The sequence below is a fragment of the Hyalella azteca genome, unplaced genomic scaffold (assembly GCF_000764305.2).
Source record: "Hyalella azteca isolate HAZT.00-mixed unplaced genomic scaffold, Hazt_2.0.2 contig2982, whole genome shotgun sequence".
In the NCBI taxonomy this organism is placed as follows: domain Eukaryota; kingdom Metazoa; phylum Arthropoda; class Malacostraca; order Amphipoda; family Hyalellidae; genus Hyalella; species Hyalella azteca.
In genome coordinates, this window is record NW_025933238.1 from 181,539 (window position 1) to 325,717 (window position 144,179).

Consider the following 144,179-nt stretch of genomic DNA (forward strand, 5'->3'; position numbering starts at 1 on the left):
ACTTGATGATAGATTGTGACACATATGACAACTTGACAAGGAGACTTGAAATGATGAGAGTGATGAGCCTGTGAGGCTGTGAGGGTGGTGGTGTGATGCATGACTATGAGAGAATGGAAGACAAATGGATTGTGATGATAGTGGATCTGTCAGCAGGGGTGAGTGGTGACTGGTGACAGTTGGCTGCTGCTATGACTCACGAGTCATGACGCATGAAGCATGAGTCTGAGAGAATGAGGAAGAGGAAAAGGCAAGAATCATGATGAATGGAGGCTGTCAGGCTGGAACTTCTGGAAGGCCAGGAAGGGTAAAAAAAGAGATAAAAATGAATAACTGTAACAATAACAATGTAACAGGAATGATTTACTGTGATTAGGTAGCCCAGTGGTTAAGGGCAGGCCACTAGTCAGTCACCAGTGCCAGTGGGCTGCAGTTAAAGTTCAGAAATTCAGAGTAACAAGATTGGAGCAGGTGCAAGTTTGATAACAGCTCTGTAGTGTATACCACACCAGTTTTTGATCAGAATCGGCAAGGAGGCCGTGTCGGCGTGGTAAGTGGTTAAGCTAAGAAAATTTGAAAAAGTGAGTTGCGTATTCAAGCTGGCAACAAGATATGAATGTTCTGCGCTCAGTGCGCAGCGCTGTCATTTTGTTAAGAATTGGCAAGTGCAACAGGTCTACAGCCTAATCAATGCTGAAACCACTATACCTATTATATTCACAGTAATTCACTATGAACTTTAAAATTTAAATACCACAGTCACAGACCACAGTGTAATAAATGGGACAGGGCAATATAGACCAAATAAATTTCCTAAAAAATGTATCTAGCCAGCTAGCCCCATTCCCCATCTTATCTTATTCTTATCCCCAAGTATATAGTGACAAACCAGAGATTTTTTAGAATCAGTTTATTTTCAATTTTCTCATTTAATCAAAATTTAAACCACTTTGTTATGTATGATAATGCTGGTATCCAGGATACTTTGCTGGTCTACTTATAGGACTCAAAAATGAACTTGAGGGAGAGTCTAAAAAACTCTCTGCTTTGCCACTATGTCCCCAACACAAACATTCCCTCCCCTCTAGCATCTGCTTTAATATTGCTTCTACCAGGCATAGTGGGGAATTAGTGGCAAAGCAGAGAGGTTTTTTGACTTTCTCTTAAGTTCATTTTTGAGTCCTATATGTAGACCAGGTCACCAGTAAAGTATCCTGGATACCTACCTGCATTATCATACATAAGAAATTTGTTTAAATTGTGAGTAAATGAGGAAATTAAAAATAAACTGATTGAAAAATGAATCCATAGTTTTGGTTTGTCATTATGCAAGTTCCACCTGGCACCTGGCATAGTGGCCATGGTTTCCTTATAAGTTATACTGTTACTTAGTAATAGCTACTTACAGCCACAGGCTACAGCCTACAGGTAGGTAGGTAGGCAGTACACTCCACACTCCACAGCAACAGAGAGTCAGTGACAACCAGTCAACCAGAGTTTTATTCTAGGCTCTCCCTCAAGTTCAATTTTGAGTTCTATAAGTTGACAAGCAAAGTATACCTATCATTGAAAGGATTAGCCATTAGCATTAGGTACTCCGTAGTCCGTACCACTGTAACAGTTAGCCTACCTAGTAGAACACTACGGACTACCTATCGTCTAGTCGTCTACGGCACTACCGGCATTATCACATTTAAGAAATTGGTCTAAAACTTTAAATCTTGAGTAAATGAGGAAATTAAAAATGAACTGATCTAAAAAAAAGTGTGGTTTGTTACCTATGCCCGACAGTGACAGCGATAAAAAGAAAGTAAGAAACCATCTGCCAACCGAATTTCTCCTTCTGCATGAATCGCGATATTTCGAGTTTGCATGGTTCGATCTTGCAAAGACAAGATTGCAGCGACCCCACAATCAAGCAAGAAGTATGCGTTGTTGGGGATGAATTGGCTTCAGATTTAATTTTACCTACGTGAATGAAGCAACTTTTGAAAAACTTTGCTGTGCTTGAACGTGAGATCTTTCAAGTCCAAGTTCGAATTTTAAAGTTATCACCCTGGCCACTATCACTATAAACTAGAATAGAATTTACACGGCATTTCAAACTCTAAGTTCGGACGCACGACAGCGATAAACAGAAGCTTCATCGCTTCTGCGTCTAGGTACTCGTAAGAGCGTCTGATCAGTCCAAGTCGTTATTTGCTTTGTTAATCTTGAGCTTCAATATGCTTACTGATGCCGTTTAGTAAGTTTTCGACCTGATTGAAGACTCAATCGACAATTTTACGGACCCGCCTGCGGACTCGCGCAACAGGGCCGCTCATAATTCCTTCAATACTTAACGGATCTGCATGAATTTTGGAATATGAGTATTGATTATCGATACGCTGCCGCAGGAATTATTACAGATTTTTACACGACTTATTATTGGGTTAGGTTAGGTTAGGTTAAGTTAGGTTAAGTAGGACATTCACCTTTAAAGAGTTCACGAGTGGAAAAAGCATTAGTGATCACAATGTGTATCAACTAAATAAACTGAAGGTAGAAGGCCGACCGGCATGTCACTCCAATCCGTGCACTGCGACCCACCTCTACCGCAGTAGGCTTTCATAGAGTCCACTGACGAGTCAGCAGGCGACGTAGTCGGCCTCCTGCGCGCCGTCGGGTGCTAGCGTCTCCACGGAGTGCCATCTCGCTGACGGGGTTGACCGAGAGAGTGCTAGCCGCTCTTCAAAATCACTCGAAGACTTAAGTACAAATACGGAGCGATCCGTACACGCAGGGCAGTGAAGTCAAGAGAGGAGGTCGTCATCCGGTGGTGGTTGGTGCTGAACTGTCTTGGAATGGCTGCCCGGGCTGAAAATCTCGAGGCTGCGGATTAACCTCGATACGGCGAAATTAAGTGGGTGCAATAAACACGTAAAGGAGATAATGCCGTCGGAAAATGAATTTAAATTTAGACATGGGGAACATTGTGATCACTCCTTGCTTAAAATAAAATGAAATGAATGATGGCAGTTTTCAACATCCACTGAGACGCGGCAATAAAACAGAAATCTAGAAATAAATAATCCGTCGTAGTCGTATATCAGTATGGTTTTCCATTATGTAAAACATTATGTAAAAATTGTCGATACAATCCATTTGGACAAGCCAAATCATTCACATGCTACTCCTTAGCAGGCTGAAAGTCTAGCTATAAAGGACCAAGCGAGGAAGAGAATAAAAGACTTTTCATATTCCGTGGCAGCTGCGTGTGCGATTAATTGAAGCCTTTCGAACTTGACTCTGGTGAGGAGGGACTCTGCCGAGGATCGGCGTGCAGCAGGTAAGCGTTATCGGTCGAGTTGTGTTCGTTACGCGTTACCTCTATTAATGAATAGGCTTGAGAACATCTATTGCTCTTACCTATCTAACCTGTTTCTATTTGAAAAGCAAAGCGCTAATGGAAGCAAGGTTGATTGAGGAATTGGCTGGTCAAACGACGGAATCACAGAGCAATGAAACTAGGACAGAATAGTACTATAGTACAGCGGTGTCAGCGTTGATTAGGCCGTTAGACCTTTTACCGATTCTGAACATCGCAGAACATTCACAGCTTGTTGTGGGTCTCATACGCGCAACTCACTGCTTCATTTTTTTGCTTCCACCCGGCCTTCTCACCGATTTGCCCAGAACTGCTGCAGGTAGCAACACCGATGTTGCATGTAGTCGAACTCATAGCTCACTGCTTTAATCCTACTACTCTGTAATGTAACCACTGGATAACGCAGTGAAATAGTAATTTTACTACATTAAAATAGAATTTTTTGAATAATTTAAATAGTAATGGTAGTAAAGTAGAAATGTAAGGTTGTCCACATGAGGAGTAAGGGCAAAAAAGTGCGTTGTAAAATGAAATAGAAAGACTTACATAGATGTTGAACACTCACGAGAATGTTATCTCATTGGGGATATGGGAGTAAACAATAACCGTGAGCTCATATTTATAGAACATAGCGAAATTCAGTTAAATGAGGCAAGCAGGATTCTCGGTCTGTCAGAATATCATACGAGTTTATTGATGTCGAGACCAAGAAGATGCTAATTATCATTTCGTTGGCCGTACCTCCAAGCAAACAAGATTTTCTGGTCATCAGCACGAAAAAAAAAAAACAGAATAGAAATGTGAGGAATCCTGCCTATATGCGCTCTTAAATCTTTAACTAAGACCTCCAGTCAGGAGATTCGACAAGCTTCAAGTCGAGGCGCTCAGGAACAACACCTCTCGAAAGCAAAACACCATAGGCCTGATGAGCATGGAAGCGTGCTACCAGACCTTCCTGAGAAGGCGCATTCAGCAGTATTAGTAGTGCGCATTATACTGACGAATCAAATGGTGGGCCTCTAAGACAGGTGTGTAGCGTGTGGCAACAATCACAAATCAAAGGCAAAAGAAAAATAACATTACAAAAGTAAATAATCAGCCTCATTTCAGCTGCATCTGAAAGACATTTGCTTAAACTGACAGTACGCATACCACAATTTGGGAACAGCAAAATTTTATAATGCAACTTTAATTTATTCTATTTCACTTCAGCTAAAATAAATACAGTATATTTAAAATATATATCGTTTTGGAAGGAATCAAACTAATGAAAGAAAATCTTTTATATAAAGTAGTTAATGTTTATTGCCAATTATAATGATGTCTGCGTACAATAAATATACGTTGGCAAACTAGCATTCCAGGTACTCGTCACAGCTCAAATATATTACTGTTTATCTCTAATTAATATTAGGAGAAAGAACGAGCCTTATCTGATTAACGATCTGCAAGATTATACGGTAAACTCAAACGACCGAATAGTAACGATTAATTCGATTAACTGGGCCTTCGATTGAATGAAGGCCATTCGTTGTAATCAATCATTCACCCAACCTCGAAAATAAATCACATGGGCGGTTAAAAAAAATATTTAGCCAAATCGACCGAAGGCTCAGACATTTCAGCCTGTACAAAAATACAACGATATTAATATAAGAATATAACATTCAAATTAATGCATCTGTACGCAAGAATAATATAGGTAAAAATCGAAGTCACCAGTCGTGCAGCAAGAATCACGGTGTTTCACAAATGATAAATTTAAAGCGCACATTAATTAACTGACTGAGAAATACTCACTTCCCACTTGTTATTTCGGACAAGAAACTGACTTTCCAACTATCGAAACTCTTTAATACAAGTGACCATTTGCAACTCTGATTTGTCACACAATAACTCGATTAAAAGGCAATTGATCGCTTGAACATACAGAAAATATATCTGAACAGAGATACTCAATTTCATTGATTTACAGCTATTGAGCAATTAGGGACTGCTAAGGCGTTTGGGCAAGCGCTCTTGGTTAGTTCACTGGCCACGTTTTTCTACTAGCGCTTCAGGCATTAATCTATCTCACACCGGAAGTCGTGAATAAAAGATGAGCAACGAGATGGAAAGTCTCCAAACTCAAAATCATTCAGCACGCCTTGGGGCTAAAGGTCTCAGATGGCCGGTCCGCTGAAGCTGCCAAAAGAGGAGTAGCGTTAATATCTCGAGGAGACGATGGAACAACTACGTAGAAGTAAACAACAACAGAAACTTGTACTAGTGGTCGCTTACACGAGGTGCCAGCCGCCCGCACGAGAGAGAAAGATGAGGGAAATGTAAAAAAAACTGGCGACTTAGTAAGTTGACCTCACAATTAAGACCTGTAGTAAGGCACCGAGTGCTCTGTGGAGAGGAGCTCAGGAACACAAAATACACACGGGAGAGCATAGATGCCCGGAGTATCAAGAAGACTGCCCTGAGTGGTGAAGGTGCGTTATAATAGATTATTATTGAGGAAAAAAATCCTACAATTTCATCATACATTTACAACTAACCTTGGATTCGCAATTCTTGATCACTCCTCACTGCCATTAGGAAATAGTAACTTGTATAAGTGCAGTACATAAGCCCTTAAGATCAGTACGTTTCCGCAACAACCAAAAATAAATGGAAGGATAATCAACTTGAAACGAAAAGAAATAGTGAGCTTGGTAATAAATCCAGCGCACACAGCTTGAATGGAACGGATTACTTGAAGTCAATTTAAGGAAACTGTTAACAGCACAAGCTCAATCTCACACGTGCATCGCGTAAACCGCCAGGCAGGAGTGAGGCAGACTCAGAGGTTGTCCAGGCTTGACTGGACCATGGGCCCTGCTAAAGGAGCATGACATCGCTACTAGCGCTATATAACTATATTTCTATATTGGTTAAATATATTAAATACAGTACAAAAATAAGAGATACGGAGCAGCGCTCACCAGTAGAGCACATTTTGTACATGCTTATTGCTGGGGAATTTAAATCCAATGCGATTTAAATCCAATTCCAACTATAGTTGCAAACCAGACTAGTTTTCGGGGAAATTATCGTGCACGTATCGCTGAGAGAATCAGATGACGATCTCGGTAATTACGGAACTTCGCCAATGGTAATATAGAGAAAATACTTATGAATTTTAGAGCGACGTCTAATAAACTTTTAATCTAATATCTATTACATTCAGCACCCATGACATGGCCAATACACGAAACATAAATCACTTTAATGCCGAAAACATGGGCCGTAATATGTTTTTAGGCCGTGGAGAATCCAGGAAACAAAGCTCAAGAAGAAGAGCAACACGCACTCTTCTTCTTCCAGTTGCTGTTTAATGGGAGTTGTGAAGACACGTTCATGTAGCCCCAAGACAGGAAGTTAAAGCATGGACAGCAAACCTGTTGAAGAGAACAAGACACGGCGGAGCCGCAGAACACGACACAGCCACGCTGCGCGACAGAGCAGTGAAACACGTCTGAGCCGTGAAGCACGGCAAGTAGTAACATTTCGTAATATCACAGTTACTTGATATAAGTTACTTTGCCGGAAAACAAAAGCAACACGCACTCGGTGCTCCATGCTCAATCAACGAAGCGATCTGAAACTCGCGTTCCAACATCCAAGATAATCGCTTGACCAAAAGAAAAAGAATAAAATTGAATTTACGCATAGAAGAATAAAAAAGCTACTTTTGTCGATCAAGGAAAACTAAATGATCAGACTAAAATAGTAAGACCCAGTGAAAAGCAGGAAGATGAGATACAGAATTAGGTTTAGCAAAGTTTAAGATATTTGTATAGGTAATTACAAAAAGTTCTTTTAGTAACAGGAATGGATGAGTTAAATTGGTATTTCCTGGGGAGAAAAAAGTGCGAAGAGTTAATAATTTTTATGATATCCAGAAACTAGTATTAACAAAAAAAATATAACTCAGTACTCACTGCAGTGAGTGACAGAGAGCGCATTTTCTCGTCGACGAAAACTTGAGGTCACGGACAGACGGACAGACAGACAGACAGACGGACATGGCGAGCACAATAGTGCATTTTTTTCCATAAATGAGAAAATGCGCTAAAAAAGCTATAGCGCAAAAATTCATTTTTTATTTTTATTCATTTTCTTACGGCTTTTCGATTCCTTCTGGGATTCTTCAGCTTTACTTTCTGGTTTCTTCGGTTCTGAGCTTTTGTCATCTTCATTGGTTTGATTTTCTGACGATTCTTTCTTTTTTGGCTTTCTGCTCCTGTTTCTTTGCTTGCAGCATCCGTTTCTTGATTTCTTTCATTTGCCTAACATACTCAGGGTTGTCAATCAACAAGCCAGGCACAGAGGGATGTGGTATTTGTTTAGGAACAGTGGGCTCGGAAGGAAGAGCCACTTCTTCAATTGAGGCTTTATCCTCGAGCCCGTTATTTGCGGACAATTCAACATCGTTGCTAGACTGCGCAACGCCAACGGCATCGCAAGGAGGCTTCCTAATTCCATCATTTCGTACCAGGTCCTGGGAAGTCAAAGGCTTCACTTCTTTGCTGAAGGAAGGCGTCTCGGGCGCACTTTGAGTTGCCTGGTGCCCGGTGTTGTCGGCAAGTGATGAATTACATTTGAAACTCCAAACATTCTCTTTGCCGGATGAAGACACAGAAATATTAGTCCCATGAACTTGGGGTTCTTGGCCACGATTTAGCTGGTTACCAGAAGGTTTGCTTACAGATGCAACGCTATTACAAGGCAGTTTGACACCAAACTGGTTCCTCAGCGTTAGATTTGGTACTTCGCCCTGAACACTTCTTAGGAATTCGGCGACATCAAGCAGCTGTCCGTCTTTTGTGGCAATCCGGACGGCGGCTCCAGACACCACCGGGTTGATGGAGTGGGTGTGAATCTCTGCCACGCACGACGAGCAAGCAGCGGCGCTTTCACCACCGGAGCGCAATTTGCCCATCCAAAAATCATTGCCAGGAAATGAATTACATCCTCTGGCATAGTTGCAAACCAGGATGCAGTCTTCAGGCACCTTGTCATGCAAGTTTCGCTGAGAGAACCTGATCACAACCTCAGTGCCTGGGAACTTTTGATTGTTGCTAATTCCGTGTACGGAGGAAGAACAAATGTAACTGAAATCAACAAAAGCCACATGCTCCAGAGAAGATATGTTTCTAAGCGCGTCTCCCCAGGCTTCCACGAACAACTCGTCCTCTTCTTCCAAGGTCCGCCACACGCCGAGTCCAAGACCCACGACGTGCACATAGGCTTTCTTGCCGCAGGCCTGCGCGCGGCTGTTGGCCTCGCATAACAGAATCTCGGCAGTGATGGCAATTCTCTTCTTGTACACTGTGATGTTAATGATGTTCTCAGTTCCTACTGCGGCATACTCGAAGGGAGCCAACCACTCCTTGCTCTGCTGCCCTTGCAAGCAGGTGGTGGCATCTTGGTAAGTGGGCAGCTCACCGCCCCAGAATTTGCCCCAGACTGCGTTGATGTGCGGCGCACTAGGAGTTCCAAATCCGTTCTCGCAGCGGTTCTGTTGTCGAGTCACAATGCAGTCCACGAACTCCATGACTCCATCTTTCCTCAGACGTGTGCCGACCTGCCCGACGATGACGCCTTCCGTCTGATACGTTTCGGCAGGATCTTCTTTACCGTAGTTATTTCGCCTGCCGTTGTTGACAAACCAGGACCAACTCGACAAAGACACCAGAGCAGAAAGACGCATCTCGTCATAGGAGAGGAAACTCTCAAGTATCAGTGGAGGGACTTCATTCTTAGAGCCAATTTTTTCAAAGCCTCCATAGCCCTCTTCGAAATTGGGTGGAGGCAAAAGGAAGTGATCACGATCTCCTATGAAGCTCAGAGGTCTGCTTTTGAGAAGTCGGTCAATAAGAGACACCACGTCCATGCCTTTATAAACCCTCCTGAAAAACGGAAAAAGCAACATCCAATTTCTCAGTAATTTAAAATTTAGAAAAAGCTATAAAATTTTTATATACGCTTTTGCAATTCAAACGAAAACGTGAGACAAAAGGGCTGTAAACGTGAAGTTGAAATAAAAAAACCTGAGACGGTAAACAATGAACTAAATGAAAAATGCAGATAACTGTAATTGTAAACCGGTTAGAAAGCTTCATTGCTGCATGCAGAAACAAATGACATCAAATTCTATGCACGAAAGTGGAAAAAGTGAAAAATGGCTAAATAAAGCATGGTACAGGATGAAACATACAAAAAAACACCATAACTCACTTCTCTACACTTGAGCCGTAGCGCAGCTTGTGGTCCAGAAAGTCACGCAGGAGGTTCAGGCACGTGTGGTGCACGATGGGGTAAACGGAATGAACAAAATCCTCCAGCTTACCAGCATCAACACCGCTCTGGAAAATATTAAACAATGTTAGAAAATACACTCATTAAACTACGACTTGACTGAAAACAATAATGCAAATCATAAAGTAACTGGCAAGTGCTTAAGAAAAGATGGAAGGCTATGTAACGCATAAAGTAAATGAATATGAAACAAACGCAACACTCGAGATAGAGATATGAACTTGATCATTTTAATCCTAATATCTCACCTCCCTAAGCACGTGCAGTCTCGCGGTCTCGGAAGGAAAGTGATCCCAGAATTTAATGCTGCGATCGATGACTTCCTCCAGGTTCGTGGAAGGCACCGTCAGGTCGGCACGCTGCAAGTCGCTCAGCAGCCCCGGGCTTGGAACGGCGTCCAGGCGGACAGGCTGTACAGGGGTTGGTCGCTCGTGCAAGCTCTGCCTACCATGGCTTTTGAACTGCTCCTGAATTGGAGCTCTATGAAGGTATCTTGGGCCACCTCGTACCTTCACTGTCCTCTGGCGACTGCTGCGACCTGGTATACCGTCACCACCTCCCCCAATACGTTGTTCTTGCTTAAAGCACTCAACCTTGATTGTACTTCGCTTAATTCCATGACAATGTTTTCCGTTGTTTATCTTTCTATGAGCTTCTTGTGATGATGGCTTGTTGCTCATTATTGCTGAGATACTTTACCGTTAACATTGACAATATACACAGCTTCTTATGCTCAAATTATATTCTCCTGTATTAATAAGGTATCTCAGAGTAATAATTCATCTCAATATAATTCCTGAATTATGTAAAGGAAAGGAAAGTAATCCAAGCTTAAATTGAAGATGAAGTTTCTAATATGTCTTCAACATGAATCGTATAACGATTTTTCAACTTCATCAGTGGGTAAGAGAAGCTCTTCCAAAATTTGCATTGATACTTTGTATTAAATTAATTCTCATAAAACTAAGTCCAATGATAAAGAAATAATTTCACGTGATTTTTTTTGCTTTTACTGGTGAGCACTGCGATTTGAAGGGTTTAATTACATATAATGACTAAAAACAGTTTTAAAAATGTTTAAAGGTTGTGATTCAGTTTTTTCATAGAATAAATCGTTTCTATTAAAAGCCGGCAACGGAAGAGCTGCGCCAACGTAAGTGGCATCGACTTTAGTCAGCCAACGATTCGTTTTGCAGTTGGATCATTGAAATTTTTGAGTTTAATTTTTTTAATTGATTAAATACGCATCCTCTTTGCCCTATAACAATGAATGTAACTGAATGTCCACAAGGTATTCGCGCTTTTCAACTGTAGGGGCAGCAAGATAAGCTTGAGCAGATAAAGTGATGACGTTTACCTGAATCAATCACGTGAGCAACGGTGGCCGACATCACATCATACGAGACCGAGACGTGTCGTCACTATAGTAATTCATCATTGGGACATTTCATTATTACAGCAATTCCCATAATTTCGTCATTGCATAAAGTGCATTTAGGATAGATTAGGTTAAGTTGGTAAAGGATGAAATGCCCCAATAATGAAATGCGGTAATGATTTTTAATGTCTCCTATGATGAGGTACCATGTACTGTGAGTAACATACCGAGGTAATATTTGTTCAGTTCGTAATATTTGTTTTGTCCTGCTTGGCACTATTGACGGTAATATTTGCTAACACTTAATGAATAAACATCAATTTCAACACATTATGCTACTTCACACGCTATGAATCTGATATATCTGTATGCACTGCCAATTTGAAGGGCCATATAAAGCTTGTCCGCACTCGCCTCACATGCAGACTATTGGACACTGCGTCTACGGCCCGCCCTGAGCCTCTGACTCATGATTCCCGTCACCTGACGCCATTACGTCATTTGGAAAGAGTTCAGGAACAAGTTCCGTACACGTTGTAAAGCAAATTTAATAAAATCGCTTAACAGCACAAGTTCCAACACACACACGCATTGCGTAAACAGAAATGCATGGAGTGTCACAGAGGTTGTTCAGGCTGGAGCGAGTTTTGTGTTTCTATAATGGTTACATATATTGAATAGAGTATAAATAATAAGCGCGCAAAGAAGCGTAATGAATATAGTAAATATGGAATAGTAATTCGCCTGATCAATTACTAATTTACACAGCGAAAAAGCGACTAAATATTAGCACAACAGATTCAATATCAACGGGTGTCAAGTGCAATTAGAAGGAACCAATGAGATACATCAAGGTACTTGGTTCTATACCTATGTAAAAATTTGGGCTGAAAGCACTCCATTTCAAAGCTGTTTATGGTAAAGTTGGTGAATCCTTTATTATTACTAAGACATACAAATGTCAAATTCTACCTATCGCAGTCGCGTAAATACGGGGCCAATTTAAAGACCGAATCGACACTTTTCCGAACTCGCCTGCGGACTCAAACGCAAAACCTAACTTTATGCTCAACAACTCTTAAGTCCTTCACTAACGAACTGATTTGCTTGAATTATGGAACATAAGTAGGTATTATCAATACGCTGCGATAGGAATTATTACAGTTTTTTATATTACTTCGTTTTCAATTAAAATGAAAGAAACGCATTTTTAAAGCAACTTAACAACTTATAAGTCCTTCAATACAGAACGGATTAGCTTAACTTTGGAATATAAGGAGGTATTATCAATACGCTGCGGTAGGATTTATTAAAGATTTTTACATTACTTCGCTTTCAATTAAAACGAATATACGCATTTTTTAGGCAACCTTACAACTCATAAGTCATTGAAGGACTTGACCAAAAGAAAAAGCACGAGATTGAATTTACGCAGAAGAATAAAGAAAATACTTTTGCTGAGCAAAACAAAACTAAATGGTCAGACCAAAATAATAGGGCCCAGTGGCTAAGAGCACGAAGATGAGAAAACAAAAAAGGTTTAACAAAGTTTAAACGATATTTGTGTAGAAAATTACAAAAAGTTCCAATAGTAACAGCAATGTACGAGTTACCAAAAACTAAATTGCTATTTCCTGGAGAGAAAAAAGTGCGAATAGTTAATAACTTTCATGATATCCGGAAACTAGCATTAACGAAAAGAAGCTATAGCGCGATAATTCATTTTTTATTTTTATTCTTTTTCTTACGGCTTTTCGATTTATTCTGGGATTCTTCAGCTTTAATTTCTGTTTTCTTCGGTTCTGAGGTTTTGACATCTTCATTGGTTTGCTTTTCTGACGATTCTTTCTTTTTGGCTTTGTGCTCCTGTTTCTTCGCTTGCAGCTTCCGTTTTTTGATTTCTTTCATTTGCCTTTTATACTCGGGATTGTCAATCAATAAGCCAGAAACGGTGGAATGTGGTATTTTTCGAGGAACTGTGGGCTCGGAAGGAAGCGCCACTTCTTCAGTGGAGGCTACATCCTCGAGCCCGTTATTTGCGGACAAGGCCACATCGTTGCTAGACAGCGCACCGCCAACGGCATTGCGAGGTTTCTCAATTCCATCATTTCGTACCAGGTCCTGGGAAGTCGAAGGCTTCACTTCTTTGCTGAAGGAAGGTCTCTCGGGCACACTTTGAGTTGCCTGGTGCCCGGTGTTGTTAGCAAGCGATGGATTACATTCGGGACTCCAAACATTCTCTTTGCAGGGGGAAGACAAAGAAATATCAGTCCCATGAACTTGGGATTCCTGGCCACAACTAAGTAGGTTACCAGAAGGTTTGCTTACAGATGCAACGCTATTACAAGGCAGTTTGACACCGAACTGGTTCCTCAGCGTCAGATTTGGTGCTTCGCCCTGAACACTACTCAGGAACTCGACGACGTCAAGCAGCTGTCCATCTTTAGTGGCAATCCGGACGGCGGTTCCAGACACCACCGGGTTGATGGAGTGCATGTGAATCTCTGCCACGCACGACGAGCAAGCAGCAGCGCTGCCGCCAGTCGAGCACATTTTGCCCATCCAAAACTCATCGCCTGGAAGGGAGTTTCCATTCCACGTGTAGTTGCAAACAAGAATACATTCATCAGGCACCTTATCGTGCAGGTCACGCTTAGAGAACCTGATCACAACCTCGGTGCCTGGGAACTTTTGATTGTTGCCGATTCCGTGTATGGATGTACAACCAATGTAACTGAAATCAATGAAAGCCACATGCTCCAAGTTAGAAATATTTCTGAGCGCGTCTCCCCAGGCTTCCACGTACAGCTCCTCCTGTTCTTCAAAGGCGCGCCACACGCCGAGTCCAAGACCCACGACGTGCACATAGGCTTTCTTGCCGCAAGCCTGCGCGCGGCTGTTGGCCTCACACAACAAAATCTCGGCAGTGATGGCAATTCTCTTCTTGTACACCGTGATTTTGAAGATGTTTTCCCATCCAATTCGTTCCGTAGCGCAGCTTGTGGTCCAGAAAGTCTCTCAGGAGGTTCAGGCACGTGTGGTGTACGATGGGGTAAACGGATCGAACAAATTCCTCCAGTTTACCAGCATCAACACCGCCCTAAAAAAACCATACGCTGATTGCAAGAACAATTATCTCAAGACGTGACTGCATCTCTCAGAGACAATAACTCACACTGGCAAACTGTTTATATCGGAACGGGAAAGATTGAAGGATCAGTAACCTATAAATAAAAACGAAAAATGGAACGCGTGCAGCACTCGAGTTTGACGAAAGGCAACAGATATGAACTCCGTAAATAACTCTCGTAATAGGATCTCACCTGGCGAAGCACGTGCAGTCTCGCGGTATCGGATGGAAAATGATCCCAGAATTTAATGCTGCGATCGATGACTTCCTCCAGGTCCGTGGAAGGCACCGTCAGGTCGGCACGCTGCAAGTCGCTCAGCAGCCCAGGGCTTGGTTCGGCGTCCAGGCGGACAGGCTGTACAGGAGTTGGTCGCTCGTGCAAGCTCTGTCTAGCGTGGCTTTTGAACTTTCTGTCAATTGGAGCTTTATGGACGTAACTCGAGTCAGCCCTTGCATTTTTTAAAAATTGAGGTCTATGATTGTTGTAGTTGCTCCGGTAATATACATCACCTTTTGCGCCGTTTTCTTTTTGCTGAAAACCATTTTTCCGGTTTTGGCCACCATGACTGGACTGAGAGTCACTCCAATCGGATCGCGGTTGCTGCCCATTCGGAGGTGCATGTCCCAATGAGTTGCCTTCATTGGTATTCACCGCACTCGTTACTCCTTCTTCGGGAATCCGACCGGCATTACCATGATCGAAACGTTGTCCATTTCGGTTGCCAGCTGCACCGTCGGTCCGCCCTCTACCTCGATTTTGTTGCCGGTCTTGTCTATGAGGACCGCCCCAGTCGCGGGGATGGTTGTTGGAGCCTTTACCAGAACTCCGGAACTGCCCTCCTCCCCCAGCACGCCCCTCTTGCTCTCTGGACTGATCCTTGCCTCTTCCTCCCCGACCTCTGCCACGATTCGGGTTCTGTCCCGTGTTGGAAGCTCCTCCAGTTGCTTGATCGGCACTCATTATATTCTGAATCTTATTAGACCAAAAAAATAAAACAACTTTGAAGTTTCGACTAAATCTGAAAATGGCAATTTTAAATGAAGATTAAAACATTGAACTTTAAAGGCAATCGAACACGCGCAGAGGCGCGCCTCATCTCCTCTGGATGGTGTACATATAGCTGAGTTATTACATATACATAGACGTATTCTCTTACTTATTTCTACAGTAAGGAAACGGCGATAACTAAACTACGGTCAGCCAGTACCTTGATAATGTTCCGTGTCACGCTATATATATACACAGAAATAAAAATTATTATTCAACAATTATACAATAATTATATCCAATTATATTTACATTGGTAAACATGAATACAAACTTTGTCAATTACAATTTTCAGCTTTGCTGTGAACTTGACTTGGAACAGTTGTTAGCCTACTCTGAGTGGCGCGTTCGAGGCCCCAACAAGCTTTGAATGTTCTGCGAAGTTAAGAATCGGCGACAGGCCTACGGCGAATAAACGCTGAAACCGCTATTACTACAATACATTCAATACATTGGCTCGCCTCGCGTCAATATAACCTTATACTACTGATCAGAACTACGATTTGAAGGATTTTATAAATAATCATATAATTTCTACGAAACTTTTGATCGCGCTAGAAAATTGTGGTTCAGTTTTGTTCACCAAATAAATTATAATAGTTCCTGTTGAATGTCGGCAACGTAACGTAACTTCGTAAGTTCTGCAGCAACAAAAGTGGCATTGAGCCTTGAGGTTAGTTATCCAAAGGTCCACTCACAGTTGGACTTGGATGTTGAAACAATCAGGAACATTGTATGCTGAAGGTTTTTGATTGATAAATCTTCACTTTATTTGCTTGATAACAATGCACACAGCAAAATGTTCTCAATGTATTCGCACCTTTTAACAGCGGGGAGAGGCCGGAGAGCAAGATAAGCAGATAAAGCTATTACGTTTGAATCAATCAGTTGAATCAGAAAGGTTTGCTCTGTATTTCGCCCTATTGACTGTTATATCAGCGAACAATTAAATAAATACCACTTTTCTAACTTAATGCTACTTCAGATAATATTTCTCCTGAAGGCTATATATTTTTAGAAACAGCAAATTTAGAGATCCTGAGAAAGCTCACCACTCATCCAACCGACTGACAAAACACTGTGACTGCGGCAGCGTCACTGGCCCACTAGCGCTCAGTCGCCAGTCACTTGACATTTAGGACGCGTTACGAACTCGTACGACTAAATCTGATCGAACAATGGGAGAAGACCTGAAACAAAGATGCGTTTCATTCAAGATTATTAATATGTTAGGAGAGAAACGGTTAACTTTATTTGATAGTGCTTTTTGAATGAGGTAAGTGACTACTTTGTAACCAGTAATGCAAACTTTTCATCCATTTAATATTATTTTTGCACAAGTTTCCTGGTTAAAAAATGTAGATTCATGTAGTTCTTCATCACGTAATTTTTTTATTGCCCCTGCATGAATATTTTTGTTAATTTAGGGGATTTTGCTTATTAACATTTTTTAATTTGATTTCACATCGTGCTGTTGCTGCACTAGTAACCGAGTGCACTTATAAAATGGTTTTTAATTTCTTGTTTTGGTGTGGTAACTTAAGGTTTAATCTACAAATTCGAATAAACTCAATCTTAATACTCATCATTCGTCGGTAATAACGCAATAAAACTTGCGTAATGCATTAAAACCTGCTTTCAGTATGAATGCCAATCACCTAAACAACGAACTACGCAACCTCAGGGCGAGCAACTGCCTTGGCCAATACTTTCAAAAAAAGTTAAGAGATCGTAAGTTCATCAGCCAATCATTGACGGCCTTTCAAAATCCACCAATCATAGACAAGAAAATAGAGCGTAAGCACTTACGTTAACTTGGCGAGTTTTGAAAGTATGGCCCCTTGTAATCTACTGACCGCTTGCTTTGAAAGGCACTGGAGTAATAGGGGCAACCATGGTTGAATGGGGGGCAACATCATATATAAAAAATTTTAAAGTGAAAAACAATATGCCACTGGACAGTTAATTATTTACTGGAAGATAAAAAGACAACCAAATAATTTGCTAGAGTTGACAAGTAAGGATTATCTTGAACACGTACCACTTTTCTAATTGATTTGTGAAGTATGTTTCCGAAAGCGATGTAAACTTGTGAGTTGCATATTAAATGCAGAAAAATAAACATTACCCAAGTATTTAGATTGAAACTAAGTCCGTTCAAGAGACGACTTTGCACGCATATTAGTAGCCTTGGCGTCATTCAGAGCTCATGCCACGCTACCGAACATGCTTAGTCGTTCTTGACGAACACCGCCATTATCAAGGCGGTTGCTGCTCAGCTTAAAACTTTAATGTTCGTAGCAGCTGCCACGGTAGGGTTAGGTTAAGAAAGAATACACCCCACGAATTCAAAGGTTCACACTGTATTATATAATTATATTGAGTAACAAAGCAAAATACGTTATTCCAGTACAAATAGTTTGCAGGACGTAAGAAACCAGATGATTCGAGATTTCAGCCTCAACCCTCTGTTGTTAGTTATGAATGATGTTAGAAAGAAACATCCGAAACCTAAGAAAATTACCAACACAACGACATAATTAAAAACTCAATTCAAAACTACGATTCTCATGTGATTATCACAGAATTAAATCACGTAATATTAATGAAAGTATAAACCGGGGTTCTGCGTTATGATACTTGAACACAGGACAGTGAGTCGTGACGCTGCAGAACTCGACTGTGCAATAAGGTAAAAGCAATGCCCACCTTCAGTCTATTATTGCTTGCAATAATAATATTCAACATTAACTAATTTATCCGATCAAAACTCCTTAATATTACTGTGGAGTTGCAATGCCTCCACACGTAGAGCATCAACATCACACCTGTCAAAATAACCCACACAAAAAAGTAACATCGATTGTGTAAGAAAACTCCCATTTTAAATTGCAGAAGAAAAGGCCCGTCATCAAAAATATGGGAAAATTCTGAACGACTGGACACGAATAGATTATTGATAAGCTGGAGTAGAATAACTTTTCCCACGAAGGCGCAATGAACAAGATACGAATTCAGACAGGTTTCCCACGTGCCCAACAATTTAACCAATAAAGTTTGTGCTCTGAAAGCCCACACGAATGCCCATCCACAAGGCGGGACAATAATTTTCATCCGATCAACGAGCTTCAAGTTGCAGCTGCTCAAGACAGAAGCTCGGTCCCGTGGGTGAAGGAGCACTAAGAACCGACAAGAACAGCACGTCTCTCAGGCGTACAGTCTTGACCGCCCCCACTCATGCGACCACAGTAACCCGTTACAAGACATGACAGTGAAAAAAACTATGAGGCAACAAAATTATCTGCAAGAAATGAGCAGTAGTTGTATAACCTGGAATAGTATGAAGAGTTGGTATTTTTTTCGGTTTCCTGTACGGTACGGTAGTTACGTCTGAAGGAATATCGAATTGAAGTGGGAACAAACCGGATTAAAATTTCAATTCTGGTATTGCAATTCGGAATAAAAAAATAACGAGAATAAAATACCACAAATCTACGCCGAATAGAAACAAAAAACAAAACAATAGAGTATCAAAGTAGAAGAATCGGCGACGGGTAACATCAGGCCTTTCTTCAGCGCCGACATCATCAACTAAAGAGGATAGTTCTATACAAAGAGGCACTAAACATCGTAATATGCATCAACAATACACCATAATTGAGTGCCATAGAATCCTGGACTTCAACTCCCACACATTCGTAGTCTCGGCATTACGTAATAATGTTTGACCATTTTCTAGACTGCTTGCTTTTGCTTCTCACTGCAGTAATAGGTAGCAGGGTAGCTGCATTAAAAAAAATTAGATTTCAAGTTAACTGGCTAAGGTTGAATCAATAAGATAACAAACTAATTCTGCGTATTGAAAATGTTGGAGTTGTGAAATGTAATGTAAATTATTATAACAACGAAATGGGCATCATTCGTAGTTTTTTACGGACTCAGTCCCAGCAGAGAATTTACGCGCATTTTAATTTATTGCAATCCCATGCAGAAACCAAACGTAACAATTGGTCAATGATTAGGAAAACGAACACCCTGTCATTTTCAAATAGCTCATTAGAGCGTGCTAAAAAGAGCATCCTAACTGTTACCAAAATCTATAAAAAAATTAATTCCAAATAATTTGATTACCTGTCGCTTTTACACTGGTAATCAAACAAAATACTATGAATTTTAGAGAGACGTCTAATAAACTTTTACTCGAATCTATTACATTCAGAACCCATGAAATCGCCAATACACGAAACAAAAATCAATTTATTACCAACAACAATGGCATTGATGTTTTAGGCAGTGGAGAATCCAGGACATAAAGCTCAAGAAGAACAGCAACACGCAGAACACAACCAACGAAGAGGTTAGAAGCTTACGTTCCAACATCCAAGATAATCGCGTGACCAGAAGAAAAAGAATAAAATTAAATTTGCGCATAGAAGAATAAAGAAATTATTTTTGCCGAGAAAAACAACACTAAATGATCAGACCAAAATAGTAAGACCCAGTGGCTAAGAGCACGAAGATGTGACAACAGGATTAGGTTTAGCAAAGTTTAAACGATATTTGTGTAGGAAATTACAAAAAGTTTCAACATTAACAGGAATGAACGTGTTACTAAAAACTAAATTGATGTCACCTGGAAAGAAAAAAACGCGAGTTAACAACTTTCATTGCATCCGGAAACTAGTATTAAAGAAAAGAAGCTATAGCGCAATAATTCATTTTTTATTTTTATTCTTTTTCTTATGGCCTTTCGATTCCTTCTGGGATTCTTCAGCTCTATTCTCTGGTTTCTTCGGTTTTGGGCTTTTGACCTCTCCATTGGTTTGCTTTTCTGACGATTCTTCCTTTTTGGCTTTCTGCTCCTGTTTCTTTGCCTGCAGCTTCCTTTTATTGATTTCTTTCATTTGCCTTTTATACTCGGGGTTGTCAATAAAACAGCCAATCACACTGGGATGTGGTATTTGTTTAGGAACTGTGGGCTCGGAAGGAAGCGCCACTTCTTTAACGGAGGTTACATCCTCGAGCCCGTTATTTACGGACAAGTCAACATCGTTGCTAGACTGCGCACCGCCAACGGCATCACAAGGAGGGTTCTCAATTCCATCTTTTCGTACCAGGTCCTGGGAAGTCACAGGCTTCGTTTCTTTGCTGATGGAAGGTGTCTCGGTCACAATTTGAGTTGCCCGGTGCTCCGTGTTGTTAGCAAGTGATGGATTACATTCGGAATTCCAAACAATCTCATTGGCGCTGGATGACGCAGAAATATAAGTCCCATGAACTTGGGATTCTTGGCCACGACTTGGCTGATCAACAGAAGGTTTGCTTACAGATGGAACGCTATTACAAGGTAGTGTAACACCAAACTGGTTCCTCAGCGTCAGATTTGGTGCTTGGCCCTGAACACTTCTTAGGAATTCGGCGACATCAAGCAGCTGTCCATCTTTAGTGGCAATCCGGACGGCGGCTCCAGACACCACCGGGTTGATGGAGTGCGTGTGAATCTCTGCCACGCACGACGAGCAAGCAGCGGCGCTGTCGCCAGTCGAGCACATTTTGCCCATCCAAAACTCATTGCCGGGAAGGGAGTTTCCATCCCACGCGTAGTTGCAAACCAGAATGCATTCATCAGGCACCTTGTCGTGCAGGTCTCGCTGAGAGAACCTGATCACAACCTCGGTGCCTGGAAACTTTTGATTGTTGCCGATTCCGTGTATGGTTGTACAACCGATGTAACTGAAATCAACGAAAGCTACATGGTCCAAGTTAGAAATATTTTTGAGCGCGTCTCCCCAGGCTTCCACGTACAGCTCCTCCTGTTCTTCAAAAGCGCGCCACACGCCGAGTCCAAGACCCACGACGTGCACATAGGCGCTCTTGCCGCAGGCCTGCGCGCGGCTGTTGGCCTCGCACAACAAAATCTCGGCAGTGATGGCAATTCTCTTCTTGTACACTGTGATGTTGAAGATGTTTTCCCTTCCAACTCTTGTATACTCAAAGGGAGCATCCTTGCTCTGCTGCCCCTGCAAGCAGGTGGTGGCATCTTGGTAAGTTGGCAGCTCACAGCCCCAGAATTTGCCCCAAACTGCGTTGATGTGCGGCGCAATAGGCGTGCCAAATCCATTCTCGGGGCGGTTCTGTTGGCGAGTCACAATGCAGTCCACGAACTCCATGACTCCTTCCTTCCTCAGACGTGTGCCGACCTGCCCGACGATGACACCTTCCGTCTGATACGTTCCGGCACGATCTTCTTTACCGTAATTTTTTCGCCTGCCGTTGTTGACAAACCAGGACCAACTCGACAAAGACACAAGAGCAGAAAGACGCATCTCGTCATAGGAGAGGAAACTCTCAAGAATCAGCGGAGGGTCTTCATTCTCAGTGCCAATTTTTTCAAAGCCACCATAGCCCTCTTGGAAACTTCCGGGCAATAAGTAGTGATCATTTTCACCTATGAAGCTCAGAGGTCTTTTCTTGAGAAGTCGGTCAATGAAAGAAACCACATCCATGCCTTTATAAACCCGCCTGAAAAACGTAAAAAAACAATGTATACTTAACATTACAATTAATTAATGCATGAAATGTTATCAAAATGTGGTATAATCTTTCACATGATCAACCTGGACCAGAGGCGAAAAAATTGTGACCGGCTATTCAAAGTACAAAAAGTACTATACAGCTATGTGCGAACACTTGAACAACGTTTTGGAAATGAGCAAATTAATGTCTGGAACTAGTAGCACGCTCGGAATTGATGAGCTGAAACAATGTCCATCACATTCATCTGTCGATGGTGGAAAAAGGCCAAATTCGAATGAAGACAAGAAGAAAACATCCTGTACGAGACGTCACCCCTTACTTCTCAGAATTCGTTCCGTAGCGCAGCTTGTGGTCCAGAAAGTCTCTCAGGAGGTTCAGGCACGTGTGGTGTACGATGGGGTAAACGGATCGAACAAATTCCTGCAGTTTACCAGCATCAACACCGCTCTGGAAAAGATCATATGATGATTGCAAGTGAACCTCTTGACACACTTATGATGTCAATTAATGGGAGAACTAAGGCTCAATCAGGTAAACCCTATTAAAATGTTAGAGAGGTAAAGTGCGAAAGCCGGGAAAAAATTTGCCGGATTGCCAATTTGCCATCATAGAATTAAGGATCCGGTTAAATTACTAGGATCACTGTCCGACTTTCGGTAGTGTCAGCGAGTGACTGTGACTCATATTTCGGCGAATGTCAGCTGGACTACCACATGGGAGACCTACGGAAGAGATAGTGGAGGGTTGCACATCATAAACCGAAGCATCAGCTCCTCTCTTTGGAATTCAGAAGAAAGCATTGAGCTAAAATGGCCTATATGAGTGGGCGACGAATTGAGGTTTGGTCCAGCCACACCTGCGAGTGACACGAGTACACGTAATCACTTCTGCCTGAAGTGACAGCGTGGACGGCTATAGCGTTTACTGACATGATTCAAATAAACCATGCGCAACAGAAAATAAGGTAATTGGCGGGACGTGATTTGAAACCAAACCCGTGCAACAGGAAACAAGGTTTGCTGTTGCACAGGAACTACTAATAACTATCAACCTAAACCTACTGTGGAGATCACGACAGTACTGTTATTAGACACAAACATTTACGTCTTTCAAAGCTGTTCAAATTCGCGTCAGGTCTTTAGTCCAGAGCTCAAAACTCACATCTATTTGGGTTTCTTACGTATAAATTCTAAACTATCGACCGTGCTAAACTTTCATTTTCATTTATTCCAGTTGCCGTTATAATAAATTCAAATAAGAGAACGTTTCTTATTTTTTGACCTATGAAACGCTATTGATTTGATGCACCTAAGATAAAGAGTAATTTTAAATAAAGAGATGAATCAAGCCATGCAAGAACTTGGAAGAGAGCTGAGCTCAAGTGGAATTGTTAATCGTTTCGACTTTTTAATTGCATGGTATTTCTGATACAGGAAGACTTGAAAACATTGAATGAAATGATGACATCTACAACTAAGTAAATTAATTCATTTAAAAGGCTTGAATCACGAGATCGCGAGTTAGGCGTAACGCGACAGTACTTGACACCTAAACAATCATCTAAGTATCTCACCTCCCTGAGCACGTGCAGTCTCGCGGTATCGGATGGAAAATGATCCCAGAATTTAATGCTGCGATCGATGACTTCCTCCAGGTTCGTGGAAGGCACCGTCAGGTCGGCACGCTGCAAGTCGCTCAGCAGCCCCGGGCTTGGCACGGCGTCCAGGCAGACCGGTTGTACAGGGGTTGGTCGCTCGTGCAAGCTCTGCCTGCCGTGGCTTTTGAACTTTCTGTCAATTGGAGCTTTATGGACGTGACTCGAGTCAGCTCTTACATTTTTTGAAAATGGAGGTCTATGATTGTTGTAGTTGCTCTGGTAATAGGCATCACCTTTCGCGCCGTTTTCTTTTTGCTGAAAACCATTTTTCTGGTTTTGGCCACCATGATTGGACTGAGAGTCTCTCCAATCGGATCGCGGTTGCTGCCCGTTCGGAGGTGCATGTCCCAATGAGTTGCCTTCATTGGTATTCACCGCATTCGTTCCTCCTTCTTCGGGAATCCTACCGGCATTGCCATGAACGAAACGTTGTCCATTTCGGTTGCCAGGTGCGCCGTCGGTTCGCCCTCTACCTCGATTTTGTTGCCGGTCTTGTCTATGAGGACCGTCCCAGTCGCGGGGATGGTTGTTGGAGCCTTTACCAGAGCTCCGGAACTGCCCTCCTCCCCCAGCACGCCCCTCTTGCTCTCTGGACTGATCCTTGCCTCTTCCTCCCCGACCTCTGCCACGATTCGGGTTCTGTCCCGTGTTGGAAGCTCCTCCAGTTGCTTGATCGGCACTCATTATATTTTGAATCTTATTAAACCAAATAATAAAACACAACTTCCAAGTCTCGACTAAATCTGAAAATGGAAATAATTTAAAATGAAGATTAAAACATTGAATATTCAAGGCAATCGAGCACACGCAGACGAGCCTCATGTCCGCTGGATGGCATCAAGAGCTGAGGAGCCTCAGGGCGAGCAACTGCCCTAAGATGCAAAGTGTAAACCTTACATCCCTCTGGAGGAATTCGGGAAACGATATCATACAATCGAATAAGAATTACTTCAACTTTATACATTGCATAAATAAACGATACATTCAAGATTCCACGGATAGTTAAAACGATCAGTAATCCACAAGAAAGACATAGAATTCCGTGCACTATAGTATAGCCAGACAGTACACGTAACATATCGTAATCTTTGGTTAAGAGAATTCGCAATTTTTTTTTTTCAACATTGCACAAAGACATTTTGTGACCCACTAACATAAAGAATTTATATGTTAGCACCAGGCATATACATGTATTGCATTGGCAGGCTGAAATAAAAAATTTTGCCCGTGACAACAATTTTGAAGCTACTTTGCCTGCTGAGAAAATAGAGCACAAATAGGCAACGAACTTTATGAAATAATAAGAAATACATTAAATCAGTAGGCCCTTCGCTTGAATATTACTAATTGTTTAATACAAGGAATTTTCAAGATGGATCACCTAATTTAGAGAAAAAATGAGTTATGTAACTTTTACATTGTTTCCCTGTTAAGTGGTAATGACTGTTAGCCTATATTACCTCACATGCCCAGGTCTGTGCTTGAGGCGTAAGTTATCATACCTGTCGCCAATCATCTGCCTATCATACAATTCTTAAAATCGTTCATCACAAACTTGATGATTTTATTTAGCATTTCAAAAATGGAGACCAGTCATTAAATATAGACGTATTCTCTTAGTTATTTCTACAGCAAAACGGCAATAACTAAACTATGACCAATAACTTGATTATGTTCCGTGTCACGCTATGCACAGAAATAAAAATTTATATTCAAAAATTATACAAATATTATATCCAATTATCTCTACAATGGCGAACATGAATGCAAACTTATCCACTCCAATTTTCTTTTAACTTTTGAAAAAAATTATACATGACTAGAAATTTGTCTAACTTCATGGTTTGAGTATCTAAAATGCAAGTTTCTCGGTCTTTTTAATGAGCGAAAGGGCTGACGTAAAATGTCCATAAATTCTATGAAAACATGGACAATGAGTCATGATTATATAAACATCTATGCGAAATATAATCATAAATAAAATATATTATAAAATAAACAAAACATGAACGAGGCACGCAGCACAGAACAGCGATCGTTGCAACGATGTAAGTAATGTAAGACAGTTAACTGTTAAGAGATTCTTCAGTCTACTAATTATATTCTTGAGTGTTGATTCAGCAACTCTAACATTTAATAAAATATTATCATAGTCATTCCGATATTTTAACTAATTAGGATTAAATATCACAGGCGTATTGTGAACTGGTTCAGTTTCTTCTAACTTAAAGAAATAAAAGTATTCATTATCTTAGACTGATATTAAATGAAGGCAGTTTGTACTGATGAGAAAATCAAGTTACGCGTAAAGGAAATATTTGAGATCATTCTCAGTTTCAGTACGCAACAGATTAAAATAATTCATAAATTTGAAACAAATAGCACGTTAATGCATTGGAATGTAAATTTTGCGATTAGCGAAACGCTTGGAGTAATATACTCATTTGCTTGGACCAACATGATAGCAATTTTCTTCATTTCATCAAGGCTCCGGGACTCTACAAGTTTATAAATAAGTAAACAGAGCGGACAGGCTGAATGACCGAGAACGAAACTCTTTCATAGCATCGAAAACAGCAACAGAATACCAGTTCTTAGGATCAATTCGGTTCACTGTACCATACAGACAATGAACAAATAGCGGCAGTAAATCTTAGAGGTTCAATAAGATCACCTATCTGAAGGCACAGCGTTAGATGGTGCAAGATGAGGACACACATTCTGCAGTTAAGGCACACGTAAACTTATTGATGTGGCTCAACGCTTTTCTTATTTAGTGCAAGCGTTTCAAAAACACACACAGTGTTGCCTCAAACCAGTTCACTTGAGGCAGATCCTAAGTTTCTGGCCTTATGAGCTCAAGGTAATCTGATACAGCAAGCACTTGACCATCTTGTGTGGCGATGCGTACGGCGGCCCCCAGGACTAGGGGGTTAACATGCGGATTGTGAATCTCGGCAACACAAGAGGAGCACGCAGCCGCGCAGTCTCCAGTAGAGCCTAACATCCCCACCCAAAACTCGTTGCCAGGGAGGGAGTTGCCATCCCAGGCATAGTTGCACACAAGTATGCAGTCTGCAGGCACCTTATCATGCAAGTTACGTTTGGAGAATTTTATCACTATGTTAGTGCCAGGGAATTTTTGGTCGTTTGATGTGCCATGGACTGATGTGCAATTTATGTAACTGAAATCAACGAAAGCAACATGCTCCAAATTACAGACGTTTTTCATAGCGTCTCCCCAGGCTTCCACGTACAGCTCCTCCTGTTCGTCAAAGGCGCGCCACACGCCGAGTCCAAGACCCACGACGTGCACATAGGCTTTCTTGCCGCAGGCCTGCGCGCGGCTGTTGGCCTCACACAACAAAATCTCGGCAGTGATGGCAATTCTCTTCTTGTACACTGTGATGTTGAAGATGTTTTCCCTTCCAACTCTTGTATACTCAAAGGGAGCCAACCATTCCTTGCTCTGCTGCCCTTGCAAGCAGGTGGTGGCATCTTGGTAAGTGGGCAGTTCACCGCCCCAGAACTTGCCCCAAACTGCGTTGATGTGCGGCGCACTAGGCGTGCCAAATCCGTTCTCGGGGCGGTTCTGTTGGCGAGTCACGAGGCAGTCCAAATACTCCATGACTCCATCAACTTCAAAACGAGCGCCAACCTGTCCCACGATCACGCCCTCAGTCTGATAGTCATCCTTGTTATCTTTTCTTCCACAATTAGTTCTCCTGCCGTCGTTAACGAACCACGACCAACTTGACAGAGATACGAGAGCAGAGATTTTCATCTCATCGTAGGTGAGTAAATTCTTCATGACCAAAGGGTATTTTTCTTCATTATTCCCAACTGAATTGAATCCACCAAATCCTTCTTTGAAACTAGGAGCCGGCAGACGATAGCGATCGCCTGGGCCATAGAAGCACATGGGTCGTTTCTTGAGTAGTCGGTCGATGAAAGACACCACGTCCATACCAGCATACACCAGTCTGAAAATTTAAATAATTATTTAACTAAAATATCAGGATGGCGTGAAAGGTAATTGAAAAGAGGATGCCACTCTTAGAAGTCCGAACATACTATTGCTACAGCAAAAATTCTGCGAATAAAAAATGGTAAATTTCCAGCCGAAACACGGTAGTGAATTAATTTAGCACAATGTAATCCTGTGCTAGCAGTTAGGAAGTTAAGTAAAGGGTCCCAACAGCCCATTTTGATTGAGGAGTTTGCATTGTAACCGGGTTACTTATTCATTTTCATCGCAAAATAAATCCCCATATTTCCAATTTATTTATAGTTACGTTATATCAATATTTTCGACATTTTTTCGGGTAATTATAGCTGTCGTGTCTCATTTTAGGGTAAGGAAACTGACTTCTATAAGACTGTAGTAAACACACGGTCTTGGCATGACTGGCTGCAATACTCTCGCGCCTCACCGATTGTAAATAGAATAGGGTTAGGGAACCGAATTTCACTAATCTTTAGTATTCATGCGTGCGCTCAATTCATTCCCTTGTTCAATTAAATCAGATTTGTTCATGATGCATTGATGTTCTGTTATTGCGTTCTGTATTGTTCCTTTGTTTATTTGATTACTTATACTATTTATTTATTTTCTTGCAGTTATGTTTAGTCTACCCATGCTCCTTAATTCCCTGGTTTTGTTGATCTGTAATCTGATCACCAATACATTTGATATCTTTATTTGTTATTTATGGCCTCTGCGATAATAATTTACATTTAGTTGCCTGAGAGACATAAGTAGGTCACGTAGGGTTGACCTCACCCGCAAATGCGCCGGCAACAGCATTATATACTGTGTAAGACAACAAAAAATAACCAACAAGTGTAGTTTTCTAACGCATGATTAAAACACCATCTAATCGAGTCCATCATTTGGACACAACATAATGATATTGGCGCAAGATAAAATATTTTTCATCTCAGCCAAACAAAGAACCCAACACTAGCGCACTACCACTTACTTCTCAGGACTCGTTCCGAAGCGCAGCTTGTGATCCAGAAAGTCTCTCAGGAGGTTCAGGCACGTGTGGTGTACGATGGGGTAAACGGAATGAACAAAATCCTCCAGCTTACCAGAATCAACACCGCTCTGGAGAAGTAATATTACACACTGACTACATTTTCATTAGAGATAGTTCATTTAACACATAATTTATCTGCTTACACTTACAAAAAGTTCATCATCAGATACCAAATGAGGATCATAAATATATTTTATTTGCCAATTTCCTTCATCTTTTTAACGTAACAAAATACATCGAAGTTTGGCTTATTCTTCCCCTTTATTCTATTTATTTTCAGTAGAAGAAACAAAAATTTGCTAGTAGTGACATTGCAGGAGTAAAAATCGTTAACAGCCATGCAGGTTTGGGACATACCTTGAACTACCGATATTTCGTAACTACCAGATAGACAGTTTTGTAATGCAAGACTGTCTCGAGCAAAGGCACGAGAATCATACAACCAATATCAAAAAGTCATACAGACTAAACCCTCTGACTACCTATGTACCTACCATCTACAATGCTAATTGTACATAGAGACCAGGTTAATAGTTATTGCAATGTATCATAACTAGTTTAAATAGTTCATCAATAGTTTATGCGAGAGTTTAGAATAGTGAAAAAAATACACATTAATACTAATACTGAAGATCTACTTGAGTCCCGTACCTGCAGCAGAACGTGCAGTCTTGCAGTCTCCGAAGGGAAGGTTTCTTGAAATTTCTTACTGCGCTCGATGACTTCCTCCAGGTTCGTGGTAGGCACCGTCAGGTTGGAGCGCCGCAAGTCACTCAGCAGCCCCGGGCTTGGCACGGCGTCCAGGCAGACCGGTTGTACAGGGGTTGGTCGTGCATGCAGAATGTTCTCCATTGAAGTTAAGCGCACGATTTATGCAGGCGGAGCTCAGAGTTGGAAGATTCCCTGATAGCTTATTCAAAAAAGGCAAATAGTTTCTGGTATCCAAAGATTCAACAAGCATTTAGTTCAAGACTTAATGCAAGATTTTAAATAAAAATTTGCTAAAAACCCTCAGCTGAAGAGATTGCTGACAAATTTGCAACGAAACCCTCGACGATTTTTAAAACGAGCCAACACAAGAAAAAAATTGAATATATGTTGAACGAAAGCAGAACAACTGCTTACAGATACAACTTCGAAAGTGCAACAAACACAGCTTGTGTTGAATAAACTCTTGTAGCTGGAATCCGTTTTGTCATCTTTGATCTCCATAGCCGTCACATTACGTCACATTAGCGCTGAGGGGATTGAAACCGATTGATGCCTTATAAACATAGCTTTCGCTGAGCAGCAAATTATGAAACAAATTCGTAATCCAGATGCATCCTGAGCTTTGCATGTTTAGTTGACCTCCAAAACGAAATCAGCATTCCTACAATTTTAGGAAGATGTGCTCAAAATCTATGAATACAATCATCTACAGCAGTTCCAAATTACTTAGTACTTCGGTAAATTAACACAGGGATATTAAAATTAACTTGAAATACTCGGGAGCCCCAGGGTGCGTTACTACCCTCAGCTGCAGGTCAACTTGCACTGCAGCTCCCTGGAGGAAATACCACAACACTTGGGCCAGAAAAAAAAAATTAGTTCAATATTTGTAATTCCTTTCAATTATATAAGAGTTTTGAGAAATAAAGATCACGCAAAACTTGACACATTTCTGGTGTAAGACTGGATGGCTTAATGCAGTGCTTGTAACAGAAAGGACGTGGTCAGATTATTAATGCTATGAAAATAAGACAATCATAGAAGTTATTAGTGACTTGATCAGTTATAATTGCTCACGAGTCCTCTTCATAAATCAGCATATGAATATGCATATAAAATCTGCCATAACTAGCAAAGCTAATGGGTGAAGTTTGAGAGCATCAATTCAGAACCGGCAAAACACTAGTCGTACGTATATTGAAAATATGTTCATTAGAAAAAGTCAAGTTCGCACTTCTAAACTACAGCAGTAACAAATATGATTTCCATTTTGAACATTTAAGGCATATTTCTCAAAAGTAAAAAGTGTACTGCCTAAGGATATTCCAATACTTAGTTTTTGGAAATTTGATTTATGCCTAAACAAGTTACCCCTAATTTTTTCAGTAGAAACGGACGCAAGGATCCCGAGAAATGCCGCTTTTTGAGGGTTCTAAAGTAATAACAAGTTAATCGTAGTTGCCAGCCACACCAAACATGGTGCGTGGTATCACAGAGATCAAAATTAATATACATTTGCTTAATCTATAAATAAAAGTATAAGGATTATGAGCTTCTAGTTAGCTAGAAAATTGCAAAAAGCTCGTAATGCTGAGAACCAATTCAGTTCATTGAAATTTCGACCACAAATTTCATTGTGGTAAGATCATAAAAATTAATATTCATTACTGGGTGATTTTTGAAATAAATAGATACCTGTGTTCTTACCAAACATCAAAATAGGCAACGATAAATCATATCCATATAATAAACTAAAAAACACTCGATAATACGAAAATTCTAAAAAGGCACAATGGCAAGTCACACATCACACAAATTTACTTCATTTACTAAATGATTTGCGGTCAATTTTGATCTTCTTCTTGGGAGGTGCTGCAGCGCTTGCTTCAGGCACCGAGCTTCGTTTACTACTGACATGATGCTTGACGGAAATGGACGTTACGGAGGACTCGTTTTGGTCTTTAGATGACGACGATGATTTACTGTTACCAGAGTCGCTTGACTCACGATACTTTCGAAAACTTTCGCGCTTTGCATACTCCGCCCATGTAATCACGCGCCCTTCTTTGACAGCAACACGTAGAGCCTGGCCCGATACTGCGGGGTTGATGTGGTGGTTGTGAAGCTCGGCGATGCAAGATGAGCAAGCTGCTGCACTGTCACCAGTCGAACATAATTTATCCATCCAAAACTCGTTGCCGGGAAGAGAATTACCGTCCCAGGCATAGTTGCAAACGAGAATGCAGCCATGAGGCACTTTGTCATGCAAGTTCCGTTTTGAGAACCTGATTACTACGTCACTGCCTGGGAACTTCTCATTGTGCAAAGTACCATACATTGATGAGCAGCCTATGTAACTGAAATCCACATAAGCAATGTGTGTCAAGCGGTTGAGATTCCTGAGAGCATCGCCCCAAGCTTCAATGAAGAGTTCGTCCTGTTCTTCAAAAGCGCGCCACACGCCGAGTCCAAGACCCACGACGTGCACATAGGCTTTCTTGCCGCAGGCCTGCGCGCGGCTGTTGGCCTCACACAACAAAATCTCGGCAGTGATGGCAATTCTCTTCTTGTACACCGTGATTTTGAAGATGTTTTTCCAACTCTTGTATACTCAAAGGGAGCCAACCACTCCTTGCTCTGCTGCCCCTGCAAGCAGGTGGTGGCATCTTGGTAAGTGGGCAGCTCACCACCCCAGAATTTGCCCCAAACTGCGTTGATGTGCGGCGCACTAAACGAACCAAATCCGTTCTCGGGGCGGTTCTGTTGGCGAGTCACAATGCAGTCCACGAACTCCATGACTCCTTCCTTCCTCAGGCGTGTGCCGACCTGCCCGACGACGACGCCTTCCGTCTGATACGTTCCGGCACGATCTTCTTTACCGTAATTTTTTCGCCTGCCGTTGTTGACAAACCAGGACCAACTCGACAAAGACACCAAAGAAGAAAGACGCATCTCGTCATAGGAGAGGAAACTCTCAAGTAACAGCGGAGGGTCTTCATTCTCAGTGCCAATTTTTTCAAAGCCGCCATAGCCCTCTTTGAAACTTCCAGGCAATAAGTAGTGATCGTTTTCACCAATGAAACTCAGAGGTCTTTTCTTGAGAAGTCGGTCAATGAAAGAGACTACATCCATGTCTTTATAAACACGTCTGGAAAAAACGAAAAAAAAAACAATGTATGGTACTCGACATTAGGTATAAATTTATGCACGAAATTTTACTACCAAAATATGGAGGCTTTTACAAGATCAATCAAAAGACACGAAAAAAATGTGACCGGCCATTTTTATAGGTACAAGAAGTATGATGTCGTTATGTGCAAACATTTGAATAACTCATTGAAAATAAGCAAATTATTATCTTTACTTAAACCATTAGTAGTTCAGAATTTAGGAGCTGAGACAATGTCCATCACATTCGTTTGCCGACGGTGTAAAAAGGTAAAATTTGTATAGAAATAAAAAGAAAACATCCTGTACAGACGTCACCCCCTTACTTCTCAGGATTCGTTCCGTAGCGCAGCTTGTGGTCCAGAAAGTCTCTCAGGAGGTTCAGGCACGTGTGGTGTACGATGGGGTAAACGGATCGAACAAATTCCTAACATAGGCTTTCTTGCCGCAGGCCTGCGCGCGGCTGTTGGCCTCACACAACAAAATCTCGGCAGTGATGGCAATTCTCTTCTTGTACACCGTGATGTTGAAGATACTGTTACCGCCAAAAGCAGCGTACTCGAAAGGGGATGACTGATGTTCATGTGGCTGCATTTGCAAAACCGCGTTAGCATCTCGGTAAGTTGGAAGTGGGCCTCCCCAGAATTTACCCCAGACATAATTAATGTGAGGAGATTTTGTATTACCATAACCAAGCTCCGGACGGTTCTGACTAGATGTCACAACACAATCAGCATACTCCATGACGCGTTCTCTTTTAAGTCGAGCACCAACTTGCCCCACAATCACGCCTTCTTCTTCAAATGTTCCTCTCGCGTCCAGAGCACCATAGTTCTTTCGTCGGCCGTTATTGATGAAGCAAGACCAACTAGACATTGAAAGCAGAGCAGAAACCTTCATCTCGTCATAGGACAAATAATTTACAAGACTTAAAGGGTGTTTCTCTCTGGTAGTGCCGACTGCTTCAAAGCCACCAGATCCTCTCTTACGATGAGGAGGTGGCAAGAGGTAGCGGTCATTGGCGCCCAGGAAGCTCATGGGTCGCCTCTTGAGCAGCCGATCCACGAAGGCCAAGATGTCCATCGAAGCATAGAGGGATCTGTACCACAAATTATTATGCACATAACAGATTTAATTTCAATTTATTTTCAAAATAAATGAAAAAGAATTCTTAACATTCTAAAAAACCAATAAATAGACATCTTAGATATGTTAAAAAGTACTACAACTGATTCAAATAACATCAGAAATTCAGTGTAAGAACACTCATATGGAGAAATAAATGCTACAAAATACGATTGGGAAATTTGAGGCTTACTTTTCAATGGAGGATCCATGAAGCTTTTTGTACTGGAGGAAGTCAACGAGGAGGTTGAGGCACATGTGGTGGATGATAGGGTACACCGACAGCATGTGCTTTTCCAGCACCTCTCCTGGCACTCCCAGCTGTTGGGTAAATATCATTACTGCCTTCCAGGATTACTGCCTATAGCATTAGTAGACACTGTGAATACAGGAATTACCATAGACACTGTGATTATAATTAAGAATTACTGTAGATACTGTGGTTAGAGCAATTACTACGACACTGTGAATACCAGATTTGCTGTAGAAACAGTGATTATTTGAGTGGATTTTAGTGTAGCGAGCAGGTTAAAAATTCACAACTACTACACATAATCTACACTAAATTCTAAAAAGGTTTTTGCTCAAAGAGAACCGTTCTTTTACGCAATGCATCATCCATTTATCATATATTACATAAAAAAACAAGCTGTCAACAGTTTTCATAAGACAGACTATTTTATGTTTTCCAACATGGTAGTGAATTGAGGACATGCTGCCCATTAACCAAGAAGAACCAATAATATTCAGATCTAACATGTTAACTCACCTACCATGCACTTGAAATGTTATTTTAGTTATTTTCAAATATGGAACCCCTGATCTGGTGCACTTCTAGGGAAATCACACTGAAGAATGCTTAAAAGAAATACAATAAATAGGAATCTTAATAGACTTTATAATGGTCATGGATGATAAGACAGCAATATTAACATAAGAGATGGAAAATTTAAATGCAAGATTGGAATTTATTGCAGAAAAATGAAAGTGATGAGATAGCTGCTAGAAATAGATACCAGTACTAACCTTATGCATGATACTTTCCACCTTGACATTAGCACATGGGAACTTTGCAACAAATCTAGAACTCCTACTTATAAGCTGATCCAAGGTATAACTAGCTTTTTCTTTGTTCTCTTTCTTTGCTTGTTCAAGTTGGGCCAGAACTTCCTGGCTAGGTGTTCCATTCAAAGCAACTTGTATGACATTTGTACGTGATCTGAGAGCCTTCGGGTTAGATTTTTTGGGAATCCAAATTGTTCGACTAAATTGTGGAGGCATGATGTTAGGACCTCCTAGCAATTCTATGGATGGAAAGACATGAGAAATTTATTATGTATGACTTTATTAATTACAAAATACCAAGCAAAAATAACATTTCAATTTTTTTCACTGGCTTGAAGGGGGCAATAATGTTTAAATACTATAAATAGAAAAAATTTAAAATTAACCATTATAAACCCTATAGAGGCCAAAACCTTGATTAACTATGACAATGATATATAAAAAAAAATTCACAAAATAGAAATCATTACAAAAGCTGGTAAAAACTACTACTGAAATTATCATGCAGTTCCCACACAGACATATGTTTATATACTTGTATAAAGATTTTTCGTACCTATGCAGTGTTTGTCTACCTTGTACTACTTGGTACGTACCATTTAGGATAGGACTAGAGCTGATGAGCTTAAACCAAATTCAGTCAGTAACCAGGCTTCACCCTCGATTGTTTGGTATGTTAATATTTAGTCATCCTTTGATTATGTTCTTCTAAATTGTTCATAATCAAGATTACCCTAAACTTGGTATTAAATTGTTCATTCTGTGTTTTCAGACATCTATAAGTTAACATTCTAAATAATCCCTTGAACAAAGAGCCAGATTTTTTACTACTTGGATGACATAGAATAATTTAAAAACCCAAGACAATACTGTCAAGAAACTCAATCAAATAAAATTCAAGTTCAAATTTATATTGAAAAAGTACAAAAATGAAAATTTTCCCTACTCAATAATGTTCTCATCAATCTTTATTTTTATTTACAAGGAGGAAATTATAGGGCCAGTGCACGTTTGCATTTAAGAATAGACAACATGTATACATTTATATACATTGATATACACTGTACTTAATTTTTTGGCATAGAGCACAAACTTCTACACAGTTTCTAATCCATGCTGGCGCCTCAAGAAGTTCCCCAGCAGTTGCATGTATTTCCAATTAACAAAATATGCTGAAAACAAACAGAGGGATGATAATAATAACTAATCAAATTAATTAATATTTCCCTCTATGGAAATTTGGCATGACAAAAATTTTTATAGAATAGCTCAATTTATTAATTCAAATGCATCAACATAAGATAACATAGGAAATTTTTCAGTTATAAATCAAATTGTCATTTGTTCATGAATAGAAATTTGTATAAGCCCGGAAGAGCAAGTTTTAACCTTCCACAGCATAGTCAATTCACAATTCCTATAAAGATAGCTCCATGACAAATTTGGTAAATGTCAAATTATTAATATCCTTTACGGCCTCGAAATCGCTGCCGAAAATCCAACAAAGATCGTTTACACTCAAAAAATGTGTTGAGCAAAGAACGACAATCTTGAGAGATGGATGGGTGGTTCTCTGCCAGGCATTGCCGGGGTGTCTTCTTCTCTATCTTGCAACAGTCTGAGTTCAGGAGACAATGCTTGAGGTCAGCACGAGCACCACTGCAGGCCTCCATTGTTGACTTGTCAGCAATGGGGGTCTCATCTGTGTAACGCAGCATCACTGGTTCTGAAGACATGTTTACTGCTCTCTTGATACGGTTGCTATTTTCATGAAAAGAGAAACAAAAAATCTGTGAGCTCTTCTAAATTTTGGAGTAAATCTTGGACTTGATGAAAACAATTCAAATCAATTGCAGTAGTAGTTATGATATCAGTAGTAAGTTTTTCATACTCTGTTGGAAACCAAATAGACTTTGGGTTAAATGATCCCACAATTAGATACATACAGTTTATTAATATTACACCCAGATAAAGTTCCTTGAATAAGCTTTATTTTAGTCCAAGCTTAAAAATTCACCAAAAATAAATCATAGAATTGTCAAGTTAAACTGAAATTTTTAATTTTTTACAAGTAAATAGGATACAACATGAAAATTTTTTGTTTTGTATCATATTTCCAAGTATTATGAAATTATGTCCCAATTAACAACAAAAAATTTTTATTACATTTATCCTCGCTCAGTGAAAAAATTTCACTTACCAAAAAATTAAGCAAAATCTAATCATCACTTCATTAGTCATCACATAAATTGTGCACAGAATGTCATAGATAGAATTGTGCACAGGGCAACATAGAATGAAAAGTAACTAACCTAAACTATGATTTATTTCTTCAAAAAATATAATGGTTGTCACTAAAATATTCCTTTCTGTTTCAGGTATGTTTTTACGATTTTTTCTTTTTGTTATAGTGAATTCACTTGACCCAATTAACCCATTAATGACGAGAATTATTTTCTGAATTTTTTTTCGGTTCCTTGTGAGAATATTATCATTTGTGATGGTAATAAGCAAAAAGTATGTTCACATATTTATTTTTCGTTGTATGTGAAAAATTATAGCTTGGTTCCATATGGCACCGCTCGGCATTAACATAACGTTTCTTCAAACAACACTTTTTCCGATAGTAAATCAAGCAAGGTTGTTCATAATGGATAATACGTAATAGTATACGTATTCATAATGGACAATACTGATGATAAACCAATCATGGCAGAATACAATTCAATTTTTAGCATAGAATGCTTCCATTCATTCAAAATGAATAGGAAGGTTGCCCATTTTACGAATGTTTGTGGGTGCGTTGTCTACATTGTTTACGAAGCACTGCATTTGCAGTGCTTCTGATTTTGCTGGCCGATGTTGTTGATTGTTGTATTGCACTTCATCAAGGATCGAAGTAGAAGGGTGCACTATAGACCCTGATTGTTTTACTTAGGGTTTCCTGCATTATTGCATTTCCTATCCGATATTTTTGAAAATTTATTGCAATAGCCATTCTTTTTTTTTCAAAAGTTTTTTGAGAAGCCAAATGAAACCAGAATAGATATCACATATAATATGTTAGCTTGGGACCAATTGTATCGTGTTTATGGGACCAATCCATGTTCCAGCCCATGAATAAGTTTCTTTTTCTATTAGATCCGCCGATTGGCTTCAATAGCAGAAAAATATCATCCTATTTATCTGCTGCCCAAAGTTTATAACTAAATCTCACGGGCTAGCCACGTATATGTCGTAGTATAATGTGGCCATGTCGACCACAGATGACTTTCTTCTCTGTTGATAGTCATTGTTTTCACATTTGGCGATTACTGTTGCTACAATGACTATTCTCGATAGGCGAGCATAATTGCTAGTGGCTGCGTCATCTGAGTTATCTGAATCTCAGTATGTTTCGTTTGTTGCTGCTTCTGTGAAAGGTTCAGTCGGAAATATTTGATCTTCGTGTTATTCTTCTCTCGAAATCTTAATTATTTCATGTGATGATCTGCCAAAAATACAACTAGAAAAAAGTGACTTGGATGAAAAATCGTATAGTGTTCTACGTACGTACCTAATTCCAAATATATCAACTTTCGGGATATATACTCCTAACAGCTCTAAAGGTAATAGTTCACTAATAAATAACGGAAAAACTAGATCTAAGATCTAAACAAATAATTTCTAAATACAAACAAGTTTTTGGTATACAATGCGTAACTATATCACAAAGTAATCTACTGGGAAAATGATATGACCGGAATGCTTACACTACTGCCGAGCGGTTCCATTTGGAACCAGACAAAATATTTCATGATCCAAATGACTTTAGAAACATTATATCACGTAATACCATATACAGAATTAAAAGTACTCTCTTTATCGATAAAATTCTGCATCTAACTTATAAATAATATATTCTTAGAACAAACTACGTACCTTTTTCTGCAATGATGTCAAGCCCTTCTGTCTGACACCCTGTACTTACAATCTTTTAATGTTAACTGAGCAGGGAGTAGTCGGCGCAGCAGAACCAAACGTTGCCAGAATACGTCCAAGATGTGTATAAAACCTACGCATCCACTAGTATATTGATTTGACCATACAATTTTATTATGAATCAATTTCTTTCCGCTGGTTCCAAATGGAACCGCTCGGCATTAATGGGTTAAAATGGTGCAAAATTTCAAGTCATCCTGAAAGCTTAGAGGTACAGAAGAAATGCTATACGGCTGCTGATATGAAGCTTGCAGCGGACAAGGTTGTTGTAAATGCTCAATGGCATGTTCATGGATATGGTAATATCACATCAATAATACAGTAATATGTGGATAAGTAATACATCAATAAAGGAAATAAAGCTGGTATCCATGATATATTACTAGTCTACTGATAGGACTCAAAAGTCCAGGGTGCAGAGAGTAATGAAGATCTTCAGAGATGGCACAATTCATCAGCGGCACAATTCAATTCATCGGCGGCACAATTCATCAGCGGCACAATTCAATTCATCGGCGGCTCAATTTCTGTCAACAGAAGATTTTGGCAACACATTTGGCAACATTCTTGAACCTTTGGTAACAATTTTTACAGAAGCAGAGATAAAGAAAGTACACCAAAACACCGATTGCCACAGTACAATTATGAAATAAAAATATTATCCATTGACCTTATTTCATCTATTGTTTTACTTTAAATGCTTCACTAACACATTTTATAACATAATTCTGCAAGTTTACTCTACTTCTTTTCGTTGCCCAACAACCAAGTATCTCACTCTTTGTCGCATTGTTTACATTACATCACGACACATGAGAGTCGCTTTGAATGGCTCCTTGTTTTCTCTTCCTGGCACATCTGTGTGCCTCCTTCCACTTTCTTCAAGTTCATATATTTGCTAAATTTTCATTCCACTATTTCCCTGAAAATTTATTTTTCTAAGGAAGGCAATGATTATGGATATAATTATACATGGATAAATTTAGAGCTTGCACAGTTAAAACATGTACTGTTAATGTTTGAATAAATGAAAATTTCTGGTGAGAATATTTCTTTCAGGATTCGTGAGACTAAACTGAACTGTTTTTAGCACATTTTCTCATTTATGGAAAAAATGCACTATTGTGCTTGCCATGTCCGTCTGTCCGTGACCTCAAGTTTTGATGTAGATGAGAAAATGCACTCTCTGTCACTCACTGCAGTGAGTACTGAGTTATATTTTTTTATATCCTGCACTTTCAGAAGCTGAATGATAGAAGTGATGCATCTTGCACTTAACTGCCTACATTATTCAAGTTCTTATCAAGTCAAGTTATTGACAATGTCAAGTTATTGACAAAATTGGTAAAGACAGACAGTTCCTTCATTATTCATATGTTTTTTATACAGTGAGGAGAATAATTGTTCATTCATATTAGCTCAAGGTGAAGAGTGATGGATTAATTTCTATAAAAACTTGTATGTGGCAACTGGGCTGAAAATTTAGCAGTCACTCTTAGCAGGATTAGTTTTTGTATTTTTTATAAGACACTTAAGGTTTTTCTGTTCTGTTATGTTCTATTTGTGTGCGTATTATCTTTAAACTACTATGTTGCTGTAAAATGGGTTACTTTGACTCCCGGGGCAACTTTGACCACTTTTCATTTTTTTAACAAAAACCCCCAAAACTCAAAAACTATTTGACATAGAAAATTTTTGTCAATGGCCATTAAAGGCCTAATACTGAGGCCATGTAACACAATAGATAGATTAAAAAGGTTGCATATCTAATAGGTTAAAAAATTAAAAATGTGGCCCACGAAAAAGAGCTATTATTCAAAGCCTGTTGGAGTACTGTCAACCGGGGCTACTCAGGACAGTTTTGAGCGTTTTTTGTTAATAACTGTTAATAACTTCTTACTATGAAACATTTCATAAACAAGTTAAGGCTCATTTTATAGCTCTTTGCGAGTGCTTCCGAATGGCATTGTCAAAAAAATTCCATATGCTATTCGTAAGGTGTCAGAAGCAAAAAAAAGTGTCCCAAGTAGCCCCGTCGAACAGGGCTACTCAGGACACTTGCAATAAAACTTCATTTTAAAATATTTGAAGCATGCAGAGTGTACTCATCCATTACTAACAATACTCTGAAGTCCTCCTCTTTCATTGTAGATGATGTAGATGTAGAATAAATGACATTTTCTGTGATTTTTGCTCGTTTTTCCTTTATTGATATATTACCATAAACATTAATTACCGTCAACTGGGGTGACTTTGGCCGCGTTTTTTATTTTGTTTTGCAAACAAAAACGGGGTCATAAACGAGGTCATAAACGCCGGAGTGACTTTGGCCATCGTTTAAGACCCCACTTTTGTTTGCAAAACAAAATAAAAAACGGGGCCGAAGTCAACCGGCGGCCAAAGTCACCCCAGTTGACGGTACCGTATTATTGATGCGATATTACCATATCCATGAACATGTCATTGAGCATTTACAACAACCTTGTACACTGAAAGCTTCATATCAGCAGCCTTATAGCATTTTTTCTGTAACTGTAAGCTTACAGGACAGCTTGTAATTTCACACCATTTTAATTGGGTTCAGTGAATTATTTACTATAAAAAAATATAACTCAGTACTCACTGCAGTGAGTGACAGCGCGCATTTTCTCATGGACGAAAACTTGAGGTCAGGGACGGATGGACAGACAGACGGACATGACAAGCACATTGGTGAATTTTTTCCATAAATGAGAAAATGCGCTTAAAAGATTGTGAAAAACATACCTGAAACAGAAAGGAATGTTTTAGTGACAACCATCATATGTTTTGGAGAAATAAATCATAGTTTAGGACTTTAGGTCAATTACTTTTCATTCTGTGAGGTGCACAATTCTAAATATGACATTCTATGCACAATTTTGTGATGACCAATGATGCACTAATTTTTCAATAAGTGATCTTTTTTCGCTCAGTAAAGTAAATGTAATCAATATTCTTTGTTTTTAATCAAATTTTTTCTTAACTGGAGCCTTTGCTAATTGAGGTTCTACTGTAAATGCACTTTTGGGGGTGTCCCGAATAGCCCCAAGGGGGTGTCCCGAGTAGCCCCGCCATGCAGAAATGACCTCCATTTTTTTTTGATTGAGATAGACAAAATCTGTCAATTATGTTTTCAAGACGACACCTGGGTGCAACTTTTATGTGAGTAAAATTTTTTAATACGGTGAATATTTTTTTTTACTACAGACCTTAGAAGAAGTAACTTTTCAAAATATTGTTTTTCACCATTTTTTTCAGAAATTTTTCAAAGCTAGTGAATGTAGTATTTTACTATTTTTTGAACTTCTTTTATACTACATAGATAGGAAAAATGTTGAAGTTTATGCCACTATATTTAGTTTTGCAATATTCCAATTAGTTATGCTACTAAAACAGTTTTACACCATGTCCGAGGACTGTCCCGAGTTACCCCGCCCGTCCCAAGTAGCCTCGGTTGATGGTACCCCCTCCAATTTTTCTATTTTTTGGCAAAATAACTTCAGGTTTTGATGCATTGTAGTAGAACTCTTCTAGTTACATACAGGGTTGGCAATGATTAAATCAAAATGATTAAATCATGTGATTAAATCACTTGATTTTTTTATAAAAAAATCATGATTTTTTTTATTTTTTTGATTTTTTCATATAATTGAATATATTGAGTGGCAGTCTTTAATTTATATTGAGGTATTGTTATTCATGGTTTAGTATAAATGTACTATGAATGACAAATTGGTATATAAACTTGCCTTTAGTGTGTATTAGGTTCCAAATTAATTGTTGAGTGAAAGGTGCAGGCATAAAACTTCCAAGTGGTTAGGTACTTTATAGAAACTGAGCAAGTTAGCCTATGTATTTTATGCCTTTAAGAAGTTCATTTTTTGCCTCAAATAACAATGTTGGATAGAAAAAGTGGTCTTGGTGGATCGAAATAATATATGAACCTTCAAAATTAGAATTCCATCCTGAACAGAACTTACGTAACGCATACGGTTTTTTTTTTATAGTTTTTCATTTCTCGATGCGTCCTTAAAGTGTCGGAATATACCGCGTTTACCCTATGCTGTTATTGTTGATAGGCTAATTGCAACATAAAAAATTACACTTCAAAAAGACAAAAAAACTGAAAAAATCAAAAAAATCATGAAAAATCAAAAAAATCATTGATTTTTGATTTCTTTAAAAAAATCGCCAACCCTGCAGCCGTGACAGGGTAACATTGACCAGCTTGGAAAATAAGTTAAAATTACCATTACAATACAGTCTAGTGAGTCTACGGGCTACGAGTCTAGAGTCTAGACTCTAGAGAGTTTAGGTACTGAGTACTGACTACTGAGTACTGACATACAAATTTCAAACACGCTATATGCGGCACCATTGACAGACCTTTTTACTTTTTAGCGCATTTAATCATTTATGGAAAAAAAGACGCTATTGTGCTCGTCGTGTCCGTCCGTCCGTGACTTCACGTTTTCGTCGGCGAGAAAATGCGCTCTGACGGCTCTGTCACTCACACTGGCTGCGGTGGGTAGCTACCTACTGACTACTGAGGTCTGAGTTATATTTTTTTTAGGGTTTCTACGCCGAGTGGAATTAAAGCCTCAGGACAACCGCGCTGCCCGCACGGATGATTTTGATGATGATGCTGAAAAGCTGAATTGCTGATATCTTTTTCAGGCGTCGTAAAGGACCCCAACTGGTCAGTTGTCACTGTAAATGTCACACCTGGACACGGCAATTTCAACGCTTCTTTTCAAGTTTGCTTAGTCATCACTGGTTTCTATGATTTCCAGAGCAGTTAACTTGGCAGGGCTTTAGCTTCACAAATCACAATGTCCTCGACCCCATGATCCCATCCGTCGGGATGATTTTGAGAGCTTGAGTATTCCACCATTGAACGTGAAGCAGCGCACAAACGTGTTACATACGACCTAAAGAGTACGACATGGGGAAAAATTTTAGGTAGGTATTTTTTTTACCCTAGAATGGATATGTTTGCAACAGAATAAATTTTTTGCAGTTTTTACAGAGTCAGGTAAGACTTTTAAGTATTTACAGCTTAGAGAAGCACACTCATTAAATTCTACTACATTTCTGAAGAAGAAGAAATCCTGCAGAACTTATGCACATTTTCTGAATCAGTTCGTATAGAATAACGAATGATAACTAAGTTTTAAAATTAAGGCGATTTTTCTTGAAAATTTTTCAAGTTTCGGGAGAAAGCCTCCCTCGGACAATGATGCCTGATCGTTCGCTTGGGCCCTTTCCAATTGAATCTTCAGAAAGTGTAATTATTCCTATAATATCGATCGTAAAGTTTACTAAACATGACAAAATACGAATAAATATAGTACTTTGATAAGATATCGGTATATTCATAATTGCATAATGTGTTTTCGAGAATGATTAATACGTGGTCCTAGGATGAGCTCATTAGCAAAGACCATGAAGTTACAGCGACCTTAGGAGTGTAGGATTGTTAAATATTTACGCCTGATTGAAACGGTTATGCATTTCTACACCGGATCTTTTCATGATTAACTTGATACAAATCAATCATAATTACATATGCATACAAGTCCCAACAGTGTATCCGATCTAAATTCTATCTATTCAGTCTAGCTAATCATTATTTACGAAAAAATGTTATATCATGGGAATTATTTTGTTTATTACGTCTCATAAGAATTCGCTCATTCAAAATTGTTCGTTTTAAACATTGTTAAATTTTAAATATTTCAACTTCAAACTATTGAAATCAAATCACTCGATCAAACGCTGCACTTTTGTTCCATGTCACACCGAGTTTCAGCAAATAATTGTTAACAAGCTAGATATATGCTTAAGTGCAAGAACCTACAAAATTCCAGAATTTATCCACAATGTAGTTTCAACATTGATTATCGGAAACAATCATTTCTACACAGAAACTACATAACCATCGTACCAAAAATGAATCTGCAGACGGACGCAGGATAAACTAAAATTTATATATAAAAAGGACACGAAATAAAATTATTTGTCACATGAATGGTATAAATAATATCTTATATAATATTCTGAATACGAATCGCAGGCAATGATGAAGTAGTTAGGTAAATAGGGTGGATAGCTAGAGGTCAGCATAGCCCAAGTCCACAGTGCGATTCATATACCTTCCTGAGCGTAACGCAGCCGGGCATCTTCACGGCTTTTGCCCACCACAAAGCACTTGGGCGCTTCACAAAGCGCCCACCACAACAGCACCGTTCAGTCACAGGCCGGAGCGCATACAGGCCGGAGCACAACTGGCCGGAGCGCAACAGGCCTTACCGCAACAGCTACTCCTAACGTAACTTAACATAACCTAACCTAACCTGCGCCGCCTGTTGGGCTTCGGCGCTGTGAAGCAGTTACTATTACTCCGTACTGTGAAGCAGTTACGGCGGATTTACTGTTAGTCGGAGTTACCCACAGCTCATTGATCTGAGGCTATGTGTAGATATTGCATGCTGATGGTTGGCGATAGGCCCAGGGCCTGTTTACGAGTCAATTTTGTTACCCACGGCTGCGCTCCCAGTAAATAAATAGTTAAATTTTTTGTGTGAAGTAACCCATTGTGAATTCAATTTAACCATCACTCCTATGACTACATATAGTGCCCACATCCGGCACCCAGCGTAATGCTACATTTAGGCGTTCGAGAATTACCACTCATTTGTATGATTATACAATCAGGGATCGAAACAACACAAAATAAGAACAACATGAGTGCAAGTAAGTACTCGGTGCCAGTGTACCCTAGTGGTTAGAGTTCAGAGTACCAAAATTAGAGCAGAGAGGCGCGGGTTCGATCCCAGCTCTGTGCGCCAGTTTCTGATCAGTATCGGCGAGGAGGCCGGGCGGTTAATTAAAGCACATCAGAATTGTAACTGTGAGTTGCAAGTTCGAGACCGCAACAAGCTGTGAATGTTCTGCGATATTAAGAATCGGCAACAGGCCTACGGCCTAATAAATGCTGAAACCGCTATTATATTGTTGTTGTTTTGTTATAAGTACGATGCATAGTTAATGCGACTCTCGTATATTTAGGCTCTGAATGCAAGATGACTGTGAAGCAAAGTGGAATTCGGTCTTAAGATGCAGCACAAGAGAAACTAATCAAACGGGCAGAATTTGTACTTGCAACATGAAATGTCCCATATGGAACGTTCAATTTGCCAATTGAGCTGAAAGTTGCTTCATCACTTAATAGATTTTGAACATTGTTATAATATAAATAAGCTACAAATGTTGACTCAGACATACTGAATAAATGTATTCTTGACACACATTTGATCGACGTTTATCAATAACCAATTTCAGCACTAGTTAAAAATTGCAGTTTGCATCAAATGCATAAGCGATTCTATGCTGTTTTTCATCCTTAATATAATAGGTGAGCTGCTCTCGTAGGTTGAAGAACGTGGGCCGGTTTTCGGGCCTGGGACACCAGCACGAGAGCATGATGTTGTAGCAGCGGTCATCGATGCTAGGATCTTGGAACATCCTTTTACCCTTTTTAAGGTATTCTATCACTTCATTGTTGTTCATCTCTGCAAAAACGGATATCAATTTAAATTTGTAGAATAAAATTTTTGATCGTATGTACACGAGTTCTATACCTTCCGTTAGTTCCCGGAAAATGGAGTTAAACTGTAGGGAAGTGAGTAACGCACTCCTAAGTTACATTTCGGAAACTTAACATTTCCTTCTACCTCCGGGATTATTATTTTATGCATTATTCTGTAATGATATGTATTTTTACTGTAACGTATTTGAGTATATTTCTCACTATTCACAAGAAAACTTTTTATTAACACCTTGAGCAGGATGAATGTAACTTGGGAGCGACTTGTGGTTGAGACTAGCGAACACTACAAGCACAGACTTTACTGACTTGAATCATTTCGTAGATTACGGATTCATTAACCATGACGTGGCAAGTAGAGGTCTGGGTAACTAAAGTTACCTTCAGTGACAACGTGTTAAGCCGGTAGTAATTATAATAGAATAATACAAGTCATCGTTCCTGGTGGGGGCTTACCTTTGTATGGGGTCACGCCTTTGGACATGATCTCGTGGAGAAGCACACCGAAAGACCACACGTCGCTTTTGCTGCTGAACTCGCCTTTTAAGAGAGCCTCGAGCGCCGTCCATTTTATTGGTAGCCGGCTATTTTCTTGCCCCGATTTGTGCTGATCCTATCGAAATCAAAAATGTTTACACAAGACTATGTACGTTGTAGAACTATAGCTATTTTTATTGATTTTGCAAACGAAAATCTGATTATAGATCCTATAGTTCAATTGTGATCTACCTAACGTTTGTTCTATGCGATACCAAAAGGCTTGAACTCTATACATCATAGGGAGAAATACTGAATATAATGTGACACTAAATACATTAATCGTTCGTTACTATGCGTTTCAGATTTTAATTTCGAAATAAAAATAGCCCGAAAGCACGATTAAAATTGAAAGATCTTACTGTCAAAAGTCTAGAAAGACCAAAATCTGCAATTTTAACGTTGAGCTGATGGTCGAGCAAGACGTTTCTCGCGGCAAGGTCTCTGTGAACGTATTGCTTTGATTCCAAGTACGTCATTCCTTCTGCTACTTGCAGGGCGAAGTATAACAACTCCTCCTTCAATGATTTTTTACCGGGTCCTGAGGAATGAACAGAAATATGTGCAAATTTTACTGGCGAGTGCCTGTGAGAATATTTTATCCCGAAAGACTTTGGAAAGAAAATGAAATGAAGTCTTAACTATTTTAGATTCGTTGCGCTTGAGAAGCATATATATGTACGTACTGTGCCTTCTGGATTAAATACTTTGTAAGATACACGGATCATATATATCTTTATGCTTAGTGAGAATTCAGCCTATTCCTAAATTGGGACTAAGCCTAAATAAATAAGAATACACTTAATTTGGCAAGAACACCAAGCACAAATCGTCCGACCTGTTAGGTAATTGAGTAAAGCGCCATTTTTCATGAACTTGGTGACGATGAAGTATGGCTCCTTGTCAGTGCACACCCCCAAGAGCTGCAGCAGTCGCTCATGCTGAAGGTTCTTCAGGTTGCTGACCTCATTTAAGAATTCAGACGCCGACCCTTTTTTTTAGAACAAACAACGAAACGAAATGGAGACTAAAACAACGGCCAAAAAAAACATGTAAGATTTGAAGTCATTGACGACTTTAATAACAATCCAGAAAATTATTCTACCAAATATCAACGAAGAAAATATTAAGAAAACGACGATCCAATCGATGGTCCTATTCATTGTGATTCTCCGCCTGCTTTACAGTACGTTGCACCGAATCAATTCCCTAATAGTTTTTGATCTTGGAGACGTTAAATTCTTTCACTTATGATATAGAATATGATATTCTTGTTGAAGTCATACTATTTAGAAACAATCACAGGTTGGTCAGCCCTACCTCGCTTGAGCTCCTTGACTGCAACTTGGATGGAATTTATGCCATCGCCATTATCGCTTTTTACAGTCAGCGTGGCTTTCCTGACAACTCCGAACTGTCCTTTGCCAAGTTCTGTCTCCAGTCGGATGTTGTTGCGGTCAAGCTCCCACCGGGGATCCATGGGGATGACGCGCTCCAAAACCTATTTTATATATAAATCTATAATAATTTAGATACATATAAGATATTTCATGTTTTTTTATAGTGCGTGTGCAGTGGCGTGTTGGAAACAAAAATGTATATCATTTTATTGAGTGTGGGTGCGGTAAGGTTTTGGAAGCCTGGCATAGTTAATATTTAAAGATTATTTGATTGTGTATCCATGATACTTATGGTGATGGAACCTTATCTGAACATAAAATGTCATTTTCTGTGAGGTAATGATGATGCCTTTCAAAACATAATATTATTATATAATGATTTAATTGAGGGTTCAACATAGATGGATAATTTAAAAAAACACAATGTTTTTATGATTTATTTTATTTCAATTTAAAAATTTTGATGAAAAAATGTCTATTTCTGAATGAACACCCACTGAACAGTCTGACTTAATGCCTCGACTGATTCGCAATTATTTTCGATAATTTTTAGATTGTAAAAAAATTATTTATAATAAATGACTTTTAGTAATAAAGGTTTAACCTTATTGCAGGGGATAAACAGCCGAAACTGTTATAATGCGATCTAAAATGAAAGACTTACAATAACAGTGGTGGATCTCACTGCAAGAAATAACCAGTGGAAACTTTCATAACTTGAATCATAGTGAATGAAATGTAACACTTGGGAGGTGTCACATTGCATATTATGACTTATAATGAATGACAAAATACGAGTAGCTGCAAAGCTAACTAAATGGGATAACCAGTCAAATTTTTCATAAAATGAATTATAACGATTGGCATATAAGAGTTGGTATCATTTATACAAGTGACAACCAGTCAAAACTTTTATAACGAGGATTATAATTAAAGAAATATAATAGTAGCTAACCTTACTACAAGGAATGACCAGTCTCGTGCAGAGGTTTGTTCCGTCACTGCTGTAGTGTACGATGAGCTCGTCGAGAGTCGCAAAGGGAACCGAGCGTTCGATGAAGTAGCCGCCGGTGTCGTGCTCCCGAATGACGTAGTGATGTACGTTGCGGCCGTCCAGCACTATTGTTCACAATGATTTGTGCTTCAAGTATTGATAATCCAAAGTTTCATGCAAGACAATGGATGTAATTTGGTTCCAGTAGTATTTCGAATATTTTATTCCATAATTATTTTACATATTAATTAGCGCCTAAATAGAAAAACCGTGTACCTACATGCATTTCATAAAAAAATTACAATCGTCGGTTTGTATACCAAAATTATTCAATTCTGAAAATGGTTTTTAGGGTTAAGTTTTTTCGTTGAAAATCGTCAGCTTCGATTTTATCCGAGGAAGCTCACCGGACAGAGCGTAGTCTCGAGTGCTGAAGGCCTTACGCCTGATGAGGTAACTGCCCATCGTGCCCGAATTCTTCAGGTGTGACTCTGCATCCTGGCGGTTGGTTGAACCAAAGTACCACCTGTCGAGTCATAAGATACTAGAGAACGTTTGATTAATTTCGTTGTTTATTCATCGAGAAACATATGAAAAAGTGGTAACAAAAAAAAATGTTTGAATGTCATGTCAGTCATGACGTACGTAGTTTTTTTAATAATGAATATGAATAGATATCAACATTGGAAGAACCGAAGAAGACCACACGCTTGACTCACTCTGCCCTGCTGAGATCTACTTCCGGCGTTAGAACGTTACGGGGCAGCGCCCCCTTGGAGCCCGTAACCAGGCTCCTCATGAAGTATCTGTTGTCTTCCTGCCTGTTTATCAGCTCCAGTTTCTCGAACTGAGCTACGTTGAGATCACCACTTCTGTTCCAGCTCGTTTTGGCCACGTAAACTTTTCTGTCATGTTGAGGGTCTTGCTGGCAGGCTTGGCCAGAGTCAGCGTTTGGGTGTTGCCTGAGGCCGGGATCTTGAGGGTTGTTTACACTGGGCCTGCGTCGGCCAGCGTTAGGAAAGTCTTCAGGAAGTCCAGATATTAGCTGATGAGAGTTCGTACGAGCAAGAGAAGAACGGCGACTGTTGGACGGTACTGGGCCACTTTTTTTATGCATTGATTCGGATCTGGTGACTGCAGTGAAATGAGGGAATTTTTTTGAGGTTCTTTTGTCAGAAGTGAAAGGCAGGGTGACCGGCTGTGGAATCAGCTCATGTTTCTCCAGGACTCGAGAAGCGCTGTTGAGAGCCGGAATATCCTATTACTTCATACAACGATCAGGGTGATTTTTGAGATACTTAATGTACACAACAGGCAACAGCTTGATTTCCAGTAGACCGAAAGTTTTGAGGTACGATCATTTCAATGAGCAAAACTGAGCATTGAAGAGTGATACGATTTATAAAAATCTTATGTAAAGGAATTCAAGTGCTCGTGTTCTGGTCATATGGTTATCAAATACTGTAAATTTTGTTTAATTTAAATACCTTTATTATTTTCTGAATTAAGAATATTTTATATTATGACTTCGCTACTTTTCCGTACTTTGGCAACCTGGAAATGGAAAAATTCATATTAAGTGAAATACCTTAAAATAGAGTCACAAGTGAATACTAATTTATCATAAAATAATAATCGCACAACGTGAGGGAAAAGACGAATAAAAAATATATATCATGTAGAGTATAATGTATAAACCAATTCTGTAATTAAAAACGTAAATGTTGACTTCAATTTTCTTCTCGTAGACATGGGACGGTATAGCCACACTCAGGACGGTATATCCATGACTGTTGTGAGCACGCCGGTGTCATGGTGCGTCGATGGTGAGTGCACAATCACAGATTGCAATATATACTAGATATTTCGGAAGCTCTGCTGTTATATAAGAATTTCCGCCCGAGGTGTTTAAAAATTGTCGAAACTTTGACCTGCATACACAATTTTCTTTCTGATCAGAAACTTGAATTCCTTCTAAATAATCTCTCAGCTCTTTCGAAAAACCATCGAAAAAAAACGAAACACAACTGAACTAAAGTGCAGTTTTTGGAAAGGTTAACCTGTCCACATCATTCTGTATGAAATATCTTCTCGTGACCTGAATCGGATCACTTCCAGCAGCATTTTTAGCATGTGACTTGTGTAACTACATAAATGAACTACGGAAATGTTGTGTTTTGGCATGAAAGCATGAATTAAACGCATAGAATGCACCTATGCGTTTGGATAGACAATATTCTAAATTTTTTACTTCGTCTTACACGTGATGCAACACACCTTGTGAATTAAAGAAAACTATCTATTTCTACATTGCTGTAGAATTACCGTGCTTATGTGGCCTTGCGGAAGGCCAAAAAATTTAAATGTGGCGACTTCATCTTCGTTTTCGGGCACACCAAAAACTGGGTCGCCTGCCGAAGACCACCACTGCCCTGGATGTAATGGACCATCATGATTCCTGCCTTCCGGAACGTAGCCTTCAACACTTCAAGCCGTCCGTATCTAGGCCGTGGGTCGAACCAGCTCTCGGTCGAACGGCCACTTGTCGAAGGACGATAAATTTTGGAACAGAACTATGCTATCTGAAACCCAACCTCAGATGCGGTGAACGTAAAATTACGTAATTTAACGATGCCTGGAAGTCATATTCGATCCGCGGCCTGGTGGTGCACGGCAGGTGGTGGTCAAGGCCGGAAGAGGACAAAGCCGAGTGGTGCACGGCTGATTAGTGTAGGTCCGGAGAGATCGAAGGCGTTCGATTCAGGGCTTATTGGTGCACAAAATTGGTGGTGCACGTACGGCTGCGCTCCCATCGTTCTCTGACTACAGTCGCAGCAAACGCGTTAAAACTTGCGAATGGTTATTGAAGATTCAATCATTATTTGATGCAATAGTGCAGTCGAGATTTTCTGCAATCTTGCGAAAATTGAAACCCATCACACCGTCACACTGAAAGCATGCACCTAACGCTGTCCGAGATCCCGTAAAATACTCCGACAGCGGATGATGGTATTTCTCGGGCACTTTTACGGCCGGACTCCAAGGTTCAATGAGCCAAATATATCTCCTAAACTAGGGAACAATTGCAGATGAAATTTTGCATGCGTGTTCAATAGAAACTAACGGTGATGTTTTAGTCGTTACCATTTTTAGCGCATTTTCTCATTTATGGAAAAAATGCACTATTGTGCTCGTCATGTCCGTCGTTCCGTCCGTGACTTCACGTTTTCGTCGACGAGAAAATGCGCTCTCTGTCACTCACATGCAGCAGTGAGTACTGAGTTATATTTTTTATGTCAAGTTCGTTCGCTAGTTATTCGACCATGCTGGTAGAAATTTGCAGTGAGCCTAATATATATTTTATCTTATACTGCACCGATTTAAACGAATCTTCAAATATGCATTCCTAACCAACGAATAGTAATTCACGTGAAAAATGTTTCGATTTCGTCTTCGTTCCCAAGTTATACGGAGAATCGACCGGCATTTTAGAGGCCGAAATGGTGGGCCATAATGAGGATGTTAAGGTCCTGATCATTTTTTTATTTTACCATCGTTTCTAAGTTATAGTTGGTCAAACAGTCCGCAATTCACAATGAGCCAAATATATATATATTATCAAACTGTACGGTTTTGAACGAAACCTACCGTATAACCTTGAAAAGAAGGCAAAAATCGAAAAAAAAATCACCACTAAACACGTAGACGGTGGCACGACCAACCGGTGGGTTGCAGGGTCTTTTTTTCCGGACAAATTCCGCAATTTATTATTTTTAATTGCGTTAGTAGACAAAAATTTATGATGGCAGGACTACCGCCTTAAATTTTAAAAAGTGCGGACAGAAGGAATTTTTTTTCCACTGTAAACGACAAATGTAATGTAGTATATGTTGAATTATAGGCCTTTTCATCCGTAGACTTGGAATTTTTGGGCCATGGTTGAATTATTGGTTGAATTCATCCATGTTTTTTGTCTATCTGACAATGCCCATGGGTCGTGCAGCATTCGACGTGGTAAACATTGATGTTATATGATTAGGAATGCATATTCAAAGTTTTGTTTTATGGCACGCATAATGACGCATTGCTGTATAACTGGCAAACGAAGGTGATAAAAATTATTACGGTCTAAACATCACTGTTAGGTTCTATTGAACACGTTTTCAAAGTTTCATCGAGCTGTGGAAAAAATTTCAGGCTCACTCAACCTAGGAGACCAGCCTCAAGTCCGGCCGTAGAAGTGTCCGCGGGAGGCCATGAAGGTATACTCCTCTTAGTTAGATAAAAGAAGTATCCGGGGCTCCGTTAATGCATGGGAAGATTTAACTAGTCGAGTTTTCAATTAACCAGTTTCCAATCGCAATGTGCTCGACGATCATACGGAAAACAACTTCTTGGAAAGTAATTCCTAAAATTTAGGTACTTATCTTTATGGGTGGAGCATTAGGACAACAATAGAATTATGAGAATTCATATTACAGTATATGCATCACGTCACTTAATTACACAGTTGCAGAGTTAAATCTAGATAGCGTCAGGAACTTCAGTTCTTTGACGACTTCAAGAAGATGGTCGACGAGTACGAAGCTATCGTTATCTTGTGACCAAACTTGACGTGTGAAGCCGCGGGGACAGATCACTGAGCTTTGACCGCTCGCAGTAACCTTGAAATTACCGTCAAAATAGCCGATAATTTAAGTTTTAATTTGATTATTAAGAATGGGCGTCAGAAACCGCAGCGGCGATGGTGAATTAGTGATATTTTAATCGTGTTTGAATTAATATAATTTCTAAAATTTTTCACGAATTGTATAAAATAATTTTTAATAATAGTAGGAGTGCAGTCTGTTCTTTTACACTGAACAAACCAAAGCTCGTGTAAAATATTCAATCTGGAACTTTATTCAGAGAGCGTCGAAGAATTGTCTACGTAAAGCAGAGAGTTCACTAATGAACATTTTACTATTTTATATATCAATTTCCTTGTATTATAACAGGTACCTCTGAAATATTGTAATGACGCCTCAGCCAGCACATCAAGTCACAAAAGAAGTTTGTACAGAACTGGAGACGCTCTTAATGAGAGGTAGAAGGCCTGGTCCTATCAGTTCTTATCAGTTGTAATAAACACCATGAAGCATGGTCGCCTGTATTGAAGTTCTTAATTATTCTAAGATATTGAAATGTTAAACGTAATTCGTTCACGATTTTTCTTATCTGGTGCATCGTCGGTGAGTCGAGCAACAAAAATAAGAACATAAGCTTTATATTTTTTCGTGATTAAAACAAATGCCATTACCACGCGATAAGGCTCATATATTACTTTCTTTGGACTTACCGGAATCGCAGCATGAAAATAATTTCAAGTTAACTATAATAATTTCAAGTCCCGAGACTTAAGCGTCTAATTATGTCTAATTATGTCCTAATCCTTCTCGCTCCATGAGTCAGAGAGCCAGTGCGGGATGTTCTTGAAAATATTACGACACTATAACTCTGAAAATATTGATAGAACACTAACGTCAAGTTGACAGAACACTAACGTCAAGTTGACAGAACACTAACGTCAAGTTGACAGAACACTAACGTCAAGTTGACAGAACACTAACGTCAAGTTGATAGAACACTAACGTCAAGTTGACAGAACACTAACGTCAAGTTGACAGAACACTAACGTCAAGTTGACAGAACACTAACGTCAAGTTGACAGAACACTAACGTCTAGTTGACTGAACACTAACGTCTAGTTGACTGAACACTAACGTCATGTTGACAGAACACTAACGTCAAGTTGCGTGCTTGCGTGCGGAATAAAAGTCAGATCACTCGTTGCGTATCACTCGGTCGATTGGGACCCTTAACTCGGCACAATATTCTAAAGTATTATTAAAAACATTTAATTTTTGCTAATAATACTTAATATGACAACGTCATATGTTTGTTGCTTTGGCGTTGGTCGTAGAAGACATAGCGGCGATGGTCATTGGATGTATTAAAAACCTTATAAACGAGGCAGGTGGAACGTACATTTACGCTTCCAATACTCAAAAATATTTGAAGTTACCAATTGCCTCTCATTCACCATTCGTAATTTGGTAAGTGGCAGACTCAAAAACCCAATGTATATAAATATAATCAACAATTTAGCTAACTCCTAATTTCAATTGATAGTGACGATTGACATCAGAGTATGAACAAAAATGTTAATCGTCGTGGCCTCAATTATATTTTTTTTCATTTCCAAGACGGATAATGTATCTTCGGAAAGAATCTCGGTTCCTGGTTAGTGAAAACGATAAGCTTGTCGTGACAACGTCATCTTCCGTGCAGGTTACACGTCATAGCTGTGACGCACAATTACTCTCTATCACATTCAGAACATTATAGCTGTCAAAAATATAAATGATAAACATGCAAAACATGCTTTTCGGCTTCGAGTCATTAACTAGATCCTCCAACTGTATGATAAAGTTTATATTGAGTCCTATTATCAAGCTTGTCATAGAATCTATATGAAAATTTTCCAGACTCCGTCCATACAGCAAAGATAATGATAATAAGCTAAACGTGAAGTGGAAAGATGACAAGAAATATAGGGTTTAATTTCAGAAGAATTCATTTTTTGCCCTATGGTATCGTTCGCAGCAACGACTGAAGATGAAACATCGGGCCAGAATGTATAAAATTATTTCGCTTTAATTAGGAAGAAATAATTACGTTTAAATATCTCGTGCCGGACTTTTCTCTCCGCGATCTTTTTCGGTCGCGGCATTACTAGTAGTACTATTACTACTACTTAGCACGCGAGTTCGGATCATGATATCTTATATACGAGTTCGAAACATGATATCTTATATATGAGGTCGTATCAATATGTAGTTCGAAGTATGATATCTTCCATATGAGTTCGGATCATGATATCTTAAATATGAGGTCATATCATGGCGCATATTAGTTCGAAATAAGCCTGATATATTACATATGAGGCCGTACTATGATTTCTTACATATGGTCCGTTGAGACCGAAGTCGCTGCTGTGACCATGCCGTCTACTGGTCCTGTGTAGTCGTCATCTAAGGTCACATCTGCTGGCGAGAAATCAGTGTTAGATTTGCGGGAAAAAAAAAAAAATTCGTCAGTTTCTTTAGGACAAGAATTTGCATGAGTCAGAAATTCACATATCAAACTGAATTGAAGGCCATGTTTGTGTTATGAGCTCAATACAAGTGTTCGAGTGCAATTGAATAGATGAATGCAAACATGTTACGCTCAGAGCCATAGGCACGAAACAATTTATATATTCAGTTATACTGTATATTATATTATGTATCATTTCGACTCTCTTTTGCATGATCTAAACTCATTATCAATGCTTCGCTTGCATTCATACCTAATATAGATGTACGAATGTGTTATCAAGTGATATGGAATGACGTAACTTCCGACTATTCCGTACACAGAGAAGACAAACTGCGTAGAAAGATTGTAATCTACAGACTACCTCTCATTGGCTACTACTTCGGTATCGGTGACGTCAGACATTCGGCGACGATTATGGAAATAACCTCAGCAGCTGACGCGTAATATGGCAAATTAATAATTTACTTTCGTTGAACAACAATTTAAAAGGTATTATGCAAAGGCAACGAAAATTGTTGAAGATGGCTGGTAAGCATAAAATATAGCAGTGAAATTTTCATAGTACTTTGCGTCTTGAACTAAAATGTGAGGAAAATTAATTTTAAATTATGGATCAGAGAAAGACAAGTCTCTCGGCATGGATCATGACTCAGAGACCAGAGGATAAGTCTCTCGACATGTATCACGAATCAGAGACCAGAGGATAAGGATCTCGGTATGTATCATGATTCAGAGGCCAGAGGATAAGTCTCTCGACATGTATCACGACTCAGAGACCAGAGGATAAGGCTCTCGGTATGTATCATGACTCAGAGACCGGAGGATAAGTCTCACGGCATGTCTCACGAATCAGAGACCAGAGGATAAGGCTCTCGGCATGTATCAAGAATCAGAGACCAGAGGATAAGTCTCTCGGTATATATCATGAATCAAAGGCCAGAAAACATAGAAAAATGTATCAAAAACAGGCGAACTCACTTGCGGAGTAGTATGTTCCAGCAGTAGCGCCACTTGTTGTCGTGAAGTTTGATCTGATGGAAACGGGACTGGGTTGCACTAGACCTAGAGTGTATGAAACTCCAGTTCGCAGACGAGGCGAGTTGTCTGTAGGCAACATTTCTCTCATGGAACCCCCTTGGCGACCGTTGATGTAAATGCCAAAAGGCCCCGTTTGGCTAGAAAGAGTTGCTCGACTTCCAGTTAGACTGTTGGAGTGTGAAGCTGCTTCGCGGGTATCGATGTAGGAAAATTCCTGCTGGACCAGTGTTGTGGAAGTCTTCCTGTGTTTGAGTGCGTCCTTTTTTGATGTTCTATTAATTCGCATTGACCTGAACTGAAATGTTTCCTGTTTTTTGTTCTCAATTCGATCATTAGAGCAGTCTGAGTATGAACTTTTTCTTCTTAACTTGAGACTTTCCCTGAACGAAGAAAACTTCCTTCGAATCGATTTCTGCCCTGTGGGTGGTTCTGCCTGAACCGTTGCCTCTGCATCCGGCTGCTCTAACTCATCGCCTGACTGCCGAGCCCGACGCTCATTCGGTTCGGGCTTTATATTGTTGGGTTGTCGTTCGTCTTTATTTTTCTTCCTATCTTTACCATTATTATTTCCCATGGTGAGTCCACAGCTCAATTGGCTGAGATATAGTGAAATCTAGAATTTCTTATAAAATCAATTTGCTGTACATTAGGGTGATATAATTTCAGCGCAGCAACTTCGCTAACACAAAACGGTTAGGTTTTGGTCAGCGGTTGGGTTTGTAGGCGCCAATTACATTTAGAACATATGATCTGGAAATTCATAATTAATCGTCTCATCCTTTATTACGACGAAGCTGTTTTTACAGCCATATTAAGGAAAAAAATTCATAGTGCAAAGAAACTGCAAAGAGGCATGCATCCCGTCAAGCGACATTTTATATGTTAATGCGGTCATTTTTAGGTTATTGGTATAATATCGCAGTAAATACGGCTCAAATAAAAATATTGGCGTATGCCCCTCTCAAGAGCATCCTTAATTATTTCTTGATATTTATGCAGTCTCTCATTTAAGACACCATACAACATTACAATATATGCGGCGTTGCGCGAAAACCTGTGTGAAAAGTAGCAGGATGTGGATAGTAAAATATTTCAATTTATTGACGGCGCTTAATGTCTCATGTTGCATCTTCTAAAATTTAAATTCCAGATCTTCTTACAATCGAGATTACTTACGTAGTATCCCTATAAGATTAATGTGCATTGCAGATATACGCAATAACGACTATACAATTTCAACTGACAAGCTAAAATATCCAACCTGATTAATTATTACAGACACAAACCAAACGGCATGAAAAGTTGTTTAGCATTCAAATTGTCCAGACGTACAACGCAAACGATCGTAGCTTACTTACAAGAACCTAATTTGCAGATTTGGATTTCACAGAAACTGCAAGCGTTTGTTTCAATGAGCGGCTTCTTATTTAAGGCAAAAGTCAAATGTAAATCGTTTTTCTAACAGCAGTTAAAACTATTTACGTTTAGATGATCCGTTGACACTTGTCACACACTTTCTCATTGACGTACTGTGGCCCACGACAAACGGGAGTAGTTTGCGTGCGAGGTGTGCGTGTTATCTTATCTTGCTAGCTATCACTGCCGTTACAAGCATTGTGATCTGCTTGTCTAATAGGCACCTGTTCTCATCAGTTCAACTGGATTCATGACTAGTCTTGTTTTCATTTGAACCATGTTTTCAGTTGTACATCTCACTTTTATTTACGAATGCAATCACTAGTTGAATAGCAATAGAAATGCGAGGAATATTGTTAATGATTAATTTTGTTAATGCAATGTATCATTATGACTCGAAAGATTTCGAAAATTTTAGAACCTAGCTCCTTAGATCTCTCGTACAGGCGGTAATGATTGTGATGTTGAGCACATGTTCCAGCATCAGCTGACCAACGTTCACCAGACAACGGTGAACGTCGAGTCAAAGTTTGTCAAGGCAAATTAAAGAGTGAGTTACGTCAGTGTTTATTTGTTCAGTCTCTAGGACGCTGCAGTAAAGAAAGTATGACCCTGTCGACGGCTACTCTACACTGTACTCGTCATACTTGAATAAATTAGATAGCGAGGCATTCATTAACAACGCTCACTTGCCTACAGCAGAACAGACGGCGGCTAAACCCTAACCAGAAGAACATAAAAAAATAGAAGTTGTACCGTTTGAAGAACAGAAACCACTCGCAGATTATCACACCACAGAGCTAAGGAATACAGTTCTATTTAGTCCAGAGTAAGGGCGTTTAACACCATATCTAAGCCATTGCACTGCAACTGCTGCTCACACTCTTAAGCCTCGGCAATACGAAAACTAAAAACGACTAAAGTCAATTAAGTTGATCATTCAATAAAGAAAAAAAAAACGAGACAGTGTTGGGTTGCTTTGGTTGAGGAGTTTCAGAAATATCCTGAGAATAATTCACTAGAATAGATGAAGCAGCGTGTGACATTCGCCACCATTTACGCATGAAAATCCTAACAAGTTATTTTCGAGATCATAAAGTACAGAGAAGATTAGGCGTATTAGGATAAAGCTTTGCTCGTTGAGGCATTTCAAGGTTTGGTAATTTGTTAAGAGTTGGTCATTTGATAAAAGCTGAGTCACTACAGGCTACTGTACACTCAGGTAACGCAGGCCGACTGCAATGGACACTATCAGGCTTCTTGCTAAACGGATTAGCCAGAAAGATAAGATAATACGAAATAATATCAGCATATGAAGGCAATGAAGCGGTCTCAACGTCAAGCACACATTAAATGGCTTAACATCAGTTGCTGATGAGACACATGAAAATTTAACAAGCAAAGAAATGTGTGTGAAAATTTAGTAGACAGACTAATAATAATTTTGTGGAAACATTACGATTCGAAATAAATAGCATGAAGCTGAAAGAAGAGCAGCAGCAACAGAGGGCGCTAATTCTGGTGTCTGACTACTCAGTATCGACATTCGACTACATACATTTTAACCACTCACTGACACATAACATCTATTAAATTAATAATTCCGGATTAAACGCATTAGTTCGACTCTCCAATTACAACAAAATGGAAGCAGCGATGATAAGCATACAAATAAATTTCAACAAAAGCTCAATTAAAAAAATTAGTTTTTCATAATAGTGAGAACGCAAGCTGAATTGTGCTTGGTCGTTCAAAAATGCTGCATTTTCCGATGCTACAATTTCATCCGTTGTAGTAACAGCTGTTGGGATAAATAAACTGAACGAAGGTTTCTAGATGGCTAGGTTACGACACAGAATAATAAATATTACAATATGTACAAAATGCGCGTTAGAAGCGACGGTCGTCGAGCTAGCAACACACCAGCGAGACTCTCTCCACGAAACCCATGGTTTAACCGAGCAATAATGAGTTCATTAATTCGTGCACACACCATTTCATGAGCCGCCATTTCGGTTCATAATTAAATTATAGGCCACGGTGAGCTCTCAGCTTTCTGACGAATGATTTAGCTGTGTCCTTGATAAGCGTTGAAGATGTAACAGTCCGTGCTAGAGCGCCACCGTTGGGCACCCAACCGACTCTCTCGACAATTTTATTGACCAAGAGCTAATTATTGAATCATTGCACAGACGTCAAACGATACCATGCAAGTGCTTGGTTCATCTTTCACCATCACTTGACCAAGCGGGCACGAAAAGAGTTCATATATTCTCGTGTGAAGCCATGGCTTTCTGGAGAGGAAATAAGCGTATCAGAACTCGGGAGACTTACCAATAATGATCAGGGAATTCCTGGAAGAAATTTACGGTAATGTAACGATGATGACGGATGATTTGAAGCAGTGAGTTAGATACAAGGGAAACCGCCCAGTAAGTTTGCTGACAATTAACTAATTTATCAACATTACAGTCCATCAATGTTTCACTTCACGAACCGAAACTATTGGTAAATAGGACCCAATTTTAGCTATCAGCATTAACGAGTTCATAACCTGAACTATAAGAACCATACTAGACTTTACAAAGATATTAAAGTGCAGGGTTAAATAAAGACAAAAAAAAGCCCATAACAAAGATTCCGATGCAGTTCATTATATCAGAAGGCAAGATATGATCGAGACTTACTAATTACTTTCACAATTACAATATGATCGAGACGTTCGTTGGGTCAATCCACACGCGAGTGCAACGCAGGACTAAGACATCACTGTTTCTCGGCGGGGCCATCACTATATCATTCCGATTATTTTATATATCTTCTTGTAGAGAGAGAAAAAATACAAAAATACATCACACTGTAAACTTTCGAAAGTAAAAGTTCCACGGCGAACTTAGACTAAAGTTTACTTAGGAAATTAGAATTTGTTACATTTTATTGTTTTTCCAATACCAAATACAATGCAAGGTCTTTCAATGAGAGATATTAATCTTTGTGAATGAATGCAGTAATTTGTTCTTCAGGTCAACGAATACTATACAGGAACTTTATTTTAAGCAAAACGGATTTCATTGACGCAAGGCTAGTACTTACCCGAATTTATTAGAGTGGAAACAGGACGTCAAGTCGAGATATATAGCTCTAGACATTTGTTCACATGACCAACGGGCCGATGTAGAAGACAATCGTTAATAACCTAGTCAGGTTGTGGTGGGGGAATATTATAGTAAATCTTGGCATCGAGACGTAAACTCAACACAAAGTTGCAAACAAGGCCACAAACAAGAGCTTCAATCCAAAGCCAATAGAGAAAATCCTAGTTAAAGATAATAGCGACAAGATTATACAACATAAAACAACTGAATTCGACCTCGTTAAATGCCACCCTTATACTTTGTTTTAAGTGAGTCTTTGGCATAAAAAGGTTTAATAAATAAGGAATACTTACAAAAGATAGCAAATTCTAGGGATGGACATCATGGCTCCAGTACGTAATACATTGTTACATAGCATGAACAAATATCACGCTTTACAATCAACAAAACCATTAAACACGAAACTTTTTAAGTTGAAAAGATACGAATGCACAAGAACCCCCTAAGCATTATCAAGAAACTAGAGTTCACACAATGTTCTTCCAAATTTTCTTAGGGATATCAGCTGCAGAAGACTTTTAATCACGCATTTCAAAGTTTTCCCTCCCATGTGATTAAGTCTAAATCTGACGTGGAAAGTGACCAAGTCGGAAATAAGAATCCGCACCAACAACTGAAGTGGTTGCAAAAACATAGTTTTGCTTCACAGGGACGAGTACACACTCATCAGTGCAGTCTCGGAGCTTTTGTATCCAGCAATCGGAATCCCGCGGGCAAAACGCGACAGTCAGGAGCGTGGTAGAGCAAGGGCCGCTGTTTGCACTGCTCAATTTGATCGGCGGTATCGTGAACACGACCGATGTCAGGAGTGTTATTCACTTCGATGTCCGTCATGGAAGGATCGGATGCAGGCGGAGAAGGGAACTCCACAACAGATGTCATATCGTCATCAGAGGGAGTCGGCGGCATAGAAGGTGACGGCAGCTGACTGAAAGAACCCTGGTTGCTTTCAATACCGTCTGGTGCAGGGCTTACTGAAGGACCGGTAGAAGTTGTTCTTAGTAAATTGGGAACTTCAGATAACATATCGCCCGAAGTGGTAAAAGTTCCGGACGTTGATAGCGGTACATTCGAAACACGCGTCAAAAAGCCAGATGATGTTAACACACTGTTATCAAATGACTCGTGTAACGAATCGACGCTAGATACATGACTTAAATTATTTACTGCTTTAACATGCGACGGATTAGTCGTAATAGGAATCCTCGTAGGCGACTCAAAAGCTGAGTTTGCAACGCCAGTACCAATATTTTCTTTTCCTAATGAATTGTATTGCAGTAGGTCGCCCCTACACACGGCTGAAAGAGTTGATTCACCATAGGATGCGTTCTCATCAGCACTTGGCACAACTGAAGAGCAGAAGACATCCCCTTGATTCTTATTTGAGGCTTTGTTTGTAAAATCAGGTGCGATAATCTGTTCTGTGCAGTGGTTAAGAGTCCTTTCTCCTGTTCTGTCAAGAACTCGAGAGTTTGAAAACGCTTCGCCAATACTGGCATCCACACTTTCCTGATTGTCATCAGGCCGACAAGGGACTTCAAATGTATCAAACCCAGGCTGAGAAGCGTTTCTAATACTACTTCCAGTTAGGCTAGTTTCTGAATGAGAATCGACGATTGAAGACGTGGAAAGAGCTTGAGTGCAGGTCGCCTGGAAAGGTACAGATGGAGCGCAGGTGGAAGTAAAATTTCCAGGGAACTGACTTCCATTCCAAGTGCAAGAGGCAGCAAGGGTCGATGGCAAGAAAGATGCTGGGTCGCTGCAGGTGGAAGTTAAAGAAGTAGGGAGGTTCTGAAGAGAAGAAAGATTCGGCTGTTCAAAGTAAGTGAGTCCTGAGTTACTACAGGAGGTGTTCACAATACAGTTAGGATCGTTAACATCTCCAGGTAGGGTAGTATTAGGTATGTTCAGAGCTGAACTAGCGGACGTAGTCGGCGGCTGTTGCAGCATCAATACATCTTGCTCGTCCATGTTACCCAAAAATTGGCTGATAACGTTAAGCACCTGCTGGTTGAAAGACGAAGAGATCATGGAGTCTATCGGCATATTGGCGTCCATAACTGAAGCGTAGGAATCGAGTGCGCCAGCAATTAGACCGGCGTCAGTAACACACTGCTGCAGCTGAGGCATGCCTGACATCAGCTGCTGTTGCTGAGATCCGCCAACGGAAAATGCGTCTGTGGGAACGCCCGAATTGACCGCATTGGTGCTGTTGCTGCTTACTTCGACTTTAACATCTGTGAAATGAACAATACGGTAAGTTCGGACCAAATAAAGGCAGTAATTTAGCTACATTTGTGGGACTAAATAAATGAAAGATAAAGAAACAATCTGGTCATTTTAATAGTAAAAACAAACACGCTATGTTTTTACTTTTTATGATAAACGGGAGGGTTTAATCAAACCTTATAATTCTATTACGGAAATTTACACCCAAGTACGCTTGTGTGTGTGCGGAAGCACATGTTTACAATTCCGGAATCAAGATGGTTCATATATTGAAAAAAGTTTCTCGTCAATGCGACTATAAATTGACGATTAATCTGAGAGAAACGGCAGCAAAGAAAGAAAGAGACGCTTTTCACCGTTCACCAATATTAAAAATGTTGAGACACGCACGTTAGGATGGATGAGCAACAAACATGACCTACCAGGCGAGGAGGAACATGGCGGGAACATGTCAGCGTGATGGTCTTCTTCCAGCAGGAGGTCGTGCAGATGCTGAGGGTCTAAGAGGCGCGACGCTGCAGCCACCACATTGCCGGGCAGCTCCAGGCTCGCGTCAAAAGATCCTGACAAGTCGTCCTCTTCTCCCTTGCCGGGACAGCAGCAGCTGTTGGTCCCGTCCCCGCATTCTGCTCGGCAGCGTTGGCAATTAGGTGACCACGTTATAATAACTTACTTGTACTTGAAGGAATTAGTTAGTAACAGGCAATAATTATTTCATCAAACCATCTAGGGGACGAATGGGCAGTCAGTCGCACCACAGGGTTAGAAATGGAGTAGCAGCGGCCAGGACGACGTTACAGTCGTGAGACATAGTAGCACACCATGTCGCGGTCAGCAAGCGACAAATACTAACACGGCAGTCACAGTCGAGAAAAATCAATATTAAATAAAAGAGCAATAATATTTTGGACAAGAAACAATATATAATACGGTAGCAGATATACTAAAATCACTATTCCTGAAAGATTCTAATGGTTTCACATCTGGAGCATACATGTATGATTTACTGATTCAAGACCAAAACAAATCATAATAAAACAAAAATGCAGGAGCCTTGTTTGACCAGCAAAAGGAAAAAAAAATTACATAACTAGCCCTGAGACATGACTTACCAGAACAGGCTGCAGCGCTGAATGGTGAGTGCGGTGGCGAAGACGGCAACAAGTGGAAGCCTCCAGAGGGAAGTACAAGTCCGTTGTTCATAGGAGGGCGCACGGAGGTGGAAGGTACCACTTTACCACTGCCTCCACCCTTGCCTTTGCCGCCTTTTCCACCTCCTTTACCACCGCCCTTACCAGCGGCAGCAGCGTGTGGTGTGATGGAGCGGCGCCGCTTGCGTTTACCATAGCGTGACGACGCAGGACCTTTGCCGCGACGCCGGCACTTGCGCGCCGTGATGCCCTGTGCCGGCGAACTCGGACTCGCGCAGCCAGACTGCAAGTAAACGCGGCCATGGTTACGATGGGGGGTAGAGATAAGCTGGGGAGCAGTCAGGGGCGTTGATGGGCAGTGAATGGTATTGGAAGATAATGTCAATGGCAGTCAGGCGTGTTGAAGAGAGTGCATTTGAATTTAAGGGCGGTCAGAAATATTGAGGGACAGTGAAGGATATAGCTGGAAATAATAAATGGAAGTCACGAGTTTTAAATTACAAATTAGACAATTCATTTTATTTAAGACGATCAGTAACTTCTACTTGGAAATAATTATTAATAAGTATGTAAATCAAATAAAGGAGAAACCTGCATTGTTATTTGGTATCCCACCAAAGCAATCAAGTTTCTTCTACTGAATGCCAAGCCCAGGTCATGAGAAACATTTCTCGGTAAACACTCACGGTGTTGTCCTCGCTGTTGGCGAGATGCTTGTGGGCAGCACAGAGCGGCTGGTCGCTAAGGCAGAAGACGGGGACCCTACAGAGGGCACCGCGCTCCTCCGTCCTGGCGCAGCACTGCACGAACATCTGCTGGTCGACGTTGTAGGTGATGTGACGCAGGCAGTGTCGTGTGCCAGGTAGCGCGGGCGCCCCACATGCCCTGCCGGGCGACGTGACGCTCTCGTCCGATGCTTCGTCGCGACACGCCACAGAACTCAGCTCATACACACACGTGGTCAGCTGTAGCAGGCACGACACGCGAGACCCACAACTGCTCATTTCACAAGCAAAATGGTAATATTGATGAAGAAGCAAATTAATATTAAAAAGTTACCAAACTTAACAGACTTGGAAATTACTTTCATTGTAGTACATACAAGATTGTAGTGCATACGCAATAAATTTGATTGACTTTAATTTTAGATACGGTAGCGTTTTTACAGTTTTCTTTAAAAAATCATTTATAAATTATTTATGTAATTTCATAGAACCAGTTAAATGAATGTCAAAAAATCAGACGTAGAACTTTTAAATTAATGCACCAATAGAAAAATATGATAGGCTTACCTTTCATACGAAGCACTGAGCTGCTGATCCACAAGTTGCGGCTGGGATCTGGCGAAGGCAGCAGCGGTCAGACGAGGGCTGACACGCGTCGCTCTGATGAGGGCCAAAGTCTGAGCGCGGGACCGCCTTCGCCGGCGTCGCAGCACCGACAGCGTGAGCTTGGCCACGCGCGTCTCGTGGCCAGCATCATGCGACGCTGCCTCATCAGACGCGCGGTCGCCAACGCTAGACGCCACTCTGGCCGTGATGAGGGCTTCTCTACGAGCGCTGCAGCAGTCCAGGCCAGGCATCAGAGGTGTGCTGAGCTTTATATTTTTGACATCCTGGGCATCAGTTTTACTTGATGAATGCAGGTAACGGGAATTCGTATCGCCCTCGCCATCCGCCAGCTCCAGTAGACCTGCCAAAATAAAGTTACATCTTAAAATTTTGAGGACATCTTTTAGTAGGATATATACTGCAATTAAAAGTTTTTAAAATTCATCACCACTCTGTCAACATCAACCATTTACGGCGTGCTGCTGCTGTCATCGACACATGAAAGCAATTAAACTTGACCATTCATTTGTCACGTAGTTATTAATTACCATCTAAGTTACTTATAGTATTTTAAAATTTGAAAATTTATCGATTCAAATAATCTACATAAAAATTATTCATCCAGAAATCATGCAACTTTCTGAAATTTTACCCAAATATCTGCAATAGTAATTTTTAAAGCTAATCAAATAGTAATACATGAAAATAGGCACAACAAATGACAGAACTATTCAAGCCATTGATTGATATGTTGACCACGAACTCACTGTATGGAATAATAGGCTGACTGGTGGCCTTGCTCTGATGCGCCAGAATAGAGTGCAGCTGCTGTACAGGCTCAGGCAGATCAGGCGCAAGAGGTCCAAGATTTTCTCCGGCATTGCAGCGTACATGTAATACTTTGCAAGGAATTTCTCCCTTTAACTCGAGTTCTCTCTCAGGTTTGATGTCAATTTTTTGATCAATATTCTCAGCAGTTATGAAATTAGAAGACTGACTCAGTGGAAACCCAAGCGGCTGAACATGTTTTAAATTGCTTACACTATCATCAAATAGGTTGGTTCTAATGTGGCTCACTGAATTATTGATTAAAATTCTCTGGTCGAGAGGTTTCATCGGAGAAAGTCGAGTGGCAAGTTTTCGGGAATAGTTCCTTTCAATGGGCAACTTGTCTCCCGAGGGACGAGAGGCAAGCTGAACTTCTTCAGCACTTGTTGAAGAGTTCTCATCTTCTACTGTCTTGAACGAGACTCGTCGATGAAGAGTAGCTTTTTCCTCACAAAGACTTAAATCTTTATGTTCTAAAGAATCGGTCGCGCTTTTTCCAGCACTATTTACTGGATTAGCAGGACAAGGGACAGCAGAATTCTTCAAAATGCTGGATACTTTTGCTCTTGTTAAAACTGATAAGCCATTCTTACTAATAGATAGCGTGGGAGAAATAAAAGGAGGCGATAAAGATTGTAAAGAAGACGAGCTAGAAATATTAGATACTATATTTGTACTTATATAGGAAGAGTTTCCTTGACCAGAATGAGCAACTCCGTAAGTAGCACTAGATTTGAAAGATTTTGAAGCTCTAGGAGATGCAGCAGGGCTAGCTTTTCTCTTGACACCAGCAGGTGTTGATAGAGTTGTAGTTGAGTTTTGTGAATAAAGTAAAGAGGCTGTAGAAACAACGGTAAGAGAAGTGGGTGACAGTGTTGCTTGAGACAAGAGAGAAGCAACTTGTTTCTGACTCAATCTGAACTGTTTGACAGTAGTCACCGGTACAGTAGAATCGGCAACAGTGACTGCTTTGCCAGCTCTGCTCAAGCCTCCGTGTATTTGCTCCAACTGTTTCTGCAATTGAAGTTGTTTTGCTCGAGCTTGCAATTCCGCTTCCTCTACGCTACTACGGCTTGCACAACTCAGGCCACTGTCCTCACGAGGCTGAGAACTTCCTACAACTTTGTTGATTTGCTTAGTAGCTAAAGGTTCTTGGCTTGATGTAGTGCGACCGCTGCCATCTGTCCCGGAGATCAGGGCATTCTGGGATACTGACATGTTCAACACAAGCGGCGATTTATTTTCATGAAAGGGTACAGGTGACACTATGCTCGTCCTGTTTGATACTTCGTGTTTTTCTAAGCATCTTTCTCCAACAAATTCTTTAGTTTTTATGCCAACAATCCTACCATCCGGTAAAAGTCGTGCTTGCCGGATATCATTACTTGAAACTGGTACAAGCAACGATCCATTGCATGTTTTAACAGGTGAGCCACCACCAATCTTAATAAAGTTGACTAAATTTGGTGAAGGAGATGATGCCTTTATCGGACTAATAATACTGGTAGTGTACGTTGTAATAGGAACACTTGCTAAAGAAGGGCTTCTTGTTTGTGTCTTGTTGACTTCGGCACTGACACTAATGCTGGACTGAAAGCCAGTAGCGTTACCTGTTCTTAAGCTTGGAACTGATGCCGTAGTGTTAGCAGAAGAATTTATAGAAGCTCCTTTAAGTTGTGAGTTCAATGTACTAGAGAGCTGCATGTTTCCCAAATTTTTAGATTGATTAATGTCAATAGAATTTATGGGGTTAGTTCCAGTAGTTTTAGAGCAGGGATTATTAATTACAGAGTTTATTTCAGTATCCCCCAGATGCTTGGCATTTTGGAGCGATGTTACAACGGTCGGCCCACTTGATGACTTAACAACGCCGAGTTTGGAGAGCTCAGGGTAGAGCTTGGTTACATCAAATCCCGAGGGCAGGACTAGAGCGCCTCCTGAAGTACTCCTGACAGGCGAGTGATTGGTGCTGCTAAGCCACACTCTGACGCTGGTTGCACGACTTGTAGGGCTGCTAGAAGTAACATTGGTTGTTGGGGGAGAATTTGCAAGTGGAGCTGTGCTCTTGTTGGAAACTTTAGAAACATAGGTGGATGGTGACTTGATGGTTGAGCTAATAGAAGCAGGACTTTGGAGTAGAGGCCTGGATGAGACATGGACAGCAGGCACAGGAAGCGATGAGGAAGCCATGGATGTGACGGCCACACAAGCTTCAGATGTAGTGTAAGGTTGAGATCTATTCAACTTTTTGCCTGAATTGATATTGGTGGTTCCCAGTAGAGGGGAGCTGGAACGCAGAATGGTAGGCAGGGTGGAAGGAGAGCGTCCATATGAGGCTAGTTTACGTGGCATGCTTGTCCCTTTGTTGTCCAACCTGCTGCTGCTGCACCATCGCTGCTGAGGGGAACCCCCCACACTTCCACATCCGTTAGTCAGCTCAGTTACGCCAAATCCACTGCAACAAAACATCACTCAGTCACATCAGCTACGAAATTAGATCAATTTGTTAAATTATATGCATTTTAAAACACAATGTCTTGGTCAGGAAACTTGATTTTTAAACAGTTGGCCAAGATGAACTATATTGAGTTCAATAAACCAAGACCAGATCACAGTGAAAATGACAATTCAAATTCTTCTAATTTATGAAGAAGATTAGATAATTTATAAACCTCCATTTAAAGCCAAACTTCAATATAAAAAATAATAGCCAGTAGATTACAGCAGAACAAACTTACCTTAGTCATGAACATCAATTTATTGAAGGATGATTCACCTTAATCATTATTTTACAAGAAGATAAAAATTATAATTACTCATCCAAGCAGCCAAATTTGTCAAGTAATGTCTATTATATGTCAAAGGCAAGGTATAACTATGCAGATACAATAGTAAATTGGACTTTTTCCTTTAAAACATCATTTTAAATCTTTTTAGAAATGTTGCAAGACTTTTTTTTAGTAATTTGAATACAATCTACAGGATATTTATAAATAAGCTCATAACTCTCTACTTTGAATACTTTGCATACAACCAAAATATATTTGCAACTAAAATCACATCTTTTTATCTACTAATTTAATAGATAATTGATATCTGAAGTTCCACTCCCAGATAATATAAATCAATCAATTCTCTGGTCATCAATCGCACATGTATAATTTAAAATGATATATTCAAACACATTTCCAGGAAGTTTTAGTTAAATAAAAACAATCAAAAGAAACATGTTGGAGCAATTTTGTACATCCACTTACAGCATTAAAAAAAATTTAACTCAGTACTCGCTGCAGTGAGTGACAGAGAGTGCATTTTATCATCAACAAAAAAGTGAAGTCACACACAGACAGACGACGGACGGATGGACATGACAAGCACAATAGCGCCTTTTCTCCATAAATGAGAAAATGCTTCAACAAGAGATTGAATTAGCAATAAATAATTTGTAACCGGTGTGCAATATACCCCATATTATGAGGTGGTGTGTGAGGAGGGGTCCAGGAGTTGGGGGGAGGAGCTCTGTGCTGCTGCTCCTTGCCTGCCTCCATTCTGACTCTCCTGTGGTTTGCTTCAGAGCACCTCTTGGTAATGGCATTACACTTTCTCTTCCTTTGCAGAAAAAAACACTCAACTGCACAAACAAGCAAACGTCATACATTTGTATAAAATGAATAACAAATAGAATTGATAAAATCAGAAGTCATGAACTGAGGGTTGGTAAAAATAATTAATTTCTTTTGGCTACTTGACTATATAATTTAGAACAGCATATGACTCCTACTAATTTTTAGAAATAATATTGGTTTGAACAGCAGGAAAGGGCAAGATCTTGATGCTAACAGAAAATGGAATAAATTGTCCGAATGACTCATTTACTCAAAACAGATTGGAAAATAGTCGATTGTCAGCACCTGTTGCAAGTTGAAGAATAGTTCACCTCATCGAATGGTTCATTCACATTCAACCGAGTTCTTGCAGCTAATTCAGTTTGTGTCCCTCAAGGTGTTTATCATTCAAAGTTATTCTTTACACTTGTATTGATTTGTCAATCAGGCAGGTAAAGAAAACAAATGAATCCACTCAATCCTTTTTTCAGCTAAAAAAGTTGGTAATAACTGGTTCAAAAAAGATAATTCCATTCCAATTGAAGAAAAGTGAAAGAACTACAATATTTTTTTTTGCAAAAGGAAGAATTTTCTCCATCAAAATCACAAATTGAATTGTATGTATGAAATATTTCAAATAGTTTTCCTATACGTAAGTGTGCCTGATATATCTTGCAAGGTTTTCCTATACATAAGGGTTGAACTGACAGATTATCAATTCTCTAAAAGATCTCTCAGTTGGAATGAAGCCATTTTATTACAACACTTCTCTTTAACTTCACTTCTTGTTTGTCTGTCTGTCTCGACAGACAAACAAATCGACATTTAACACACTTCTACCTTTCCAACCGATCTGAAATTTGGCACACTAGCGTAAAGTTGGAGACAATGCATGAATCAATTGACAGAATAAATAATTTTATCAATTAAAAAATTTTTTTTTCATTATTAAAAAAATTTTACAAATAATTTTGTCTTCCACAAATCTAATAATTCATATATGAGACAATTTGACCCGTCCAATTGATCTGAAATTTTGCACAATTGCATAAAGTCAGAGACAATGCATGAATCAATTGACAGAATAAATAATTTTATCAATTAAAAAAATGTTTTTTCATTATTAAAAAAATTTTACAAATAATTTCGTCTTCCACAAATCTAATAATTCATATATGAGACAATTTGACCTGTCCAATTGATCTGAAATTTTGCACAATTGCATAAAGTCAGAGACAATGCATGAATCAATTGACAGAATAAATAATTTTGAAAATTTACAAAATTTTTATATCTCAAAAAATTTTGAAAAATAATTTTTTTTAATATTTGAAAATAAAATTAGAAATTCATTGTACATGTGTAACATCCAAGACACTGTATTGTTCAGAAGTGTTGTCTTTAAAAAGTATTTTTTAAACGCATATTATTTAAATTGCTGGCAGATGCACAGAAATACATTTATACTGTGGAAGCAAGATTATAAGCCAGGGTGTGAAGAGAGCCAAGTAGAGAGTGAGTACTTGCACTTTCATTACATTTGATTACAAAAATATTTAAATTCCCTGATACGGTATTTCAAAGCCTATCATCGAGTTTATATTTGAGTTTATAACTTGGATATAAAGCAAAAATAATTTGATTACGTTTTTCTTAGCTCACTTTCGTGTCTGTCTGTGATGATCAAATCTTGCAATCGATATTTCACCAACTTTCCCGCTAGCTAGCGCTCTGAAACTTTTAGGGAAGCTCAGCTCCCAATGACAATACAATAATCAATAATTTGTTGTACGTTTCCAGGCGTATTTATTCAATGAAATGCGTGGAATTTATTAAATTGGTGCATGAAATGAAATGAAATTACATGCACCAATGTATCCCCTCGAATACAATTTTCTACAGAACTTCGAAAAGAATTTTCTTTCGTGCATTTGCGTGGCCAACTGAAATAAAATGAATATTATGTAGGACTAAAAAGGAGAAAATAAAATACTTAAAAAACCTTTTTAAAAGACCACATTTTTCTTGTGGACTAAAAAATAGAAAATAAATTATGGCTCGCCCCAAAAAACGTGGGTCGGGCTGATTTATGATTAAAGCGAGAAGCACACAACACACGAATTTTGGAAATTTGATGGTGAACGTACAGCCCGACCCATGTTTTTGGGGCGAGCCATAATTTATTTTCTATTTTTTAGTCCACAAGAAAAACGTGGTTTTTAAAAAAGTTTTTTTAAGTATTTTATTTTATTCATTCAATGACAATTCTAAGTCTCCCATTTGATTTGAATGAATTAGTTTGAGAATTTTTTGAATTTATATATTGGAGATTTGATATTATACAGAAAAAGTTCATTTATCAAAATCTGCTATTCAGACCTGACAGGCAGTTTGTCACAGTATAAATAGTATGTTATATCCAGTATATTTGGTGCTGAAGATTAGGCCTGTTGCCAATCCTTCTACTTTTCACGATTTGTTCACAGATCTAATAGCAGGCCTTCTGACAAGATCTTTATAACTGACGGTGGTTTAAAATTGTTACTGGACTTTCATCAATAGTTCCATTGGGTATTTGGCCTTTCAAGATTGAACATGTGCTCCTGCATAGCCTTATCTAGTCTGTTCTGGAATGCAGTCATACTTGGAGCATCAACAATATCATCAGAGATGCCATTTTAGATTTACATATCCATCATACAATTCAGTTTAATACCTTTGATACAGCAACATTTGTAATGTTATTCTCATATAAATGAAATTTGGACTTGGAACCTTTCAGATCATGATTCAAGAAGGAATGTGTTTCAACAACTAATGACAACATTATATATACTTTTATACTTTTTGTTGCTTCTTTGGGATCTCTTTGCACCTTTTGTTCTTGTTCCTCTTCTTGTAACAGTCATTGTATTTTACTTCCAAAGCATGAATTTCAAGGCTTACTAAAAATTTCCTCCATGCCACAAATCTTGTAAAGATAATTTCATTCAATGCAATTTACCAGCAAATTATCAACTCTTATATTCTGGAGCCATTCAAATGCAATTTTTCAATCATGGTTTTTGAAACAAATTTCAACTCTGATAAAATAATGAAACTAGAAATGCATCTTGTAATACACAATAACCCTCCACATAATGATTGGAGAGAGAATACAATACACAGAATACAACACTGCCAATACACAATTTTTCAGAAGTTCTTTAATTTGGGAGTTTCTGACGATTTGAAATTATGAAAGGATTGGAAAACGTTGAATACTAAGCACTAAGGTAATGCCCTTAGGACATTGAAATCTTTAACAATTTTCTTCACGATTAAGCCATCTAAACCTTAAATGGTATCTATCAGGAATTGCAGATTTCCTTGCAATTTACTACCAATCATGATTATCTAATCAACACCATTCAAGATTTTCCAGTATGCATATCAACTGGACAGTTATCTCACTAATCTGCAATGATCATAGACCACATCAGCCAAGTTGGATCATCCATCATTTCTGTAAATCACAATCTACATGGCAAAGTATTTGGCAGCTGATCAATCACAATGGTACCTTGGCTTATTCAAAACACTGATTACATATCCTTGCCAGTGTGGGCCACATACATATGTGGCATATATACATCAACATAGTCATTTTCAAAACATTTATTCAAAGCAGTGAATCTAAAATATTCTTAGGCAGTTAGGCCAGGTCTCCAGACTGAGGAATATCTTTCTTCAGAGCTATTACTTGACTCTTGGAGCCAAGATCTCATCAATATAGTAGCAGTACAAATTACAAAAGAATTCTGACTCATGAATCCATTTTCTATGCTACAACTCATTGGGTAACCCATTTATTATATATCAAAACTGCATATTGAACTGTCAACTAATTCATTCTTAACATTGAATTGTATTCTTTGTGGATAAGCAAAGACTAAAGAATCAAATTTAAAATTTAATTAATCATGAAGATTTAGTGATGCAAGATTGAAAATGAACTCCAAATAAACAAACATTTTTAATCTTACATGGACTTGTATCAAACACTTTAAACTTGCAGATTCTATTGCAACATGGGAAATAACAAAAACAGTAAAATTTAAAACTTCTTACTAAACAATGAAATATTGTTGCTTCAAAGTGATATATTGTTAATAATTGGAATTTGGCAGCTTGATGTGGCACTTCTGTTAACAATCAGATAAGGCATATATAATAGATCCAGCAGAAATTATGGTGGCTCCAAAATTGGTTGAAATGTTTGAATCGCAGCTTGGAAAGTGGATATGTTACACATTTTGAACTTTGAAGCAGCCAGGGCCCAGGCATGGACTTTGCCTACTTTTCCAAGCCAAAACTAGGGCATTCTGCATTCCTACCATTTATAAGCTACCAGATTCCTGTTAGTAGGATTGTAATTTTCCCACTTGTTTCTGCAATCTTGCAGCTCCAACATGACAAATTTGTAATACGTTTGGAATCTAGCGGCCTCATCGTGCAATTTTGACAACAATTGGATAGGAGGTTATTCATCTTGCAGAAATCTCGGCCTCATGGTTCCAGAAATGGCGGGAAACCTCTAGTTGCGGCACTAAACCGAGTTTAGCCTAAAGGTATAAGTTTTCCACGCTTGCTTGTTTGATGAATATCATCATCTTATTGTTTACATATGAGCTTGATGGGCAGGATTGGACTGTGATATTCCAAATATATTGAAAATTTGTCAAGTTGGAGCCACAAGATTTCAGTAATAAGTAGAAAATATACAATTATATGTGCAGGCAGTGCAGCCATGAGCCATGCCTACAAGTTATGACTAATAATTATCAATAATGAAATAAAATTACACATTACGATCTATAATGAACCCATAATTTTTGTAAATTTTCTATGAAACAATTGCTTATTACATGATAAATCCCTTACTATTTCTGTATTTCAGAAAAGCTTTTAGTGTTTTCAACGGAACTGGAAATGTTTTGGTAGATTTCTTGATAGCCTAGGTAAGAGGTGGCCCAGTGGTTAAAGTTCAGAGTACCAAGATTGGCGCAGAGAGGCGCGGATTTGATCCCAGCTCTGTGCGCCAGTTTCTGGTCAGAATCGGCAAGGAGGCCGGGCGGTTAAGCACAGCAGAATAATTGTAGCAGTGAGTTGCAAGTTCGAGACTGCAAAATGCTGTGAATGTTATGCGATGTTAAGAATCAGCAACAGGCCTGCAGCCTACTAAACGCTGAAACTGCTATTATTTCTATTATTATTATTTACTGGGCATAGTAGGCTTAGTGGCACAGCAGAGAGTTTTTTTAGACTCTCCCTCAAGTTCATTTTTGAGTCTTATAATATAAGTAGATCAGTAAAGTATCCTGGATACCAGCATTATCATACATAAGAAATTAGTTTAATTCTTGAGTAAATGAAGAAATTAAAAATGAACCGATTCTAAAAAATCTCTGGTTTGCCACTATGCAGTACCTACTGTGTGATAGCTACCTACCATCTATCTTTGCACCAGAACCAATGGATAAATTCACTTCTTGATGTACAAGATAGCTATACAGAAGCTTGTAATATATTCTGGTCAGTCTTGATTAGGTAGCATGATCATTGATGCAGTTAGGTAATGGATGTTAAAATGTACTCTAGGTGTATAATTCAACTGCATATTCAAACAATATTTACTGCTCTTGCTCTGTGATTCATTCAACTTAATAATAGGACTCAAGAGAAAATATTTCTACAGAATCACTGACACTGATCAAGGTGATCCGTGATGACCTTATAGGCTTATTGACCTAATCATGTCAGGAAGAACAATACAAACAGAGAACTAATTCAACATGAAGTTGTAAGCTTGTATAATCAATATAGCCTATTTACTTTTTGGTTAGAGCGTTTTGAATGGCAACTAATACATTACTTTCTTAGTTAATTAATAAGTCAACTAGTATTAACAGGTGCGCAACCTCCGCGTATAAAAAAACAGCTATAACTTAAACAGTTATAGTTAGTAAAGTGACGATGGAATTGCAGAAAAAAAAGATTAGTATATTCAAGAGGGTATATTCAATCGTAACGGAGATATGGTTGTGTAATAGGATGCGTAAAATTATTGTTTTCAGATACGCATGCGCCAGGCATTATTCTATCCCTCCACCACCAAGATGGCGGCCATTATCGATTATCAATTATAAGCATTTCTTTTCAGAGATCATACGGAATGCAAGATCGAATGCTACGAATGTTTTTGAGTTCTTAGCCATGTTTATTGTGCAAATTATCTTGATAGATACAATTAAAGCTAACAGTACAAACAGCATTAAAGAAACTGGCCAAAAAGCCACTTTCCTTTGTCGACGCCATTTCTATTCCAACTGCGTCACAATTTTACAATACGTTAACTTAATATTAACACGCTAACAGTGGCAAATACAGTCTTTAATTACCTTACACAAAGTTTTTAGATTTTTTTTCTATAACAACAGTCAAACGTTTGAGTTCAATTTAGAATGGAGAAGCACGAGAGAAGCTTTTGCTTTTGTCGCATGTGTGCAATAACTGTAGTAATGGCGGCCTCCTCTACCAAGCGGATCCTGCTACAGCGCGAGTCATTGACCCAGGTGAATCACATTTTGCTGCAAAAATCTATAAAATAGAAAGAAAAGGCTGGAAAACACATTATAAATGCTTTTCAATGGTATCTTAACACAATTTAAAGAAAATATTTTCAAAAGTTTAAAATTTATCAAGTTAGGCGTAACCGCGTAGTAATAAACTATTGATCTTGCGATACCTGCTACATTAAATAAATGTAGAAGCCAGCATAGACACAATTATGCAAAATGTATTTATGCTATAATTAAGCAAAATTCTGATATGAAAGTTATTTGGTTTATCATAATTGTTGAAAAAATTTCCTCCTCATAAAAACTATAGGATTAGATGCTTGGGCGCATAAGGGTTGTTAAATGTAAAGGGAAAAAATTCGACCCAAACCGACAGAGTATAAGTACACCACACGAACAATTTTGCTTCTATAAATAAGTTGTACTTTTTCAAACTATCTGTGTCTTTTTTCGTTCTAGCAACAGAAAAGCTGAAACAAAATGACGTTTGAGTAAATTGGGGCCCTGTTTCCGCTGCGCGCAGTTCTCGAGCTTCCCATATACGCTATGTCTAATCGCGCAGAAAATTTTTCGACACGTTTTCTTCCTCATATATATCAAATGTCATTCTTGATGTGCTATTTATAGGAAATTTCACTTTAGGTTGATTGACTTTGGAGCTGTTGAGTCGAGGCTTCAGAGTTTCACAGCCTGGACTGCCAAGTTCCTCTTCATTAGCTCTGGAGTTCAACAGCAGGTACTCCAGATTTACAGCGAAGGAAAATCGAGCAAATAATGCTAAACTCCTTGACATAATTGAGAATAATGAAAGAAAGCGTTAATAACAACTACAAACGTTGTGTAATAGCATCATCACGAAGCGAGGGAAGATAATCAGTTAAATAAGTATATAGAAGTAACAAGGAATTTAAAAGCAAAGAAAACACCAAGTAAATTCACCATATCGATAATGAAAACGTTTCGGAGTCCAGCTCCATCATCAGTTCGAAAAACTAAAAACGAATAAAATCATATTACAGGGTGACACAAAAAAAACAGAGCTCATAAAAAGTTGAATAATTTCCACAATACTCAAGTAATCCTGTTATTTGTTTCAGATTCATTAAGAAGACGGATTGATCTAAGAGTCTACCACGTGTGAGCTTCGAGATGCCTTGGACTACAGAGCAAAAGACATTTGCAGTTGAGACATATTTTAGAGAGGCAAGTTAGAACGATAGCTCCTGCCACGGTGTTCGGAAACCCGGATGTAGAAGTTACGCGACGTCATTTCAACGTACGCAGATGCACAGCGTGCACAACTAAATTCATAGACCAGGTTTGATGAACAATATCTTTATTTCTCTAGACATAGTTTCAGACGCACTGCCAAAATAGGGCAATGTGCAATAAATAGTTTTCTTACTATCACAATCAGTCACAGTTTCAGAAAATTTGTCAGATAAGAAGCGTTTGATTATACTAAACACAAGGCACGATGGAAAATCATTAAGCTGAAATATATTACGAATGAATTCGAATTCCAAATGCATATAATGGAAGGTAGAACAGACCCTATAGCCGCGGTATATCAAAGTTTGAAGACTATACATTTTGAAACGAAACGAGCAGAATAAATTCAAATTGAAGTTTCAAATTTTAAGTTTCAAAATGAATAGTCTCCAAACATTGATATGCCGCGGCTGTAGGGTCTGTTCTGCTTTCCATGATATGCATTTGGAATTCGAGTTCATTCGTAATATGTTTCAGCTTAATGGTTTTCCATCGTGCCTTGTATTTAGTAAAATCAAACGCTTCTTATCTAACAAATTTTATGAAACTGTGACTGATTGTGATAGTAAGAAAACTATTTATTGCACATTGCCTTATTTTGGTAGTGCGTCTGAAACTATGTCTAGAGAACTAAAGATATTGTTCATGAAATATTTCCCGAATATAAATTTGCATGTTTTACTGGTAAATAATTTCAAAATTGGTTCTTTCTTCAGGTATAAGGACGTTATTCCTGCTCGGATGCGATTAAACCTGGTCTATGAGTTTAGTTGTGCACGCTGTGCATCTGCGTACGTTGGAATGACGTCGCGTAACTTTACATCCGGGTTTCCGAACACCGTGGCAGGAGCTATCGTTCTAACTTGCCTCTCTCCAGACCTCCTCATTCTTCAGTACGCCTCCATGCTGAACAGTGCGACGTGGCTGTATCTGAGAGTGATTTCAGGATACTCGGTTTCACTTTTGGCTGCTCGGATTTGAGAATATTGGAGTCTCTACATATCTTCAAACGAAAACCGTGTCTCAATAATGCGTTTAGTTCATATAATCTGGAAATAGTGAATCGCTAGGCTTTTATATTCTTTTCGTGAACCCTAGGACTAAGTTGTTCCAATCGAGTCCTGTTTTTTTATATACTGTTAGGTCTTGATTAGGTTTTATGTCTGTCATGGGATTTTGATATAATATGATTTTATTTATTTTTAATTTTTCTAACTGATGATGGAGCTGGACTCCGAAACGTTTTCAATATCGATATGGTAAATTTGCTTGGTGTTTTCTTTGCTATTAAATTCCTTGTGAACTTGTGATATAAGCAGACTGGTAATATAAGTACTTACATAGAAGTAAGGATACACAAGAGCAACAAATGAGAGACCAGGATATTTATTAATTAAATCTCTCTTATTGAACACTCGAACATACTTATTAAAAATACAAAGTGTAATGCCTTGAATCCAACTGCGATCAAGTTTTACTTTACATGCCCTCTTCAACTAAAATTGCAGCTTCAACTAAAATTGTGAGTTATATATTGTCACTTTATTGGAACAAAAATTAGTACCAATCATTTGAACTTACATAGCGTAACAAATAACTACGCAATTCTTACAGCATTAATTATCCCATTTGTCTATAAATTTGGTTGACGTTATTGCACTTGTTCAAAACATCTTGCGAGGAAAGTTCATTAGTCATTGCATTTTAATCTATATTATTTACATGAATATGTGTAATTACTGCAGCCTATAGGTTTTTTCTCTAAAAATTATGGACAAAACTTTTCAAAAAATGCTTTTAGTATATTTAATCCTATTTTGAATACTAACGGGCATAATTTCTAATTAAAATGTGTAAGTAACCGTTGAAAAATATGACAGCTTAATTTCCGACTAGTGAACTTTGGTCTGAACGCCGTAAAAATATCTAATAATTATATAAAATGTACGAAAAATTTACTTGTTACTGATAGCGTACGTTGGAAGTAATAAAATTTTTTGTTTCCTTGTCACTCGTATGTTTGATGAATCATTTAAACAACATTGAACAATTCGATATGCTGAATTGTGTTTTGATATAAAAGATAAAAATTCACACCCGTTGAATGGCGACTAACTCATGTTACAAACTTTCTTTAAATTGAAGTTTGAGTGATTCTTACTAAATGATAGAAGTATAACCTTACACGAGGTTGGAATATATCTGTCTATATTCATAAATTAAGAAATTACGATTCATTAGCTAATCGGAAACAGTTTAGCATTATGTTCCATATGTTTACTTTTTGATCTCTCTATCGACCATTTCAAGCCAGGCTTCGAAGTAGGTGGGCATCATCTTTGTACTAAGATGCTTAATAAGGAACCAGTCGCCATAATTCAGCTTTTTCTTCATCGAACTGTAGACCTCCTTCGTTTCGTCGTCTTTCAGGCGCAGGACCAAGTAGTTGTGGCGCAAGCCACTCCTGTTCCACAACGAAATATTTACTCAGCCAGAAAAATCCACAAATATTCTCCAAATTGAAAGAACAGTTTTGTAAATTAGCTGGTTCGTTTAGCGAGAGTACATATATCTGAATTATTTATTAACATAATAAAGTTTTATTAATTATTATTAATTAATTAGTTAGTATTAATAAGTATTAATTAGTATTAGTATTTAGTATAGTATAAGTATTAATTAGTATTAGCATTAAGTTAGTATTAATAATTAATAAAGTTGTATTAATTATTAAGATTAAAGATCAAGCTTATGAACTCACGACAAGATGAGCAAGAAATGCCAGAGGACAGCGGCGGCGGCGATGGTCGTGGAGACGATGTAGACGAGCCAGAGCATCACGTACGTCTTCTCGTTGACGATGTTCAGGGGCAACACGCACAGCGCGTCGAAGCTCTGAATGCTGCCAGTTGGGCCGAATTTGCTCCAGGTGCATTTAGTGATCTTTGGAAGACAGCACGGATTTGATAGACGACGCTTAATATCTAAAAATTAGCTAAAATATAACTTTAAGCAATCATTTTCGAGGCTAGAAGTCGTGGTGACAAAAAACTACACTTATATTACCAAGTGCGTGAATCTTATTCCAAAAGTATTCAGTTATTGGACCATAATGACCTTCAAACGACCAATAATTCAAATTAATCAGTAAATGTCGAGACAATTGAACAGGATAATTTGGAACAAATCTGGTTCATATGTGAGGCCACAATGAAATTTTTGCATTTTTTCTAATTTATCACCTTTATGACACATTTTCGACCTGCAAGGTTCATCCTACCTTGGGGAAGACCACGTTAAGTGGGTTAGTGAGGTCGGTCACGTCCCCGAAGAGGTAAGAGATAGCAGTGTTGCCGAACTCGAAGAAGTCCCCACCAAGCAACGCGTTCGTCACGAACAGGTTGCCTGTGGATCAGGTAGCAATTATATTTACTGGAATGTTTTAAATTGTTCTGCATGCATACGAGGTCGTCTATTTTTTAAAAGTGTAATTAAAAGTAATACTTTGAATACTTCATACAACAGGAGAAACAAAGGAAACTAGATTGAACAAATAACAACTAAAATGCAACCCGCTCAATGGCGCCAAACTGAAACTCCACGCCGACCGAACTCTGCATAAATATTGTGACACGCAGGCTTGATCAGTATGATGAATCATTTTCATGAGTCATTTGTTGCAGAATGATCATGTATCTGTCAGTTGATCTATTGTCAAATGTTCATTAATCTGTTAGATGACCTATGTTCGAATAATAATGAATCTGTTAGCTGATCTATGGTCAAATACTAATCATTTATCCGTTTGCTAACCTATGGACAAATAATCATTAATCTGTTAGCTGACCTATAGTCATATAATCATTTATCATTTAGTTAAACTATGGTTAAATAATCATCAATCTGTTAGCTGACCTATGCTCAAACAATCATTAATCTGTTAGCTGACCTATGCTCAAAAAATCATTAATCTGTTAGCTGACCTATGCTCAAACAATCATTAATCTGTTAGCTGACCTATGCTCAAACAATCATTAATCTGTTAGCTGACCTATGCTCAAACAATCATTAATCTGTTAGCTGACCTATACTCAAACAACCATTAATCTGTTAGCTGACCTATGGTCATATAATCATTAATCTGTTAGCTGACCTATGGAGATGACGAGTGCAATGACCTCGCACATGAAGAACCGCGCCGCGTACGCCGTGTGTGTGCCCAGCGACTCCACGGCGTAATGCACCGACTTCTCTAACAACTGCAAATCATAGATAAACAAAATAAATATCATGTTTTCATATAATAAATGCAATAATGATAAATCTTTCGATGTCAATCGCAGGTAAAGCCGAAAGGCAGCATGTCAATCGCAGGTGAAGTATAGATTGTTGGAAGTCATCACAATAAGGGCAGGGTGGCCCAGTGGTTACAGTTCAGAATACCAAGATTGGATCAGAGATGCGCGGGTTTGATCCCAGCTCTGCGCGCCAGTTTCTGGTCAGAATCAGCGAGGAAGCCGGGCGGTTAAAGCAAAGCAAAATTAGAGCAGTGAGTTGCTCGTTCGAGATCGCTACAAGCTGTGAATGTTCTCCGAAGTTAAGAATCGGCGAAAGGCCTACGGTGAATAAATGCTGAAGCCGGTATATATATAATACCAACCAACCTCTTCAGGTAAATTAAGCAGCGTTTTCTTAGGTTTTCCGTATTCCTTGATGTCATCCGTGTCACTTTGCCACGACATCGGCTTCGCTTCTGCTGAGCTTTTTTCCTTTGCCAGCACACGGAAATGACATTAAAAGTCTCATATCAAAATTTATTATTACAGAGATAATTAAAACTGTAAGAGAAATACATATATAAAAACAAAACAAGAAAAAAATAACACGAAGCTAACGTCAAAATTTACTACGCACGTTAATTAATGAAAATTAGCCTTGGGATCTACCTCCTCGTTGCCTCCTTCATTCTTGAGGTGAAGAGAATCCAGATCTCCAAGGATATTTTTGAATTTTTTTCTGTCGATGACGGTTTTCCAGAGCCAGCGCGGGAAGTAGAGGGCGGCGGTCTGGATGGCCAACGCCAGGGGGATCCACTGGTAGTAGGCGTGGCGCTTGAGGGGGTCCTCTTCCCCGGAGCTGGGAACGGGGCCCAGGCCGGGGTAGGGGGCGTCCTGGTGGGGGAAACTGCCACTGTTACAACATGATCGTTGTTCCGACAGCTGTTCTAGTGAAAACAGACAGTTGTTCCAATAGCTGTTCCTGAATAAGACATAAAGAGCTGTTTCAATAGCTGTTCTAGTGAAAGCATAGACAGTTGTTCGAATAGCTGTACTTGGATAAGACATAGTCAGTTTTCCAATAGCTGTTCCAGGACAAGACATAGACAGATGTTCCTATAAAAGACAACTCTTACGATGGAACAAGTCCCTGTATCTAAGACTTCCTGCACGAATAAGGAGGCCAGTTTATTGCCCCGCCTTAAACACAGAAGTTGGTAACAGCTGAAATTATTGAAGATCATCTGCCAAATAAAACTATTGAGTTTTGTTAGTACACTACTGCTATCGTCAGTTTATTGGCCTGTTTTCGCTGTTATAAACAGAATATTTACTCAAAAATTGAAAGTAAAGCGTTAGAAGAAAAGTTTCAAGAGATATTGATTTAACAACAAAGATGGTTTTCGCCCCCACAGGCATAATGTAATTTATATCATCTAATGTCTGGAGATCTCACCGCCTCGGACACATTGACTAAAGAGAACGTGGAAGAGATGAAGCAGTAAGTCTCGATGGCTTTATGTTCCTGGGCTTTGAAGCCAGTCACGCAGTTGATGTTCTCGCCGATGTAGGTCTTGGCAGTGACTAGGATGCAGGCCAGCAACGTGCCCACCATCGACAGCTTCATGCTCGTGAATACCGTGGAATCTACCGTTGGATGCTCATGCCTGGAATTGATTAAGACAGATTAAGATTAATAGAGATGAATAGAAATTTATTATCCATGCTCGCCGACTGCGTATATTAATGATTAATGCGTACATATAAAAAGACTTAATTATTATCCATGAATATGATTAACGGACGTTAAGCACTGTCCCAGAGAGCTTACAGAAGCAAATATAGACAAGCAGATTATTACAGTGATCGAGAGAATTCGATCATATTCTTTCTCATATTATTCAGTGATATCACGGCGAGAATTATTTCAGTGAACGATGTTCTATGATTAATAAGTAATATTAACCAAGAATAATAGCGGGTGTAAGTTCTGTTAGCCGATCACAAAGAAAATTAGTCCATTTATCGAGCTATAGTTGATGAAGTTTACTTACTTGAAGCTGATTTGCTTCTTGAGGTCGTCAAAAAGTGAAAACATTGTTTAAGTTTAATTCAATTCTGGAAAATAAATGATTCAGTAATGGAAAATACCCATCTATTTAATACATTTATATTACCAAAAATGAATATTACTACAATAAAACGAAGCTAAATGAGGGAATTTCTCGCTTTTATTGCAGTCCTAATTACGTTAGAAATCTTTTTAATCAAGGCTGCTTCCACAGAGAATAATAAATAATTTTTCATAAATCAATCATGTACTGATTGATTGATCTGATAAGCCTGGTTCGATTATGATCAGGCAAAAGATATGTAGTTGCGGCAGACATTTTTGTGATGCCACCACATCGGCTGTATTAAAGGCTTTACTCATCACTCATCTCATCAAATAACAAGAAATATGAATGACAAATTTAATCGCATTGAAATGTTCACTCAGGCAAATGAATAGGTTACATTGTTTAAATAGTGACACATTTTCAGCACGTAGCATTGATACGCTGTTATACCGGGCCAAAGAGGGTTAGAATGAATCACACAATAGTAAAAATTGCTTTGATATTTGGACAAAATGTCATTAATTTCTCAGAGTGTTTCAAATGATATTGGACTTGTCAGTGCTAGATAAGAATTAAGTGAAGTCAGCAAATTCTGTTCTTTATTTTATAGTTTATTTACTGAGTAGAAATGAACGCATCATTTCCGATGACCGAGGTATACATGAAAATATGACATATTTACAGCACTTAGTTATACATTTATCATAAGGAGGCACTAGTTTACTTCCGTCGTAGGTACAGAGCACAAGTATAGAGTAGCTTTAAAGTACTAAAAATAAATGCAGTACAGCCACTTAATTGTTCCACTTTTAACGACAAAAAAATACCTTTTCAAATAGGCTTGACACTTTTTGTATAGAACAAAGCAAAAAAATGGGGACTCAGGCTTCGAAAACTTTAAATTATGAAATGGTTACACTAATTGCTCCCTAATAATTTGCGCATATGCTATTCATCATGATGAATCACATATGAATCATGATAAATTGAATATAAATCATGATGAATCGCATATCCTGATGAATCCGTATTTTATGCAATTTTACGAGATCTTGGTTCGGGCCACACGCTACCGACTGCGTATTCTATAGACTATATGGTACCGACTGCGTATTCTATAGACTATATGGTACCGACTGCGTATTCTATAGACTATTATTTTGATCGTGAATGCGGTGCGGTTGACGGTTGACGGCGCGTTGTGCAGGATGTCGAGCGCATTCATTTTATGAGAACATTAATTTTACTTTCCACACCAGTTTTGTTTCAATACAATACTGAAAATTTCATGATATTTCTATGTAAAGACTTGAAGCATTGCGGCACTCAGAATAAGAAAATTTATATAACTTCCAAACCATATTGCCATTTTTAAAAATTCATTCAAGAAAAATATTGCGAAACGTGTCATAGCGATAGCGATAGCTTTCATTCTACAACTAAATATCCCATCTCCTCAATTGTGACCGTTTTTCACATTCAAATGCAATCAAACAAACGATTGTCAATTTTCCTCGTTGAATAACGAATGATTGCACGAATCAATATGAACACATATTGTTAGTCCAGATGTTTGAAAGTCAAAAGCTTGATGGGAATTTGATGTGAACAAACCACACTACGGCGAGACCTTATATATGTTGGTTTTCGTTGGTGACACAGAGCGGGGAGTTCTGAATTCGTTAGTTTAATACACGTATAGCTTTTATCCACTCTTCATCGATGCTGCCTGAGAAACAATATACAGAAAATAACACCGATAATTCTGTTTTGACTGCAAATAATTACTATGAGCACTACTATGATGTAAAGTACTAATAACTACGATGGAAACTAGCATAGAGGTTCAAGCAGATTGCATATTACATGCAAGCGCCGGCGATGCTTTATCAGTCCTTATCTCGTGCTTGAGATAGTGGATGCAGGTTCTTCATATACTGTTTTACAAGACGTTGCTCAAGTGATTAGCATTGATAATAAAACTGTTAAAGGACAGTAGATCTGTAAAATGTGCTCGAATTGAAATGAAGATTCCCGATGCATTAAAATAAATAACTATTAAACTCATCGTGAAAAATTCACAATATCAATAATGACGAGAGAGTTAGAGATAGACGTTGAAAATGACGAATTTGTGAGTAATGCTACTTGACTCTTGAGTCAAATTTAGCCTTGAAAATTACAGTGCGTCTAGGATTATAATAAAACAATGAATATATTTGTGGAAGCTTATTTGAAAAAAAGAAGAAATCTAAATCCACATTAAATCAGTCATTCTGAAAATGGTGCAAATATCGTTAAGTGAAAATAACCCTCAAAGAAACAAGCAGTTCAACGTGAACATTAAACTTTTACAATTAATGAAGTTTAAGACGTTATCAATAAAAATTATAATGTGCATTAATTGTGTTCACGTTCTTCAGCATTCTTAAATTAATAAGAACTATTCAAGTTTCGAAATTTGTAAAAAGTTTAAAATTGGTTTGGGAGTTTTTAAAGTTTAAAATGGTTTGTTATAGGGGAAAACAGAATTAATTATTTTCTTGATTCTAAAATCAATTTTAAATGAAACACAGATAACTATAGTCTGTATCAACGATAAATAGTCCAGCATATAATGCCTGCATGCGGTACACGTATCGGACAGTACATGTTTGCAGTATAAATTGAATCTCTTGATCGGCAGATCCTGAAGGCTTATCAAGTTATCAGTTTGTATCCTTTATCAACTTTCTAAATACAACAAACTAATGTGAAATATAATCGCATTAAATCAAGTCCACACATTTGTTAATAAAGTGTATGGTAAGTAAATTTAAATTTCTAAGCACGAGATCGCTACAAAAAAGGTCATCGTAAGACTTGCGACACGTAACACACAAACGTATCGTACGACGGTGGATACGAGACTACATGAACACCTATACATCTAGACGAGGTAACTTATCTTGTGCTCCTCTGATAGACGCCGATTGTGTCACTTATGGCTTAGTGTTTCGGTCACCATCAGGAAGGTAGGTTAGGATTTCATTCTCTGAAGACGTATTTCGCGTTATTTAACACCAGAAAGCAAGAAGCGTTTTGGCAAATGAAATATTCTTTTATTATCTAAGTATATACCTAATAATAAAACAGGAAAACACAATAACGATCTCAGAATCTGGAAAAAGTAATTCGTTTTGAAAGCAACGAGTGTTTCAACAAACACAATGCAGAGACACATGTTATTTCGAACTTTTTAGTCGAAGAATATCATGCGTTCATATATATGATGAAAAATTCTGATAGTTAATCGGAGAACGAACAATTAGGTAACGTATACAAGTATGTAGGAGATATACTAAGAATTTCTGCAAATTTTAAAACAAAATATTTGTAAAAATTAGTACTTGAAAAGATAATTGTTGAATGTCTCCAGTATTGTATATAAATTATGATACAAAAACAACATATTATCTAGGCATTACCTTTATTTTTTGAAGATTAAAATGGTTTATTATGGGATTTAAACACTAACAATACATGTAAAACTGTCGAAACGATTACCTTCTTCAGAAATCAGTTCTGTATATACTATTAACCATAGATTTTATACAGTTTTAAACTGAGATTAAAGTTACAATATTCAATAAGTCAATCATGCTCATGTTTGCTGTAGTACTCATCAGTGTTCGCATGTGCAGCAGTGATCGCAGTTTTTCTAGTTTAAAAATCCGTGTCATGAGGCATTCAATAAAGATACCCTCGATGTGAACCTTTCAATGCCTTTATTATTGCATATAATTTCTTGTCTGCTCACGGGGACTTTAAAAGTACAAGGTCTCAATAGGCCGTTCGTACATTGCATCGACGACAGATAATTCATATATTAAGATATCAGGCGCCCATTGGTCACTGCTGGTTCGCAAACTCGAAAAAAATAAATGAATGATAGAGGCAACCATCGAATTTTTTCCCACAGTGGTCTGCTTGCGATATGTTGGTGAGGTCATGCCATTTGCAGCATGTTGACGAGGTCATGCCACTTGCAGCATGTTGACGAGGTCATGCCATTTGCGGCATGTTGACGAGGTCATGCCACTTGCAGCATGTTGACGAGGTCATGCCATTTGCGGCACGTGACCCTCGACTGACGGCAAAGCGGTCCTCTGATTGGCCAGTCGCTTGTGGGCGACCCGCTCTGCGGTGCTCACTCTCGTCAGTCCAGCGCCGAACATCGTCGAGGAAGCACCGCGTGTTCACGTTACCACAAACACTGAGCTTATTCTTGTTGGTGATTGGAATAATACTGAGTCTAGTGACATTTTAAAATGAACAACATCGTCTTCTTGCTCTTTGTTTTCGCACCAATGGGTGAGTAAAGTACCGCATTCTAATAATAAAAATTGTAAACTTATAATTTAAAATTGTTTGCATGGATTTTTAAACTTTAATTTATTTGCGATTTTTATATGTTTTTCGGCAGCGCCAAAATTATGAATGAGTTTAGACTGTCAAATAATGCAGTTGATTTAATTTCTGAAATTCGTTTTGAATTCAGTTTCAAAACAGATTTATTGTAATTATTTTGGAGTACTTAATAAAACACATATAACGAGATATGATGGTTATGATAACTACGCTAAAAAACAAGGCAAAGTAGCATTCGTGTGCCGTAGATTTGCGGAGAAATCACAAGTCGACCTCGCGAGTCACTCGAATGTTACCGAGCATTCATCTTTTGTTCATTCATCGAACGTAGTTCAACGATACCCTTACTACTGCGAATGATATAATGATTTTTATTGAAAAATTTCCAACACTTGCTTTTAAATTAATTTTTGTTCGCCCATCATCCAATTTGATTGTAATTTTTTTCCAATCCGAATAAATAACTTTTTTAGCCCCATAATCTTGATGAAATTTATATTCACAAGATCTTTTAACCTCGTACATAAACAAGGAGCGCCTGATATGCCAAAGCCTGACGCAAGGCGCGGGATCAGCGAGGCTTGAAGTGAAAGGCAAGACGACTGAGACGCTCTGATGTATGGCGCACTACTTCAAAATTGATAACATTAGGCGTTTAGGTTGACCTATAATAGGTTCAGAATTGATAACATTAGGCGTTTAGGTTGACCTATAATAGGTTCAGAATTGATAACATTAGGCGTTTAGGTTGTCCTATAATAGGATCAAAATCAATGGATTTTTAAGGCTTTTTCTTACTTAGTCAACAACGAATTGATACATCATAATATTGTCATTTACTGGGAATAAATTTTCTGCGGGATTCTATTTATAGCTAAAGATCAGTAACAGTAATAAAAATAGACGTGTATATAAAGCAGTAAAAACACAATTTTCATTCTAATTCCTTATTTATCACCAATGAGGAGATTCTGCTAGATGGTTTGTTGGCCATTAGATTGCAAGCTCAATGAGTCTGATCGTCCAGCAAGATATAACTAATCAATCACTATTCACTAATCGATTGTGACTGCATTTATGTTTGAGGTCATTTGCTCTCGACGAGCATTTTAAGCGACTTTTTGCTAGAACTTGATGAGTTGTAAAAAATGCTTCATCTAACGATGCGATATTTAAACGTACAATCCCACAGTATTTAATCATATAACTTAGCAACGATCTTTTTCAAATTGGAAATTAGCGTTAATTACTCTTATAATAGCATTTCTGATAATTATAGAGATACTTATTCGATCAATGCATTATCAATTTTACTTGAACTTTTAAATGCTGCAGACCAGAGAATGATACATGAACAATCATGAAAACATAAATTAAAAATAACATAAAATGTATGAAAAGGCCCGGCGCAGGCTGACCGACCAGCCATGAGACCCCCGGGTTTGGAGGTCGCCCACTACCTTAATTCTTCAAGGGCGAACCCCACGTGAAAGCTTCCTGCAGATCATACGCCCTGTTTGTTTAGATTACTTTGTTGATTTAACTGGAAAAAGGAATATTCAGGTGACGGTTGTTAATTGTTTTCCTGATATTTATAATAATTGCTTGCTAAGAGTTTCGTGAACCATGCAATAATTAATATAAATGACCATGTCGCTAAAATTAATATCGATCAAATTCAGCATTCAAAATGCAGGGATTCAATATTGACGAGAGTGAGTCCTAGCTATCGATGAACTTAAAACAGATTATTATTGTACATTTTATGAATTTTATTATTTTAGCTTGAAATTTAATTGTTATAGCTATTAGTCTTATAGCGATAGCTCAAAATTTCATAGTTTCCGCTAAGAATTTTATAGCTCAAACCAGGCAATATTCCAAGATTTGATATAATTAGAGATTACCACCGGAGTCCCGCTGGCTGTTAGGGTTAAGCGGCCCGCCTCCCGCCGCTCCAGGCGATCAAGTTTGTGACCGCGAGGCCGTCTGGTAAACCCGCTAGATTACCTCGACATTCCGTGACCAGAACTGAACGGCAGATGCGCCAGCTTGGTGGTTACTTGTAATTATTTATGGAATTAGGGGTATAACGTGGTAACATTTAGCAGGTGTCCTTGAAGCTGAATAAAGCATGGTTAATTCTCTTGCTGGCAACTGAGTTGTCAGGAGAGACCGAACAAAGTACGTCGAGTGGAATTATTAAGCTAAATAATTAACATCCTCCATAGTCAAACGTATCATTCAAAATATTTTGACCAATTAGGCGTATACTTTTGATTTAATAATCTATTGTATCTACATTTTTCTGTATTATCTCCAAAATAATTGTAACGTAACGTATAAAAACATTTCTCAATTTGTGCCGCAAACACAAGCAACGAAACAAACTTTTTTCACTGGGTGCTGAAGATAGGGGATGGATGCTCAAAGGATAATATCCTTTTATATCAACTCGTGCATGCCAGAATTGCGAGCAGGCCACAATTGCGTTCTCATGGCACAACGCTGCGTCCGTAGCATGGCTACGGCATCAAAGGAAAGCGTCGCGACTGTCCTGAGAGCGAAAGCTGTTGTGTCAGCACGCAATGACGACCTATGCTTCATCTGCGTATACCTGAGTCCTGCGAATGCCTGTGATACGTAATGCTTCCTTTTGCAGAATAGTAGTTTCTGTTTTTGCGTATTTCGAAACTCAATTCCTCAGTGTTGGTTTAAATTGAAGTTAAAATTCGGCAATATGATAGAATTTATTTTGTTATTTAAGATTTATCTGTCTTTCATTGGCATGAGATCAGTCACAAAATTATTATGATAGCGGCGAATAACAATCCATAACACAATTGCTACGTACATAAGTTACATTCGAAGTAAAACCAAAGTAAAAGAGCTGGCACACTTGCCAGGGATACGCGATAAATGACTGCAATGTGCCCAAGACATGAGTTAGTTCAGGCGAGATAATAAATGCTGGCATTATTCGAAAATAAAACCTTATTTAAAGAGTATGTTCAGGCGATATAATTCAGGATGACATCCAGTAAAATTATAAACTTATTGAATGAGTTTATTCAGGCGATTTAATTTGTACGACGTTCAGTAAAAATGATAGCTTATTAATGCGAATGTTCAGGCGATATAATTCATGGAGGCATTCAGTTAAAAAATAAGCTTATTGTTTGAGTATACTTAGGCGATATAAGTCATGGAGGCATTCAGTAAGAAATTAAGCCTATTGAATGAGTATATTCAGACGATATATTCGTGAAGATATTCTTCAAGAAATAAAGTATACCGAAGACGCTATTTTTCAACAATCATGGCTGTACGTCCGACCAGCGGCCTACGTGGGGTCAGGGCCAGCGTCAGTCGGCCACACCTCGCCTGTCACACAGCCGCTCTAGGCCTCAATTAGAGAAATGAGTGAGGATTTGTTCTATAAAACAATGCACTTTTTACCTTCACGTGGGTCATCCTGACCCAGTTTGGCCCTGACAAGGGTGTATCAAGGTTACGACTGGTGTCTGTTACGTGCTGTGGGCAAGAGAGTGTGTCACTATTTAGATACCTTGCTTAACCTGTATTAAGATTCTGGAGATTTAAAAAATTGAATATTTGACAAATAATGCCTAGGTATCAGCGTTTGTTCTTTTAGACTTTTTTTTATTGCAGAATTTTTTTTTTAACTGGGCCCTATAACATTCTGGATGGGAAGTTGCAACAATAGTAAATAATTGTTTTATTGAAAATTTTCAAGATTAAGTCACAGCAAACAATCGAATTACAACAAAGATTGGTAGAAAACTGGATGCTCTTCCTATTTTTCTTCATGTAAGCCAGTGGAGGAAGATGCAGTTTAATTTCTTAGTTTTGACTTAAATTGATAAGCCGGGCAACGATGAAAAGGGTAGCCTAGAATCCAAGGGTAACTTTCACTGATGAACTTTAGGGCGTTTCCATTTCCTTACTTTCCATTGCAAAAAATACATTGCCACTTCACAGAAATTTTTTAGTTTACCTGTATAAGATGTCACGTCATAAACTGTAAAGTTGAACCAAGCTTCCCGCGCGACAGGATTCGATTCAATGCTACTGCATATTGTTTTCCATGTAGAAACTCGAGAGTCGAGACACTAGATCTTGCTCTGTTAACACGTCACGAGCGCCACGACCCACCGGCGGGTTGCAGGTCAGTTTTTTTCTGAACAAATTCGGCTACTTAGTCTTTTTTTAATTGCATTGGCTGGAAAAAACTATGATGGCCCACATTTTATTGAATTTTAAAAAAGTGCGAAAAAATAAAAATGTAATTTTTACATCGGAACTTACAAATTTAATAGTAATTATTGAATAATGGGTCTTTTTTTGTCCGCGGACTTGGTCGTTTTTAGGCAACCGTGGTGGGTGGTGCCGCACTTAACGTGTTAATATCCACATAGGAAAGTTATCAGGGCTCAAGCGTCACGATCCCTTGACTTTTTTTGCAATCCGATCGCATTTTAACAATACATTTAGGGAAATGAATGGGTTATATTATCCAAATAGTGACTCATTTTCTGCATGTAGCACTGATACGTCCTTTTGCCTTGCAAAACGAGGCCAGGAAGACCCACACATGGGCAAGAAGTGCATCGCTACTAGGACAAAGTGTCTATTTTTTGCGTGTAGGATCATGTGACCTGTACGTCGTTAACGCAATGTGTCTTGCCCTCAATTAAAACCGCAGGCGTTCTTGAGTGACTTCTTCGTGCATGATTATTATCTTAGCAAAAGAACATTAGTGGTCTTCGGGGAAACAAGTATGTGCTATAAGAAGAATATGATTCAAATTAAAACAAAATATAGAAATAGTTGAAGCACGTACAATCCCACGTTATATAATTCACATATATAATGCTTTAATTTAAATCAACCTCATTAACCCTCTACCGCCTGACATGAGTAACCAGTGCAATATTGTCACAAGCCTACTTTCTAAAAAGGATACGTTCTAGTGAGCGCAAAATGACTTGCACTGATGGTTGCCGCCACGTATGACAACTTTAAAATGTTCTCTGTTGCGTACAAACGTCCTCAGGTTGCTACACTCAATAGTATACGTATAATTTAAGTTGAAAGTTAGGTACCCGGAGAGTGACATACGGCGGTAGAGGGTTAAGACGAAATCTTCGTGATCTGTTGATAACTGCTTGAATGGCCGCCTCTTCTGGTTGAGGGTTGACCTAGAGCACTTGCTGACCTTACCATTGTACAAAGCGATGGACTTATTTGTTTTGAACATGTTATGAGATCAAATTATTTTATTTCAAGCATCTTGGTAGATATAAATAAAAAGTACATTCTCCCTGCTTATATTTTTTCAGTGAAAAGCTACCGAAATGAACGAAATGTGTAAATTCTCGGATATCTAAAGTGGAACACTAAATGAGATCGCAAACTATTCAGGATAGCATACTTTTATTCTTCTTTTAGTCAAATGGTGAATCTTTGGCCGTAGCTTATAACAATAAAATGAACAATGCTCAATCCTAAAAAAATACAAAATTGTATTAGTAAAGGAGTAAACTTTCAAAACATATGGCGTCCACAACTCAGTCATGATGTCTGGGTTAGGTATGTCATTAAGCTCTAATTATTGACGTTGACCTGACTCTTCAAAGGTCATCAAGCTTTGCTTCGAACCTTTAATTAAAACCATATATGACATGACCTTTAATGAAAACTCTTTGGACAAACTGCATGATTTATTAATTAAATACTACTGTTTGGGTTTCTCTCTTCTGCACCAACTACTAGCTTGTTGTGATAAATTAATAAGACAAATAAACTGCAAATAATAATAACAGTCTTGAAGGTGTATTAAAAAGGCCTGTTATCATCTACCCATGGTCTTCATCACGCCGTTTGCCAAATTTTTCAGCATTGAGTAGTGGTTGTTTAGCACACAGTAGTGCTCCAGACTATTGACTTAACCGAAAACGTCAACTTTTTATTGCATTGGCAGCCCCATCCGCCCACTGAGCGACCTTAGATTTACCCAAATATCAGGAGGTCATGCACTCATGTTGAACCTATGCAGATAATTCCATGGTGACAATGCATTAAAGCTGTTGCTGTGAAGAGTTTGCGTTTAGCTAAATTCCGTCGGATTGCTGAATGAGATGCGATTTTGGATAGAACATTCTGCGGGCGTCTTAGTAACTTGAGCGTCATTTTTAGATGCAATGATGCACGTTTTATTTTGTTTAGTAATTGCTTTCTGTCTTAAACTAATTTTATCACTGCCTTCCAATAAATGACATGATTTCAAGTCAATTAAATTTCAATTACTCTTGCATATTACACGAATGTTAATTGTCCATCTCAAATAGACTTCAGTTTTAAAAATAAGTCCTGTTTTGCGTTGCAGTGTTGGCGCAGAGTTGTCCGCCCGAAGACGTGCACTACTACGCAGACTCGCAGTTCTGCGACCGGTACTCGGAGTGCCGCGAGGGCGTCGCGTCAGAGCAACAGTGTCCCGACGGCCTGCTCTTCGATGACACCATAACTGATGGACGTTACCCCTGCACTTACCCTTCTGAGGTCAACTGTGGATCTCGAACAAAGAAACGTAAGTTGAGCACTCGATCTGTCCTACGTATATATCACTTAGTCCTTTCTAACCCTTAATACATTTGGAATCACGCTTCTTGGTAAAAATGTCATCAAATTGTGTGTTCTGCCAAATTTCTGCGCTTTGGGATTTTCGGCACATGTATTCCGGCAGACCGTATGAGAACTTCGTTCACTTATATAAGTGCAGCACAATTAAATTTCCTTTGCATTGCTGGTGCAATATTTTTAGAGCAGCTGTACCAGACCCATGAGTCGTAAAGTATCGTTTTCAAGACAAGTTTCCATTGCCCTACGAGTATTTTTGATCGTTTTAGAACGTATTTCATCAGTGCGATGCAACCTATATACTAAGCACATATTATAGAGGCCACCGAGGCATCCCAGTATATCAACGAGGTTATCCCAGTAGAACCACTTTGAACAAACACTTCTTTTCAAAAAACCCTCTTTTGAACGTACCTCTTTCTCATTGCTATAGCACACATTTTGCCGGTCCCCAGAGCCTGCCCAGCCGACGGAGCACTGCGGTCACCAGTGGGGCTATTTCGGGTCAGGCCGACGCTCCGAGTGCGGCTACTTCTTCAACTGCGTCGACGGTCGCGAGTTCCGCTTCGAGTGTCCCGAGGGCCTCGCCTTCTCTTCTGTTACCTACCGCTGCGAGTATCCTGACGAGTCTCCGGACTGCGACGCTGGAGGTAGCGTACTGTTTTGGGCAATAGGTTTTGGAAAAAAATTTGCGCGTGGAAAAACATGCATCATGCGCATAAACATGGATTAGGATACTCTCACTGTATAGGAAAACTAAAACTCTCTTCATGTTATACTAAAAAATTCTTTCATATGAAATACTGGGCTTTCAGCTATCAGCAATAATATTTTTTGAACCTTTGAACTCGTAAACATTCGCTAGAAATCAAACTGATTCTTTAAGTTGTGAGACCGGAACGTTGATGACTCCTCCACCCACTCTGCCACACCAGACTACCTGGGCTTCACGTGCCCTTCTGAGCCGGCGTATGAACAGCTCCTGAGTCAGGGCAACCCCCGCTACCGCTCGTCGCGCGACTGCCGTCAGTTCTTCCTCTGCTTCGGTACATCGCCGCGTCTCCAGACCTGCGACCTCGGACGCGTTTACAACCACGACGCTCAAGCCTGCGACGAGCCCGAGAACGTTAGAGGCTGGTATGTATTTTTTTTTAGATTTTTATGTAAAGGTTCTTGCTATCTTTATGACAAAGTAACACGTAGAGGTCTTCATAATTATTTTTTCTTGTTGAAAAACTCATGGAAATTACTTTTGACACATTTTTATTTTCAGCACGAAGCCATTTGTTTGCGACTGGCCATGCAAAATTAGTATGATATAATGCACGATTTTCGAATATGTTTAATATAAAACTGGGCAGTGAATGAAACTTGGTGAATGAAAAAAACTGGCTTAGCTGTCTTTCAAACTTAAAGACTTAGAATTAAATGACTTGAGAAGAGAAATTCGTATTCTACATTTTATTTCAGCGAGAGCTACTACCCCGCCGACGAACTGAAGGCCATCAGGCAGCGGAAGGCCATTGAGGCGGAGAGGGCGGAGAAGAGGAGGCTGGCTTTTGAACAGCGGTTTGCTGACCTCAACAAGCGCAGAGATAACAGCTACAACTAAGTAGCGAGTCATTATGTGTAAAGTATTATGTAACGAAAACCTTAACTCTTGTGCAATATGAACTCTGCTGGAGACGAACGACGAAATGTAAATACTTCAACTGCAAGTCCATTTTATAAAACAACGGAAAATTGTAAAGAAAAATTCGACGAAATGATGGCCGAGGTAATTTTCTTGCACATGTCAGCAAGCAATTCCATTTTCCATCATGAGCAAACCGAACAATTACACGTGGTTTTCATAATATCGAGTGTAACGCCGTTCACCTGATACGATTGAAGACGCAGATGTAGAACTTTAATATCTTTGGCAATTAAGTTTTACATTTTTTCTTCATTATATTAATTATTCGATTAATTTCAGTAACATTTATTTGAATAATTACCTTCACGAGCGAGAGCGGAAGAATCTCGTTGCTTGGTAATTTTGAATTTATCTGATGTGGGCCACCGAAATAAACTGAGTTTGTATAGAGCAATTTTTATTCAACCATCCACGAGATTATAGTTGTCGTAAATGAATTCACTGCAGAATGATATATTATAATACGAATAATAATTTAAACTATACAAACTCATTATTTATACTATAATTGAGGTTACAATATTGGATGCAAGAACAATCGAGTTAAAATATAATTTAATAATGTTGGTCAACACATTTTTCTGTTAAAATAAGTATTAATTAGATGAGCCTTAAATTCGAACCCTAGAAGTATTTAGTATAAAGCATGGATGAACATTAATTAATGTAATATCCTGTGACGCATCGTGTTTCCATAATTTTTTATTAACTTGATAGTTGGGTGAAAGAAATTTCTATTGTCGTATTATTTAAAAAAATAATTATTACAGGAATAGCTTCCATAAATTTTACATTGATAAACTTTTGTTGAACAATAAAAACTCGATGAGGAGGTTAAAGATTGAGCAACGTTTCAGAGAACTGTACCTGAAATGTGAAGCTCCATCTGACATGGTCCACAATTAATGCTATTATGTAGTGTAGTCGATTAAATATGACAATAACGTCGCTCAGAAGTAGCGTTTAAACATATGGCACGCTGGAAGCAATTGCTTAAAGCTTCAAGCTCAAAGATGTCAAAACTATTTAAACGCGAGAAATAGATCATCCTCGTGTTATGCAAATTTAGCAACGCTGAGTTTCTGAAATTTTCAGATAATTCAGTTCTATGAGATATAATTTACGAAAAATTATGTAAAAATTGAGTAACTGGTAACGATTCTATATTGACGCATGCAGACTCGTTTAGAATTCAGTTTTGTAAACAATTTGTGCAAATTGTTGCACTGAATCAAGAGAAATAAAACCGGAGCTCCACTGACTTGTCTGACTTCAAAGTCCAGGTAAATACGGACGGGCGTGCAGTGGCCGATTCAATTAGGCTGTGAGCAGGTCGAACGTGTCGACACCCTCAGGAGCGTACGACAACAACTTCACGAAGTCTTCAGCCCTCCAGCAGAAGGTGTAGCCTTCGCTGTAGTCGGTGATGTTCCAGTCCACCCAAGGCAGCTCAGAGCAATGGTTCTCAGCGGCTGCAGACAGCTCAGAAATGAGCAAGTTTTGATATTCATCGCGTCTGACGCTGTTGAGTTGCAGCACAACTGTAGCTTTCTTCATACGAGGATCGTACACCGCCTGCAATAATGTAATAAAGTTATCTTGGATTTTATAAGACCTCGAATTTAATTTTATAGGCAAATTTATCAAAATATTGCTAAATATTTAAAAATTCTATTCAAATCAATTTTAATTTGATTCTTATTCTTAATTTTACTTCCATGTTGCTACAAACAATAGCATGCTTCAACCGGCAGGAAGCACCAAACCAACCTTCCAGAGTACAGCAGGGACAGGAATTTTCTGATTATTCGTGTCGAGCAGGACCTCTCTGAGGACGCCCTTCTTGTCCTTCAGCATGAGAGGCTGGGGAAGAGCTCCTGTGTAGACCACGAGACGACGACCCTTCTTGGAGGAGGCCAGCGACCGCACAGCTTCCTCGAGTTGCTGATGAGTAAGTTTGTGATACTGAACGGTGATCTTGATTTTATTAAGAAAAATCGAGGACCAACAATTGTTACATTTTAATGAATGCTGTGAGCTTGGAGAACACACTAAAAAAATACGACCTCATCAAGACATCAGGGTCTCGAAATGAACTACTAATCGTGGTGGTAAAACATGAATACTCATGATCAGGGAACTTATGACCGATATAGGAAAATTGTGAATTGTGTACAAATTGTGAACATTGTGTAAAACGTTTTCCGTTCTCCCATTATAATATATTTTAAAGTCCGTGGTTAAGAACAAAGTGCCTAGACCCTGAATGAGCCTATACAGGGTTTGAACGTACCTTCCAGTTCCCGTTGTTGACAGCCTGCCACTGAGGTAGCACGTTACTGAAGTAGTATGTGGCATCCTGTTCAGCAAGCAAGCTGAAGTCCGCGTCCGGAGCCAGGTGGCCACGGGCCAAAAATTGCGAGCCTCTCGCCGACGACACCGGAATTCCGAAACGGTTCTCTATGGACTAAGCAAGGGAAAATTTCATGGAAGAATGAGTGGAAAGATTTTTTTTAGCAAATTTGAGAGCCACTCTGACAAGACATCAACAACTAAAACTGAAGTCCTACTGTCTGCACTTGGGTCCTCAAATAATAATTTTCAGTATTCAATTCAATGATTCCTCATTGAGGAACTTTTTGGTCACACTCAAACCTGAATTTCTAAGACATAGTAGCTTATAGTTATATCAACTAAACGAAAAAGTCTCAATTAAAGTTTCCACAGTGCTACAATTTTCACCTCCCTGTACTCTACTACTAAAATACGTTCCACAATTTGAGATTTATTTTTTACCATTATCGTTGTCGCAGTGCATAGTTACTACTGTACCTATACACTTGGTACGATTATAAAGTTGTATAATTATTTAGCTCGACTTGGGTAAAAGGATGCATTGGGTTACAGGCCCGGGACGGCGCACCTGTTGCTGTGCCGACCGCGTGTACAGTTCGCTGACTGGGCTCTTGAACACGCTGCTGCTTGCGAAGTCGGGGCGTTTGCTGTCTGTCACCTTAGATGACAACGAACTGCAGGGGATAGCAAGGCACTTGTAATTTAAAAAATGACCAATGAGTCGCCATTTACATGCTAATGCTCTGAACTTAACCTCCTTGAATAAAAGCGTTGCAGTAATTATAAGAAATACATTTTGCTTCGTTTGGGCGATAAAATTTCCATCGAAGGTGTAGAATAGCTAATCTGAATTCTGTCGGTTAAAGCTGACAGCGGTGTTGTTCTCCAGTGGTATTTGGTTGTACTATGCAAAAAGAAATCGACATCTGATTTCGTTTTCGTTAATATCAGGAAGGGGAAATTTTCATCAATAAAGTCAAACTTTATTTCAGATTCAGTACAGAATTCCTTGAATCAAAGTCATAAAGACAATTTCATGAATTAATTTTCATTATATTTGGTCTGTAATTTAAAGTACTATATTAAAACAGATAACACAATTTAACTACCTCTAACATCGCAATTTTCTCTACTTATTCTACTCATTGTTATTTTGAATATTCATACTCTCCCATAATGCGGTGCACGGTGTATAAAGTGGTTTCCCGTACAGGGTCGAAGCAGACGGAAATCTGTGGCACAAACACGTCGTTGGCCAACGTCCAGCCAATGGTATGAATCTTAGCCTGAGGAAACTCTGTTCCGCCGCAAGAAGTGCTGCCTCTGCGTATGTGGGACTTGCTACGACGACCACATGAGCAATCCTCCCAACTCACCTCCTGTACAACATTTCTAAATTATTTTTATTCCAGCCGTAGCACAAAAGGAGGAGTATTCACCCCATCTATACTACCCGATGTGCATATATTAGTAGGTCTAATTGCAAGACAGCTTTAAAGAAGTTCTACGTATCGCATTGAAGCTTGACCTATTAAAATTTTAATGAAAAAATTAGGACATTGGTAGATTTTATCAGTTACCCAGTCGTCCAACTCCAGTTGTCCGTTATCACATTTGAGAGTTCCGCTCGAGGCTTCCGTTAGGACCAGTTCGTTTTTGAGTCCAATACAATTTGCGATCAAACTCTCTCGGTTCTTCATGACAATCATAAGATTTGAATCTCCACCACGTCGCGTCTGAGGGTACAACCACTCGGGGGTGGAGCTGGTGACCATCATGGAAGAGCTCGCGGAGGAATACACTGAAGGGAGCATGAGGAACGGCTCATGGCTCAGGCTCTTCAGGGGCACGCTGATGACGCAGTCTCTTGCTAATAAAAAAATGTTCCTTGATTAAAGTGCGGTAAATTTGTAAGAGAATCGCATAGAATAGAATTTAATGAAAGCATATATTTCATATTTATTAATTGGCTTCAATGTTTAGCTGAAATTTTAATGGGATTCAAATGCTCAGGTAAGAAGAAATAATTTTAAATCCTCAAATCCTGTACCTAATTACGCAAAATAATTTTCAAGTCAACAAAAATTTAGTTTCAAAGTTTATATTTTATTTGAGTAAATCTATAATTCACTCTATTTTTATATTCTGCATTGGGCGTTTTGTCATCTATTTGACTCATGTCCAATACCTGACAAGTGTATTGGAATAAATTACTTTTAAAATAACCAATTAATGCACCCACCTGATTGAAGAAGAACAAACGGGATGTTCGCAATCACCAAAACTCCCCAAAAAGTCAGCATGGAATGCATCGACATTTTTTAACGTAACAATTTTACTGACAACAGCTGGCAATCAATTCACAGAGGTCTGCCATACACGCCAAGCACTCCGTTAAAACCCCACACGCTGCGCAGGAACAAAGACAACAGTCGCAACACTTCTTTGAGTCGCCGCGTGATTCTGATTCTTCGGGGTTATGGTTGTTATCATCCGTACTTTCCAACGGCATCTGGGAAAAATATGGAATGATAAACTAAGTAAAGCCTGGAACGCTAAATCGAATTTTCTGGCCTTTTCTATATAATATCACTAATTAATAATAAACATATTAGGGAAAATACTGTCCTATTGGGTGAGATACGCCCAATTATATATCGGTTGAATGAAGGATGGTATGGGCTCCTGCGCTTGGGTTATGGGTTGAACAAAACGATCTAACGATGTGTACGTATTGGTAGGCTCTGTAGATAATTATCCTAGTTTATATTCGTGCAACTCCCAGTTTCAAAGATAACAGTTTTATGAGGTTTCGTGAGTGGGGTGCTGTCTAGCAGTCCTGCTTGCAGTTGGCAACTTGGCACTCTCAGTCGCTCAGTATGAAATGGTATGCATTTTCAACAATGATAATAGGCCAAATAATAAAAACGCTGTTTAGAAATGAATCAGTACTATAGTGACCAGGTATATCACCACCTAAATCACGGATGAAATAGCAAATTAACCAGATACTTGAACTATCTTGAGACAAGTCGTGAGAAAATTCGCCTGCGAGTTACTTAGTGGGGCTCTACTCCGTAACTCGGACAGCGGCAGAAATTTCGTCTCCACCGTCACCCGTAGGACGCTTCCGGTGGTTGTTAGGGAAAAACATCCTGTATTTTAGAAGAAAAAATAATGCTGCAACGGAAACAGGGTACGTGCGATAAGAAAAAAATGGGGATTTTCCCGACCATAGTTATATGGTAAAAATGACTTGCTGAGAAAAAATATTAAGTAGAAGCTCTTAACTTTGCAGACTTTTTAACAAGCAGACTTTACTAGCCTAAGTTAGGGAGATACGATCTGTACGTTTCGTGTGGAGGAATTATGAAAATCGTTTGCAGAACATTTAATTGGAAAAAATATTTTGCCGGTCAACCAAATAAATCGCGATAGTGATTCCATGTTGACAGTAGCCAGAAACCTGAATGTAAAAACAACAATTCAACAGAATTTCCCGAACTTTTCTATCCATAAGTGCCATGAGCTTACAAGAAACTGAAGCTCTCCTGGGCGTAATCGCTTGCAGCGGAAACAGTATACGTATTTTGCTGTCGTTGTGGCCCTTCACAACGCTTATATTATTTTCATTCTATTGCCAATGCTCTTAAACAAGGGTACGAAAGAACTTTTAATTTTAGTTCTCGCACCGGTCACACAAACATATGCTCTGTTACGGTACAACAGAGCAGAGACTGCAGCACGACAGGGATTTTCGTGAGATGTGCTCAGGAGCAATACAACAAATCGTGAGACGTGCAGCTGTGGTGAGACAACCCGGCGTGAATTATAAACTTTCTACTGTATCGACCTTGAGTGCGAGGACTAAGGACAGCATGCTCAGACAAGTTATAAATCTCAAACGAAATATCTGTTTAGAAAATAAAATTGCCTTAATATATGTTCTTTAATGAATCTTACAAGCTTACCCATGAGAATGTGATGATCCCGTTTTCTGACATGTTTATGTTGTTGCCCGAGTACACACACACACACACACAAATGACGTCACGATTCAGTTGCAGCGATCGTGAACGAAACGAGATGATTGATTACGTGTCATATTCTCTGTTTGCAGTATCATTTAGGAATTTAAATACAAGTACCTCTTTAATACAAATACCCCTCAAATGAATAATTCTTCAAAACATAAATATATATAAAAGTGACATCATAAATATATTGTATTTCCAAAGTAATCACACTTACTGTGGACAAGTGGTCCCCAACTTTTCTATGATCAAACACCACTTGGATGTTCTGGACAGTCGCCACATCCGTTCAGGTTCCAAAGAAACTAAACGATCAGATGTCACTTTATTTCCATAATTTTACATTGAAAACACGCAAGCTAAGCAAGTAACAGGACAACTAACTCGAGTTTGGTATCAGCTTCTAATTCCTTTGCTTGCCGATTCGGGTGGCGTGTGGCAGATGTGGCAAATAGTTGCCAGAGGTTCGTTTACTACTTTGATGGCACCCCGGTATATTATTTGAACACGAGCATGTGTCAACCGCGTACCTAAAAGAATAATATTTAGTTATCTCGATATAGAATCAAGATACGACGTTTCGTGACAGCACGCCTCTGTTAAAATATAGGAACTGTATTGAAGAGGCCTAATCTTATTTAGAATAATGCGCCAAAATGGAATGGATGTGCACTTTATTTCTAATAATAAACTATTTAGAACTAATTTATTTTATCTAAGGATAATTTTTATTCAGCAGCAAATTAACACAGAGAACTAAGGAATGCATGCGCGAAATATCATCGAGCTGCGTTCATTAGTTTTACTGATATTCATGGGCATTGTCTAAACACACAACGTTTCGTATAAATATTTGTGTATTTCTAGCGTAACCAGAGCAAGCGGCTCGCATTGAAAGGTTACATAATTATAATACAAGATTTTCGACGTTACGTACTGTAAAGCGCTTTTAGTATAATAATAAAAATATAACTACTAATCAAATAATAATAATAATAATAATAATAATAATAATAATAATAATAATAATAGTAATACTTCAAAAACAGACTAGACGACGCTATGCAGGAGCATATGTTCAGTCTTAAAATGCCTAGCAAATTACGGACCAGGCAATAAGTCCAGCAGCTATCTCAATCAATCGTCAGCTATGGAAAGATCGGGTTCCAAAGGCCGGATCCCTTGTGAATCAAGTCACGAAAAAATCAAGAATCGGCAACAGGCCATGGGCCTATTTCTTCAACGCCGACACTTCTATTCTATTCTACTACTTTAAGTTTAACGCGACAAGAAACGTGATTACGCGCTCATTTCTACAATTATAATGGAATACTCTCTGAAAATTGCCGATGTATTTGGCCCATCTCAACGTGTTGATGAATAAACGGATGAAGATTTTTTTTATTTTACTAATAAACGGAATGACGTAAAAATCGACAAAAACTACCACTCCGTCCAACGGGTTGCGCCAAGCTGCCACGAATCTTTCGAAGTTACACCTCAAATCCTAATTTTCTATAAATATCCTACTCAATATTATTCAGTTTTTGATACGAATCATTGATAAATTTCACCACATTCTATGCAATTTGCACACCTTTCTCCATTCTTAGCCTTTAAAGTTATTATATTTTATTTCTAGGCCTCACAGAACTAGCTTCTATGGCGGAAGCTACAAAAATTTCGGGCGTTGGAATGATTGTTCGTTAAAGTACGAGGAAATATCTGTAAGACAGGGTAATAATTGATATTACAAAAGTTATTATGTTGAACACGGTTTTCGTTTCTGGGAAATAACTGGTTGAAAGTGAGTTGAATTGAGTTATAAGATTAATAATGGCACTATATTAAATGAATGTGAAACTTCATTTTTATGTCTATGCAGTAAGTTTGGTGCGTGCTCATATTTACGCATATAATTTTACTTTGGAATCCTCGTAATTATTCAAACCAATAAAATTTGTACTTGTTTGTTTCAATACATTTTCAACAAATGTTGGCGTGGTAGGATTGAATTTTGTTGTCAGTTCCATAGTTCAGGGTAAACGTGCCAACTCCTTAGGGAATTTGCAACATATTAAGGGCAAGTTCCAACAGCTGGCGAAAAGTGCTGTCACTGGGAGTGAATTTCACTAGATTGTGGCAGGGTGTGCTTCGTGGGAAGCGAATTTTGCGTGAGGTTAACTCTTGTTGTCATATTTAGTATCAAAATTTATCCAGCCATGGATGAAGAATATGACTGCATTGTTCTCGGCACGGGATTGAAAGTAAGTATTATTGCATTTGAATCGTTACCAGGGAGTTCGGCTTTCTAGAATTTGATTAAGTTCGCAAGTTCAGTTTCTTTTTAGTAATTTTTGTCTTACAGACATACTTTTGAATTAAAAGTGACTTTTTTGCATATCCGCTCTTATTTTTTTTTTACTGTCCCTGTGAAATTCAAAATCTAATTTCGTTAATTAATCCCATCGTTAACTGGAATAAAATGGGAGTAAAAAATGTTCATTAAATGTTCAGTTAGTGGGTTTTTAGGTACTTCTTCAGTTGTTGAATAACTAGGTACTACCGTACTAGCCCAAAACTTACTAGTTACTAGCCTTGTCATTTAATATTATATGGTGGTAAACCAATGATTTTTTATAATCACCATTTGCTATAGTAGAGGCACTCAGGCAAACCAAAGATTTTTAGAATCACTTCATTTTTAATCTCATTAGCTAGGTAGGCCTGCCCGCCTAATCTCCTCTAGATTTCAGGGTTGGTGATTTTTTTATATAAAAAATAGAAAAAATAAAACAAATGATTTTTATTTTTTCATGATGTTTTCATTTTATTGATTTTTTCAGCTTTTTTGTCTTTTTGAAAGGTTATTTTCTATGTTGCAATTTGCCTACTAGCTAACAATAATAGTATATGGATCGGATGGCTTCATAAGTTCATGGCTAAAAAGGGCACTTATTCCTTCAAGAATTTCCGAGGTGGTGTTCACCACTTTGGGACTTTTTATTTGGGACAATTATTAATAAATCTATTCATTAGCTTTGTAAAGTTTGTTTGGAGCAAGGTAACCAGCTTGGCAGCTAAATACTGGCCATTTAACTGGCTTCAATGCTAGTATGGAATATATCTACTTGGCGAGCCGCGACTGAATTTTTCGAGCCGTGGTTTTATGGATTTGCCAGCCGTGATTCCATTTCTACGAGCCGTGATTCTATTTCACCATGACATGTTTGCGAAGTGCAAACCGCGATTTTTTAATCAAACAAAAATTTATGACATTCGAGCCGCGAGATTTCATACCTACTGAAATTATATGATATTAGAGCCGCGAGATTTCATACCTACTGAAATTATATGATATTAGAGCCGCGATATTTCAGACAAAAATAGGACTTTTCCAGACTAGCTTCAATATACAACAACACTTCAGGAATGCAGATCTACTAAACATTGAAGAGTCACATAACAGATAGGCAGCTTATAGCACAGTGCACAGCAGTGACTGCTGTGCACTGTGCTAAAATTAGTGGTTCACTTGAAAAAAAGTGTTTGGCAATGGCAAATGAACTAAATATTCAGCAAAAATTTCAGCTAAGTTAAAATAAAAGATAGTCTAGTTTCTTATCTCTGAATCAATTATAATTAGTATAATAAAATTAGGTACATGTTCATCTATTATTTCTCTATAAATTAGGCTCCCACCCTATTCCAAATTCTGTCCTAGTTTGGTTCCTTGGGCATGAGAAAGCTCTAGTTGCACCGTAAGTTTTCAGTTAAGATGTATTTGTGTAGTGTAGCCTTGCAGGCAATGCTGCAGCCACCCAATATGCAATAGAATATTAATTTTTAACATTCTTCCTGACTAATGGTTAGGGTTAAGATTGGGCTTTTGTTTTAGTTAAATTTTATATCTTGATATTTAATCAAGCAGTTGATTAAAATTAAAATGGAGATAATTCATCTAGTATGAATTAGTCAAAGTAGAAAGAGAATATTTTACAGGGCTTCAACATTTTATGCATTTGTTGGCAGTCTTATTTGCAGCAAGCATGAATTTTGAAATAAAACTATTTTCAGCTCAGCCAAAAATGAAAATGTACCATTATATTCTATTCTAATAACTAGTTGAGAAAAACCTGCCTATTATTTGTTGAAATAAATATTTCTTGTTTGTGTATCATGCTCTATAGCAATTCAGAATACAAATCACTATGATGAAAAAGCATGTTTTTTATTTCTGTCACTTTACTGTTGGTAGAATAAACTTCACAGAAGTCAAAGGTGTGAAGAAACTATTGCATATCCAAAGTGTATGCTTAACACAATATCAAATTTTGATTGTAAATATAATTTGCAGGGTTGGCAATGATTAAATCAAAATGATTAAATTATGTGATTAAATCACTTGATTTTTTCTAAAAAAATCATGATTTTTTTGATTTTTTTGATTTTTTCATATATTTAAAAATATTGAGTGGCAGTCTTTAATTTATATTGAGGTATTGTTATTCATGCTTTAGTATAAATGTACTATGAATGACAAATTGGTATATAAACTTGTTGCCTTTATGAAGGCAATAAGTGCCCTTTTTAGCCATCCATTATGATCCATATACTGTTATTGTTAGTAGGCTAATTGCAACATAAAAAATAACACCTCAAAAATACAAAAAAGCTGAAAAAATAAAAAAAATCAAATAAATAAAAAAAAATCATGAAAAAATAAAAACATCATTGATTTTTGATTTTTTTGATTTTTTTTTAAAAAATCAAAAAAATCGCCAACCCTGAATTTATTAATTTGCATTCTGTTGTATCTCAGTGAAAACTAAAAGAAATTTATTGGTCCTGAAAGAAACCTTAACTCTTTTAATGACACTCATTCACTGGGCTTTGAGACCTTGTGTAATTGTATCATTTAATTATTTTGTATTAGTCATGGTCAAGTGGCTTAATTGAAAGGAGCATAGTCCATAGACTTGAGTGCTATGAACAGTTGATATTTTGGTTTTGTAAAACATCAAGGCTGTATTATATTTTTCATAGTCTAGTAATTAAAAATGAAACTGAACTTATTGGTACATACAATTTTTAAACATACGATGCAGTAAAAGAATATTTTTAGAGAATGTTTTTTTACACAGGTTGTTTTTACAAAAAATAAATTTGTAAAGAATCTTGCATAATTTTGAATATATATATATATATATATACATATGTACCACAATGTAATTTTCAAGCAATGACAGTTGCATATTGAGTAAAACTTGGGATAGTAAAAACTTGGGGAATTGAGTAAAACTACCAAGCAATTGATTTTTTTCCCATTTTCACCTCATGAAAAATCAGTTTTTGAGCTTAGTGAAAGTTTTCTTACTTATAAAACCATAATTTACTGCACCTGCAACATTTTGAAAAATCCTTTGGTGTTAACATATTGTAGAATTGATTGCCTGAATTGCTCATAATTTCTTGTACAAGCTTCAGAACTTGAAATTTCTGTGCATTTCTTTGTCTACATAGATATAGCTTTGTATTTGAGAGCTTAGCTGGTTATTATTATATTCAATGAAGCATTATTATTATATCAAATTGATAATACATTATTTTCTCAGGAATGCATCATCTCCGGAATGCTATCTGTGTCAGGCAAGAAGGTGCTTCACATGGACCGCAACAAGTACTATGGAGGTGAAAGTGCATCCATCACACCTCTTGAAGATCTCTTTGCCAAATTTGAAATGCCCAACCCTGATGAGTCCTATGGTAGAACCAGGTGAGGGTTGTATGAATTCAATGGCTAGATTATCTTGACTTTCAATTCACTTGAATTATCATTATCATGTGGTAAGAATTTTTTTCATCTTGACCTACTCTTATCACCAATTGGTTATTGAGCTGTGAAAATTAGCTTTGTTGAAAAAATGCCAAATTTCTCAGCATTCTTTAAATACCTATATTTACAATTACACTGGTACTTGCGAGTGTAACTGTGTAACTCTTCCTTAGTTTAAATGCATTTAAATTTAACCCATATTAATACTTCTATTTATTGATTCTGCTAGAAATCATGGAGAGTAGACTGGCAATCCCATTCTGTCACAATTTTACATCTGAAGGATATTGATGTATGTTATACATAACCATTGTCTATCTCTAATGGTGTGTGCCTTAACAGGGACTGGAATGTTGACCTGATCCCTAAGTTCCTGATGGCCAATGGGCAGCTGGTGAAGCTGCTGATCCACACTGGTGTGACACGCTACCTTGAGTTCAAGAGCGTGGAAGGAAGCTACGTGTACAAGGGCAATAAGATCTCCAAGGTGCCTTCTGATGACAAGGAAGCACTTACAACAGGTGCCTATATGCATGATTAATTTTATGTTGTCTTAAAGAAGCCTCATTAAGTTCATTAAGGCATTTTAATTGTACTTGAGGAAAAACACGTTATTGCTGAAACTTTTCCACTCCAAGTAATGGTGATGTTTGGACAAATGTGAATGAATCTTGATGCTAAAAACTATGTTGAAATATCAAATCAGTGTAGGAGTCACATAAATGCATCAGTGTTCATACTTTGTCTTTCCCTGTGAAGATTTGCTTGGGATGTTTGAGAAGCGAAGGTTCCGGAACTTCTTGGTGTTTGCCCAAGACTTCAAGGAAGATGACCCCAGTAGCTGGAAGGCCATGCCTGGCTTTGATCCAAACACAACCCCCATGAGTGCCGTCTTTGCTCATTTCAATCTTGACCGCAACACCATTGACATTACCGGCCATGCACTTGCTCTCTACAGGTTTTTTTCCTTTGTGTTAAGCTGTGCACTGTAGTTAATTGAAGCAAAAATTGAATGTCTGGTCAATTTTTTGGTATAATAGATTATTATCCAACTTCCATCCGTGAAATACCAGATGAGATTTGCCATGAATTGCTGCATTTATCTTGGTCTTATTGATAATTTCTCAAATTTTAACAAAGTGAATATATTTTATTTGATAAATTATATATTAAAATAAGGTTTTAATGTTTAGTAATATATTTTTAATGATTATTTTTGTGAAAAGCGTTCATTTCTTTGTCAATATTTTCCTTGATACTCCAGGAAAACATCTGTCAATTTTTATATTTGCCTAAAATTGCTTATAACAAATCAGTGAGTAAACACATTCTTGAATGGTTTATTTTATTCACGTGTACTATAATTATTTTTGCATCAGGGATGACGAGTACCTTGCCAAGCCTGCTCTTGACTGCCTGAAGCGCATCAGGCTGTACTCTGACTCTCTGGCACGCTATGGCAAGAGCCCTTACCTCTACCCTCTCTATGGGCTTGGGGAGCTGCCTCAGGGCTTTGCAAGGTCACTAGCTTTTAACAGAGGAATAAATAAAATTGCATGACAATTATAAAAGGTGTCGCATAGAATTTTCAAAGATTTTTGAGTAAATTTTATAGATGCACTGCAACTCATTTTTGAGGGATACCGTACATGAAATTTTATTACTAGTTATATATTGAATTTTATTTATATTGGCTATACATTAAATTATAATTCGTGTTTTACAATAGTACTGCCAATGTAATTCATTAAAACATGGGATTTTCTTCTTCTTATACACACTCGTTTGATGAAAGAATTATTTTTTATTTAGTTGAATTTTTATGGCTGGTTATTTGTTTTCAGATTATCGGCCATCTACGGCGGCACATACATGCTTGACAAGCCCATTGACGAGATCGTCTTCACTGACGGCAAAGTGTCGGGAGTTCGCAGTGGCTCCGAGACTGCCAAGTGCAAACAGGTCTACTGTGACCCCACCTACGTTCCTGATAAAGTGAAGCAGGTCTGTGACGTTGTATGATAGGAGCTATTTACAAATTTTTGGTGATTATGGTTCACCAACGTTACCTTGAAAATAAGTTTAATGAAGCTCTGCTCTTGATTTTAAGATGTAACTGTTATGAGGCTTTGTGCTAAGCAGGAGCTGTAAAGTAATGTGTTGATTGATGCAGAAGCTTGCCTGTAATAGCTACTTGCCATCCAAAATACCCCCTTCTTACAGCTATCGTACAGCATATTCAAATTTGTCGCGATTCTTCCTGAAAAAATTTATTCATATCGTTGTGAACATTTGTAGCTGTGAACCCGAATTTCAAAAGCTCTTGATTTTCGGGCGTTTCCATTGAATCTATAAAAAAAGAGGCGTTCTTCTGGGATTATCTGCACAGTCCGAGGAAAATTTCTTGTATGTCTTGTAATAGTTTATAGTTTTAGTCAGCTTTGACTGTAAAAGGTAGACGTAGTTTATTACTAAGATCTGATTATTGCAGGTGGGGCAGGTGATCCGGGCAATATGCCTGCTGGATCATCCTGTTGCCAACACCAAAGATGCTCTCAGCACCCAAATCATCATTCCGCAAAAGCAGGTCAACAGGAACTCAGGTAACTTGTTTCACTAATTTTTCAACTGACCATCGCGAAAAACTGTTGACGTGAAAATATCCATCGCGAAAACTGTTGACGACCATCGCGAAAACTGTTGACGTGAATTTAATTATTAAATTAATTAATTTGCTTGAAATGAGATGAAAGATACGTATGCGTAGTCCCAATAGGACGACATGTTGACATTTAATTGACACCAAATGTTTATCCTGTATGTTTTGTACGCAAAAGGCTCAAGGCTATAGAAGTCGGATACAAGAACAGCAGTTAATACGACATTGAAAAAATGTAGTGAAATGGTTGTGGCTAGTTTCGTTGAGAGCTTCGAATAAGATTGTGTTGTGATGGCAGATATTTACGTGTCGATGGTGTCGTACACTCATCAAGTGGCCGCCAAAGGCTGGTTTGTGGCCCTCGTGTCTACAACTGTTGAAACAGCTGATCCTGAAGCTGAGATCAAGCCAGGACTAGATCTCCTGGGGCCCATCAAACAAAAGTGAGTGACAATAAATACTAGGATACTTTTTCATTTATAAATGAAGTACTCGGAAGCTAAAACGAAAACTACCTTTTTTTATAAACATGATCTCGCTAAATATTCTATTTTAAATAAATATATTAAAATAATTAAAAGTTTTCTAAATAAACCTATAAATATTCTACTTGTTCTAGTTTAATGTCAATCCATCAATAATTCAATATATAATACCTTGTATCTTGTCAATATTCGAACTATGTTGCCACTATGATTATTCTTACAAGTTCAGGCTGGGCTATTTCAAGTATCACGAAGTTGCTCATGCACCAGATATGTAGCATTTGGATTGAGTTTCAATGAATTTGTTGTACGTTGCCTTGTCCAATGCCTATAGAAACCTGTAAATACAAATACATTTTTGTCCAAGGTTCGTGACGGTGTCGCCGCTGTTCAAGCCTATTGACGACGGTCGCGAGAGTCAGCTCTTCATCTCCGAAAGCTACGACGCAACAAGCCATTTTGAGACGACGTGTCTGGATGTGCTGAGCATCTACAATCGCGGCACTGGCGAGGACTTCGACTTCAGTAAAGTGAAGCATAATCTCGGCGATGAGGAGGCCTAAGCTGCGTTACATTTCCACAGACTTCCCCTCAGCCTGAGAGATCCGTTGGCTGAGCGTCAGTGATGCTTCTATGCTGGGAACCTTCATTTATGGCTGGGCTCAATTGGTAGTGAAGGGGACGTTTTAGTTTGGAAAGGTGATTCGATCTGTATTTGCTGGCTTGTGGAGTGTTATTAGCTACTATTAAAGATTGTGATGTGCAATGGTGTGACAAACTCTAGGAGGCATATTTACTGAGACTAATGGTAGCTAGATAATTGGATAGTCACTCTGAGCCTGGCAATTTTACTATTAGACATCGAAGAAGTCTTGCAATGTTTCCAAATAATTGTAGTCAACTTGACAAAAAATTGAAAGAACAAATTTATCTTGGAGTATCGCATCTGGGAGGGCTAGCATTGTTCGTGCGACTGTAAGCTACATTTCGGGTTAGGGTGACGTTTCAGTGACTTAGTTTGGCTGTTCATTGACCACGGCTGGCTGCGCTTTGGCCTTTGAAATGTGCGATGAATGCAGTTGCCGAGTTTGGTTCTAAATGGGCCAAGTCCAGCTGTGGTAGCCCCAACATTCCTGGACGCAAGCGCTTAGTGTTGTGTGTGCACCCTTTTGTTCGCATCCCGTCTGCCGCCTCTTCGGCTCTCCGCAGCCTGGAGTCTTGTATCATCAGTTATATCGTGCACCGATGTCACGGACTTATAAATATTTCACTTCACGCTTTGCACCACTCGTGTTTTGCTTTCAATTGACTTTCTGCGGAATTGTTCCTGCCATAAGATACGTTCTGGGAAGTGACTGAAATTTTATTGAAAAAAACCTTCAATTCTACATAACTACCTTAATTATGCTCACTAGTCCCGATGGTAGAATTTAACTAAAAAAATTGCTCTTAATTTTTCCCGATCTTATACAATTCTGTGAAATTTCGCGTTATTATTTTTTGCTTGTATCGCTTGTTGTGTTGCAGTTTATCTGCATTGAAGTTGCTTGTGCTAGTAAGCTCCTTCGTTATTCATTGTATCTTCATTGTTGATCATTTAGGATGCTATTGTTTATCTCGTGTTATGTTTTTCTAACGCCGAATAAACCATGTATTATTCGTGGATACACGTCGGGCTGAGCAGAGTCGTGCAGGCGGCCGACCAAGTAGCACTTAGTTCGTTAGCCACGTACTCTAAACTAGTGCGCGGCGCAAGCGTCTCTGCGCACGGGCATTTCATATTGGGCCTCTCGTATTATAACACTAGTATCTTACTCTCATTATTTAATCTTGCCTCGGAGCCTAGGAACTTGAATGCCGATGTGCAACTACGGTATTGCCGAGAAATTAATGATTGCTTTGTCATGACAAGCTTTATAAGAACTAACGCTGGGGAGTCGTGCTGTTACAGCGATGTTACTGATAGGTAATATCATACAATAATCAGCAATGATGCCACAGTATTGAAGTTCAGCAGCATTGCGGTTACTGCAATTGACACAACTGATGCGCGTTGCTGCGGCACCGCCACTTGTCAGTTATGTTGCTTCGGCTGCGTGACATCGGTCAGTTGCTGGGATGATGGCTCTCTGAAGTATGGGTTTAAATTACTCCATGTTTGGCCTACATCATTTTACTGTTTTGTCTCTAAAAGCTGTATTCGAAAACTCTTAATAAATTAATCATATCACCATCTGATTGTCTTGAAAGAAAGTGTTACTTAAAACTCCTTTGATTTAACCCTACATAATGGCAACGTTCTATGCTTTCTAGCTGTGCATTCGAACTGCGAGAATAGTGATGCTTTTCATATCCTGCCTTGAGTTACGTGGTCACGTGGTTACTGGCGCTGAATTGAACTATTTGGCTGTTGGTACCGAAAATCAAGACTAACATCACCGATGAAGTCTCGATTATCGCGTATTTCTCTAATCAAAAATCGTTCATCACCCACATAAGGCGGAACGTCTCGAATGACCAGGCTGCTGAAGTTATCAAGAAAGGAGATTAAGAAAGGCCGCTACTGCTGGCATGTAGTGGTAGGTCAAGCTTGTCTCAAAGAGACGAAGTGGCAGGTGGCAAGTACACAGAAACGAAGACAATTGTACTGGAGGTCGCTTTTACGAGTCACCGAGCTCCCACGCAAGAGGCAGGAAATCGAAGAAATACTGCCGACTGAACACCACAGCTGAGACCCGCAATGGGGCAATGCGAGCTCAGTGGTAGGTCGCTCGGACAAAGATCCTAGGAATGCGAAATGGCATAGGATACCAGACGAGCACAGACATGTCAGAATACCTCCTTAAGGGGAGGTGGACCGATCACATTATTCTTTTGAAATTTGATTTGTACCGTTCGCTTCTGTTCAACTTAAATTTAAACGAACGAATTGAAGTTGGGTGAGACGAGCGGTAGAAGTAACTTCAGGCATATTGCTGAAATTACTTCAGCAGATTTGTGATCATTTGGTCAATTCATAATCTGATGCAAAATGAATTCAACATCGCGGAGGTCGTCGTTCATAAGCATTAATTGTGATCAATGTTTTGTTAATCATTCATCTTATTATGTTAAAAGGCGGATTTACAGGATACCAGCATAGGTAAACAATACATCTATTAGCTTTTACCTCAAAACATGTGTTTAGTAAACTTATTCATAAAAAACAGGAAAATGGCGAGGTATGTAACAGCCAAGCGAATGAATTCAAATTCTGGATCGAGCTTCTCTCTAGAAACGTGATCAAGCAATGAGGCTGCTGCCGGAAACTTGTTAGAAAATCTCCAAAGGTCGAGAAATAAATGCAGATCGCCGGGCCACGATCATTAACTCGCCTGTCGGAAAAAAAATGTCGCATGTGAAGCTTTTTAGCTTATACGAGCATTCACATGGAAGCATTTTGTATTTTTTTCTCCAATTTTTTACAACACTTCTCTTTAACTTCACTTCTTGTTTGTCTGTCTGTCTGTCTGTCTGCTACAAATCTTATAATCGAAATTTGACACACTTCTACTTATCCTATTGATCTGAAATTTTACACATTTGCGTAAAGTTGGTGACAATGCAAGAATCAAATGAAAAAATAAATGATTTTAAAAAATTAAAATTGTTTTTCAATATTAAAAAAATTGAAAAAATAATTTTGTCTGCTACAAATCTTATAGTAAATGATATTTGACACACTCTGAAATTTTGCACACTTGTGTGAAAACGGAGGCAATGCATGAATCAATTGACAATAAATAATTTTGAAAAAAATTTTATATATTAAAAAAAATTAATTTTTTTAATATTCGAAAATAAAATTAGAAATTCATTGTGCATCTGTAACATTGGAGACACAGGATTCTTTAGAAGTGTTGTTTTTAAAAAGTAATTTTTAAACGTATATTATTTATATTTTATTGTTATGTTTTTTTTTGTATGCTCCTGCGTGAATAAAGAATAAATCCGGATTTAAATCCTAGCCGGATTTATGACGGGCGATATTCCAGTTGTTACGTTTTCTTTTCATTCCAATGAAGGATAATTTTTTGATTAGGAATAATACTAATTGCTATTCTATCAGCGAATATCAGTGTCGACGAAGATAATAGCGCCGACACGAAAAATGTTGCCGGTTTGAGAATCGAGCTCTGTATCTTGTATCTGGAAAACGCTTTAAAAATTACTTGTGATTTTTTAACTGGTAGCTTGAGAGATTTGAGTAAAAGTTCAGCAATGGCTGATTTGTGTTTAAAAGCGAAAGTTTATAGATAAGGCAATAATCGATTTGACAAACTTCTGTTGCTCCATTTTCTGAAATGTTTGGAAAATGTAGGGCGAGTGGGATAAAATCGAAGCTACGAAATCATAGGAATGTAAAAAATGAAATGTTTGCTCCCTTAAAATTCTAGACCTTAACTTGAGTAGCGCGTTCAATTTTTATCAAAAAATGCCGATTTTTTTACATCTCTTTATGATGGTAGTAAATTATTAGATGTACGGTTAATTGAGGAGTCGAAACTCAAAAATAAGGCATCATTTGAGTTTATCTCTTGATATGAATAAAGTTGGGATAGAATTATTTTCGTTATCTAGAAACCCAGCACTTTCACTTGTTAAAAATAGTCATCCCATGTCAACACCGTAAAACTTACCTTAAAATCTTACATAATCAAATTCATTTAGCCCAAACTGACGGCATATCAACGTATGTAGGTAATTAAAACTCGGCTCTTCGATTTCCATTAAGAGACCAATATGACGCATTTTAGCCTTTTAAAACGCCCAATTTAAAAAGCCAAAATATTTGTTGTATGCGAATTTTATCGAGAGAAATTGTTCAGTTTTATTTCAAATGTCAAATCTACTGCCAAACAGAGCTCACAGATGCTCAGTTTGTCTCCAGTCGTGAAGAAGAGAAGTGCATCGCAATGCAGCTCAGGGCAGTCCGTCCTTGGGCGCGGGATGCGCTCAACAAGTGATATCCTTACTACTTCACTGCCTACGTGTTTGTGTGAACTTGACTTTACAATAAAAATGAGCATCAATTCATTTTATAGTAAATGGTGAACTTGATCTAAGAAGTACGTGAATGGCTTATTATTTGTCATTCACATACGAGTTGAAACTGCATATATATATTTTAATCTGGGTTTAGTTAGAATTTTAGAATTGTTTAGAATTTGTAACGTCCTGGATTGAGAACGATTTGTAAGGGATATGTCAAAACTGCAACAAATATATTTCATCTGTAATTGTTTCATACTCTGTACTCATGTCATCGTTCCATATCTGTTAAGTATTCCTCCAAATAACTGCAACGCTCTACTGCAATAAGCTGCAAAAATATTAATTGCTAATCATGGCAATATTCCTACTGCAAATATCTGCATCTTATTTACTACAATTAATATAAATTCAAAATATTCATTGAAATAAATGCAAATTACGTATATACTGCCAAAAATTGCAAAATACCAAATGAAAATAACCGTATCATATGCATCGCTTATTTTCCAGTATGAATTCGCTTTACTGGGATTCAGAATCCAACTTCCACTGTTCAGTATCGCTTTCGTATTCTAGCAAGAGCGAATAACCACATTGAAATTATTTAACCGCACTTACGATGCTGTTAATAAAACCTCCATTTCGGTATGATACAGTGAATACAAGTTTAACGACGCTCATAATTCGCGTTGAGAAATGTACCGATCTCCTTTTAACTTACACTCTTGTCATGGATACTTATACTTTAAAATGAATATGAAATTTGCATATTATTTAGAGTCAATACATGATTTAATAAAAGGTTAAATTCTTAGTTTTTTTCTGACTTGAACAAGAATCTGAGGTTATATATCAGGTATGAAGATTTTGATTAGGTATCTCCACCACGCAAGACACGTTGAAATGATTCACCGTCCCATAGCAGCAGCTACCACCATAGCTGTGCCAGCCGCACGGTTCAGACCAATAAGAGCAGGGAATACGGTTATTGCCTTGCTTCATGGCTACGACTAGTGCAAATGGATTGCTGTTGTATATATTAATAATAATAGTATTGGTTAAATCATTGATAGTACGCTCTTCTCATGCTTTAGTTGCGTATCAAGCGCCAGCTGCAATAAGATTGTATTAGAAGAACGAAATATGCCTTTATTGCTATCCCGAAGCGTCGGATAAGGCACTAAAAAATGTTGCTCATGCGTGTTCGCAGAGTCTACGGATTTAGCACCGAACACTTAACTTACTCTATTTAAGGCGAAAATGTGAACTTGCTTTTTCTTAGAGCCCAGTTTGAATCTATTCTGTGAAAGTCAGATCAGATAATATTGTTCAAAAGTTTGTGAAAAGCTCATTATATATTATATGATCTGCTTTAAATGCGGGCAAAGACTTGAAAAAATCGTAAGTTATCTGTCGGGGAAAATTTTTCATTAAAACTAAGCTTCATAATAGTAACGTTGTAATTACTTATTACTTGACATAATGCACCATCGCAGCTGATTTGATCTTTGACAGTTTTTTATTAGAATTTGTGTTAAAAGTTTAAAGTTAGAAGTTCTTTGCATGATACAGAATTTTTGCTTAATCAGTAGGGTAACATGGGGCAGCGAGCCCACTGCGGGTCATGGGCCCATAGCGGGTTTCTCGCTAAGTACGGCAGATATTGGTCCGTGTTCTCTACCGCCGGTCGACAGTTTCACTGGGATGAAGTGTACGGATTTACGTTTTGCTAAGTGTTTGCGTTATTAAGTTATTTGTGAATAACTGTTTTAGTCCAGATAAAAATTTTTTTGCTGCTAAAGAAAATTTTTTTCGATTACCGTAGATGAAGCTTTTGAAATTATTGTGAATTATATTTTGAAAGTAATATTTATAGCGATAATTTTGAGATCAAGTTTAGACTATTAGCTTTTATAATAAAATGTTGACACGATATAAATTGAAATGATACCTAGTGGGGCAACGGGCCCATGCGCGTCACGGGGCAAAGCGCCCATGGTGAAGTCTTGGGTTATACATCATTAAATTTGTCTCAATGACCTTTTCAATCTATGACTAGCTTTTTGAATTACAAATTACACTTCATATTGCATGATTTTTTGATTTGCCGCCTCAAAGCAGCAGGTTTAGTTTCTAAATGAGCGTATTTATGACCCCTTATCGAGTTATTGACTCTTGCCTTGCCAAAAGTTGATTTCAGTCAACACCAATGAGCCAAAAGTTGATGAGTTTTTATGGTGTTGGCTGAAATCACGATTAGGTACGAATTCTCTGCACATAATATCTGGATTATGGATGAAACTGGAACGAAGTTTTTTTTTCTGATCAACTAAATATATTTTTTCTGGTCAAGGATACATTTTTTCATGTTTAGGACGAATTTTTTATCGCAAAGATATATTTTTCAAGTCAAGGATATATATTTTTATGTCAATAAAATATTTTTCTTCACATCAGTGATAGATTTTTTAAGCCAAGAGTATATTTTTTTTAAGTTGAGGATATGATTTTTTGAGTTGTTAATAAATGAGTGTATGTCATATTTTTTATTACATTTTCTTATTTTTAACTGTAAAGTGTTGTTTTTAAAATTTTAAACAAAAAATATGCATTTTTGGTAATGGGACCAAGTGTGGGCGCCTTGCCCCAAGCCCATGGGCCCATTGCCCCAGGGGTGGGGCAATGGGCCCATTTTGACACTTTTTACAAAATAGTGTTTCATAAAAAATCGAATAAACATATAGGCGTCTAATTCACATCATACATTCCTCGCTAGTTGTACCTTTAAACAAAACAAAGAACCACCTCGTATCAATTAGAATTTCATAAAAAATTTGGTTTAAAAAAAGTGGGGGGCGCGCTGCCCCATGTTGCCCTAGTACATAACGCATTTTGTACGATATTAAAAAATTAGGAACCTCTCCGCAATTACACTTCACAGCACACGACATGTTCTATATATCAGTAGACTAATCGCCTCAGTTTCCCATAATTACGTCCATTAATTAGATGAGCCTCTTGTCTCTGAACTTGGCTTGCAGGTGTGAAGGTAACAAACTCCTGCAGTCTGTGGTGCGGGTTGGGGGGAGGGAAGGTGGGCTCGACAAAGAGGATTTTTGATGGAATATTGGAATTTTGATTTTGAGACTTGTGGTTTTTCCAAAGCATATTAAAGTGATTTTTAACCTAATTTGTATTTTCACTCTAGAAGGAAGCTCTAAAGGAAACATTTTTGAAGAGATTCGTAACTTTTTTCTACATGTTGTCGGTTGCGAAAAAAATTGTAACACTTTTTTTGCAAGCGTCACATATGATGTTTGTGTTATGATACTTTAAACTTTCATTTCTTGAGATCCGCGATGAGATTAGTATTTTCTTTTTAATCTATGAGGCCTTTCTTTCCGATAACGTCCATTGGTCAGATCCATGAGCCGTTCACTAAATACTGCCTTTGAGGCCACCCGTCCATCTAATGTATCGTATTTTGCAAGGATCGGAAACAAATACGACTTCGTCCGTCTGTCCGAGACTGCATCCCTCTGGCATGGATAGAGTGACAATTTCCGGACCGAGACAAATTTGTTGCAGTGATCAAGACCAGACCCATTTTGTCACGGCCTTCGCCTGTTCCCATTTGTCACGACCCGCTATGGTTTCGGTTTGCTTCGTCCTTAGACTGTTCCGTTTGCCTTAGTCCTTAGCTGTTCTTGTTTGTCTCGGTCATTAAATGTTTTTGTTTGCTTCGGTCATCGGTTGTTCTTGCTTACCTAGGCCATCGGCTGTTCTTGTTTGACTCCGTCATCGGTTGTCCTTGTTTACCTAGGCTACCGTTTGTCCTTGATTGCCTCTATCATCGGTTGTTCTTGTTTGCCTCGGTCATCGGATGTTCTTGTTTGCCTCGGTCATGGACTGTTCTTGTTTACCTCGGTCATTGGTTGTTCTTGTTTGCCACGGTCATCGGTTGTTTTTGTTTACCTTGACCACCGTTTGTTATTGTTTGCTTTGGTCACCGACTGTTCTTGTTTGCATCTGCCACCGTTTGTTCTTGTTTACTTTGGTCATCGACTGTTCTTGTTTACCTCTGCCACCGTTTGTTCTTGTTTGCCTCGGCCATGAACAAGCTCAATGGAGGGACAAATGGTTGGTAACAGCCGTGCCGACAGGATGAATGCTGCTCTCGCGGTCTCGTTTGTTTTGAAGGACATCAGACGAGGAACTGAATTGCTTTTGCGCATCTCAAGTTCATGCTGTCGTCTTGCCTACACTTGGGAACTCAGCCTCAGCAGTCTCGCTCAAAGATGAACTATCTCGCGGCGAGTGCGGTGAGAGGAGAGTGTGCAGTGCTTCAAAGCAGAATGCTCATTTGAGAGAACAACCTCTAGCTGACATTTTGCGTATAGAAATTTAGTTATTTGATTTTCTCTTTTGGTGGGATTTGATTCGCGTACGTACTTATCCCATTTTTTAAACAAAAAGGCCTTCTAAATAAGTGATTGTGAAAATATTATCTTTATTTATTCTTCAATTAATCCGTTTCCATAACAGTGACACAAATTATTCTGAATATAGAGAAATCCAATATTAAATTGAAGATATAAACGGATTGTTTATTCAATTCGCACCATTATTTAAAAAATTTCTGTTACTGGCCGCTGACTAATTTCATCTCGTTAAGCTGCCAATCCTATTCAACGCACGCATAAGCCTGAATTGGAAACTGACTAATTACAAATTGGAGAGCTCGTGTTTCCTATTTAATCCATACTAAATTCATTCATTAGTGAATCGGTGAAAAGTTCGCAGAGCGAGCGAATTAGAAAAAGCACACGTTTTTTTTGTTAAACAATGACTCAAACAATAGCTCAATAGCATGGGATGAACACAACTTTATTTAGACAGTCATTTTTGAGAGCGAAACGAATTAATTGCTTTGTAAGTTCCAGCTCCACCATACATAATAGGTATATATATTTTTATGTATTCATTATTTGAGCTGAGCTGTAATAATCAATCGATTACCATCATATCACGAATTGAATCGAGCTGCTGGTCATGCATTACTTGAGTTATTCCTTCGCTATATCTTGAATTAAATCAAGCTGCTGGCCATGCATTACTTGAGTTATTCCTTCGCTATATCTTGAATTAAATCATGCCGCTGGCAATGCATTACTTGAGTTATTCCTTCGCTATATCTTGAATTAAATCATGCTGCTGGCAATGCATTACTTGAGTTATTCCTTCGCTATATCTTGAACTAAATCGGATTGTAGCTGAGACTGTACAGGCCACTCACCCTGTATTATTCTGTAGTCCATTAATGTGTTGATGCAGCGCCACAGGGCCCAGGCTTCAGCGCGTCTCAGGAGCTCCGTAAACAACAGTCCGCGCTGCCTAATATCGGCCGTTGCTGTTAGTTTGTTCCGGTATACGAATCCGTTCTATTTTATAGCAGCTTTACGATAAATAGATACTAAACTGAATGACTTGAATCCTAAATAACATATTTGAGGGTAAAATACTTTAAACGAAGAAAATTTCTTATATCATGAAGAATAACTTAATTGCTAATGAAAGAATCAACCGAAAATCTTCTCACAAAAAATTCATGGAATTCATTTACTTTCATTCATTACTTTCATTCATTTATAATATAAATACACCCATTTAGATTCCCAAATTATGATCTTGGAATGTGCCAACAGTCAGATTCTAAATAAATGATGCTGTATTTGTAAATTTTCTATTCCTAACTCTATTTTATTATTTTTCCTAAAAAACTATTCAATATTAAAAAGTATTTTCATAGAGCGCCTAAAAAATGTGTGCGAACTAGTTATATGTTACCAAAAATATGAATATCATTTGATAATCCTAATTTTCCCCATATTATTTTAAAACCGGAATGTTTTTAGAAATAAAGTAGTCAAAATTTAGTGTGAATTGTTGGAAATACTCATCATTAATCACGCTCGCGCTATGATCTATATTATGCAATCTCAGTAATTTTTTACTTGCGTAAATTTTGCCAGATTAGCTGGACCGTAAAGTTTTAATGAGACACAAAATGCACGAATGAGGCTAGTTTACTTTCGTGTGAAAAGAAAAACTCAAATACTCCTAATTTAAGAAAAGGCTTTAAATTTAATGAAATGTCACCATATATTTCTTAATTATTCTAAAGATCCTTTGCTATTGCTGTTGATGGATTAAAATAAGATGAAATGCAGAGTTAAATAAATAAGAGTTGAAATGAATTTCATTGCGCTTGCATGTCTCCCATGGAAATACTCTGGTTGAATGCGCAAATAATTTCATCCATAACGATAATTTTGAACGAATTTATACGATCCCTATTATTTTTAAATTAGTTATCAATATGAATATTAGACTGCTTTTAAAGGATTATATATAAGGTATTACACTGCTGCACTTTTTTACGGTGTTAAGGGACGCAGTGCAATAGTGTTTTATTCCAGTTAGGTATTCTGATGGTTGGTTTTAAGTCACCTCGGACGTGACCTCGCTCATATCAGCTCTGCCCTTGTTCATTGCTGTGTGATCCACCACGGAGGTACGCGTTACTTTTTCATTTGGTCTGTTGATTTCTGTGATAATTTTCTGTTAAAATTCAGTGGTAGTGTTTAAAAGTTTTCATGATTATGATTATCAATTTATTATTTATTTATTTTGTTTACGTTATATTCTGCTTTTGTTGCTCAAATATTGCTAGTTCTGAATTCCCGTTTATTTATTAATTTCAGGGTTCTGAATTCCCGTTTATTTCTTAATTTCAGGAAGGTTCTAGATCTTGAGTCCAAAGTAAAAACAAATGAAAAGAGAGCACACGGTTATATTGTTGTTTTTATTTGTATTTTTCGTTTGTTTATTATAGTTTTCATTTGACATTTTTATTCATTCTTTGTTTACCACTATACACACGACAACGAGATATTCATTAACACTTAAACAAAATCGAGACTATAAATGTGAGAAATTCCAGCGAAATTTCCCAGATAATTTATACTTTTTGGCGAAGATTTTTCTGAAAAGTTTAAAAACGCAATCATCAGAAAATGTTTATTCGATGCACGATAATTTGAAACCGTTGCTTAAAGGCTCAAATGGCTTACATTATAAGACACGCGTTATCGTCGAAATCATTAAATAAAATGGAAGCAAACAATATCTCGCTCAACTGCAAAAATACTTCACCTACATTTCTCAAAATGACGGCACGTTTTGTCATAGCGGAATTATTCTCACCATGAACGCAATCAATTTTCCGTAAATGATCAGTACAAAATTGCTCTATCGGAAACTAAATCATAATGATGCGAAATATAAATGTCTAGTTACACTGGTAATTAGCTCTATGGAAACACTGAATAATGATATAAATTCCCATGTCTTTACACTAAAATTAATTTAGAATTTTTTAAAATTACACCCTGCATTGTTCTTTCAGCACGAACTATCACTAAAGTCTTGCTGACTTTGACTGTTGTAATTAGTTGGGCTAAATTCCCGTGCTGAAAACTACAGCCTTGTGGTTAATATCCACCCCTGCATTAAATAGAGGGTAAAAATAATATTGGCTATTCCAAGCAAATTGTATTTTAGATGCATACGATATAATTTATGAATTTAAAAGTCATTTGCAAAATAAGATTTATAATATTTATTATACTTTTATATAATATTATAATAATATAAAATATAATAATAATATAATAACACGTTGTTGAGGTGATACCATCTGTGCTCGACCGAAGTGCGAATGCCTACCTTGTTTTATCCCATTTGTATCCGATCTTACGTGATTTTGTATTTTCTAATAAATTATTAATCTATAGTTATTATAGTTAAAATCATTAATACATAGTTACTGTAGTTATAATTTATTAATCTAACTAGTTACTTTAGTTATAATTATTAATATGTAGTTACAGTAGTTATAATTTATTAATAAATAGTTACCGTAGATATAATTTATTATTCTAACTAGTTACTTTAGTTATAATTATTAATAATAATAATTTCTTAATAAATAGTTACAGTAGTTACAATTTATTAATACATAGTTACAGTGTTATAATTTACTAATACATAGTTACAATAGTTTCCAATGCCAAAAACACGCTGTCAGTTGGTGTAACCAAATCTCACTCCATTTTTTAAGAAACGTATTATCTCAGAATTGCCTTTAAATTAGACACTAAGATGGAGATGTAATTTGAAAAATGAATGTGGTTATGAGCTGTAAATAACATAATAACCACGCATGCGTGTGAAGACATATGTAGATAATTTTTTTACATTGTAAAATGCAAGCAATATTGAAATTTTGAGACAATTTCAATCGAGTATATAAAAGTGATTCGGTGATTTAATGTGGTTGTACGTGCGAATTTTGTAGGTAGTTTTCAACTATTCAAAAAAACATTAAAATCAAACATTATAAATCAAAAACATTATAACCCCCATTTCACAATATAATTCCTCGTATATTCTATTTCCACTTGAAAACATGATCAAGTAAATAGTTGTGTGTTCCATGATGCTCATATCTCGTTGTTAGAACATAGGACCTAATTGAAAAGACATCGATGATCATTTCTGCCTGCTGAAAAACCACAAACATTGAGTGCCTGCCTTTTTTATAAACACGATATTTAATTATCTTTATGCGAAATTCGCAGTCACCATTTTCATTGTTATCCCCTCGCTCCGAAATGATTATCAGCAATCCATGGCTGCTCCCCTTCATCCATTCATTGCCCCATTCCCAGAATGGCCTCCTCATTGGCACTCATCCATCAGCAGCCCTCAGGCTCCACCAGCCCCACAATTTCTTTCTCTCAATTCCTCTCCCCGACGAGGAATTCTTCTTCACATCGACATACAAATGTGACGATTCCTTCTTGGATGGAACCCGCTAAATATGTCGGGGGCCATACTTTCAAAAAAACTTAAGAGATCGTAAGTTCATCAGCCAATCATTGACGGCCTTTCTCGCAAAATCCACCAATCATAGACAAGAAAATAGAGCGTAAGTATTTACGTTCACTTAGCGAGTTTTGAAAATATGGCCCCAGGTCTATAATGTTGTTTATGCATTTGTAAAGCCTCCTTCACCAAGGATTGGGTTTGCTACGAAGTTTGGACAGCTGGCTGGAAAATATCTTTTGTGCAGTTGTTGCCTTCTGTGCAACAACTGTACAACAGTTGCTGCATAACAATAAATGTGCAGTTGTTGTCTTGCGCGATTCAAAGATTTTAAAAGTTATTTGTGAAACGACCCCAACTAGCTATGAACATTTTTTTGTGAAAGTAATAAAATAATTAGAAACATGCAAAATAGATTTTTGCATATTTTTATACATGAGTGAATCGAGAGTTACTTTTTCTAGGTAAAATTTGGGCTTGAATGAGTCTTTAGTTTATAAGAATCCACAAGCTTTAATATTATTAAAGGCTTACAGGGATTATCATTATTATCATAGACTCATAGTGATAATTCTGTAGGGATTTTTATTGTATGGATTAATTATGTTGATTATTATTGTTATTGGGATTATGAGTATGGCGGAAGTGGAATTTCAAAATTGCAGGACTTATCAAGCGCGAGCAACGCCAGCAGGTTATACGGCTAGCTTTATAAACTCTGAAGTATTTATTTTTTCATAATTTCAATAAACAACTTCGGGGAGTCTGTTAGATATTGTGCATCAATTGATTATTCGTCTGCTGTCTGATTTAAAGACATTTTGTCGATTCAATTTTATTGTGTATTGAAGACATTTTAAGATATTGACCGCGTTTCCATTATAGCAATATTATCGATATAGCATAAACATTCTTAATTCTGTGATGTTTCTGTTTAGTTTTGTGGTGTAATCATAACTGGAGGGGGGAGTTTGGCGTGATAGATTAGATTATTTGAAATAATTATTTCTGGTTATAATTTTAATAAATAGATAGATTATTTGAAAAAATTATATTGATCTGTTCTTGATTCATATGTCGATTAAATTCTCTAAATTTCCTTCTTTTTTAACTTGATAACGAATACTGTTATATTAGATGTATCGTTAGTACATATACAACTACCAGCGCCAGCGGAGAAAATTGTAAATTGAAACCATTCTCTGGTCTTCAATTGAAATTGCATTAAATAAATAATGATGAATATTTCAGCATAATTTTACCCTAGAACTGAAATTGAGCATACTTGGCACAGGGAAATGCTCGAAATTGATCTTTTTCAACACCAAACTCAGAGAGAGAAGACGCAATGAACAAGTAGTACAGTGGAACGGCAATCTCCCAAGTTATTTCCGACCTTTCAAATTGTTTCGCTTGCTCTAAAACCGAAACTTTTCGCTCGCGGACTTACAGACTTTAGATCGATGCTGGAATTCATCAAGATTGTATAAAGGAAGAAACGAAATCGCAAGCTTTATAACGCAGGGGAATGAAAAAGCTTTCCAAGCAAGAAAGCCCAGTCGAGTTTATTTGGGGCTTTGGAACTTTGATGACGTAGACTAATTATGATTTGAAGCGGCCACTATGATAACTTAATGAATAATGAGATATAAATAATATTAAATTAAAAAATAAGAGGCATTGAACACTCCGGATTAATTAACATATTTTTGCAATAAATTATTTTTCTTTATTAAAATTAGCAATCACTGTTGATCCGAAAGATACCTTACCATCCCTGAACAATAACAGGAAATTCATGCAAAAATAATCGAACTTCTGGTGTGGCAAAGATAACGCAATAGAAGAAGCTTAATTTACGAAAACCTTGACCATGACATTGAGACTAGAACTAACTAGACTAATTTCTTTGCTAAATACTGATATTAACCAAGGTCTAGATGTAAGTTTGAGAATAGTTAATGGAAGACAACTCACTGACCTCCAAAGTGATAGGATTGAGGCTGCATGTAGCAGAACAGTGTCTAGATGCTCCTTATGTTGACGTATTGATCGTTCTGAAGAATATTTATGAGGGTAAATATTTCTTGTTGATCTAAAAGATCTAATAACTCGCAGCAACTTGTAGCATACAGGCCACACAGTCCTCAATTGTAGTGACTACAGCTATATCGGGGACGGGCTTAAATTAAAGGCTTCGTAATAATATCTGTACAATCTAAGACATTACAATGAATTCATATATGTTTGTAAGAGTTTTTCAAATTTTGCCGGAAAATTTCGGTGTAATTTCTTCCTCATGAGCCAGGAGTAAGCGACTCATGAACTTGCTTTTAAGTGTGATTTTTAACTCTGAGACAATTACGTCATTACCAGACTTTATACCTACAGAAGCGAATGATATTTTTAAAAACTTTTTAAGTGGTTTTGATCAAAACACGTGTCGAAAGGATAGGAGTGTCAACAATCCCGGTGTAGAACCGGCAGAGTACCAAGCATTTCGCCCCAACATAGGTTCCCGTGAGATAGTTAAATGTTAGTATAGTTTTCCGTAGACTTATGACTATCCAGCTCAGTATTTACACACTGCTTTTGATGTAGTGTGCTTTCATTTTATGCTCTCGTAATAGCGTAGGTTCCACGTTTAAAATCATTTCTCTTTCATTGAATCTCTAGTGTAACTCACACTTATTTCTGATGGTTTCAAGAAATTCCATAATTTGCACATAATCAATTATTTCTTCGTCGCACCTAGTGCTCTTATTACAATTTTCCCGCCGCATGTAATCTTCATTGACCACTTCACTGCCAAGATATTATCAAGTTTAGGTCATCCGTCAGTTAAGAACAGACCGAGAAATAAACATCCGCCCATTTCGCGTCCCCGCTCACGCCTTCTTCAAATTTATTTGTCGCGTTCGTCAGGAGACCTTTGCTCGGAATTTCCAGTCTTTGAAGTGGTTGCATTTCTCTCTTGGGGATTGACTTCATAAGCTTCTTTTCCACAGGGACTTCCGAGGAGAAATCTCTTCTTCTTTTTGGTGGAGAAGAAGTTTCCTGCCCATTGGTAATCGATGGCAGCGACATCGCTGGAGACCAGCGGGTGTCTACAGGCCATTGTTAGCGCCCGCCACCTGATCAGTGAAGTCTTTGATGTAGGCGAGTCTTTCTCTGCATTCAAGGCGAGTCTTTCTCTGCATTCAAGGCGAGTCTTTCTCTGCATTCAAGGCGAGTCTTTCTCTGCATTCAAGGCGAGTCTTTATGATGGGTTGAAGTGTGCAGTGTTGAGATGATGGGTTGAAGTGTGCAGCGTTGAGGTGATGGGTTGAAGTGTGCAGCGTTGAGATAGAATCAAAACAGCGTTGCTGTGCATGTCGTCTATAAGAGGCGCTTCCATAACCATGCAACTATCTCCTTTCTCTTTTAATAATAATTGGAGTTAGTAAGTATTAATACGAACTTTTTCTCTTTTCACTTGAAAGAAGAGATCACATTTAATGACCTGAAGCCTAGTTTTAGATTGTTTTAGAAACAAGTATTGGGATCAATTAGCAATTTCCTACCATAATATCTGTAATCAAATTATCATGTAGCTAGGATCAAGTTAAAATCGTGGCTTCCAAATTCATACATGTGAGAGGAGTCTGAAAAGAAAATTCATGAACGAGAGAATGATATTTTTTATGTGGAGTCAATACCAATTTAGTTTCTAAACACATTGATCGCCATCACTGCAATGCAAGACTAATATCAGGACCTAAAATGTTTAATGCATCACAACCCTAAATGTCATAAATCAATTAAGCGAGTTCTGAAATTTTGTCCCAATTCATTCAAACAAATTTCACTTCCCACTAACTTGCAACTGCAAAAACCACAGCGTTCAGCTTGGAGCTTGAATATTGAAAAAATGTGAACTTTCTACCTCCTGGGAAATAAAATGATTTTATCTTTAGAACTTTTCACCTCCGTGGCGACTTTCGGAGGTCTTAAGAGTTCTTAAAGAACAAGGCAATTCCTGTGCTAATCAATTCCTCCGATTGTCCGTGGGAACACAACGTCTCTGAGGTCATTTGCATTTCGAATTCTTGAGGTCTTTTTCTGCTGCGGGAAAACCATTTTCCGAGCATTTTTCTTGCGTTGAGAACAGGATCGGTTACTTTATCCTGAATAGAAAAAGAAGGCAGGACTACAAAGATGAGTGAGAAATTCAAACCTGAAATTGTAAGTCAACTAAAGGGAAAATAATTACTTACAGCTTAATATACATATGGAATGGATTGACATTAGAAGTATTTTTCAGCAGGATCAAGAATTAATAGAATAAGAAAAAGACTTCCGCGTTCATTTATTACAAGACAGAATACTTGGCGAATTGATTTGTCACGACGGAAATCATTCATTCTCCTCAAGAACAATTAGTATCAAAAGTTTTACGACAAATTACCCTAGCCATCTTCTGATCGGAACAAATGAACTATAATAAATAATGCATTACTAATACATTTAATTCATATCAAAGAATTTCAGGTACTTCATTTGCAGGAACAATTGAAGCAGCCGAATATTCAGTCTAAAATCTATACGTAGTATACATCCCAGAAAATGTTTGTCTTGCATCTTCGGAATTTGCGTAACCCTACAATTTGTTGCATTTTTCAATTTTGCAATATTTTCTAAACTACTTTTCTTTCATTCTTTTGCGAAGAAACATTTTAAGAAACCCTTTATCTCTTCAATTACAGCAATACGAACGATATCAAGTTAGTGCAATTTGAGCTGCAGGCATTTCATTCTAGAGCGTCTACCAGCGTGATGGTGTGGTTCTCTCTGACGGCTGAATGTAAGCATTTCACAATTTCTTTATTATTTAACATTATTTTGATTTCTTTTTATTTTCATATCTTTCCCGAAGTGTAAGGTGTGCAGAATGGAAAGATATGAATCTGCAAAAATGTCTTTCCATTATAGTTTCTATAATAGAATTACGTTGATTTCAGCAATTTTATGCCAAGTTGAACCCAACGATATGAATGTCAATTGGTAAAGAAGGCTTCCGCAATGGATAAAATAAACCACAAATTATTTATCATAATTTTCCAAGTTTTGGTAATATTGATGAGTATTCTGAAAATTTGCTGTAAAAATATCTTAAAAAAATTTTTTGAGCGAATAGTTCTAGAACGCTGCGTGTGTACTTCATCCAAGAGCGTTAGATCCTCAGATTTTTTTATGATGTCAAATTTTAGAATTTGTAATTCCACTTGAGTTTATTTATGTGCAAATGAAAATGTTCAAGCGAGTACGTTGCTTGTGAAATGTCAAGAATAGAACAATTAATTATTATTATTATTAGCAATTAATTATTAATTATGTCGCGTTGTGTTCATCAATAAAGATGTCCAGCCATGTTCTGCAGAGAATTAAATAAAAAATATCAATGTAAGGTTCAAGTAAAGGACGACTCCAAGTAGATTCGACAATTAACCCTATACTGCCACCGATCTTAACAAAGGAGAAATGAAAGCATACTAAATAATTATTTATTGAACAAAGCACGTAAATTGAACACTGATATATAAGGTTGAAAGGATCCTAGTAATTATCGCACAATGATAGTACACAGCAAAGGTAGTTTACGGCAAAGGTAGTTAACGGCAAAGGTAGTTAACGGCAAAGGTAGTTAACGGCAAAGGTAGTTAACGGCAAAGGTAGTTAACGGCAAATACAGGTGCACTCGAAAATAGTGACAGTAGGTACGCTCCGACCAGTAACAGCAATCGAATGAGAAGAACTAACACGGGCTTCAGGCCGGTAACGCTACGTCATCAGATAGCACGGTTGCCAACCCTACAAACAGCCGTAAAACTTACGACACAAAAATAAATTTAAGTAACTGAAATCAAAAAGGGTGAATTTCCCTTACAATCAATCATTTATACATTCCATGTAAGTAGCATTGGTAAACAGTGAAGGTAATGGATTGAACTGAATTTAATTAATGGTTGGTTCAAACTGGGTTAGCAATGCTGGTCATTCTGGTATATACAGTAATTAGTTAAATGGTTAAATAGGCTTCAGCATATTTACCCATTGCAGCTTACCATCTCAACCGAGATGGTAAGCTTCGAGTTGAACGGTGATAAGTGATGTAAACTGCGCTCTTTGAAAATACTGGGGGTAAATGGCCTTCAAGTTATCTAATGGTAAAATGGTAATGGTTCACATGTAAATTATCACACAAACTGTGTGATATGCCCAATATCTAAACTAGTTTTCTTTCATAAACAAGAAGGTTAGTAACAATTCATATTAACTTTTTGCTCGTAAGCAAAAAGTTAATATCAATTGCTTTTTGCTTTGTTTTTGCTTTGTATAACATTTTATATTAACTTTTTCTTTGTAATTGATATTAACTTTAAGAAGTTAATATTAACTTCTCTTACCTTTATATATATATTAACTTGTAAGCTCGTATCGACTGAAATCAGTCCTGCGTAAGCGAAACATTAACATCAAAATATACCTGTTTTTGATAAGCAACCGTTGACTTCCAGACGCGTCCTCAGTACAATTTTTAGATGTAGCTTCATAGAACTCGGGGATGCACAAAGTTTGGAGTATGACTGCAACTTGTGGGCGAAGAGAAGTTTAGAAGCTCGCACATTGTTTGCTTGTAAAGGTCTTGTGTCTTGAGCAAGTTTATCAGGAACCATACTTTCAAAACTCGCTAAGTGAACGTAAGTACTTACGCTCTATTTTCTTGTCTATGACTAAGTGAACGTAAGTACTTACGCTCTATTTTCTTGTCTATGATTGGTGGATTTTGCTTGAAAGGCCGTCAATGATTGGCTGATGAACTTACGATCTCTTAACTTTTTTTGAAAGTATAGGCCCAGGAACTTGAGTGACGGCAACCCGATGTCGACTCGACAAGACCGAGTACAATTTTTTTTACAATTGATTTTAAGACTTCGGGTATTGGACCGAGTGCTAGAAACGCGAGGCTTCAAGGGGACTTGTTCTTAAATCGTCACTGCAAGTGAATTGGAAAATTAGTTATGCTCATTAGTCTATCATGGACGAAGCAAATGAATATTATAAATTACAATAAGAATAATAATGATATCATAAATAACAATATACATAAATGAATAACGATCAGAGCAATAGGCCACCCTGCTTGACTCAAGTAATACAACAAAAATAATCTGTTCTCACGATTACTTGCAAAAGAGACGAAGTGATATCAACTCTGGTGTGAAAAAGACTTTGTTTAGCCAAGAGTCTCAAGAGAATTGAGCATTTGTTGAACATCGGCCACTCAAGTTGATGGCCGAGCTAAGGCTGGGAAATTTTTACACAATTTACAAGAAAAAAAAACAAGAAAAGAAGATATCAAACAATCTGAAACGCCAGCGTATATTGAATCATTCGGCTTTAGGCATCGTTTTAAATAATAATCTCTACGTTTTCAAACCATCGTTTGAGTTGAACCTACGTTCAAACCACCAAGGATCGTTTTCAAACCATTTATAAGAAAAAACAAGAAGATATCAAAATAATCTGAAAAGCCACCGTATATTGAATCATTCGGTTTGAGGCATCGCCTGAAAGAATAATCTCTACATGAAGACGTAACGAAGGATCGTTTTCAAACCATTTATAAGAAAAAAAACAAGAAGAAATCAAATAATCTGAAACGCCACTGTATATTGCATCATTCGGCTTGTGGCATATCGCCTTAAATGGTAATCTTTACATCGAGCCGTAATGAAGGATAGATTTCAAACCATTTATTAGAAAAACAAGAAGAAATCAAGTAACCTGAAAAGCCACTGTATACTGAATCATTATGCTTGAGGCATCGTTTTAAATAATAATCTCTACATGAAACCGTAATGAAGGATCGCGCCAAAACTCCCTGCGGGAATGCAAATCAATAACTCCGAGGTCGTCGTACCTCGTATGCTTGTAGTAACTCAAACTTTCTCGTCAGCCCAAAGCGTTTAATAATCTCTACACAAATTTAGGAATGAAATAACTTCAAAATAATTACCAGATTATTTTGAGCTCATTCTACAATGCCAGTTTTGTCCAAGGTATTCACTGGATGAAGAACATTTTTTGGGGATTGCTTTTTTATTTCTCGTCCCAAGCCCATGTCTTTCTTTGGTTTATTTTAGAGGTTGCGTCCCAAGCTGGTCTCAGACCAGGACCAGTTCACGTCCCCAGGCGCCCCTCTTTACATGACGTCCACTTTTCCTATAGTTTATGGGCTTATTTTAATTGTGGACTTATTTTAGTTCAAGGACATAATTTAATTAATAGAATTATTTTAGTTCATAAACTTATTTTAGTTAATGGACTTATTTTAGTTAATGGACTAATTTTAGTTAGTGGACTTATTTTAGATAATTACTTATTTTAGTTAATGGATTTTTTTTAGTTAATGGACTTATTTTGGTTAATGGACTTATTTTAGTTAATGGACTTATTTTAGTTAATGGACTTTTTTAGTTATTGGACTTATTTTAGTAAATGGACTTATTGTAGTTAATGGACCTATAATAGTTAATGGACTTATTTTAATTAATGGACTTTTTTAGATAATGGACTTATCTTAGTTAATGGACCTCTAATAATTAATGGACTTATTTTAGTCAATGGACTTATTCTAGTTAATGGACTTATTTTAGTTAATGGACTTATTCTAGTTAATTGACTTATTTAAGTTAATGGACCTATAATAGTTAATGGACTTATTTTAGCCAATGGACTTATTTTAATTAATGAACTTTTTTAGTTAATAGACCTATAATAGTTAATGAACTTAATGTATCTTAGTTAATGGACTTATTTTAGTTAATGGACTTATTTTAGTTAATGGACTTATTTTAGTTAATGGACTTATTTTAGTTAATGGACTTATTTTAGTTAATGGACTTGTTTTAGTCAATGGACTTTTTCTAGTTAATGGACCTATTTTAGTTAATGGACTTGTTTTAGTCAATGGACTTTTTCTAGTTAATGGACCTATTTTAGTTAATGGACTTATTTTAGTTAATGGACTTATTTTAGTTAATGGACTTACTGAAGTCTCAACTGCTTTGATCTTCGTACGTCGCATTGGATTATATATATAACGATTGAAACTACTCAGTCTAATAGAGAAAAAACTATTTTTAATATAAAGGAACATTTAAATTTATTTATATATACGAAAATTGAAACTACTCAACCAATTTAAAAAAATATATATTTTTGAATAAGGGGAACATTTAAATTTATATATATTTTGCACTATCTTGTGTCGTTTATAGGCCTATTGTTGCTTAGTTAATCCCACACAAAAAAGAAGCAAATTCCAAGGATTTAAGACATCGTATTTAAGTGTAATAATAATTAAGTATTATAGTATCATATTGAGTGCCTTTTTAACTAAATGATTATAAATGATTATATTATACTGATTGATTATAACTAAATGATTATAAATGATTATATTATAAATGGTTGATTATAACTAAATGATTATAAATGATTATATTATACTGATTGATTATAACTAAATGATTACAAATGATTGTATTATACTGATTGATTATAACTAAATGCATTTACCCTGTGCATGTTGGCTAGCTTGCAGGCACAGTTGATGCGTGCTGATGAATCAACATGTAACTGTTGATTCATAATCAACATGTAACTGTTGATACGCGCTTGCGTTCTATTAAATTAAGACCATTAAGACCATTTTGAATCCGTTAAAAATGTACTGAAAAGGACGTATAATTATGATATAAATCAATAAACTTAAACGAATGAAGAATGGAAGTTTAAATTTTAATCCCGCGCAACTAAATTGGGACAGCATTATATATAATTGGGTATGATTCTATTAAATAAAATACAATTTGATTCGAATTCACATTCTCTATTAAAACTGAATAGTGAAGAAACAACTTTGTACGCTGCTTACAATTCATACAGATAATAATTAGGTTACTTTAGCAGTTCATAAAATAAAAATAGGACAAGCATGCAATAAAAGTTTTTAGACTTCAACGAAGAATTGTTTCAACTCATTTCACGTAATTCTTTCTCGCGCACACTTGGAATCAATTTTAGTGAGAATTTGTTGCAAATTCGCGCACATCTGAGGTCAAATTGAACAAATTCTCACTAAAAATAAGAAATAACAGCGACTGACATGCGCAATGCGTCGTGGTTGCAACATTTCTGAAGTCCTCGGGGGCCATACTTTCAAAAAAAGTTAAGAGATCGTAAGTTCATCAGCCAATCATTGACGGCCTTTCAAGCAAAATCCACCAATCATAGACAAGAAAATAGAGCGTATGTACTTACGTTCACTTAGCGAGTTTTGAAAGTATGGCCTCTGAACAAGAGGCAAAATTTGTGCACCTACAGGCAATAAGATAATGGCTATGGTGGTAAGATAATGGCTGTGGTGGTAAGATAATTGCTCTGGTGGTAAGATAATGGCTGTGGTGGTAAGATAATGGCTGTGGTGGTAAGATAATGGCTCTGGTGGTAAGATAATGGCTGTGGTGGTAAGATAATGGCTCTGGTGGTAAGATAATGATTTTTTAAGTAAAGTGTGACACAATCAGCGTGTCGTAAGCATGTCGTAAGCATGTCATAAGCGTGCCATAAGCGTGTCGTAAGCGTGTCGTAAGCATGTCGTTAGCATGTCGTGAAAGAAGCGCTAGTGTGTAAACTCATCTACCATAAGCTCAGCTTTATGCTACGTAAACAGAAAAACACGGCATGTCCGCTGATGGCTCTGTTTACAGATATTTATATGTCGGACAGACTGTAGTGTCTACGTTCAAGATTCTGAATTAATAAAATAGAAATATTTAGAATTAGATATAATCTTAAAAATTAGATTTGCCTGAATGTGAACCCCACCACATTGAACACGGCAATAGTTAACTTCATTCCAACTGCCATTATTATTGTTCATTGCACCAGAACCTCTTATTAGAGTTAGTGCCGAAGTGTAGGAACTGCCATCCCGTACTAAGTACTTTTGTTCGATAGCTGAAATGATTTGGACTGTTTACAATTGTTTTCTTTGCATTTATATTTATATAACTTGTAACGATCTGTTATTAATACAGTACTTAGACCGAAGAAATTAGAAAAGCGTCTTTATTTTCCCAAATTATTCTGAAGATGCTGCAAGACCACTAGAAAATTCTGCATTATTATTGACACATGAAAAAATATGTATATTTTGAGCATATATCTTTGAGTCAACGGTAGAACAATTACAGCAGTTTTGATGGATGTTCCGACTTTGAAATCTGATATTTATATTTATTTATTTGAATTCGATCATCGAAGAGTAGGAAAAATTGTTTGAGTCTGAACAGAAAGGGCGCAAAAGAGAAGTTTATGTGAGAAAATGTAAGTGTTATGAAACATTTTGTTCATTATCTCATGTAAATTCAATTTATTTTGTCAAAAATAAATACCAGATAATCCTTTGCGATTTCAAATCAAAATAAATACCAGGTAATCAAATCAAAATAAATACCAATCAAATCAAAAAATCAAATCAAAAATAAATACCAGATAATTCTTTGCGATTTTCTAATCCATTGGTCAAATGAGAAGGTCTAATTTTATTGGAAGCAAGCGAATAAAATCCTCTAACGATGGCCAAACTTTGTTCATTTGGGAATTTTGAAGGCGATCTGGGGCGCCGCGTGAGACGTTAAAGGAAGTCCGGCGATTGGGGAAGAGGTGGCCGCTATTGAAGTGCGATTTGTGGAGCAAAGCGACGATTAGAAGCAGTAATAATTTGTCAATTTCAGGATTAGTTCTTATTATTTATATCGAGCAAAATAACTCGACTCTCAGTTTCTAAATAAAACATACACTGTTATAGAAAAAACGGTGAAAAAACGGTCCCACTGGCGTTCTAGTGGCCGGTCGCCCCGTGAAAATAAACTGTTTCGCCGTTTTTATCTGATATTACACGGATTTCTAGTGTTAAATTAGAATAAAAATGGCGACACTGTGTTTCTTTCCACGTGCCGACCGGCCACTGAAACGCCGGTAATACCGTTAACGGTAATTTTTCTAACAGTGCATTCGGTCAGTCAGTTATCTGTGTATGAATCTCATTTAAACAATCGTTAAACTGACCAAGTCTCAGAGATGATCTGTGTTCGTTAATGATTATTCAATTTTTAGTCTTCTATAAATTTTTTGCGTTAGACAGAGTACTAATTTCTTCTTTTATTTTTGAAAAAATATACGCATAATCCTGGCTTCTGCCATCAAGTTGACGATACTAGGAAGTAACAGCACACATCATATGACAACACTTGGAAGAGAAGGAAAAATGTGTTCAGCAATGACGCGGTTTATCGTCAATGGTCAAAGTTAACTGATTGAGCCCGTCGGCATCACGAGAAATATGTTAGAGAGAAATGCAAGATTACGGATCACAAAACGACTCAAATAAACACTCACGGAATTCAAAATTTCACAGCTGCAAAAATCTGGATTTATCACAAAACTGTTTGATGCAGCTGCAAAAATCTGGATATATCAGAGAGACGGCAGTTGAATTATTCAGGATATTATTCAGACAGGATTTAGAGCGTGACTCTTGATGTAGGAACTTTCTCTGACAAATCATTCTTTCCCTTCCTACTTCCGACCTCCTGCAAAGTACAGGTTTACTGGCAGTAAAAAAATGAAGTAAAAAATCTGTACTGATTTCTGCCGCAATCTTCGAAAGTTTTAAACGAATTGCTGACTAAGGATCTATTATGCACCATCCCCAATTTGTTTTAATCAATACCTGTGAAACTTGGCGCAGAGATTGCCGCAAGTTCACTAAGCATCTACAGTAGATAAAAATATGCTGCGAGGTTTATTCAAGGTGATTCAATTATTTTGCTTAACAATCTTTTGCAAGTCGAAGCTGAATAATTAAAATTTTAAGATGGAACCTTGAGTGAACTAAGAATAGAGAATTTAGGCGATTACAAGAACTAACGATCGAGGAGGGTGTGGGAATTCTGTGCCGTAAAATAATTGATTGCATAATAAATTTTGGGTTTTTCGATGCAGTCTGTTGAGTTGAAAACATTCCCCCAACACTTCAATCAAAGTACGTTGCCCAGCACTATATTTAATTTTATTTCTTTAATTAAATTAAATAACTGGAAGTTTAATTTGTCACTTTTTCGTGCAATTTGTTACTCTTTATTCGGATTTGAAGAAACCTATTCAGTGAAGTCAAAAAAATCGCATTGAATTTCAGTGAACTCGACTTTCCCTGACCATAATTAAATTTGAAGTATTATTGCGATGGACCTCAAGCAAATTTAAGTGAACAGCCAACGAGCAACAATCAGCAAGGAGCTAAAAACGGATCTCCTCAATACATGGGACTCTCCTTCATTATTATTGTAATATTCTTGTATGCATCTAGGAATATAAACCTATATAGTTGCGGGAAGCCTTTGGTTATACTTCCACATAGGGAATTACTGCAGATATTTTAGGTGCTGAACACTCAATCACGGTACAACACTTCTTATATTGAGACACATATTTTTGGCGCTGAATCACTCATTCACGGGACAACATTTCTCATATTTGGATAAATATTTTTGGTGCTGAATCAGTCATTCACGGGACAATACTTCTTATATCGAAACACATTTCAAAAAACAAAACGCAAGAGAATAAGAAGCTGGGAAAGAAAAATTTAATTAAGGACTTATTTTCAGTGACTCCGGTTTTTTTAATTTCAAGAATACTGATGCAATAAATATTTTTTGGTTTCAGTCAGCCCGCCAAAGCTGTTCAAATTCACTTCATGCAATACATAAATGAATTTTGAAAATTAACCGTTTCTGCCGCAACAATTATTATTAATATTCTCAATAAAAACGTTCTTAATTAAACGAAGGCTTTATTAAATTGCGGTGATTGAACCCTCAAAAATTGTGATATAAACTTATGAAGAAGAAATAGATTGGGAACAAATTGTGAAAAGTCAAACTATACGTTGATGCTCCTGAATTAATAATTGGAATTGGATGTAATCTAAGAATAAAACTTTGACCGATATGAGCTGTTTTCTAAGCTTCATCGAAGTGAAAAACAGCTTTGACCGATATTAGCTGTTTTCTAAGCTTCATCAAAGTGAAAAAAGCTTGGCCGAATGAAAAACTTTGACCGATATGAACTGTTTTCTAAGCTTTATCGAAGTGAAAAAAGTTTGGCCAAAGCTTTTCATTCGGCCAAGCTTTTTTTCACTTCCATAAAGCTTAGAAAACAGCTCATATCGGCCAAAGCTTTGGCCGATATGAGCTGTTTTCTAAGCTTCATCGAAGTGAAAAACAGCTTTGACCGATATTAGCTGTTTTCTAAGCTTCATCAAAGTGAAAAAAGCTTGGCCGAATGAAAAACTTTGACCGATATGAGCTGTTTTATAAGCTTCATCGAAGTGAAAAACAGCTTTGACCGATATTAGCTGTTTTCTAAGCTTCATCAAAGTGAAAAAAGCTTGGCCGAATGAAAAGCTTTGGCCGATATGAGCTGTTTTCTAAGCTTCATCGAAGTGAAAAAAAGGTAGGCCGATATGAGCTATTTTCTAAGCTTCATCGAAGTGAAAAAAGCCTGACGTAGCTATAGGAAAGCAAAGGATACGCAGGCTCGTAAAGATTCCCCATGAACATTATAGACTGTTGCTGGCTGCGCTGTAATGTGTCGCTGCTTTATTACGAGGCTGCACCAATGAAGAAGGGCTCGCAAATTCCAGCAGAGAAAGATTAACTATTTTGGTCTATCGTTTCTTATATGACGGCTTTGTTAAATTGAGGTGTTTAAACCCTCAAAAAAAATGAGATTTTAATTTATGGAGAAACACGGCGGCTTCATTATATTGAGGTGTTTAAACCCTCAAAAAATGTGATTTGAATTTATGGAGAAGAAATTGATTGGGAAAAAAAGTGAAAATTTAGACTATACGTTGATGCTGCTGGATTAAGAATGACTGGTTGATATTGAACGAGACAGCTTCTAAAGCCATGTGGCTTCCGAGTTAGTTATGTATAAAATATTGTTTCAAATGCAACTATGCTGGAAAACAGGTTATATTTGTAAAAAAATTCAGAATTATTTAATAATTGCTTTCACTTTGAATTAAGTTTATACAATTTTATCATATATTTAAATTTTAGAAACAAGGGCTGGGTATAAATGCGAAAAATAAATGATGAAACAAAACATATCAAGCGAGATCTCTAAAAATATAAAGGAAATAAATTAATAGGAGTTAAATTGATTGATTTCAACTTGAAAGCAATTTACCTGTCAGATATTCTGCAACTACCTACCTACCAACTGGCTTCATTAAACAACATAAGTTACGATCGTTTTGTCATTCAGTTTTGGCCCTCGTTAAGCCGTTCAATAAAATCAATGAAGTTCTCTCCAGCGTTCACAACTCCGAAATATTTACTTCACTTACATTGTAATTGGAATATAAAGCTGATATCATGATACTATGTAGTCATAATCATAGAAGACGATTATGATGAAATTGGACTCAGGTGGCAAGTATTTCAAAGAAAAAACATTGAAAGAATCCGAGACATGTTAATCATGGTCATGTAAATTCAAATTATCTCGAAATAATATTCTTTGCTGAAAACTTCAATTAGATTGGCTGGCATTTAATGCATCATTCGTATATTGTTGAAATATTTTTTGAAATAGAGTGTCGTTTAAAAATTAGTTTATTCGCTCAGCATAAATCTCGAACTTCGTGAGCGACGACTGCATACCGGAATCTCAAATGAATTAAAGTGGTATAAATCACAACCTACATTACAAATAATACTGCTAAATTTCTACTATGAAATGAATAGTAATTTCAAAAGATATTTAGTTCCAATTTTAAAATCTTCGTAAAAAAAATCTTTCATCTTTGCCCAAGCAAGCAGATTGGTAAAGTCTTTTTAGTTACTTAATGATATTCCTACCGAAGCAGTTTCGTTAAAAGAAATAAGAAGATACTGAAAATTTAGAGAAATAAATCAACCAACTCGTAAATTCTGAAATTTTTCAATCAAACACTGGCTGCAATATATGAGAAAAATGTACGATTGTACTCACCGTACCATACTCATGAGTGCCACGTACTCATTATACCTATAGGAGCTGCATATAATAATAGAATAGAATAGAAGTGTCGGCACTGAAGAAATAGGCCCATGGCCTGTTGCCGATTCTTGAATTTTTCGTGACTTGATTCACAAGGGATCCGGCCTTTGGAACCCGATCTTTCCATAACTGACGATTGATTGAGATAGCTGCTGGACTTATTGCCTGATCCGTAATTTGCTAGGCATTTTAAGACTGAACATATGCTCCTGCATAGCTTCGTCTGGACTTTTTGCCTGGTCCGTAATTTGCTAGGCATTTTAAGACTGAACATATGCTCCTGCATAGCTTCGTCTAGTCTGTTCTTGAAGGGGTTCATACTCGGAGCGTCAATGATGCTATCAGGGAAACTTGATTGAATAACGTGGAGCTGGAGACATTGGCAGTGCTAAGCAACATTTAAAATCAAAACTAAGCCACTACTTGACTGTCTTGACTGGTCGATTGCTGGCTTCTGCCTGCGTGTCCCTGATTCGCTGCAAGTCAATCCAACCAAGTCAGTCCAACAGTGTTAATGACAATTTCTTATTAATTATC

At 37.9% G+C, this 144,179-nt stretch overlaps 9 protein-coding genes across 13 annotated transcripts; 2 read left to right on the top strand and 7 right to left on the bottom strand.

Annotated features, from left to right (window-relative positions):
- Nucleotides 1-17,618: 17,618 nt before the first annotated feature.
- On the bottom strand, nt 17,619-24,209 carry LOC108672909. The gene is made up of 3 exons (XM_018160666.2): nt 23,382-24,209; nt 22,128-22,255; nt 17,619-21,793 (listed from the first exon to the last, which is right to left on the bottom strand). Exons 1-3 carry the CDS (start codon nt 24,147-24,149, stop codon nt 19,987-19,989), a joined length of 2,703 nt encoding a protein of 900 aa, XP_018016155.1. The 5' UTR covers nt 24,150-24,209; the 3' UTR covers nt 17,619-19,986.
- Nucleotides 24,210-24,744: 535 nt separating this feature from the next.
- Nucleotides 24,745-30,195, bottom strand: LOC108672911. Its single transcript, XM_018160669.2, has 3 exons — nt 29,159-30,195; nt 28,448-28,575; nt 24,745-27,448 (listed from the first exon to the last, which is right to left on the bottom strand). Exons 1-3 carry the CDS (start codon nt 29,357-29,359, stop codon nt 26,302-26,304), a joined length of 1,476 nt encoding a protein of 491 aa, XP_018016158.1. The 5' UTR covers nt 29,360-30,195; the 3' UTR covers nt 24,745-26,301.
- Nucleotides 30,196-30,258: 63 nt separating this feature from the next.
- Nucleotides 30,259-35,814, bottom strand: LOC108672910. Of its 2 annotated transcripts, none has more exons than XM_018160668.2 (5): nt 35,173-35,814; nt 34,538-34,815; nt 33,705-33,832; nt 32,912-33,485; nt 30,259-31,799 (listed from the first exon to the last, which is right to left on the bottom strand). In XM_018160668.2, exons 2-5 carry the CDS (start codon nt 34,790-34,792, stop codon nt 31,041-31,043), a joined length of 1,716 nt encoding a protein of 571 aa, XP_018016157.1. In that variant the 5' UTR covers nt 34,793-34,815; nt 35,173-35,814; the 3' UTR covers nt 30,259-31,040. The 2 variants fall into 2 exon arrangements, with proteins under 2 accessions (XP_018016157.1, XP_018016156.1); XM_018160667.2 differs by having other exon boundaries at nt 30,259-31,706; nt 32,819-33,485.
- Nucleotides 35,815-45,554: 9,740 nt separating this feature from the next.
- Nucleotides 45,555-58,279, bottom strand: LOC108672928 (tyrosine-protein kinase SRK2). 2 transcript variants are annotated; one of them, XM_018160696.2, is made up of 10 exons: nt 57,237-58,279; nt 56,125-56,203; nt 49,838-50,356; nt 49,526-49,644; nt 49,080-49,243; nt 48,045-48,225; nt 47,563-47,715; nt 47,087-47,265; nt 46,644-46,800; nt 45,555-46,152 (listed from the first exon to the last, which is right to left on the bottom strand). In XM_018160696.2, exons 1-10 carry the CDS (start codon nt 57,868-57,870, stop codon nt 45,929-45,931), a joined length of 2,409 nt encoding a protein of 802 aa, XP_018016185.1. In that variant the 5' UTR covers nt 57,871-58,279; the 3' UTR covers nt 45,555-45,928. The 2 variants fall into 2 exon arrangements, with proteins under 2 accessions (XP_018016185.1, XP_047741706.1); XM_047885750.1 differs by lacking the exons at nt 56,125-56,203; nt 57,237-58,279 and adding an exon at nt 53,625-53,794.
- A 986-nt stretch (nt 58,280-59,265) lies between these two features.
- On the bottom strand, nt 59,266-77,608 carry LOC108672916. The gene is made up of 8 exons (XM_018160676.2): nt 77,452-77,608; nt 70,872-71,037; nt 67,346-69,861; nt 66,540-66,939; nt 65,934-66,243; nt 65,209-65,530; nt 64,519-64,722; nt 59,266-64,104 (listed from the first exon to the last, which is right to left on the bottom strand). Exons 2-8 carry the CDS (start codon nt 70,952-70,954, stop codon nt 62,534-62,536), a joined length of 5,406 nt encoding a protein of 1,801 aa, XP_018016165.1. The 5' UTR covers nt 70,955-71,037; nt 77,452-77,608; the 3' UTR covers nt 59,266-62,533.
- A 2,665-nt stretch (nt 77,609-80,273) lies between these two features.
- LOC108672929 (innexin inx2) lies at nt 80,274-85,321 on the bottom strand. Of its 2 annotated transcripts, XM_018160697.2 has the most exons (8): nt 85,235-85,321; nt 84,637-84,847; nt 83,850-84,074; nt 83,568-83,672; nt 83,057-83,162; nt 82,184-82,308; nt 81,665-81,846; nt 80,274-81,367 (listed from the first exon to the last, which is right to left on the bottom strand). In XM_018160697.2, exons 1-8 carry the CDS (start codon nt 85,276-85,278, stop codon nt 81,181-81,183), a joined length of 1,185 nt encoding a protein of 394 aa, XP_018016186.1. In that variant the 5' UTR covers nt 85,279-85,321; the 3' UTR covers nt 80,274-81,180. The 2 variants fall into 2 exon arrangements, with proteins under 2 accessions (XP_018016186.1, XP_018016187.1); XM_018160698.2 differs by lacking the exon at nt 83,568-83,672.
- Nucleotides 85,322-89,477: 4,156 nt separating this feature from the next.
- On the top strand, nt 89,478-98,454 carry LOC108672920 (protein obstructor-E-like). Its single transcript, XM_018160682.2, has 5 exons — nt 89,478-89,653; nt 96,120-96,320; nt 96,826-97,020; nt 97,306-97,507; nt 97,841-98,454. The coding sequence occupies exons 1-5, from the start codon at nt 89,611-89,613 to the stop codon at nt 97,980-97,982; spliced, it is 783 nt and encodes a 260-aa protein (XP_018016171.1). The 5' UTR covers nt 89,478-89,610; the 3' UTR covers nt 97,983-98,454.
- LOC108672919 lies at nt 98,402-104,911 on the bottom strand. 2 transcript variants are annotated; one of them, XM_018160679.2, is made up of 8 exons: nt 104,673-104,911; nt 102,664-102,933; nt 102,002-102,291; nt 101,589-101,800; nt 100,990-101,095; nt 100,360-100,533; nt 99,837-100,010; nt 98,402-99,641 (listed from the first exon to the last, which is right to left on the bottom strand). In XM_018160679.2, the coding sequence occupies exons 2-8, from the start codon at nt 102,737-102,739 to the stop codon at nt 99,384-99,386; spliced, it is 1,290 nt and encodes a 429-aa protein (XP_018016168.1). In that variant the 5' UTR covers nt 102,740-102,933; nt 104,673-104,911; the 3' UTR covers nt 98,402-99,383. The 2 variants fall into 2 exon arrangements, with proteins under 2 accessions (XP_018016168.1, XP_018016169.1); XM_018160680.2 differs by lacking the exon at nt 104,673-104,911 and adding an exon at nt 103,956-104,128.
- Nucleotides 104,912-106,557: 1,646 nt separating this feature from the next.
- LOC108672921 (rab GDP dissociation inhibitor alpha) lies at nt 106,558-115,701 on the top strand. The gene is made up of 9 exons (XM_018160683.2): nt 106,558-106,722; nt 110,071-110,231; nt 110,634-110,812; nt 111,051-111,249; nt 111,671-111,811; nt 112,136-112,295; nt 112,783-112,894; nt 113,249-113,393; nt 113,803-115,701. Exons 1-9 carry the CDS (start codon nt 106,678-106,680, stop codon nt 113,996-113,998), a joined length of 1,338 nt encoding a protein of 445 aa, XP_018016172.1. The 5' UTR covers nt 106,558-106,677; the 3' UTR covers nt 113,999-115,701.
- Nucleotides 115,702-144,179: the final 28,478 nt, after the last annotated feature.

What these genes read in the sequence shown, in the direction of transcription:
- LOC108672909 (XM_018160666.2), bottom strand. Translation starts at nt 24,149, where the DNA reads ATGAGTGCCGATCAAGCAACTGGAGGAGCTTCCAACACGGGACAGAAC. An exon ending in GACTGCACGTGCTCAGGGAG is followed by an intron (nt 22,256 to 23,381) that starts GTGAGATACTTA and finishes GATCTTTTCCAG; the next exon opens with AGCGGTGTTGATGCTGGTAA. An exon ending in TACGGAACGAATTCTGAGAA is followed by an intron (nt 21,794 to 22,127) that starts GTAAGGGGTGAC and finishes TACGTTTTTCAG; the next exon opens with GCGGGTTTATAAAGGCATGG.
- LOC108672911 (XM_018160669.2), bottom strand. Translation starts at nt 29,359, where the DNA reads ATGGAGAACATTCTGCATGCACGACCAACCCCTGTACAACCGGTCTGC. An exon ending in GACTGCACGTTCTGCTGCAG is followed by an intron (nt 28,576 to 29,158) that starts GTACGGGACTCA and finishes TTACTTCTCCAG; the next exon opens with AGCGGTGTTGATTCTGGTAA. An exon ending in TTCGGAACGAGTCCTGAGAA is followed by an intron (nt 27,449 to 28,447) that starts GTAAGTGGTAGT and finishes TTAAATTTTCAG; the next exon opens with ACTGGTGTATGCTGGTATGG.
- LOC108672910 (XM_018160668.2), bottom strand. Translation starts at nt 34,792, where the DNA reads ATGCCTCCACAATTTAGTCGAACAATTTGGATTCCCAAAAAATCTAAC. An exon ending in TGGAAAGTATCATGCATAAG is followed by an intron (nt 33,833 to 34,537) that starts GTTAGTACTGGT and finishes TTTACCCAACAG; the next exon opens with CTGGGAGTGCCAGGAGAGGT. An exon ending in GCGGTAACAGTATCTTCAAC is followed by an intron (nt 31,800 to 32,911) that starts ATCACGGTGTAC and finishes AACATCTTCAAA; the next exon opens with ATCACGGTGTACAAGAAGAG.
- LOC108672928 (XM_018160696.2), bottom strand. Translation starts at nt 57,870, where the DNA reads ATGGGAAATAATAATGGTAAAGATAGGAAGAAAAATAAAGACGAACGA. An exon ending in TCGAGACTACGCTCTGTCCG is followed by an intron (nt 49,244 to 49,525) that starts GTGAGCTTCCTC and finishes TGTGAACAATAG; the next exon opens with TGCTGGACGGCCGCAACGTA. An exon ending in GTCTTTCTAGACTTTTGACA is followed by an intron (nt 46,801 to 47,086) that starts GTAAGATCTTTC and finishes TGATTTCGATAG; the next exon opens with GATCAGCACAAATCGGGGCA.
- LOC108672916 (XM_018160676.2), bottom strand. Translation starts at nt 70,954, where the DNA reads ATGGAGGCAGGCAAGGAGCAGCAGCACAGAGCTCCTCCCCCCAACTCC. An exon ending in CCAACAGCGAGGACAACACC is followed by an intron (nt 65,531 to 65,933) that starts GTGAGTGTTTAC and finishes GTTTACTTGCAG; the next exon opens with TCTGGCTGCGCGAGTCCGAG. An exon ending in GCCATGTTCCTCCTCGCCTG is followed by an intron (nt 64,105 to 64,518) that starts GTAGGTCATGTT and finishes TTCATTTCACAG; the next exon opens with ATGTTAAAGTCGAAGTAAGC.
- LOC108672929 (XM_018160697.2), bottom strand. Translation starts at nt 85,278, where the DNA reads ATGTTTTCACTTTTTGACGACCTCAAGAAGCAAATCAGCTTCAA. An exon ending in TAGTCAATGTGTCCGAGGCG is followed by an intron (nt 84,075 to 84,636) that starts GTGAGATCTCCA and finishes TTCCCCCACCAG; the next exon opens with GACGCCCCCTACCCCGGCCT. An exon ending in TGCACTCGTCATCTCCATAG is followed by an intron (nt 82,309 to 83,056) that starts GTCAGCTAACAG and finishes CCTGATCCACAG; the next exon opens with GCAACCTGTTCGTGACGAAC.
- LOC108672920 (XM_018160682.2), top strand. Translation starts at nt 89,611, where the DNA reads ATGAACAACATCGTCTTCTTGCTCTTTGTTTTCGCACCAATGG. An exon ending in TGGATCTCGAACAAAGAAAC is followed by an intron (nt 96,321 to 96,825) that starts GTAAGTTGAGCA and finishes GCCGGTCCCCAG; the next exon opens with AGCCTGCCCAGCCGACGGAG. An exon ending in TCCGGACTGCGACGCTGGAG is followed by an intron (nt 97,021 to 97,305) that starts GTAGCGTACTGT and finishes CTGCCACACCAG; the next exon opens with ACTACCTGGGCTTCACGTGC.
- LOC108672919 (XM_018160679.2), bottom strand. Translation starts at nt 102,739, where the DNA reads ATGTCGATGCATTCCATGCTGACTTTTTGGGGAGTTTTGGTGATTGCG. An exon ending in GTTTGTTCTTCTTCAATCAG is followed by an intron (nt 102,292 to 102,663) that starts GTGGGTGCATTA and finishes TTTTTTTATTAG; the next exon opens with CAAGAGACTGCGTCATCAGC. An exon ending in CGCGGTCGGCACAGCAACAG is followed by an intron (nt 100,534 to 100,989) that starts GTGCGCCGTCCC and finishes TCCCTTGCTTAG; the next exon opens with TCCATAGAGAACCGTTTCGG.
- LOC108672921 (XM_018160683.2), top strand. Translation starts at nt 106,678, where the DNA reads ATGGATGAAGAATATGACTGCATTGTTCTCGGCACGGGATTGAAA. An exon ending in GAGTCCTATGGTAGAACCAG is followed by an intron (nt 110,232 to 110,633) that starts GTGAGGGTTGTA and finishes GTGCCTTAACAG; the next exon opens with GGACTGGAATGTTGACCTGA. An exon ending in CATGCACTTGCTCTCTACAG is followed by an intron (nt 111,250 to 111,670) that starts GTTTTTTTCCTT and finishes TTTTTGCATCAG; the next exon opens with GGATGACGAGTACCTTGCCA.